Below are 141,870 nucleotides of genomic sequence, written 5' to 3'. Positions count from 1 at the left end.
TGTATCTTCTCTTCATGAACCAAATGAAAAAACTTGAGAAAACATTGTTTTCAAACATTTCATTATTAAAAGATGTTTCTTTGGAGTTACATTCAACTCTTTGGAAAAGACAAACTACACAAGAGTTGACACAGACCAGGAACCAATACCGAAAGAGAATTTACAATTTCATGTAATTCATGACAATCACTTATATCATTCAGAAAAAGCAGGATAAAGCATATTTTTCTGATTTTAGATGAATTTACTAAACTTATTCAATTATATCCATAAAAATCGACCTCAGAAGCATTTAAATGTTCAAATAATTATTTTCGCATATAGTAGACTTGGAAAAATTATTAGCAATCGCAAAGTTAGTTCACTTCCAGTAAATTTACTACAATTTTAAAAAAATTACATATCCAACACATATTAATAGCAGTAGGTCCACGAACAAATGGACAAACGGAAAAAATAAATCTATTTATCATTCCAATGATCAAGAGACACGGTAGTGGCAAGTGAACGCGTAGCGCGAGACCTGAGATTATCGCATCTCAGAAACGGCTAAACCAATCGAGATATAGCAAAGCTCAATCAAAAGCTTGGGGTCGATTTGTATAAGAAAACTTTATTTTTCCTCTACGTACTTTATCGGAAGATATCACGACAAAAAATATCAAAATTTCCATTTAAGATACGTCATCATCGTCATTGTCAACATTGTAAATATTTCTACGGCTGCCGGCATAAGAGACGAAATTCCATCTCGCGTATCTACTATCATGTGGCGTTCGCGTTATGATTATAGCACCGTATAAGTTACGTGGGTCGCCAGTAGCTAGCTCGCGCCACGGGTCAGATCGCGTTAAGTGGTTTTTTTTTGTTTTGGAGGTTTAATGTGTCTCAGTTTAATATAATCTGCTACAGATATATGACACGTATGACTCTTATCTCAAACTCTTTCACTGGTTTTACTACACTGACAGTTATGTAGATATGTGTATGTTATGTGTCGTATATATGTAGATGAGTCAGTACGGATAAGTGTAAGTGTATGTTTATGTGTATGTTTGTCCGCATTGTAATGAGCTCGGGTCAGCGTAGGTTTGCTATGCCCAAATGACGGTGCGGTACGGTCACCCCTGCGCGGTGTTAAGTGATGTACAGTGTAAGATTATGTTGAGGTTATTTATGACAGTTTCGTAAAGTAGTGCATTATACCGTCAGATGTGTCTTTTAACAATAATTTTAATTGTAATCTTTTTATGAAAATTTCAAGTTGTAATTAATTTCGAAAAGCATAATAGTAGTGCGCTAGAAGTAACGCGCAGCATCAAATTATTAATTCGCTGTTAGTGACGCACAGCGTGAGATTATGAGACTGGCGCAATTTCGCCCGCTTTTGTGTTCGCATCTTGCCGAAGAAAGTTCGGCTGGTCAGTATCGTTGGTATGAGAGTGTGTGCGCGAGCTGATTAACCGAGGGTCCATAGGAGAAGCCGGACATCATAGCAGCGATGAGTCATCTGTTTTACACTATTGTAAAATCGCGAGTCCGAATGGAACGGTAAAAAACTAGATCAATTATGTTGTGTCCTCTAACCGAAAGATCTGCTCAGATGTATCGGTTTTGAACAGTTTTAACACGAGCAGCGACCATAGGATAATCAAAACAAAAACAACAATAAATTTCCGGACAGAAATAAAGAAGATGGTCGAAAGAAAACAGACCACCTAAACGCGATCTGAAACCTAAAGAAAGAGTACCAAAAGCACCTGTCTCGCAAGTTGAGCTTAAAAAGAAACTGCAAAGACTTCTCCCAAATGAATAGAAAGCAAAGATGATTTAAGATGTGCATGTAAAGGTTAAACAAACCTGCGCGTTAAAGAGACAAACTTCCAGCAAACTAGAACCTGAAACAATCGCCTTGATCGAGTTATGAGAAACTACCAACCGAGAGCGCGAAATATGAACAGATTTGCAAACATGTAAAAAAGGCCATTAGAAAAGACGTCGATCATACAACACAGAGCAGATTGAAGACGCAATCAAAGAATCTAAATACCAAAGTTCTAAAATCTAAACTGAGCAATGGAAAAGGCAGAATAAACTGCACGAGAAATAAAAACGGTACCCTCGTATATAAGAAACACCAAATAATGAAGATCATCCAAAAATTCTATGAGGAGCTATATGAAAAATGAGTCCTAACACCATGAAAACAACAGCCGGAACATAAAAATAGTCGTAAACGTAGAATCGGAGGAAACACCGGAAATTACAAAAGAAACTCAGAGCAGCGATAACATAAGTGGAAGAATAGAAAAAACCCAGACGAAAACAGAATTACGGGCGAGATGATTAAAGGAGAAGGCATAGCGCTTGAAAATGCACTGTGAAAATGCACTTATACCACTCTTCAATTCTGTTATACTCATCTGAATAAAAAATTACATATTCTATATAACTATTAACAATCTGAAAAACCTTTTACCAAAATTAAGCTAGTCCTATACTTTAAAAAAGTCTTCTTCAGATTTGAGTGCGAAGAATCGAACTTTGTGTATTAAGTGATCTTCCGTGAGTGTATTGCGAACTGAGAACTGTTTTTGCAAATTCACCGAATTTGTCACGGCTCAAGAAGACATCAGCCGGGGAGTGCACAGCCTCCACCCTCAACGCAAAATCGGGACGAAATTCAAAGATACTGACCTAGGTAAATTTGCCTCCATCAATCGTTATTTTCCTTTATGTCAGGCCTTTATGTGCATGATGAAATGACTTCTTAAAAGCTTCCTCACGTGCCTCCAAGTCTTCCTTTAATTTTTTCCTTTTAGCATCAAATTATCTGATGCGTTCTTTTGCTTGGTTCCTGGCAGCAACAGCTTGATCATAGACTGCTGTGATCTTCGCATCAGTTAATATCTCCAATATGCGTAAGAGCTTCTGAAATAACTCAGCAGCTCTAGGATTATCCGGAATTTTGTGCGAATGGCAGGTCAAAGCTTTATTTCGATATGCTTTTTTTATCTCTGATATGAAAGCATCTGATGTGACACCAAGAAACCCATACAGATCTAACTGACATCGGGAAAGACCCGATGTTCTTCCTAGAGCGGGAGAATAAACTGAAAAGCGAGTACGGGTACAACGACCGCCAGCTACGCGGGCTTCCCGAGCTGGAGGCCCTCCTGTGGTGCAAAAACAATCGACAGGACTGGGAAACATCGGACGACTTTGTCCGAGATTTTCGCGAATATTACTTGCCACACCGGTATCTAACACAGCTCCGGCGCGAAATATAAGCCCGCACCCAGCAAAACGGTGGCAAAGAAAAAAATCATGTTCAGAAACAGATTTAATTGCAAAAAATTTTGTGATTTTTACGATGGGCAAATTTGAGCTGCATAATATTAAACTAAATTTCTGTACTGCGGGATTATCCGAGAAAAAAATAGATGCACCCAATCAGTTAGCTTTGTCAATATAAACCTTCAAAGTCCACCGCAACGACAGCAGTAAAACATAATGCAAACTGTTTGAGAATTAGTGAAGTTTTCACTAGTTCTCGCCCCGTCAGGTGGCAGCATCCATCGATCACCGAGCGCATGAATCGCGAAGCGCCGACAGCGCTCGGTAGCGCTGGCGGTCACTTTCAGCTACTATGATTCTAGTGCTCATAGCCCCGGTCTAGTGTGTACACGTAGCTCTGAAAAGGTAGTAAATCGAGTGAATCTAGTAATTGTGAGAACTCATCGAGGATTCTGGTGCTCATTTCGTTCAGCTCATCTCAGCGACGTTTGCCGAAGGAGGAAACGTAGCAGATAACTCTGGTGCATCAACAAGGGCTTTCTCATCGCTCAGCACGCGCAGCGCGCGCCGGCGCCACGTGCTCAACACGGCTCACGGGCATCATCAAATTACGGTGATAAATTAATATAATTAACTCACGCAAGTGCTCATCGGACAGTAAGTCAGCATACAGGACTCAAAGTGTATTCTAGTGTGACCAAATGACAATTTGTGATATAGCATGACGATCGCGACAGACATCTCCGCGTTTCGCTATGTAATTTATGAGTAAAATAAATTGTATTTAATATCTGACTCCACGACGCCCTTTCTCACCCTAGTGAACATCCACAGGGCATAACCGCGAGCTCACGCGAGCAATTCGCGAACACAAACCATTACAATATGAACCGTGGTACATAAAAATCGTGGTAAATGTTTGATCACAATAAATCACGATAAATTTGATAACAATGAGAAACTCTCTGATCGACATGGTTAATCAGTTGATATGAAAAGGTTAAAAGTAACCTTTAACAATCTTGGATTTGATGTTAAAGTTTTAAATAATTTCAAGCGTCGTGAAATTTTTATAGAAATAAAAAAAGCAAGTCAAATAAATCACACTGACAGTGATTGTTTATGTGTCGTTGTTCTCACGCATACAAACTGCGAAACTTTTTATTATAAAAATTTGCGCCACGCTATCGATCGCGTATTACATATACAAAATTTAAGTAAAACCATGATGAAAAAATCCAGAAAGATTGTAAAAATTCTAAAAATTCCAGAAAAATTGTAAAAATCCACGATTTTTCCCTGATATTTGCAGATTTATAAAATCCCCTGACAATTCCTGGTTTCCAGATTTTCATGACCGCTGGACACCCTGTAGCATAATGGATCCAAGTTTGGATGTTATGAACACCGAGGATAATGTACTAACAACACCAAAAAGACATCAGAAAAAAAGCGGACCAAATCCAGATTTCCATGACCGCTGGACAACCTGCAGAATAATGAATCTAAATTCAGAAGTTACGAACACAGAGAATAATATACAGAGTATTCGTTAGACGCCGATCGTCCTTGTTACTACGAGCGTTGCTAAAGACGCAAAGACAAATTTAACGCGTGCAAAATTATTTTCTTCTTTTAGAGAAATAACTAAATCTACAAAAAAAAAATTTTTTATTCAAGATACTTTTGCAAATATTTTATCCGAGATTTCATCTAAAATTGTATGTTAATAGTCTGCCAATACTATTCAGAATGCAAAAATTTCTAGTTCACATATTATATAAATAATTAGAAGTCAAACAATTGAATTTATGGATGCTATTGACATTTAAACTAAGATATAAAAAATATGGCTTCCCTGATTCTAAATATTTAACTCATTATAATGACTAAACGCAAAAACAGAAAATCATTACCTATAACTACAACACCTTTTTCCCTTGACTTATTAAAATCAAACATTAAATGACTTGTCGATGTCTTACCCAATAATAAGCAAACCCCTCCTGCTTTAGATGATTTTTCTGAGAATACATCTAGTAAAAATCAAAGCTTCGATTAACCAGAAAACAAGTAAAATTTATGTATGTTAAGCTAACATACATAAATCTTCTAATAACAGTCAAAGTAAGGGTGTCTCTAATCCTTCACTTCAAACGGACACATATTTATCACCTTCAAACTGTTCTTAACTTTTGGCTCGTTCCAAATTTATTAACTCTCAGAGGGCTAATAGATATTCATCGTCACATTTTCCACCATACATAGTCCACATTTGGAAGGATTACCTAATAATAAGCCTTCAAACATAAGTAATCTTCACCCTATATCTATTAAAAAGAAACTTTGCTCAAAGTTCAATCATATCTCTAAAATCAGAAGACTTGAGAAAAAATGTCATTAAAATTGAATTTAAATCCTTGCAGGCTAATAATTTAACAAAATCGGTTAATAGCATATTTCAAAAAATTATTGTATACATTCCGGATTATTGCATCTTTAGAACGGCTATTGTCCATAACTTCCCTTTCTCTTCGAGATATCCAAGAGGGTATTACTTTGTTAGACAATCCAATTAATAAAATTAAAAGACTCAAATATAGAGATCCCAATAATTCGAATTCTCTCAAAGATTCCTCTTTAATAAAAATTTGGTTTGAATCTTTTTTTCTTCCCAAATATATTTACATTTAGAAAGTCAGGTGCCCTGTCGCCCCTTTTATTAACAGAGTTTAAAAATGCATGAATTGCTCTAGATGGGGACACTCTATAATGGCCTATAGAGGTGAGATTACTTGCTCAAGATGTGGTGAGAAACACAAATCTAAGGATTGTTCTAATTCTTCATTAAGTTGTATTAATTGCAAGGGAAAACATCGTGCGTGCGACACAATTTATCCTATCTTTCATAAGTTCGAAATTGTTGGTACTATAATGGCTTTCTACAACGTAGATAGATATCAGGCTCTTGAAGTCAAAAATTGTAACCTCTTCTTCGATGGCTCGCAATATATTTAAATCCTCTGCGTTTAGAGGTTGGTCAATAGATATTCCCAAATCTAATCAATTTTTACATACTAAACCTAACCTAACCCCTTTGACTCTTTAGGTTGCTCAAGTGAGACTTCTCTATTATCATAATTTAATTTCAAATGGTTATAAACTGAAGTTAAACTCTTACAAAAAATTTAAACGGATACGTTTTAATAGCGAGGAAAATATAATTGGGATGTTTAAAAGTCGTAATTATTCCAAACTACTATAAATACATCGTAGGAATGTATGTCTAAAATACATATCAATCAGAGCGCTTCTCCAGACAAAAAAAAACACACACACACATTTTTAAAAACTTAAATCTGGAGACCCGAATAACCCAGATAACTTCAGAGATACTTCTACAATCAAAATCTGGTTTGAAACGCTTTTTCTACCAGAGTTTGTTTACATCTGAAGAGTCAGATGCCCGGTTATACCCTTTATAAACCGAATTAAGAAATGTTATAATTGCTCTAAGTGGGGACATTCTTCCCTTTCTTGTAGGGAATCTATTTCCTGTTCCAAATGCGATGAACCACATAAGACGGATTCATGCATCAATATTTCTACTCGATGTGCAAATTGTAAAAGCAACCATCAAACCTTCGATACTTATTGTTCTATTTTTTATAAATTTAAAATTATTAACACAATAATGGCGTACTGTAATATAGATAGAGCAAATGCCATCAAGCTAATAAAATCAAAAAATATATCTTCAATTCAAGAAGCGCAAAACACATTTAGTCAGCTGCATTTAAGGGATGGTCATCGAATTTCTCTGTAATTAACCCGTCTTTGCCTAAAATTAACATTATTTCTGAAAATTAACCCTCTGGTAATAAATAACTTATAATTATTCCTAACTCTCAATTTATTAAATTCAAATCTAAGCGTCAACTTGTTATTCCATCAAAAAGGATTTGAATTAATAGCGATCCAATTACTACTACTAACCCTAGTACTGCACCATCCAATTATAAACAAATTTCATTAAAACCTACTTTTCTCCATTATTCCGATCAAACTCGCCTTTCCACTCAGGAATTCTCTAAATCTCTCCCAGATAACTCCGGCCCAAGAACTGTGACTTCCCGTGACAGTCTGTCTGTCACTGATAAATAATACATACACCAATACCGAAAGGTGGAGGAAACAAACCACTTTCGCTAACGGATTATTTTTTCCAATGGAAAGTTTTGTCTTCGCCTCAAAGATATAATCTTGTAAGTCGATTAAGTATTTTAATTTTATTATATTTAATTGTTACTCAGCACTCAATAAATGGTGCCATTAGAAAAAGTACGGTAAAAAAAATAAATAATTAAAATATTTACAATTCCGGACACACATAATTCTCCCGGACAAATTTCAGCACTTTCAAAAATCCCCCCAGACGTCTCCAAATGCTCTAAAAAAGAGGACATTGTCTGAGAAAAGGAGGACGTATGGCAACCCTATTGTAAGTGACGCACAGCGTAAGATTACAAGGTCGCCTGTTAAATTCTCCTCTCCCGTCGCGCCACGGGATGCGTGCAAGAGGAAAAAAAAGGGAAATTCAACGTCCGCTTGGTCATTTGTTCTGTGGGCGTGCAAAATATTAAAGAGTCTAAATTAATGAAATGATTTTCACGATCAGCTGACCGGGCGCGCGCGCGCGGTCACGCGTGCGACGCGGCTCGCACGTCTTTCCCGCAGCGCAAGCGTGACATATCCGCATTTTGAATTATAAAATAAATCCAGTATTATTATTATATTTGTGATTACGCAAATCGATGAAGGGGATGTTAAACATAAAAAGTAGGATCAATCATGGAGCTAAACTTGATTACACAATTGTTATCAATTAAAATACAATTTCGCATAAAATATATTAATTAAACAATTAACTCAGACTCTTTCTCTACCTATATAGCTTTCTTGTAAGAGTATGCTTCGATTAACAGTTCTTTTTTTTCCAGCTCTTTACGTTAAGAAAATAAAATCTTATGATCCGACTACGGAATTCGAACATATTATTATTAAACACGCAGAAGCGGCGTGCGCTATGAGACTGCACGAATTCCTATAACAAAAAGCTACCAAAAAAACTACTAATTAATAATTCCGTATCTAATAAAAACTGGAACAAGGCGACCGAAAAATATTGATAACAACTAAAAATAACTTATTTCAGATGACATCTCAAAACAATAGTACTGAAAGTTTCAAAAATAATTGACAGATGTATTCCATGATTTATTACTTTAAATTCCCCAAATTTGACAATCCCTTCACCGCACTATCATCCACCTAACAGTATATAAGCGAGCGAAATCTTATGGAAATCAGCTAGTATTAGGGTACCAAATAGTCTTACCGAGCTATTCGTATCAAAGCTCTGTACAAACGAGATCTTACATATTGTAAGTATCATTGTAAGTAGTTCGAATTATATCCAAGCTCAGTCAAAATTCTAAGTCCTTTCACTTTTCTTCATTTCTTCATTCACTCTTCCTGCTTACACAATACCGTACTTGGGCTGAGGCACGTTATTATAAAATTTCCTTTATTCTTTCATCCTTCCAAAGTACCGTGCTTGGTCTGTCTGAGGCACGTTACCGATTTTCCTTCTCTCTCCCCCTTCCAAGGAGAAATCATATCATTAATTACGTCCTCTTGCACCCGCTCACCCCAATTCCGGACGTAACAATTGGTGACAGCCAGTTAGAAACTTGAATTTAAAATGAATGCTTTTTCGACGAAACGAATTTTGCTAACTAATGTAAATGTAGAAAATATAAAAAAACGTTTGCCTGTTTCTCCATATTTTCTACATAAAATACCAATTCAATGTTCTACGAGTTTAATTTTTCAGAAACCCATTTTCTGGATCGACAATGTTTTGTATACAGTTATATTGTATGCGTTTATTTGTATATTGTAAAATACATTTTTATTGTAAGGGAAAGTTCAGACTTTGGTAAAAAAACAGAAAGCAGGAACCGATAAAGACGATATGTGTGAATTAACAGATTAGCAGAAAACAGAAACTGTTGACTACCAACGCGAGTTCTGATTATTTTTCTGTTTTTTGATTTTTTACCAAAGTCTGAATTCCTCTCAAAAAAAGAGAGGTACTTTTGTAAAAAGTATTACAAAAGAAAGTGTGTGAGAAGGGGAGGAAGACTGTGCGATATAAATAATACATAGAGTATGCGATGTATTCAATTTTGACAAGTGTTTGTAGTGATTACATTATTAAGTAATCGTTTTATATCATTTGAAATATAAACAATTGTACTGTAAATGTTATCGTTTCAAATGTTACCATTGTAAAGTTTTATATTCTCCAAAATATAATATATTAAATTATGATTTAAAATGTGTTTTATTTGTAAATATTAATAAATATATAAAAATAGATATCTAAAAAAAATTCTAAAACTGGTCTTCAAGATGTATAAAAGACATCTATAAGATATCTTATATAGGTCTTTCAGATTTCTAAAAGAAGTCTTTTAGGTATCTTTAAGTATTGTTTAAGATGTCTTTTAGATTTCTTCAAGATGTCTTTTAGATATCTTTAAGATGTCTTTTAGATATCTTTGAGAACTTTAAGTGTCTATAAGATGTCTTTTAGACATCGCCAGATATCTGAAAGAGGTCTCAAACTGTTGCATAAGACATCTTTTAGATCACGAAAAGGTATCTTTTCGTAAAAAATGCAAGATATCGCAAGAAATCGTAAGATGTCTTTTAGAAATCTAAAAAACATCTTTTTGTCTATATGGGTAGTGACAAAAATGACTTGCTATTAAAAGAAAATCCGCGGAAAATTCCAAAGATCGAAAACTTTGTTCAAGTGGTGCAAGTGAAAAAAGTACATAAAATTACATGTGTGAAATTTACAATGGATAGTAAAATATAAAAAAAAATCAACCTATTAGTACTTATTATTGGACACGACCCAACTACTGGACAAAATAAAATATAGGTAATAAACTTTTGCTGATATTTATAATTTCAAATAAATTTGTTATAGTTTTTAATATTTTAATTAAATATTATTTACAAATTAAGTATTTCATAATTTATTTATATTAAAAATATTTTGTTAAAAAAAAAATTTCAAAAATAATATTACAACAGCAACGAGTAAAAGAAATTATTATGTAACTAAAAGCTTTAGGAGACTTGGGATTTTTTTTTAAATTATAAATAATTTAAATTTTGACATTTTTTAATATTGATGATACATATATTAGCAATATAAAATAAAGAGTAATTTAAACTGCAAAATTGATTAAATAACATCAAATTACGTAATATAATTAATAAATATAACTGTCCAATAAGTAGTACAAGCGTTCAACATGAAAGCACTAATAAATGGACAAATGTCCAAAAATAAGCGCATCACAGTTTGACATATTGGTCATTAGACAGTCAAGCAATTTTCACTTCTAGTGCTTGATAATAAACAGGAAGCAGTAAGAAATTAATAAGAAGATGATAAGCTACTGACATTAATTAATTATAATATAAATGTCATTTAAAAAACAAAATCGATTTTAATCCAGTGTATAACAATATCGAATGTTTTAAAATTTAACCTCAAAATAACTTGAATGAATTATGTTAATACATAAAAATTTGTTTTATTTGTTTCTGACCTTGATTTTTGAAACGATCGAGTAATATAAGAATTACGCTCTGTACAATTAGAGTTCCACTGATAAAAACAAAATTTTCATTAGTCGCGCGAGGTGTTTGACACTCCAACATTACATCTGAATTTTTATTGTTCTCTTGGGATAATGTGTAATTAAATAAAGATTTAAAATATTGTATACATTCTTTAGAAAAAAATACAAAATTTTTTAAATTATGAAACAATTGCACTAAATATAATTTTTTAAAATAGATAAATGTAACAAATTTATTTTAGAATTATACCACTCAACCCTTTACTAAAGGTTGTAATATCCGTGTATAATGAAAAATTAATTGAACTGAGTTCTAAAAATCTTCAATTTGCGATCTTCAACACAGAATTTAATGAGCCTAAATTTTATACTGTTCAATTAAGCTCAATTAAATCATATTTTAATACAAAATGTAAGTTCAAAATTATATAAATTTAATTTAAACGGGAAATAAGCAGACTCGTTTACAATGGATTTAATATATTCCTTATTTTTATTTCTTGACTGTAAAAGGAATCGCATCTTGAAGCTTAGAAGACTTGTCCATTCTCTAACAAGATTTAATGCACTGATTATTAAATTCAATTACCAATTTTCCAATAAATACCGGCATTGTTTGACAAATTCATAAAATAAACTTTTTTCAATTGGAAATTTCTTTAATTTCTAAAATCTTTTACTAAGTTTCAATCTATCTTTGCTCCGCGTAGAAAGTTAAAAAGCCATGTGAAATCTCACTTTAAGAAAATTGGAAACCTTCGGCTCAATCCTGAACAGTTTAACCTCTCGTGTCATTTCTAAAAAAAATTGGTAAAATGATTTAGGGTCCTATGTGCAATGTTTATACTTCTCTTTTTCTTTTTTTTTTTATTCCTTCTTGAAAGGGCTTAATTTTGTTTGTGTCAGATTACGTAGATCAGCGTAGAAGACACCTTACTCCACCCTCATCCGAAGGACAATCTAAAAAACCTCCCTTAGATTTCTTGCAAATGTCATTTAAAAAATGTAGAAATTCTAAAAGAACTCCGAAGATCTTGGAAATAGAAAATGTTAATATATCAATAAAAAAGCTTCCAATGCACACAAAGAAAATGGATATTACGTACAATAATATCCAACTGAATACTATGTATAATGTCACTAATAGTGATAATATTTCTTTAAAGTCGAAGACTTACGGTAATGATACATTTACTCCAACTGCGGAATCTACACTCATAGAAAATCAATTAAAGTAAATATAGAGTGTGAATCTAATAATAATGCTAATTCTGAGTCTAATATGTCCATCATATCTAACATGAGTAATTCCAACGATAGTTTTCATATGGTGAGCGGCTTCAAAAAATGTACAATTGACAAATGCATTTCCTAAAAGCCTAATTCTTGTAAAATTTAATTGCACTAGCAGAGTGACCTGTTGAGTATCTATTTGCTCCTCTAAGTAAAAGCTGTATTAGACATTATGTAGCAGAACTTCAAAAAGGATTAACTACAACATAATATAATTGAGGATTGTTCTGAACTTGTGCAAGATTTGCTGTCTATAATCAAATATAAGTTACAATCTGAAATATCTTTCTGTAATGATAATATTAATATTTCTGAAGTGCTTGATAATGCTTTTGATAATATAAGACCCTTTGAAAAATATTCCACGGAATACAGACGGTTCCAATTTTTTAAAGAATCTAAATGGCTTTTACAATCACAAAAATTTCTTATAAAAAAAATTTTTGATACTAAAAAAGATAAAAAGAATTGTACAGTAGTAGTACCAAAAAAATGTGAAGATCAATTTATTCCCTTACGGGAATTACTAAAACAATATTTAGAATTACCAAAGGTATTCAAATCAATCATAGATTACATTTCGGAAGAAAGTGCAAAAGAAAATACAATTTCAAGTATTTTTTCCAGAAATGTGTGGAAAAATTTAGTTGTGAAATTTAATAATAAAATATTACTGCCTTTATTATTATATTATAATGATTTCGAAACAGAAAATTCTTTAGGGTCAAGAGACTATACATAAATTAAGAGGTCAGTATTATACTATTGCAGGCATACCAAAAGCACATGCCTCATCTTTACAAAATATTTTTCTTAGTCAATTTTTAAACAGTAGTGATCGTGAAAAATTTGGTAATAAAGTATCTTTTAAACCAGTCATTAACGAATTGATTAATTTAAAAAATTTCTGAATTACAATATGCGTAGATAATAAAGAATATCAAGTTTTTTTTTCCTTACTTGCACTATTAAGGAATAACTTGGGGCTAAACGATTTACTCGGTTTTAAAAAATCATTTTCTGTCGATTTTTGTTGTCGTGTATGTCGATGTTTAAAGTTAAAAATGAAATCGCAATATCAAAAAAATACTGAATTATTAAGAACACCGTCGAACTATAAAGAAGATTGTAAGAATTTTAGTCATGGTGTCAAAGAAAAATGTACTTTTAATGAATTGCCTAATATTAACTGCATAACAAATGTTTCATTCGACATAATGCACGATTTATACGAAGGCGTATGTAGATACGACATGAAATTATAAAATTATAAATTCTTTAATAAAAGAAAAATATTTCTCTCTTATAATATTAAATAGTAGAATTAAATATTTTTGTCATAAGTGTAATAAAGATCTCGGGAATTCAATTCCATTAATTAATAAGCATCATCTTAAACATGATAGTTTAATGTTACATATTACATTAACACATAAGACGTTATGAAATTCAGAAGTTCAATGTACTTTTAAAAACTGTTATGCAAAATATGCTCATGTTTACTGTTAAAAACACACACGCAATCATATTTTAGAATTGCATGTATCACACATTCCAAACAATGTTATCAGAAATAGTATTAATGTACCTAGTGTATCTAATGTATCTAATAAAGGTTTATATAACATATCAAATTTAAATAATACATCAGTGTCTCGTGAAAATAAAAATTCCATAATAATAACTAGAAAAAAAGTGAAGATTCCCATGTTCTAAAAGCAAAAAATATGAGTATTAAAAAATTTTCCAAAACTAAGTATTTAATACAACATTACCATTTTTAACTCATTTATATGCTTGTGGTTTATTGAACAGAAAAATCATTCATAAAATAATAAATGATTTAAACACAAATCCTATTTATATAATAAAATAATTTCCGTTTTTTTTACTATTATTAATAACAAATTTAATGATAATACAAATCTATGTGCCTTTATAAATATTTTAAAACATGAGTTTAAACCATTTAAAAGTGAATATTTAACATTAAAATACTTGAAATCAATAAATTGTTTGACTGAACCTTCATTAATTTACTGCCAATACAATTTTATCATCAAAATTAGAACTTTCAAAAAAGCTGTAATTTGTAAGAGAAAACTATATCTTATTCCTTTAAAAATAATCTTGCAAAAATTTCTACAACTTCCAAATGTTTTTGAGTGTATTAATAATATAGAAAAATGCAGAATAAATAAATGTATTACATTTTTTTAATAGTACGTTTTGAAGATCTGTTGAAAATAATAAAAACGGAAAAATTAAATTTTCATTTATTTTATATTTCAATGACTTAGAAATAAACAATCCCTTAGGTTCGCATAAATCAATAAATTAGAAATGGTTTATTGTACTCTACTTGAACCAGATGAATATTCTAGCATGTTGAAGAATATATTTTTGTTTTAAATTCACAGATATCATGACCATAAGTTATTAGGAAATTTTTTACAATATCTTTGAACATATTACGGACTCGCAGAAATCTGAAGTTATAATAAATGTAAATAATCAAAAGAAGCAAGTTTTCTTGACGCCAGCCTACATTGTAGAAGACAATTTAGGATTAAATACCACTTTACGAAAAGTTTTAATTCAAAAAACAGTGCAGAATTTGTTATGAAGATGAATATTATCTACTCAAATATTACCAATTAAAATGTTTTGGGGAAAAAGCCGTACTTTCTACTGGAAATCCAAATTATCACCCATTCCTCTGGTGGAATAAAAATGATAGAGGTTACATTCTGTACCATAGAAGAAATTATAATTTACTACACTCCAAATTTGTTATCAATCAGAAGTAAATATGGTGATTTTTTATGCTTTAGAGATCATTTGTTGATCATAAGTGATCTCTGTTCTCAAAGATATCTTAGGATGATGAGTATTTCTGAAGAAAATAAGTAGAGATTTTCCAACTCTGAACATTTTAGATCAATTACTTAACAATGGAAATTCCATCTTGGAGAAAAGTGGTAACGACGGATACAATTATATTTACACATTAGAACCAACATGTATATCAAAACTATATAGTTGGTAATATTCCAGTAACTTTAAAACCTAATAAGACTTTTGCTGAAGTAATTGAACATGACAATTTTAAATTAGCTACTTCATTGGATATAAATAAACTACATAAAGAAAGAAATCTTGAAAAATGTTGAGTCTAATCCTTCAGAATATCAGATATTTGGACTCTACCGCATATGGAGACACGCACGCACGCACGCACGCACGCACGCACGCACGCGCCATTTTTTATGAAACCTTGTGATTCTACAATTCTAGGCATTTATACTGTTAATCTTGACAAACTTAATAATTTAAAAATATACTCATTATTAGAAATTAAATCCAAAATAATGTTGTTCCCATATAAAGATAATAATGCAGTAATCTTTCCTTTGTTACACATGTAAATAAACTATTAATATTTTACATAATGTAAATAAACTATTAATATATTACAAATCTAAAAGAAGATTTTAATCTATTATCTATTTTTAAATATCCAATTTTAATTGATTCTGCTGTCGCAGTTTAAATAAATGACAATTTATGTATGTTTATTTATATATTTTTTTAAATTCAATATTAAATAATTTTATAAAATAAAATAATAAAATATTAAATAATTTTATAAAATAAAATACATTCAATGAAAACAGAATGAAAAGGCAACAAACTCATACAATCCGTGCATGTTTAAATTTTCTTACCTGCCGTATCATCTTTTTGATTTCAACAAAATATTGACATTGAGCTGGTTAAGCGTGTATTATTGTATTTTTTATATGCAATATTGCAACTAGATGTATCTTAATATGATCCAGTGCAAGAATATGATATAAGCAAAAAGTTTAAACACAACTAAACTTCATATTATGTCTAAATAAGCTATTTGCATTTTTCAGAAATATGGAATATGGTGCGTTTGCCATTTTCAAGTTGATGACTCCGTAGAAGTTGTCCCAAATAATTGGATAATAATAAAAATCAATGTGTATGGCCATTAATAACAAAACCATCAAAATTATTTGAGCTTATTAAAAAAGAAGAAAATCCAAAAGATGATTGGAAAACAATGAGTGTTAGAATTTTAGGACGATACAATAAATATTAATTACGTTAATATATTTAATATATTTAAATTGCAGTTTCTTTTAAAAATTTGTATACAATTTTTTATAATTTAAATGGTAGTACGTAAAACAGAATAAATGTAATAATAAAGTTTAAACAATTGCAACAATTTAGATCTTGTATAATTTGTTATGGAAAAAGATTGAAATATATAATACAATTAGATGATAAATAGATAAATTTGTTTTGTCTATATTTTTTGTAATTTGTTTTTAATTTGTTAAAAATTGTTCAATTAATTAAATAGCAAAACCTTATATAAATAAGATTTTTTAAATAAAAAATTTTTATCAATTTACTATAATTGAATTACAATATCTTTTTGTAGACAATTATAAAACTGCTCAAAGAAAATACAAAACAGCATTGGATAGAGATAATCTCTCATCTTTATCTGAAACTGCTGAATATGGAAAAGGATGTGTATCAAAACGTAAAAGACAAAACAGTGATACAGACACCGATACAGAAAGCGATAAATGTAGCAAAGATTTGTCCATTGATTTCCCGACATATAAGGCAGATAAGACCGTAACTCCACCAAATTCGGCAAATACAGGTACATTAATTAAGTAAAAATAATTATGAAAAATTTTGACGTTATTTTTCTAAGAAGTTTTTTCTTTCCAGATTCAGTTAATAGAGTTTCAGATTCAGTTAATAAAAAATCGAATAATGTTTGCAAATATGGTGAAGGCAATAAGAAGCAAATTTCTAATAATAACTTAGCTGAGATCCGTACTAAATCGAATAATAACATTTATCAAATTGAGAGAGAGAGAGAGAGAGAGAAAGAAGAGAGATAGAAGCAAGGAGCAAAATTTTGATATCTTGACCGAGATTCATACTAATTTTCAAAAACACGCAATTAAAATGAAAGGTAATGTGGAGAAAATATATTCTATGAATGGAAAAAATTTCTTAGCACATATTGCTATGCATACTTTTTAATTCATTTGTAATCCGTAAAATAAGTTAAAGCTGTTTTGTGTTCATTATATATGGTATTTTAAATTTTTCAGAATTTCAACGCCAAGTTCTACGACACTTACATAGCATTAATGGCCGCATGGGAGAATTAGATGAACACGTAGAATCATTAAAACAATCTAATTTTCTTGCTGATCAAGAAAATGCTAATCAAAACATTACAAATGAAAAGTCTCATTAGAATGCGTAGAAAGTTTGCCAGTAAAATCAAAAATAGAACTTCAAGAAATTGAGAGAACATTACAAGATAAACAAATATTCCATGATGTGGTAAAATGATTGTTATATATTATTAAAATTATACCATATAATATAAATAAATATACTAAATAATAGTAGTGTATGTATAAATAAGTAAATATAATAATATATATAAATTAATATAATAAATATAATAAGAATATAATAACAATATATAAAGAAATATATTTTAAATGATAATTTTTTAGGCTACAGAATTGTCGAAAATGGGCGGTAGTAATCTACGAATCATTGTCAAGAAACTGATGTGTCGAATTTTAACACCGGAAATTGGAAGAGAATACAGCTGGGAGGGGCACAAGGGAAACTTGATTTTTAAGGATTTAATTTTAGCAAAATTAGTTCTTAGTAAGTAATACAAATTTTTTCTTAATTTCTTTATACTACGTTTAGGAAAGGTATATTTAATTTTTTTGTTTTAAACTAATTAATACATTGGAATATTTAAATCACATTTAATTTTTAGTCAAACTTATTTATTTAGAAATATTTAAGTTGCAGTAAAAAATAAAAGAAGTTTCAGGGTTGGTTGTTCCAATTTCTTGGTAAACTTACCTATCAGGTAAATATATGTTTGTTTTTATTTATTTAAAAAAAGAAATAAAGAGACACATGCTTACCTGGTAGATAAGTTTACCAAGTTTACCAAGAAATTGGAACTGGCCCTCAAAGAAATTTGCTAGAATACCTATTTAAAAAAAATCAAATTTTTTATCATTTCAGAATCCATGGCTACGCCACCGCGAAAAGAGACACGCGCCATGGAGAAGATCGAGTGCGTCGATCGATATCACGCGCCGCCGCGTGGTCGAGCGAATTCCCTTCCAGAAATTTCGATGCGACGCGCGCGCGCACGCACGTACGCTTCACTCGTCACACGGATTTCGTGCTCATGAACTTGCGTCTTAAATTCGAATAAACGTACGAAAACCACGCGAGACGGAACACTAATACCTCCCGGCCTCCCGCGCAGAAAAATCCTTCTCACCACGGAAATTCACAGAGTAAAAGACGAGGAGAAAGGGGGAGAGTGGGGGGGGGGGGCAAAGAGAAAATTGAGCACATGGCGGCCGATCGTGTAGCGCGACGGATTGATTTTTTTCGCGAGATAATTTCGGGCGAGCCGATCGACCGCTCCGTGAAAGCCGCGATTCACACGAACACACACACACACGCGCGCACGTTTTATTCATCGCGCTTGACGCGCCCGCGACGCCACGACGATATTTCTCGTCACGAACCCGGGGAACAGTAGGGAACGAAAAGCACTCACCTTGTTCACGAGACTGAGATGATCCACTGGCCATCGCGCGTCCGGCAAACTCCGCGCACTCCACGAACCTTTTCGACGACCGGGTAAACTGTAACTACGTCGCGGGCGGTCGCGGAGTTCCTTCCGCCAAAATCCGGATCGAGGACAACGGGGTACCCGTGCCACGGTTGCGACGAAAATGAGGGAAAGAAGAAAGAACGCGGACGCGGCGGTTGCCCGGAGGGGAGAGGAGCGAGTCGCGGACCAATTGCCGACGTTACGATTGTTTTCGCCAATCAACGCGCGACACACGGGCCTGCGAACCCGAAGGTATGCGCGGACGCGAAATAGCCCGCTCGCGCGTTACAATTGCGCCGAGTGTAATTAATAATGACCGGTCGGTTCGTGAAATTACCAGGCGACCGAGTTTGCAGCAATGCACAACGAAGGATCGAAACATGTGTTTTTTCGTAACCATAGACGCGAATCTCTCGATCAAAAAAAGAAACGTTGTTCGCGCGTAATATTTCGCCGTGTGATTAGGTCGCAAATTCGGCGCCTATAGGCGTACGATAATGAGCCTTAACGCTCTGTACTGTACTAGAGATGCTTCTTTAAGGGCCATCTACAATGGAGTGTTTTAGCACTAAACTACGGCAATGCTGTCTAGAATAAAAACGACGTAGCAATAACATACAAGCCGGCCATCAAAGAAAGGCGACCAAAAACTAATCTCGAATGCCCCAACGCTCATCGTAAGCACGCAATGAATTGGCTCAATGTCTGCTGTAGGCTGTAAACAGTAAAGCAATACGAAGTAGAGACATTTTCTACGACTATTGCTACGGCCTACGACTCTCCATTGTAGATAGCCCTTTAGAGAGAGACAGTAGATGTGTTGTGCCTTCTAGCCTTAGGCCGGATCTACAATAGGTGTAGTAAGCCTTATGCCATAAGAAATTGACCAATTATAATTGAATATAAAAAGAATAATCAAATATAATTGGTTAATTCCTTATGGCTTAAGGCTTGCTACACCTATTGTAGATCCGGGCTTATTCTTTCGATAGTTTACAAAGCGCATTCCAATGGAATCCCAGGGCTGCGTTCCGTTTCAACGCATGATGCGCATAATGCATTGTTCATTCTTATTTGACGTTTGACAAACGACAAGGATGAACGATGCATCATGCGTATCATGCGTGAAACGGAACGCACCCCAAGTAGCAAGGTGACGTAAACTGGACGTCAATAATTCGTCATTTAAGGTCGCGGACGTCATGTTACCAAATTAAGACGTAATAGTAACGTCGCTTTTTGACCTATTAATTACGTCAGTCATTTATCCATCTTACAACGTATTTTCGACGTCATATTCTTGATTAATTAATAACGTCAGTTAATTGATCATTTTACGACGTATTAATAAGGTTTTATTAGTGACTAATTACTGACGTTTATAATTCTTTGTAATAATTGATGATTTGACCTCAAATGACGAATTATTGAGGTCCAGTGGACGACACCTTGCTACCTATAACTATTAATCAATTATTTAAAGATTGGCTAATAAACAACATTTTTAATAATTAATATAATATTTTATATAATTAATACTATCAATATTTTAGAATCATCCCAGACAGCACATAATATTTATGATAAATATTTATTAATATTTATTTTTTTTTTTAATATTATATAAATATTTTACACATATTTTATATACACGAAGAAAAAAATCTTTATTCAACATATTAAGATATAGACTAAATATTTTATATAATATTTGGGTAAATAAAAAACAAAGATTTGTATAAGTAATATTTTGTAAATATTTATAAATATTTCATAAATATTTTAATAATATTTATGATAAATCTTTATGATTTGTCAAATCTAAGATCACAAAAATATTTATAAAATATTTGGGTAAATATTTTGCGTACTGTCTGGGGTATAATTTAGCTTTATTAAGAGAACAGAGCAAAAACATATTTTTATTAGTTATTCCACATGTTATTTTGTATATGTAAAAATCAGGAAAAAAACTGTAAATTTATATATATTTATAAAAATATTAGTGTAGGAAGGTGAGCGTATGTGTGTGCGTGGCATGTGCGAGTGTGCGTGTGTGTGTGTGCGGGAGCTTCGAGCAAAAGGCGGAAGCGATTGATATAAGCGGTGTGATTATCGGCGCGGCGATTTTGTGGAAGACAAATGTTGCCTAAAAATCTTGCGTGTGCGTATGCGTATAACACACGTGTTATATTACAATTACATTGTTGAGTGGGAAATTATAACTAACAGGCACGTTACATGTAACTTTGTGTTTGCTGGGACCCGAAATATTTTTTAAAACGTCAAAATAACGACGGCTTTTACTACCTGAAATAGTCATAAAAATAACGGTAAAATGTCGTCTTTATTAGATGTAATCTAAAAACCTATGTTTTGTCATAATAATAACAATAAAATACCGTCAAATTTACGACACTAGCTTTTTGAAAATGACGTCAATAATATGAAAATAATGACGTATTTTTTATGTCAATATATGACGTCGTTAAGATGAGACAAATGTACGTCAGTTTTACGACATTTGGACGTCATCTTATGACGTGTGCTTCGTCATAAAATGACCAAAAAATGACGTCAATTAGACAACACCTTGCTACCTGAGATAAGGATAGAATTTATTAAGCTCTCTTTAGCTCAACTTTGTAACTATCTTGATTTTTGAAACGATATAGCAAATTTATTTTATTAGATATTGAATAGTAAATCTTTCACTACAGGTGTAGTGTCCTAATATCCGCGCGAGTAGTGAAAGATTAATTGAATCGTGTTCTAAAATCTTTAATTTACGATCTTTAACGCAAAATTTAATGGGCCTTAATTTTTTATGCTTCACAATTAAGCTCAATTAAATCATATTTTAATACGACATGTTTATAATTATAAAAAGTTTATAATTATAAAAATTTTATTTGAACGGGAAATTATCAGATTTGTTTACATGATACTTTTAATATGTAAAAGCATTGCTGTTTTTTTTTGTTACTTGATGACTAAAGCCGAAATTAAATTTCGTTATCAGAGAAACATTTGATTTGGGCAGAAGAGTGTTTCAATAATTTCATAGAATCTAATGTTGCTTTATATGGAGACAACTTCATATCATATAATGTTCATGGTTTAAAACATTGTTTTTGACATTCGATTTTTTGAAACTAATTTAGATGATTTTTCTGCGTTTCCATATGAGACAAACATGTGTTAAAAAAAAAAAAATAACTAGAAAGCCTCATTCGCAATTACAGCAAATTTACCGATAAAGGAAACAAAAAATTTTACTATAAATGAAATTAATAAATGTAAAACTAAGCTTTTGTATAAACACAGCACGACACTACTACATGAACATTTTTCTGATTTTCAACAATTTATAGTATGAATGTAAAAAATTTACTTTTTCAATAAAACAATCTGATTTTAACTTTTACCGATAAAGTTTGTCTTATTCAAAATATACTACAAAAAGGCGGTAATGTTTACCGTAAAATTTTTGCAAAAATGTGAATATTTTTATAATGTTGGATTACCATCTAGTGTCAGTGTTTTCTTACATGTTATTTTTATTTTATTTATTATTTTTGTACAAGATTCATATTTTATAAATGTTTAAATATACATATTAAATTACTTTATCAAAAACAAAAAACAAAATAAGTGAAAACTTTTTTATTATTTATATATTTATTTACTCTTGTAATTAAAAAATTAACTTTTTTAATTAGAAGTTTGTATTTTTAAATAAAAGTTTTTTTTTTAATTAATACGTCCTATTAAGGCCAATTTCTATCAACTTAACTTTGATATCGGTTTGAATACTGATTATTTTTTTCTATTTTTCGAAACTGGAATGAGATAACAAGTTAAACTGAAATTAAAGTTAATCTACGTTAGTAGAAATAGATCCAAGTAAAAAATGGTTCGCACATAATGTACCCGGGTAGCAAGGTGTCTAATTGACGTCATTTTTTGGTCATTTTATGACGAAGCAGACGTCACTAATTGACGTCTTAATGACATTAAAATGACGGTTGAATGTCACAAACCGTTGATGTCACAATAAAGATATTTTAACGTCATTTTTATGACTATCCCAGGTAGTAAAAGTCGCCGTTATTTTGACGTTTTAAAAAAATATTTCGGGTATATGTTCTACATATGCAGTACTTGCATTGTGAAAATATTGAAATAACATAATTATAATCTAAAAAAAAAAATTAAAAAAAAATTTACGTTGTTTTTCAACAAGCCTCGTTACCCACCACACCATGGTCACATCTGGGATTGCCTAACTTCCGCGGTCACCTATCCAATTCTGAACTGCCGTCGACGTTGCTTGACTTCGAAGATCGTACGCAACCTAGCACTTCGTGATAGTCGGATACTCGGATAATCCCTAAACACTTGATGCTCATGAATACATATATATTTGTTATAGATCAGTTCAATAGATGTTAGAAACATGAAACTTGTAGTTAACTAATATTTTTATAAATAAATATAAATTTACAGTTTTTTTCCAGATTTTTACATATGCGAAATAACATGTGGAATAACTTATAAAAATTTTTGCTGTTTTTTTAATAAAGCTAAATATTATACTTTAGACAGCACGCAATATTTATAAAATATTTATAAAATATCAATTAACTGACATTATTAATTAGTCAAGCATATGATGTCGGAAATACGTTGTAGGATGGATAAATGACTGACGTAATTAATAGGTCAAAAAATGACGTTACTATTACGTCTTAATTTGGTAACATGACGTCCGCGACCTTAAATGACGAATTATTCACGTCCAGTGGACGTCACCTTGCTGCTTGGGTAACCAACATGAACATCAAATGCAAATAAGACAAGCAAAACTAAAATTCGAAGAACAAGGTCTAAGTCAATTCTAATTGAGCCAAATATTTCATCTCAAAGAGAAAATAAAATTTGTTCTGAATTAGTTCCTGGAAATTTTAATAACGAAATATTTATTAAGAATTCTAATTTAAGAACAACAGTTATGTCAACAGTACATCAAAATGAAGATTGTGATACTGCAGAAATTAAAAATAATTTTGGAGATACCGGACGTGAAATTCATAATGCACTTAATATAGCGTATGACATGAAAGAATCTATGCAACCATCAACTTCATATTCAACCACCTTGACAGATTTTACTTTTATAAATGGTAAGTGAACATATGCTTGTACGTTTGTATCACAAAAATGTAAAAAATATGTAAAAAATTTTTAAAAATTGTATTAAAAATTTTTTTTATTACACACACACACACACACACAATAAACGCGCGCGCGCGCGCGCGCGCGTGTGTGTGTGTGTGTGTGTGTGTGTGTGTGTGTGTGTGTGTGTAGTAAAAGTTTAAAACATTAAATACATTAATGATATTATAATTTCAGATCCAACAATACACAACCAATATTTAATGAAAGTAATGGCATTTTTGATAAACTGTTATCGAAAAAGAATCAATTGTTAGCGAAAACAATGTACAGAATTTAGAGATAAATAGTCAGTACAACGATAATCCATCCATAAATGATGAAAATTCAGAATCATATACTCCTAATCGAAAAGAAAATTTTGAAAAAAAAAAAAAAAAACTTTGCAACAGCTCTGTGAAGTTAACACCCCAAAATGCGAATTTTTATAAAATGCAGATGGCATTCGTTTGTCCACGATTTGTCCACGTTTGTCCACCCAAAGTTTTTGTTTGTCCATCCTCTAAAAAAAAGTTATGACAAAATTAAAATTTGACATCAGCACACCCATGAACAGTTTTCGTTAATTTCTAAGCGGGATACGATTGTCCACGTTTGTCCACCCAAAATTTTCGTTTGTCCACCTTTCAAAAAAAAGTTATTACAAAATTAATATTTGATATCAACCCATCTATGAACAGTTTTCGTTAATTTCTAAGCGGGATACGATTGTTCACGATTTGTCCACGTTTGTCCACCCAAAATTTGTGTTTGTCTACCTTTCAAAAAAAAGTTAAAACAAATTAAACATGCCTTGGTAATCGAATTGTGAGGACGCACGGAATGTTGGATAATCCAGATTCGAGTCCTGGCTGAGGTATTATTTTTCGCAATAAATTCTGTACAGTTTTTTTAGGGAGGGTAATCTTATAGATCCCTTTTAGTATCAAACTATTAAATTGCTAGTTATTATGTGTCACGACTTCATGTAAGAACCGTGTTTCAAAACCGACGAAATTTGCGGCTCACAGTTTGCATGAGCTAAAAATTGTAAATAAATTCACCCAAAAATTGTTATTAAGCACCAAGATCCGCTGTAGACTAATATAGGCTATCTCATCATTGTGCTTAAAAAAAAAAACAAGATCCAATTTTTCTCACTTATGAGTACGTTTTTCTTTAAAATACGGAATTCAAATATCCATAATTAGTCCATAATTTATGTACATATGTTTGTAAACATCTGTTTATTCTTTATCTTGCAAAAAGAATGATAATCAAAGAAAATTGCGCAAATTTTATCACAAAAGTATTTTCAAATTTATTTTTTAAAATTACATACACCACATACAAGACTAAAGTGTCTATAACTTATTCATTAAAAACGGTTTTTATTTATTTTGAAAAACGTGTACACAAAAGAAGAAAATAAATGAAAATTATGTAAATTTGCCACAATATTAATATTCAAATAAAATACATCATTAAAAGTAGTAAATATAATATAAAAATTAAATCAAAATTAAACATTTGCTTAAAATTAAAAAATAAAAGTTTTTAGATAAAGGAAGGAGCATGACAATTTTATATTATAGTAAAATATAATTTAAATTAACAATTAACTTAAATATAATGACTATTCAAAAATTAAAATAATACAGTTTAATAATAGTAAAAGTTGTATAAAATGTTTATTAATTTGTTAATGAAATAATTATATAAGTAGGAATACTAGGGGGGTTCTAACCCGAGAGCTCCGAGGGGGGTGCAAGGATTTCTTGCTGGTAAAGGGGAGGGGAAGGCGTCATTTTCTCCCCACCAACGTGACGCCCCCTCTCGGAACTCAGGAGTTTCAGAACCAATTATTGCGTGACTTTGTCACGCTGGGAGATATTTTTCACGTACTCCATATGTCACCATATACCATGTTGTACTGGGAGTACGATGTCTAAGGAATAGTTTAGTATAATAATCTTGCAAGCACCAAATTTGTTGACGATGGGGAAACAAACTTTAGAGCGCGGCGCGCGTTCGCCGGATAAATTATTTATTAGTATTTCTGAATAATGACATTTTAGCGAAAAATTCTGCGCTATTTTGGAGCACCAAATTAGCACTAAATTTTCTGTGTAGTTGTTTTTTTATACGACCACGCTATATTTATTTTTTTAAATGGGGGGGGTCCAGCTTGCCATTAAGTTATACCCCCCCCCCCTTTTTAAAGCAATTTCCTGCTAAACAATTTGAGCACCAAAATTCGGACTAGGGTACTAAATTAGCACCTAAATAGCACTAAATTTTTGACCTAGTGCGAACTTGATTTGCGATGATGGGGGGTCCAACTTAATAGGGGTCAACAGCTTGTAGAAAATGAGAGATCACCGCAACTAGTACGCGATGGAACATCATCGCCAATACGCGATTTGGCACCATCGCTGATGTATGAAATAATAATACACGATGGAACACCATCGCCGATACGCGATGTAACACCATCACCAATGGATGAAATAATAATACACGATGGAACACCATCGCCGATACGCGATGTAACACCATCGCCGATGGATGAAATAATAATACACAATGGAACACCATCGCCAATGGATCAAATAATAATACACGATGAAACACCATCGCCGATACACGATGTAACACCATCGCCGATACGCGATGTAACATTATCGCCGATACGCGATTCAACACCATCGCCGACGAATAAAATAATGTCACCACCAGTATTTGAGACATCATCGGAAGTACAGCGCACATTATCGCCACTGTCACAGGAAGATACCCGACAATTACCCCAAGTGAAACAAGTGCGTGTGCAAACGCCACCTCTTGTTCAACTACGTAAGTGATTTTCATATAGAATAAAATGAATTGTCTTAAACTGTATTAAAATAACTAATGGAATATGTAATATAATATTTTGTACGACAATAAACTTACTTATCATTTGTAGAGTTAAATAGGTTAAAAGTTTTAATAATTGGCATTACGTATGATATTTGTTTATCATACATTGTAGAAAACTTATAAAGACAAAGCTGTACTATATACCATATGTGTTCACTTTCGGGCGGATACTGAACATCAAAAACATGGAATGTTTTAAAACATATGTCAGCTGCTTCCAATGCCGTTGAAACCTGATACAACACCTTATTGATGCAAATATAGAATGCATGCACTTCTGCAAGAGTAGGACCCACAACAACAAAAAATTACATACAGCTGTACAATCAATCCTAATTCTTGTGCTCGTTTTATTTTTTCCTCCTGAGCACGATTAATATCTCCATGTATCTGAAAGTAACGTTATTTGTTACTTTTTGTCTGTTTTTGTAGTAATAAATAATCCCGTAGAATATGTATTTATCTTTCTCTGATACATGCACGTGAGCACGCATTCAAATACCTACACCCTATCTTTTAAAATTAAATATCTTATAGCACATTTGAAAATGGTGCATAGTGCATCGCATTCTGCTTATATATGTAAACAGGAAAACTGTTCGCGCAGTTTTATAAATTTGCATTCATTTAAACGCCATTTGATATTAAAACATTCTAATAAAAATGATGAAAATGTTTCTATTTCATCTAAATGCCATTTATTAAATAATAATAGTAATATTTTAGAAAATACAGAGGCAGCTAATTAATTTGCAGAGTACATTAATTCTGAAGATTTACTAACGAGAGAAATTTGCAAACAATTAATGAATAATCCATCAATAACATTAAAACAATTTGATGATATAATAACAAAAAATGCTATTTTATTTGTCTGTAAACTATATTCTGATACTACTTTAACACGATCATTAGCACATAAAATAGTACAATATGTAAGCGATTTTTATAAATTTTTTATTGAAATTATTAAACAAAAACATGAAAGTCAAAAAAATAAGGAAAATGTATCTGACATAAAAGATATGTACGTAATTTTGAAAAATGCTTTTGATAATTTCAAAACTGAACACCATCACGACATATATGTACTGTTTTGGGCAGCGCTAACACGAACCTCCCATTTATCATATTTGGTCCCGTGGCTATGCTAAATGAGAGGTCCGACTGTACTATTTAAATTGACCAGTAATTAATACTTATTTTATAATAAAAGCACTGTTGTTAGTACTTTCAATACTGAAAATAATTACTGATCAATTTAATATTGTTTAGTATTACATTTATATATATATATATATATATATATATATATATATATCATTAATTTAAGGAGAAGACAACGTACCATTATGGGTGAGAAGAGTGGAGAGAGCGGCGCAAGTGCACGGTGCGTCCAATAGCATGACTCTGCTCGGCGTCCGCGCAGTTCACGAAATCGGCGAAGAGGTGGTACGATCATCAGACCAGCCTCAAAATGGATTCCTTAAAGCAGAAACTACAGTCAATTTTCGGAAGAACTTCGTCCTACACCGAAGTGATACAAAAAATGGAGGCGCGAAAATGGAATATAATACGGCGAAGAAGCCATTCAATGATTACGCGATCGATAAGTTACTCTTATGCACCGACTCAATCTGCCCGAAAGAGACAAAATAAACATGTTAATCGGAGAGATCACATCGAATTTACTTCATGCGACGGCGGTGACGGTATCAACCGGTTCTCTCGAAGACTTTCAATAAACCTAGCACCCCCTACCACTAAAAAAAAAGTTCGGAAATACCGCATAATTTTCTACTAATTATCTGCTGATTTTCCGCCCTAGTCCCGAATTTTTTGAGCCTACTCTTTCACAGAAGATTAATACCAAAAGTGAGAGTGCTAAGTTCACATGACGGTAGCACCCCCACTAATAAAAAAAAAGCATAAACAAAAAAACAAATACACCAGAATTTTTTTGCTCATTTTCTCCTTTAAAAAACTGTGAAGAGATATCAAAAATATTGAACGGTTATCAAAATACCGGTATTCAAAATTACTTGCGTAAAATTAATTGCGTACCGCAACGATGTAAGAGAAAATGACTAAAAATAAGAAGCTAAAACATACCACGACAACTAATAAAGTACTTTTTCAATTAAACACTCGTAAAATATACAATTAAAAAATTCCTAACTTGAAAAATAACTTGAAAAAGCTTTAGAATTCACAAAAATACAAGAGTAAAATACCCTTACAAAATGATAACTGCTGCATCGAATATGGTACTAAATTGATATTTATCTGCTCTTAAAATATCCAAATTCCAAATTTTTTGTTCAAAATTTAGCTTGCACAACTCAATTGTTAATGTGCGCACGCAAGAGTAAACTATTTTAAAAAAATATATTGCTGCTATCGATTATGGTATCGAAATAATCACCTATTTATCTACTTTCAAAATATCCAGGTCCCGAATTTCTTGCTAGACATTTAACGTGTGCAACTCAATTGTTAATGCGCAAAATTGTTTCAGTTCAATTATCTCTGATTAAAATATTAATAATATAATTAGAGATATACGGAGAGAATTTAAAACTTACTCTCAAAATCTGGTAATTGTGGGATAATGTGTGACCGCGAGGAATTTTATTATACTTTCTAGTAAAATTGACTATAGTTTCAGTTAATTTTACTAAAAGTAAATTTTACTAAAAAGCGTAATAAAATTCCTCGAGGTCACACATTCTCCCACAATTATCAAATTTTGAGGGTAAATTGTAAAAGAAAATTGTCTTCGTGTAGATACAATTGAGATTTTATTGTGACCAGATTTTGTTAGTGACCGAGAAAGAGAGAAAGAGAGAGAGAGAGAGCGAGAGAGATCGGAGAGAGCGAGAGAGAGCGAGAGAGAGAGAGAGGAGAGAAGAGAGAGAAGAGAGAGAGAGAGAGAGAGAGATAGAAGAGGGAAGAGAGAGAGAGAGAGATAGAAGAGAGAGATGAGAGATAGAGAGAGAGAGAGAGAGAGAGAGAGAGAGAGAGAGAGAGAGACAGATAGAGAGAGAGCGAGAGAGAGATAGAGAGAGATCGATAGAGAGAGAGATAGAGATAGAGAGATAGAGAGAGAGATAGTAGAGGATATAGATAGAGATAGATAGAGAGAGATAGCGAGAGAGAGATATAGAATATATCTCACTCCGCGCGTCGCTCTGCGCTCTCTCTCGCTCTCTCTCTCGCTCTCGTCCTCTCTCTCTCTGCTCTCGTCCTCTCGTCTACTCTCTCATCTCTCAGCTCTCTCGCTCTCTCCTCTTCGTCTCTCTCTCGCGATCCTCTCTTCTCTCTCTTCTTCTCTCTCTCTCTCTCCGCTCTCTCTCTCTTCTCTCTCTCTCTATCTCTGCTCTCTCTCTCTCTCTCTCTCTCTCTCTCGTCTTCTCTCTCTCCTCATCCTCTCTCTCTCTCTATCTCGCTAACTCTCCCTTCTCTCTATACTCTCGCTCTGTCATCTCTTTCGTTCCTTTCTCTATTTTTTCTTTACTCTACTTTTTATGCGCATTATGCGTGAAACAGAACGCAGCTCGGATCAAAGTCGGGCGCCAAACGCGATGTGTTCGACGACATCGTGAGAATCACGAAAAAGCAGCCTCAATTTACGCGCGAAAGTCAGCTAGCTCGTTCTACCGGAAGAAAAGCATGGTCGACGACAAAGGCATGCAAACCAGCGATATCGATAAAGTTAATACTAGATGTGGCTCGATCGCGGGGCGAAGACGCGGCCGCACCGACTACCCGCGATTTTACAATAAAATAAAATAAATAACTCACCTTGAACTGCCTGAACAGTGGGCTCGGTTTAGCTTACACACGACACACTCACACGTAGCACCGACCGGCTCACCTTCTTTCCGGAATATGAGAACAAGCGCGAAATCGCGCTCGATACGCGATCAATATAGCGCGACACACAACCAGTTCGCAAGGGATGCGCAATGATACTGCGCATCACGTCGCGCGTCGGTGCTTCGTCGCCGGGCTCGCGATCCTGCGGCCGGCAGGAGCAGATCGTGCAAGCTTCGCGGGGGGTTCCGCGGCTCCCTCGCGGCACGGCGAATTTTTCACCGGATCGGTCTGTCCCGCCACCACGGGCCTCGTCCTCGCGGAGAATCTTTCTCCGATAACTCCTTGTCAACTGGGGCCTGACAATAATCCTCCTCTCGACGCGAGTTTCCTCAGTTCTTGCTACCGAGTTTTTGCGCTCGCAATACCACGGGCGCTCTTCTCGGCGTTGCCTGACTGGCTCGCTCTGTTCTCCACCCCGCATCCTCACCTCTTCGGCCCGTACTACCGACTTACGCGGAATTTTCCGTCCTTCGGCCTGTCCTTTCCGCTGCTTCTTATGCGTGTATTATACATATATATGTATGTGTGTGTGTACTATATGTATTGACACATTGTGAATTTTCGAAACACTTTTCCAATATGTTTATTCTATTATCTTTGCATCTTTTGTACTTGAAACTTTATATATAATGTTTGTCGCAATCTGTAGATATTATTTGTAATATTTTATCGTATTAATATACTCTTTGATAACTGTAATCACTGAGGATGACATCAAATTGCTGTCAAAAAGCAATTTGGCGTCAATTAACTGAGTTGCACAGACCTTGCTCACTTTTTACCGACAAATTACGATGCAAACTTTGCAAGTAAAATCAAGCTGGTAGCGGATACAGATAGTATTTAGTACCAATTTAGCGCTAAATTGTTTATTGGATAAAAAACTGGATGAGATGAATAGAGAAGAAAGAAAGAGGAGATATAAGAGAGAAAGTGAAATATTTGTGGAAAAAAGAATATGGAGCGTGAGAAAGAAAATAACAATCATAATTGATAAATAAGGATATTAGAAAATATAGAATAGATATAAATTCAGAAAAGAATATGTGATGAGATATATATTCCAATATTAAATTAATTTTCAATTATATTAAGTTTTTTTTAGCATATAAGAAACAGAAGTCTCTATTAATTCAATTAATATTATTATATATAAAATACATAAATATTATGTTTTTTTCTATATCAAATTTAACCAATTTCGCCCAACCGTCCATTTTTGGATACTTGCGTATCTTTGCTAGACTTCACGAGAAAGAAATCCCACAAATACATTTCCAATAGTAAAAAGGGTTGTTTTTTTCATTTTTGACGTTAGTTTTAACGCACAACTCCAGCAAAAATTAATATGGCAGCTCTAATGAGGATGAAAGTGAACTCGACTGTTTTCTCAATATTGCAATCGTAATTCTTGTTGACAGAATTTTTCTTTGAGTCTGAAGAACTACAAGATGATGTCATAAAACATTTTTTACATTTTCACCCACCTTCATTCCTACTCCTAATCCTTTTGTGATTCCATTTCCAAACAACCCAGTAAGCAAAAAATTATTGCTGCAACGTTATTATAATCCAAACAAAATTATCTTTTAAAAAAAATTTTTTTAAAGATGCCAAGTGTATGTGTACGCCCCTAAGAAAAGAACTATTATATTATTGTCTTCTTCACAAAAATAATAATATGAACGAAATGCGCCAACTATAAGAATTGGTATTTATACAAAATTTATTTATTATAACTTTTTAATATTAAAATATTATATTGAATAATACAGTTCTGTATATACTATTAAATCCCAAACCTTAAAAACATGAAAAGAATACGCCAAGTACATATAGTAAACGCGTACTTTCAAAAATGAATTTGAGACCAGTACAATTAGCCAAGTATATTTTTTATAAAAAATGGGAGTGCAATCACAAAAGGATTAAAAGTAGGTGTGAAGAGTGATGAAAATCTAAAAAATATTTCAGGACATCATCTTGTAGTTTTTCAGACTCAAAAACCAATTCTATCAACAAGAATTACGATTGCGCGCAATATTGAGAAAACAGATTCGGATTCACTTTCATCTCCATTAGAATCGCCATATTAATTTTTCGGGGTTATGCGTTAAAACTAATGTCAGAAACGAACAGAACAAACCTTTTTACTAGAAATATATTTATGGGATTTCTTTCTTGTGAGATCTGGCTAAGATAAGCAAGTGTCAAAAAATAGATTGAACGGAAATGGGTTAAATAAAAATAAAATACTAAATTTAGAGAAAAAATTCACAAAATAAGTTTTATAAAAAAAATAATAAATAAAATTTATAAGAAATTATTAAACTCAGCCTAATAATTTTTCTAACACGGAATTTTTACATGACTCTAAAAATTTCGGTACCTTTGTTGATAATTATCTGTGTGTTGCTAATTATCACGTTACCTGATGTTACTGAACTGAGTGAGTTGTCTAATTGGCTATTCCTACCAAGCATACACTCAAAAAGGAATTCAATTAATGAACACTAAATAATAAGGTAGAAAATAGAATATTATCTATATAAAATTATCTAGGTGAAAAACTTTATTTTATCTTTATTTAGATTACTAGAAATTATTATAAGTTAAAATTTTTTATATATTAACTTTTTTCCTAATAAAACTATTTTAAAATTTATGTAAAAAATTATTTAAAAAATATATTTTTTCACATAAAAAATAATAATTCTTTATTCTATAAATTTAATTTGCAAAATATTAAATATTAAATTTATTTGATAATGGAAAGAAGTTGATCTCTATAACCCGATTAATATTATATAAAATACGTAAATATAATATTTTTTCCTATGTCAGATTTAAATAAAAATAGAATACTAAACTCAGTAGAAAAGTTCGCAAAGTTTTATAAAAGAAATAATAAATAAAATTTATATGAAATTATTAAACTTAGCCTAATAATTTTTTTAGCACACAATTTTTACGTGACTTTAAAAATTTCTGTAGCTTTGTTGACAATAATCCACCTAATACAATCATTTATAGATATAATCATATTTATAATAAGAAAATATTTTCTTTTTTTTATCATTAGTTTATTAAAACAATGTAGTGAAAAGAGAGTCTAGACGTGAGATCGAAATGTAGAATCTTAAAAGGATATAATTATTTTTGCAATTTATAATCTAAGATCCAATTGCCATTTTTGTCATAATAATTTAACTGCATTTACAATAGTATAACGGGTAAGAATCCAACTTTTTCTGTAACTTAAAACCTTAGAATCTACTTTTGTCCTTAGATTTTAAAGTTTGTAAAGATTTATTTGTATACATTTTTAAAAGATCAATTTGAAATCAAGTTAAGAAATTTCTAATACCACTTATCAATTGATAAATATGATTTCTATTAGAAATCAGTTCTGTACAAAAATAACAACGCTATATAAGAACTGTATGCTAGGGAGTTATATAATCTGTTCATCATGCTATAGAATTTAATCGGTGCCTGTGAAATAAAAATTACACAAAAGTTATCCTGAAGAAAAGTCTTACGTTGAGACTCAAGGCTATAGGAGATATATACCGTTCAAGAATTAGGGAACGTTACTTATTCGACACTGAAAATGTGTTCTGGCAATAAACATATTATCTCGACCGAATCAATGTTCGTATGTCCAAGAGTCTAATGTAAACAAACAGTGCAAACTATTTCGGCAGCTTGGAAATTTCCCACTGTTGTGTATGAATATTAAATCTAAGATTCTTGTCATCAACTTTGAAATCTTATAACATCGTGAAAAAAAATCATAAAATAATTTTGCAAGAAGCAAATAAAAGTTTATTTTGAGCAGTTTCAGATAAGATGCCAAAAAATTTGTAGTATTATTATTTAAAAAACTGATTTGACACAAAATATTTTTAAAAAACTTGAAAAAGTATATTTCAAATTCATTTTTAACTTATGATAAAAAAATCTTAAAAAATTTTTCAATTACGTAGTTGGAAAGCTATTTCTACGCACTTTCAAATACTATTTATATATTTTATGACTATTTCTTATGGAAATATTCAAATTTTTCTCTCGTTTTGAAATTAGAAAAACGTTCCCCAATTTTTAAGCGGTACTGTAGATAATAGCGAGAACTAGAAATAATGGTTTGCTATTACTGTACCATTACTGTACAATATTGCTAACAATATACGTTAAATTTCTTACATTAATTGCAGATTAATAGAAATAAATAGTACTACAAATCTTTATGATGAAGTACTGATAAATTAGACAGGAAAGCTGCAATTCCACTGAAAATACATTTGCCAAAATAGTCATCATATACGACATTAATGGATCAAATGAAACTACGATCTTCAGTTATGAAAAACCGAAATTGAAAAAAGATTAGGAAAATTCAAATAAAAATTAAATAAAAATAAAAATAGTTTTTAATTACTCTGATATTAATCTAATTTTAAGAAATTATTTTAATTTAATACATAATGTTGAATTTAATACATTTTTAATAATGGATTTAATATTAACTTTAAATTTAATTTAAAATTTTAATGTAATTTTTAATGCAACTAAATTAATTTTATCAGTTATTTTGCATTTAATTTAGTTTTTAATTTTAGTTTAAAAAAATAATTAACTTTTTCTGTTTTTCTGTTTCACAACATATATATTACATATTGTATAATTTTATAATCTATAAATTATAAAAAATATATATACGTAAGTTGTTTAATTTTGCCAATTCTAAGTCATAATATTTTTAATATAAAACAACAGTAATGTGAAATATCATACTCTTTATTTTTGTTTCGTTTTCTCTTGTTTACAATAAAGTAGAATTTCATTCTTCACATTCTATAAAGATCCAAGTATTGCGCTTAGCACATGTGCAAAAATAATTTGCGTTGATTCAATAAATAAGTGGTATCTCTTGATATTGAAAGAAAAACAGAGTTATAAAGATGCAATCGTATCATATTTTTGACTTTGTATAAATATGTGCAAACTATAATAACAGTAGTAGTAGTAATAATAATAATAATAATAATAATAATAATAATAATAATAATAATAATAATAATAATAATAATAATAATAATAATAATAATAATAATAATAATAATAATACATAGCTTGCTTCTGGTGCGCATAAAAGTTATCACAAAATATACAATGAATCGTAAAATGCAGGAGTTACATAAGAAATGAGTACTATTGTTTAATAATACGAATAATATTGCTACAAGACTTGTGTATACACAAATATATATACAAATATATACCAAATTACAGATAAAAATTTAAAATAAGTTCACGATAGAAGAAATATTTAACAACATACATAACATAGTTCATATATATGTACAATGAAATCTAAAGGTACTAATAACACAGGTACTAATAACAGTCTATGTAACATCATTTTTCGTACAGCAATTGATTATTTTTATTCAAATAGCTTTCTACATTATTTATACAGTGTTCTCTAGATTCTTTTGTACCCTTTGCCATTTCGCCACCATACTTGACATCCCCTTGTGTTTTTTGCTGTTGCTGATCCTCGTTTGGAATTAAGCGTCGAATGTTTGATTAATTGATATATCTTTTTATTTAATTTTTTCTGTATTATTGAAAAGAAAATAAACATTATACGAGATATATACATATGTAAAAAATTCTAAAAAATTTGTCTATTAAGATAAGAAAAATAAAGAAAGTTTATTTTGTTATAAACAATTGCAGTATATAATTGCCATTTCCAAAAATTAATACATATAATCCAGGTCTGTCCAAAACCTGACTTGCGAGCTGAAACGCTTCCACCTCTTCGTCGTGTTGCGCGTCGCTTCGATAAAACGAAGTTCGTAGAACGAACGACGCCCTTTGACACTTTGAATAAATCTGGATTCAAGCAGAACTTTAGTGCCTATTTTTTTTATTCATTCTTTATCTCGCTCCAGCTCGATATCGCGAGATAAAAGCGCTTCAACATGCGAGTCGGGTTTTGAGCAGGCCTAATTTAACATAAAAAATTGCACATAAAGGAATATACAAAATTTGTTTTTATATGAATATTCTTTATACTATTTTTATTTAAATACCTTATATTACTTTTATGCAAAAAATAGTATCAAAAAAGATACAAATACAACAATAAATAAAAATATCACCTTCTTCTTCTTTCGTTCCTTCATTGCTGTGTCATTGGGTGCAGTTTCCGATTCCATTTCCGACTTCGCTTTCTCCATTGGGGTAGACACTTGTTCCGTTACTGTGGCAACATCTTGCTGTGCTATCCGTTCGGTTTCTGTTTTCTCGATACACGCAATATCATTGTAAAAGGAATCAAGAGCAGATCCCAAAGATTCCTTCAAAGCTTTGACCGGCGGTTTAGCAATGATTTTGTTGTTTGTATAAATCGGTGTGTATGAATTGAATTGCATTTTGTCCACTGTGTTTATTCGCAACTGCGATTGTCTGCTAACAAATACATATATATAAGTTACACATACTTGCATATATAATTTTCTTCAAACTATATGCATTCTATAATTATTTGTCTTTTTGATATTTATTATATATTTGCTATTATATATTTTTTACTGTATAAAAATAAAAAAAATATATAATACATTTCACATATTTATATTCAACATGCACGAGATATACTACCATATTTCTAATTATACACAGATTTACAATAGGTGTAGTAAGCCTTAAGTCCTAAGGAATTAACCAATTATATTCGTTTATTCTTCTCATATTCAATTATAATTGGTTTCTTATGGCATAAGATTCACTACACCTATTGGGTGCGTTCGGGGCGACGCTATTAGCGCTACCAGCATCAGTCCATCTTCATTACTCATTAAAAGTAGAACAAGGATAAACTGATGCTGATAGCGCTAATAGCGTCTCCCCGAACGCACCCATTGTAGATCCGGGCTTATGTATTTTTGGCGCCATTTGCAGCCATTTGGCACCAACAGCCTAACCTAACAAAAATGATTGTGCCGATCAAAAGGTAAGTCTAATTTCATAAATGCTGACTTATATATGTCTGTTGTATTATTCTATCATTATAAATACATTTTTTTGTTAAATAAAATTATCTATTTAAATAAAATAAACAAATAATGCCAAGTACATACATCTTTTGTCTCTCAAAAAATAATCTTTATAGAGAATACTTATAAATTTTTTCTAGATATTAAATAAATTTTCACGGTTATTTTTTAGAGACGGAAATGTAGACACTTGGGCTATTATAGATCTTCAGGGCGATCTGAAATTCGAAAAGAATGATAATCCAGATGAACAGTTAATTGGCGATCTTCACTTTACTAAAGCTGGAGTACCCATTTTGATTATCGGAATTCACGTCTTGCATGGGAAAGAGGTCACACTCGATAAGCCACTGATTGTACTGGAAAGGCATCGCAATACGAGAGATGATGTGATAGAAAATGAAATGTATACAGTAAAAACAGAGTACTTTGTAAAAGCTATTGTGAGAACGAAACTCCTGTTCAAGTCACGGCCAAAGCCTATAGTGACTAATGTACCAAAACCATGTTAATAGGGGCTTGTAATATCACTTGTACACATAAACATATCTTCATGAGAGACAATTTTGTTTATTACTTAAATTAATGTTTAATAATAAAAGATTTATAATATACATGAGTCTTAGATTTTTTAACATTTCAATCCTTCATCTCGCCCTCTTCATCCTCCTCTTCCACTCCTCTTATGTACATAACATTGTTACATCTAATCAGCACTTCACCAAGATTCCCAGTGCAACTACCATCTATATGCTCCTCAGTGTTTGCGAGCTGTAGATTCATGTATCCGTCAACCGAGACAAGGTAGCCCTTATACTCATGGCCCCATTTTAACTTCACCATAACTGGTTTCCCAGTTAAACCGTTCAAGAACGGCTTGGGATTTATTGGCATTGCTGCTGCCATGATGTAAAGCTGTAATCTATATAAAAAATGTATTAAATACATGAATTGTTCTACCTTATTTACAAGAACAAAATATTTGTAGCACGTTATAAATATAACATAGATATAACAATCCGTAACAAAGTAATACAATTAATACGGACGATAAATTATTAACTTTTATGGGAATAGCATCTTTCGGCACGCCGGTTACGACAAAGTAAACATGCATATACATAATATATAATAATAAAATAATAGCATTCCTTGTAGTGTATTTCAATAAAAGTATATATTATCACATTAATGTCACAAACAACGGATGTGCGTACTTACTTCCTAAGAGAAGTGTAAACAAAAAATTTCTTGTGCACACTGTGCTGATAACCTCAAATGCAGTAACGTGTGCTCTGCGTTCCTATGCGGTTTCCCGATGCTTACGGGCTGCCAACAGCCGAAAATAAAATCCTACGGTTTCATTTACACGTCCAGAAATTATATCCAATCGGAGAATTGCAGATTTGTCATAGGCTTTGGTTTATTGCTTTTGCGAAAACTTGTTTTTATTTGCTATTTCTATTTCGGATCGGATGTTTCGGAGCTGGTCAACCTAACTTCAAATCGGAACAGTCAGCTTTTGACAATCTGATTTTGTTGTACTGAAAGCTTATCTTGTGATTGGCAATGAATATTCTACCAAAGAAAAGGTGAGACATGCATTTTTGTATTTGTGTACAATGTATAGTTGTAGTTGTATCTTGAAACTGACTGTTCGATTTGTATTTCTTCAGATGGCACGTACGAACGAAGGAGAATATCGCTCGCGTAAGGAAAGACGAAGCGAAAGCTGCGGAGGAAGAGAGGATTAAGAAAGAGCGAGCTCAGAAAGCAGTACGTAATATTTTTTTCGAAATTCGATTGCATATCTTGTTACTAAAAATTATTTCTTAATTAATTTTGCGCAATTAAGATTTTGTTTTTATTTTTCATTAGGAAACAGAAGCAAGGGTAAATTTGCTGAGACATCGAGCGAGATCCAAATACGATGGTCGAGTGAAAACCGAATGTTCTACTTCTACTTCTAGCAAGAAGTTGGAACATGTTAACTTCTTTGAAGAACTTGAAGATGGAAAAATTGATCATCATAGACCTAATGTGGAACATGAGAAGGAAAAAAAAGAGGAGAAAGAGAAATATGAAAAACAGATAGGATACTTAACATATCTAGGGCAAGATACTAATGAGGCAACTGGGAAAAAAAATTGGTACGAGGAATTACCAAAGAGATTAACAGATACAGAAAGAGATATAGAGGTAGAAACAAAAAAGAAAGTCTTAAACGATCCATTGATTGATATAAAAAAGTATCTCAAGATCATGCATTCTAAATCTGTCGAAGATCATGTAAAAGTGAAGATAGAAGGTGTCAAGAGGAAACGTAATGATTCTGATGGTTCTCATTCTGATCACGAAAGTCACAGCACACACAAAAGGAGTAAGGATAAAAAGCATAAGAAAAACCATAAGAATTCAGAGAAAGAAAAAATTAAGAGCCCGAGTAGCATAGATATAGAAAAATTAAGAGCAGAGAGATTACTCAGGGAGCAAAGTGAGAAACTGAGGACTGAAGCACTATTGGCTAAAATGAGAGGTGAACCAGTGCCTGTCGTCACACAGGAAACTCCTAAACCTACCATAAAACAAAAATACAATTCACAATTCTTTCCCGAAATTGCTAGACAAAATGCAGAGAGGACACCTAAATATTCTAGACAAAATATATCAAATCCTTAAGATATATCACTTTTATATTTTAATTTCAAGAGAAATTATAATTATGTAATTTTATTATCTATTAATATATGTAAATATTTATAGAAAATTGTTAAATTGATATATATATGTACGATATTGTGTAAACTGTACTTAGAGGAGGCAAAAATAGGAAATGTATTGTTTCCAAGTTTTATAAAGAGATACAAAAACTGAAAAAAAAAAAAAAACTAAAAAACCTGAAAATCTTTTAATAAGTAATATAGGTATGAAACACACACGCAATATTTGTGGAGAAAAAAGATAAATGTGTTTTAAGCATTAAATCTTGTAACATATTTTCATTTTATTAATAAATAATAGATTCTTGTACATGTACCTAAATTATTAGGTACATCTAGATATATAAATTCTTGCAAAAAATCTGGTTGAGATAATATTTTTTGCAATAAATTCTTTACATATCTCGTAAGGATAAAAGGATCTTGTAACGCTTATTAAGCATCATTGGTATTATTAAATTGATAATCATACTGTGATATTGCAATAATAATAAAATATATCTACCAAAATATATTTTGGTATTACAATTATTCTTTTATACGCACAAATTGATATTTTATTTTTAATATTTTTAACTTTACAATAATTCTTCTACCTTGAAATTTGGCGGTTTCTGCAAGTAGGGACATGGCGATAGGTCATGTGATCGTAAACTGCACATCCAAGGGTGCAGTTGCAAGCGTCCGTCGTTTGGATATGTTAAGCTATGTTCATGTTGCCTTTTGCGCATAGATATAGAACAGCATCCGCTCGGACGAAAAAAAAAAGGCTGAACTCATGTCCTCGCGTGCTGTTTCGCCGGCATCGTCCTTGCTCGTTGTTTCGCGCGCGCGAACATAGCCGGAATCTCGAACCAGACGCCAGACGCCCGCGCGAGGTGCCTTACGCGAGACGCGTTTTCGAATTCGAATATTTTCGCGAACGCGTCTCGTTTTCCTTGCGTCTCAAGTGCCTCAACCTCACCGCGCGCAGTGTTCGATCTGACAACGTCAGACGATGATGGAGGTGTGTTTCGCGTTTAATTATCGCTCGTCGAACTCGCCAGTCTTATTACGGAGATAACCTTGTTATTCCATGTTGATACAGCACATTTGGATTGCACGTGTTTTCGCGATAATAAAACGAGTTTTATAGTATTTTTTTACTGTTTCGATAAGAACTATTTAAACTCGAGCTTTTAATATTTATCTGTCAGAATTTATATGAGTTTATTTTATGGTAATGTAACATTAGGATTTTTGAAAACCAAATAAGATGTTGCAGCAGAGATTTTTTTGTAAATCTGGTATTCTTCATCTATTGAAATTTATGTTACAATTAACATTTCAGATAGCTTTCTGTTGAAAATATATTTTGTAAAGTATCTGCTGCAAATCTTATTGACAGAATGCCAGCAAATATAGAATAGAATCTGTTGAGAGAATGATGATAGATTGACTGCACAGAAACCGAATAGAATCTGCCATCATATTAAATAATATATTTTAATTATAATTTTACAACTAATAATTTTGGTTACCAAGTCAGTGGATTATATTGACAGATCTTGTTATTGGATCACAAGCATGATGTAAATGCAGTCAATTGCATGATGCCAATTTGCTGTAATTTTTTGCTCAAATTTGCTGGCAAACTGTTGCGCCATTGATTGCTGATTGAATGAAACAATTATGTAAACATCTCTAGTGTTGAACAGATTGTGCTGACACACAGATCACTGTGCGATTCTGTCAGCGATGAGCGAAGAAATCAATGCGGAGGAAACCAATGCGTCCTACTTGACCTGTGATATAAATGGTACGAGATATCTTTACAAACTCACGCCGTCACCAACGGAAATAGTGAAAGATTCGACATTGAGTGAGGAGCAAGGCACACTTGACATTGTTGATAAAGAAACTGAATTAGACAATGGAGAGGAATCGATTTCGTTAGTGTGTCTAAATGGACAGGTATACGCGATTAGGAATGGATTGATTGAAGGATGGGAACCTGGCAACCAATTTGCTGAGTCCAATTGTCATGAGAAGATACTTTTGATATCGAAAGACCTGGAAAACAATGATAACTACATCACCAAGGAAAATATAGTGATCGGAAATCCATATGGGGATCAAGATGAGGAGCTTAATTATGAAGATGCAGCAGAGGAAGTGGAAAAGGAACTTGTTGCAGAGCAACACATTAACATCGACGATCTATTGGAAGTTGTAACTGCTTTCAAATGCAAGATGTGTCCTTACTTATCCCAGGATAAGATGCAGTTATTAGATCACATTCAAAAGCTACATTTTAAATCCACTGTAGACATTGAGGTAAGCAGCGATCCAGATTCAAGCTGTAGTTCATACTTTTAATCAGACTGTGACTGTATTTTGTCTAGCGGAAGCTTACAATGCAATATATAAAATATTGGTTTACTTTTATTATTATGTATAGCCGAAGGAGAAATCTAAAATCGCGGATGAAGTAAAAATAGTTTATATGTGTGCGGAATGTTCCAACTGCTTCCATTCTTTTGAGGACTGTAGACAACATATGATTAATGTAATCATCTCAAACTTGATTTCTTGAAAGATAGGCTATTCTTATCTCTTTGGACAATATATGACACAAAATATGTTTCTCTTAGTATCATCAATTAACAGACATTGCGAGTGATGAAGCTGGCAAAGAAAATCTGACGGGTCTGATGAATCCTGGCTTGATATCCGAGCATAAAAGTCAACATATAAAGAGCAGCAAAGTAGGAAAGAATCCAGTAAAAATTTCGAAGACCTTAAATTCAGAATATATGCGTAATAGAAAGATGATAGAATCAGGGGAAAGAACTGTGAAGTATGTGTAATTTTTCAAGAAATATGTAAAAGAAACTTATTCTTTTATTTGTTATATTTAAACAACGTTTAATTCATTTAATCTTTCCAAAGGTGTTCTTATCAGAATTGCCCATACAAATTTGCCTCGAAAGAAATTATGCAGCAACACGTCCTTTATCACACAGAATCTGAGACTGCGACAAAATTCAAATGCAACATATGTCGAGATATGAAATTTACGAAGTGGCGCCAATGTAGTTTGCATCTATGGAAAAGACATCAAATTGGTTTGTAGATATAAGATAAATAAATTCTTTACAGATATAGGTAGTGCAGCAAAAAATCACTGTGGAAAAATTTTGTTAAGAAAATTTTCACTGTGATTGACCTTTGATTTCTTTAAAATCAACCGGTTTGAGAAATCTTACAAACAGACGAATAACTAGATCAACACTAAAATTATAATTTGTTATTCTGTACTACTTAATAATGTAAGCGTTAGAAAAAATTTACGTTTTAACGAAATCACTTTTACATAGACATAGATTTGTACACCTGTAAAATTTGTGGAGCCTACAAAAGTGCTACTGTGGTGAAACTCTTGACGCACATGAGGGTGCACAGCGATACTCGTGACTACAAGTGCCCCGAGTGCGATAAATGTTTCAAGCAAGCTAGCCAGTTACGTAATCATCGTATAATGCATTTAGATCGCAAAACATTAGTAGAAGGTACGCGATGGTACACTTCTAAGAAGTGCGACATGTGTGGTAAAACTTATGCGAACTCGAAATGCTTGAAGAATCACATTCAAGCCGTGCACTCAAAGCTGCGTCCGTACGTTTGTAACGTTTGCGGTCATGCCAGCGCCAGAAAGGCAATGCTGCAAATGCATTTACGTCAACACACAGGAGATAAGCCCTTCAGCTGTGAGATTTGCGAATACAAAACTGGAGATCACAATACCTTACGAAGGCATGTTATGCAACACACAGGTAAGTATTATATTTTAAATTAAAAATACTATACAAAGTTATAAAGGCAATAAGTCAGAGTTGTGTAGTATTTTTGAATTGTAGAGTCCTTAACTTTTTGTATATTTAAAATTAAAATTATTGTAGAGAGGTAACTCGATTTTTTTATGGCAGGATTTCGACCATACAAGTGTCCACATTGCCCGTATACCGCGATACAGAGCAGCAGCTATAAAAATCATTTAAAATCGAAACATCCTTTACAGTCTGGCTTATTTACATGCGATCTATGTCCTTTTAAAACGGTAAAAAATGAAAGCTATATCCAACACTTAGGAGACCATGAAAAAGGTTTAATAAAATCTAATGTGCAGAAAAAGGGTAATATATTAAGATCTGTTAAACTGCTCTGTTTAATTTATTAGATATCTTTATTTAAATTTTTTTCACTACTTTACACGCAGATAGCGAGAATGTCGAAGTCTTTCCTGGCAACATTGCAGCAGCGCAATTGGTTTATAGCTGTTTAGGTGCCTTTTCGAAAGATGGGGATACGTTAGAAGCTAATTTGATGTCTTCCTCAACGTCTGCTGACGGTACTTCTCAAACAATCACAATACAAATACCGTCGAAACATTTACAAGGTTCACTATCAACAAGAGAAAATTTCAACAAAAATGATTCTATCATTGAACAAGAGGATGAAGAGACGATGCATTGCTTCTTAAAAATTCCTAGAGAAGAGGAAGAAAGCATAGATACTGGTGGTATAACAATACCTGCAGAACCTGAAGAAAGAAGTATTGAAATGGATATTGGAGAGACAAACATAACCAGTGATATTGAAGACGCGAATATGACAAATATTAATATTGATTCATGAAATTATGCAATATAAAATAATTAGTATCGAATAATAAAATGTCTTGCAGTACATTTTAAGCATGATAACATAATTGTACATATCTCTAAAAAATAGAGAAAACTAGTCATGTGTATTTAATTAAATTTTTTTAAATAAAATAAATTATCTTAATAGAAATTTAATGTGATTATTTTTTAAGGTGCCAATTATAACGAAATAGTTCGAATTATGAATTCAGAAATGTTGCAAAAATTAATTTAAGATAAATCATTAAAGAATTATATAAGTTTGTCTAATTTTTTCATTGAGAAGTTGCAATGGTCTCCATTTTGAATAATTTTTACTAATCAAATTACAAACTTTATATACTAATGCTTGGATATGTAAAATTATTTCAAATATTTCCCTGCTATTTCAAAAATTTTATTTTACCATAATCAGTATTTTTCTTTTTTTTTTTTGTTTCATTTGACGATAAACATTGCAAGATCGTCGACTATTATCCATCATAAATAAAAATTATTTTCAGAACATCGTGTCACCATTTAAAAATTTCATGAAATCTTAAAATAAAAATTTTAACATATATTGTAAGGAGTAATCTTTCTTAGAGATATATTTATTAATTAATAATTAAAACTATATATATATATATATATATATATGGAAGAACATATATAAAAAATGTAATAGAATTTGGAAGTTATAAATTACATTAGCCTTCCAAGACTCAAAGTTAAAAACCTTAATACTTTAAGTGAAAGAAGTGTATCACGATTTTGGTTCTGATAAGTAAAAATAACTGAAAAGTGTAAACTAAAATATCTTTTGTTTCTTCACTTAAATTACGTCCTGGCCAAATCACCATAGTAAGCTGTACAAGCCGTAAACTTCCCATTGAACATGTTTTGTTGAAGTTCCACTTTATCATAGCTGTCTGCTAACATGATAATCTGTAATTATATTTATATGTAATTATAATATACATATACATTACACGGCACGCGCGCGTGCACGCACACACGTGCGCGCGCGCGCACACACACACACACACACACACACACACACACACACACACACACACGCACACACACACACGCGTGCTCGCACACGCGCTAATTACAATAAATTGTAATTATTAATTATTTGATTACAAATAGTTAATAATTTAAAAATGTTATTTACCTGCAGAGGATCTGAATTTCTAGGAAGATAATAGGCCACATGTTGCGTGATTCTTCTCGCTGCTTCAAATACTCTTCTTCCACCAATAGGAGGTATAATACTTTGGAGATCAAATACTTTTTTCTTTATGTAATCAGGACCACCCCATGGTGGACTCAAAAACACGACATCAGCAACCAACTGTGGTGCCAATTGCAGGAAATCTCCAGTAATAAATTCTATCCTATCATCGACACCATAAATTCCTGCATTGTGCCGAGCAATCTTAATTTTATTAGGATCGATGTCTATGGCAATCACTGCAAAATACAATCAATATATGTTTTTGTCTGCAAACTTTTGTACGCGAGTAGACATAAATAAACGTACCTCTTTCACATGTAAATGCAAATTGTATGGAATTGCTGCCTGCACCACAAAATGCATCAATTATTGTGTCACATCTGCATCTTTCTGCTATATCCTTTGCTATTTCTTCTGGTGTTACAGAAAACCAACTCTCTGCAAAAAAAAATATATTATCACTTTACATATATTTAAAAATCTATTATTTTGAGAGATCCATGGAGATTTACATATATACATACCTCGATCTAGCTTAATTCCATCTTCGTATCTGCTGAAGAGGCCAAATCGTTTGATATAATATTTCCATAACTTGTAATCATTGGCGATCTCTTTTGGAAGGATCTTATTTAACCTTTTGAATTGCTTCCTTCTCTTTTTCCTCTGCATCATCTTCACACTATCTTCATCATCGGAACTTGACGTAAATGCGGCTTGTGTTTTTGCATAGGAACCTTTATCATTACATTGTACATCGGGTTCTGCTGGTATTGATACCGGATCACAAGATAAATACTTGTTTATCTATAATCGAAAACAACGACGTAATAAAATTCTGACAATTGAATGGCTACATTCAGCAGACGCAACAGTCGAGCAATATAACTCGATTTTCCGATCTGAATAATGCTGTTGATTTATTGGTTTTATAAATTAGAACTAATCATTTTCGATTGCTACTTAGCTGTTCAGTTTATTGAATGTGGTCATACATTACCTATCAATACCTATATTACAAGATCAGAAAAGATACGGCTAATATTTCTTTTTCCGTTTTGCTTTCCTATAGAATATAGATCTACACGTGACGCTTTCACATAAAGATACTTCTACACGTGAGAACAGAACTATTTACGACAATAAACCTGTTCTTTATTGAAGTGCACTATATGCACTTTCTACACTATACACCAAGGACTTGTCTTTTTGAACGCATCCAGTATCCAATAAGGGAAAATATTTTCTAGGGACTTTTTCAGTTAGTAGGCAGATTTGTTTTTTATAGTAACTTGCTAATTTTTTTTCTTTTCCCTCTTCAAATATTTATCTATTCAATTTTAAATGCAGAAATTATATCGTAGTATAACTACAAAGATGTAGCATAAATATGGCTGCGTTCCGATATTCACTGCCAGTACTGGGGCTCGATTCTTGAATTCATTCGCAAGAAAACGTATGCGCAAATACCCGCTCTAACAGAAAAGTTGCAAGTTTATTGGTTAAAAGCCATACGATAGCCAATAAATTTTCAACTTTTCTGTAAGAACAGAATTTGCGAATACGTTTCTCTTGCAAATGAATTCAAGAATCGAGCCCCTGAAAATCTACAGTTTACGTCACTGTAAATTTTTAATACTGACGGTAAATATCGGAGACAGAAATATCATAATAAAATCAGATTAAATAAATATTAATGAAATTAGCCGTGTCATCTTTCTTTCTGTGCTGCAATTATATGTGCAATAATACAATCGTAATCTAAATATTTAAAAATAGATGAAAGAGCTAAAATTGATTTTACACGAAAGTATAAACTTATCAAATATATTGAGTAAAAAATATTACCTTATTTGCATATCTAGAGATTGTTTCTGTATCATCAGAGTTCTGCATCATGAGAGTGGTTTTACATTTAGTTTTCAATCGTTTAAGTTCCGCCGTTAAATGAAAACTTTGTCGTCTGATATTACGTTTCCTATAAACAACCTCGCCTTGCAATTTTCTTTGGCTTTCATTCTCAATTAAATTGGCATAACCCATTAATGAAAAGGCTTTTTTTATGGTTTCTAGACCATCTTCGTTGGAATCAATCTCGTGACTAGATAAAAGAGAAAAATACATACAGTTTTTATCTTCTATTATGCTTGAAAGAAATATTGTTTTGATACAAAAAAATACTTTTTCATTTACATAAATTTCCAATTTAGGAGAAAAGTTAATAAGTTAAGGTTTATATGTTTTAAAAATAATTAGTTGGAGTTAAAAATTAATTTATTTATAATTAAGTTAAAATGTTTTTATTTTTAACTGTTTTTTAACTCTATTATTTAACTGTTTAATTACTTACTACCCAACCCTGAATATTATATATTACTTACCTTTGGGTAGAAATTTTTCGAATCTCTTCGTGAAATTCATCTCCGTCATTAGAAGACTTCTGTTGATAACTATCATTGAGGTTGCTACTGGAAGCTGTTATTTCCATTTTAGTTTCAGTAAATATTGAATCTTGAGTATGAATGTGTTGTGATTCTTCGCGCATTTCTTCTTCAATATCAGTCGGCTTATCTTCGTCTACTCTTAGTGTTAAATTCTTCATAAGGATGCCTACTGAATCCATAATCAGCCTTTTCGTTTTCTTGGACTTTGAATTTGATGAATTACCCCTGCGCAAATTTTTATTTCCAGAGCTTATTTTGTTTGGTGTAGTCGAGTCAATTTGTACATTATCCGTGCTTTCGTGTTTTCGATCTTCAGGAATATAAGTCTCTAAAAATTCTTTACTGTTTTTAACCTCTTCACACTGCAGCATTACATGATCGTCTGATTGATCTGGTAGAATCGAATCATCACGTGGTTTATTTAACGTGTTAAAATATAATTGATTATAATCTATAATGTGCTCTTTTTTATAATTTTCTACAAATAATTCATAATGCCTTTGATACTCTGTCTCAAAATTCTGCTTCCATAAATGCTGCCAATATCTGTCGTTGTCTTCTGGTGAAAATTCATTCTCTTGATCGGAACTACTGCTAGTACTCATGCTGCTCTCTATGGAACTTGTAACGGAAGTGACAAGGCTAGACGAATGAACGCTATTGGAATCGCAACTGGAACTAGTTAACGTCATTTTGGTAACGTTAGTCATGGAATCGGAAGTCGCGTTCGTTTTCGTTACTGAGCCACTAACAGAGTCGCATCTCATCAGTAGCCTCTCGTCTTCTGCATTAGATTGATGATTATAATTTTCTTCTATACTAAATGGACTTAATGGATTCCAACCATCGCGGTCCTCTGGTGATATCTCAAAATTGAGAATTTTTTTCCTATTTTCGTCTGCATCTTTGTCATTAACTTCTTGCCTACTTGTTGGTTCAAATGAGAAACTAGTATTCGAAGAAGATACTGCTGCTGGTTTTAGTTCGCTGTCGCTCGAATAACTCTTATTGAAAATTCCTGCAAAGTTAGAACGTAGAATTTCGCAATTCTTATGCGCTTGCGATGGAAAACATGTATTTTGCTCAAAATATCTTTCTATTGCTACTTCATTAATCTCTGCATCCTGCAACTTTTCATCTTCCGTTGTGCGCATATGATTTTGAAAGTAATCAGGATTGATATAATCCGCATATTTTTCGATCCAGGATGCCCAGATTAATTGTTCTCCTTGTTTAGCCCAATACTTTTCCCATGCTATATCCATTGCACTTTTATTACTGCAGTAATCTGTAGAATAGGGATTAACGTAAGAGTTATAGTCATATTGTGTAACGAGATCTGTGTGTTCCTTTGTATTTAATATAGTGGTATTCTCTGATAAATTTTGTATCATTGACTCCTTGTCACCTAATGTAAAAAAAAAGTAAAATTATCATTGTAATATCTATTTTAATGTTAAATGAATTATAGTCAAAGACAGTATTTCTGAAATTTTTAACAATCCAATTACCTGATTCATTTTTATACTCAATTAACATATCTACATTTTCAGAACTGTTTTCAACTTCAGTTTCTATAGTTTGGAAAGTTTTCCCATAGGATGCTACAAGATTTTGTATACTTTTTGCTTCGTGCTGATCGTGATATTCAGATAGATCTGCACCAGAATCTGATTGATGCAGTCCTAATTTTTGGGTCAAGGAATGTGCAGTTGGCCAATGAGCCGAATCACGTACTGAGTCATGTTCATCCGTAGAATAATTGTTATCTGTGTGAGAAGCGCTGCAATAACAGCTGACTGGTTCTTCCTGCGTCAAAAATTCAACAAATACCTTAACATGATGAAAATAATAAATACTGGTCGCTGTATTTTGTATAACAAATACAATGTCATTAGTAAATAACAAACATATCATACATCGTGCTTTTCTATAGATTGTGTCTCTACTCCAGATCCCTTGCAAAGATCCAGCATCTCTCCCACGTAATCTCCATCGACACCTTCTCCTTCACTAGCATCTTCCGAACCTAAGACAGTATAAACTTCGGGATTCCTAGAAAGAATAGTCCTAAATGTAACATTAATTGAGCTAACTCTAAATGTAGAAGTTCAAAAACAATAAAAAATTTATTCTAAACTAAATTTAGATTCTCATTAGTCTTCTCTTTTTTTCTCTTTATTGTTGTAATTTTATATCAATAAACTTTTTAAAAAAACAATAAATCAGATTATCTTGTTTTAATTTGTACATGTTGGAGATAAATACAAATAACAAGTTCACACAAATATCTACTTTCAAACAGTTTTCTATCAATTGTTCCTTCCTATTAAAATATATTAAGTTTTATTAAGAGTTTTATATCTTATATTTTAAAATATTATTTCTTAAATGAATTCTAAATTCAAATTTCAACAAATTTCATAGCAATTATGTGCCATGTAGGAATTGCAAAGAAAAAAGGTTTTGAGAGAATATAAGTAATTATGGTTTTTAAATTGTGCTTGAAAAAGTTTGTAACTCCAATAAAAGTGCCTGTTCTACCGCTATATCTCTGTACACATTTAGTGTAAAGTGCTCCAATTTCTTAATTAGAAACCTATTTTTCTACTGATTTTAATTAATTAATCGTCAAAAGAATGGAACAATAAACGAAAAGTTCACCGTGAAATCCGTTACAACCCACTCGTGACGGACGAGTGGGTGTCAAGGTTAAATCATGCTTTACACCGACGCTGATCAATAAGTGCCTTAATTCTTTACAGCATTTCGGATGCCTGAGGAAGTGTGCCGTACACCGGACATTTCGATCTCGAGGGTCGCCGAGAAGGAACGAGAGGATTCGACTGACCGGGTGCGCTTACCGGATAAATACTCGACTACAAAGACAGTAAATGTAATCATCAGGATCGGAGGAATTCCGATCCGCGATGTAGATCTCGGCTAAGGGCTCCCAGAAATTGTCGCACATCCCGATAGCGGGGTCCTCTCTGTCGCGTCGTTGCCGTTAATCGTCACAAATGCGACATGCCTCACGCCCGAATTTCACGACCACTTCCGTGCAAAAACAATCCGCCAGTCTGCTTGACGATGCAGCATCGCAAGGAGGTTGATCAGTCTTGGCTGCTGGCTGCTGGTAGGCCTGTCAAAGTTAAAGCTACGTTCATACGAATGCGCGAGAACGCTCGCTCATTGGTCACCCTAATATACTAACAATACTGAAAATGTGCAACTTATGTTATGATGCATACTATAGATTTTCGAAATTGTTAGTACATTTCGGTATAAAGCTGCACTTTTATTACATTTTTTAACATATAAAGTGTAAATACATAAAAATACATATGTATAGTCATATAAAAAAAAATTATAAAATTCAACTAATAAATTAACAATTATATACAAAAAACGCAATATGTATGTTATCATATTAAATATAAAATTTTTATAATTTTCTTATGCATATGTACATACATAAACTAATTCAAATAACATATATATAGTTACATCTTGCAATCATTAAATTTTAATGCATTAGGGTGTGTTCGGGGAGCTTACTATTAGCGCTACGTAGCACTACCGCTGTTCGCAGAGACGCTGGATAGCGCTATCAAAATTATGATGACGTCACTGTCCATAGCGTTTGACGTCATAAACGTGCGCTATCCATGCTACTGCTTCAGAGGTAGTGCATGGATAGCGTTTGGCTCAATCCCCACCATTGTCTGTTTAAACATCACATGCTATCTCTCTTTTAAGGTTAGAGAAAATTTATGCGTGATCTTGAAAGAAGAAAATAAGAAATTGTTTATATGTCCTAATGAAAATATTTAATTAAAAATCTCTCTTCATTGAGAGAGAGAGAGAGAGAGAGAGAGAGAGAGAGAGAGAGAGAGATCTGTTTCATTAAAATTTATTAAATTTATTAAAATATATTAAAATTCCTTAATATATGCTCATTTAAATTTGTTAAAATTTCTTAAAATACATAAAATTTATTTTATTACATTGTTATTTATTATATAAATAAATTTTATAAATTTTAATAAATGTTAAATATTAATTTTTAATAAATTTTAAAAAATTTTAATGCATTTTAATAAATCTTAAAAAGGGATCAAATAAAAAAGTTTCTGTGAAATATTTCATTAATATATTTCTATCAAGGTGATCAAGACTGGATCTTTGAGTTTAATATTATTTTTTATCAAAATATGTATATAATAATATATACTATTTTGATTCATTACATTGCATGTACTGTTTGTCTTAAAATGCAATCCTTTTCTGTACCAATTGCAAATATGTAAACGACTTAAGTATCATTATTATCAATTAAATTGATAACGTAATCACATATTATTTTTAAATTTTAGTTTAAATAATTAATGCAATTCAAGAGCGACAGTATATGACATAGTGCAAAAGAACATAAATTTACATAAAAAAATTATATTAGGCATAAAGCTTTAAACATATAATATTATGTAAAATAAATTATATAAATTAATTAATTAATTTGATTTTAAATTAAGATAGAAAAATGGAACAAAATAAAAATTTATAGGAAATTGTTTAAATTATTTTATTTTATTACATATAGAATAATTTTAATTAAAGAGTAATATATAGGACTTATTAATTATTATTTAATTTATTTAAAAATTAAAAAATTTATTTAATAAGATCGTCAATAACTTTAATAATTTTTATTTTGTAAACTTCAATAATTTCAATTTCCATTAAAAAATTTAATTGTTTAATAATCATTTTGTGAAAATGAAAAAAGAAATTGCATATAATTAAAGAAAAATTTAAGGAATTAAATGAAATTTTTTGAAAATCTTTGAAATTCTTTAAAAATATGTAAAATTTACTGACAAGAACAAGTTTTGAACACTTTTTCCAACAGTTAGCGTACAATAATATTTTTAATCGATAATTATTTCACAATGAGAATTGATTAATACTGTTTTTCTATTGATTAATATCGTTTTAATTCAGTACTGTGATTATGTTATGTTAGCAGAAACATGTTCGTTTTCGTCTCTTCAGAAGCAAAAAGCAACTGATGCATGTGTAAACGATTCATTGTCGCCTTTACAAAAAAGAAGAAGACAAAACTCAACTCCGCTCAATGATTCTTTTGGTAATATATCAAAATAAACATATTGTCCATTTCTAATTTGTCCATTTCAGGATTTTTGAGTTATTTGTATAATGTTTTAAAAATACCCACAATACATTCAATTTTAATGATGTTGTTTACACATAATATTTACAGAAGACTTCAACTATTTAAAGTCTTCGACATTGTTTCTAGTCAACAATTAATTTATTCTATTGTTAACTTTCGACCTCTCACCGAGTCTCATTGTACATCTAATCCTTAACTTCTTCCCTTCCCTTATAGAAATTTAATACTGACAATATATATAAAATTGACTAGTGATTAATTATACTTATTTTGAGTATTTAAACCAATGTTGTTAATGCTTTAAATACTCAAAATAAGTAATTAATCACTAGCCAATTTAATACTACCAGTATTAAATTTCTATAAGGGTTGATAATATTTTGCGTAATATTTAGAACAATTTACCTGACAACGTTTAAGTATTAGGTGCGCAACTAAGTTCTCGCTGTTTTTCAAAAGATGACTCCAGCAGTAAACGTTGGTCGATTGTGACATATCCAAAATGTCATGAACCAAGCTTAGACATATGGTAAACAAACCGCTTTGACACATTAGTAATTTTGTTTTTGCGTCATATATTTTTGGTTGTGTGAAAATGTCTGATTTTGTGCCAAATAATCGTCATTTGCGGGAAGTGTTGCTTTTCTTCTTTCATTCGAAGAAAACGGCGGCTGAAGCGCATCGAGAACTCCAAAAAGTTTACGGAGATGCTACTCCAAGTGAAACAACGTGCCGTGATTGGTTCCGTCGCTTCAAAGACGGTGATTTCGATGTTGACGACCGTTCGCGTCTTTGATGGGAACAGGGCGGTGTTATTTATTATGAACTGTTGAAACCGAATGAAACCATTACTGGGGAACGGTATCGAACTCAATTGATGCGATTGAGCCGAACACTGCGCGAAAAGCGGCCACAATACGAGCAGAGGCACGAAAAAGTGATTCTACAGCATGACAACGCTCGGCCTCACGTTGCCAAACCCGTTAAAACCTACTTGGAAACGCTCAAATGGGAAGTCTTACCCCACCCGCTATATTCTCCAGATATTGCGCCGTCCGATTATTACTTGTTCCGTTCGATGGCACATGGTCTGGCTGATCAGCAGTTCCTCTCATATGAAAACATCTCAAAATGGCTTGATTCGTGAATAGCCTCAAAAGACTAACACTTCTACCGTCACGGTATTTGAGCTCTGCCAGAAAGATGGGAAAAAGTTGTCGCTAGCGATGGGCAATACTTTGAATGATTCATTTGTAACCATTTTTTCACAATAAAATTGCATTTTCATCAAAAAAACAGAGAGAACTTAGTTGCGCACCTAATATCATTTCCTGCTTTTTATTGAAATAGTAAAGTTTTCATTCTTAAGTAGTATTCTCCTTAAAAAGATTTTCTAAAGTTAATTTTGCGATCTTTTACAACTTATTAACGTTATTTGTAATTTCTATTTAATTTATTTTTTTTGAATATTTTATTGTAAAATTGTATTATCTCCAGCGAGAAACAATGAATTTGACATCAATTCGACGTCGAATCGACATCGAAATGATGATTTCGATGTCGAATCGATGTCGATTCGATGTACTATTTCTCACTGGGATCGGACGTCTAAACTTCATAATAAATAAATAACATTTATGTTTCCATTGAAATAAGAATAAATTTAAAGTTTACCTTGATCTTTTAACAGGTCCCTCAAGTTCTTCAGCAGAAGTGCCAATTAAATTTGCCAATTTCGAGAGATGTCAATCAGGAAGACATCAATCATGTTTCGATAAAACACAGCAATTTCTGTTGCGGTATGTTAATAATTATTATACTAGGTGGAACATAATCAGCGTAGGAAAATATCACATTTAGAAGAGTTAATTTCAAGACGAAACTTAAATAAATTTTTTCATCAAGTGAATAGTGTAGTTACATTTATTAATGATAGACGCCCTTCTCCCTAGCTTACTTCAATACTATATGGTAAAAGACTAACTGAGAATACAGAAGTTTACTCCCGCTGACGTTCATCAATAGTCAATTTTAATTAAACTACTCGCCTGATGGAAACATTTATTTAACATTTTTATCTTAAAATTACTTCACCTATTTGCTGTATTTTTTGTTTTGTGTCACATAATTTTCACTGTGAATTTCATATTCACTCCCTCGATTTCATCTTATAGATATAAAAAAATATTAATGACTTTGGTTTAAACAAATACAATTTTTCTAACAAGCCTTTTTAGAGAACTCTGTAAAACTATTTTTATTCCTACAACCTTTTCAACTTCTAAACGGGCCTGTTTGAAATTATAATCGTATATACCAGGAAACGTAATGTGTTTCTTTCAAGTTGTAATATACTAAGATTTTATTTTATTATTTACAGCTGCATATCGACAAAATAACGCTTTACAGTTGAAAAAAGTATTACGCCAACTGTATGGAATTACTTTATTGCTGCAAAATTATGAATCAGACAACGCAAAAGGTGCAGTAGCTACAAAGACCTCATTTGTAGCTGAATTGCCGCTTCAAACATTACAACAATTCACAGAATTTGAGAAAAAGTTAAATGAAGATCTTCAATTACGAAATAATTTTGTAAGTAAAATTTTATTTTGTACGTTTAAAATTTTTGTGGGAGGAGCTCCACCAGGTTATAGAACTAAACGCCTGCAATCTTCCTTGTAATAATATGACGTCTTGTTAATTCCTTAGAATTTTTCTTTTTTCATTGTGACTGTTCTTTTGTTTGGAATTTGCTTGCTTTTTACATTATTCTGTCATTTATTAACTTATACATACTTTAGTTGCATTTTTTACATTGCTTGAATTTTAGGAAGGTATGATACTTCGCTTTGGAGGAGAAACAGCTATCAAACATTTAAAAAACATATTAAAGTACACTTTTACAACTGAAATGAGAAATCTACTGTGTTGGTCTGGTCAGAAGGGTCGCGTAGGACTTAAAACTAGTCTGACAGCAAAAGTTATAATTGGTATAAAAATTAATATGCAGTTTATCCTTCACACATACTTTCTGAATAACTTATCCCTATTCCCAATCCACGATAGAGTTCGAAAAGGAGAAGCAAAATCCTCATTTGTGTTTTCTTTTGCGATCAAATGTTTTGTGGTATGCATTATGCTAAGGATATGTTTCGGTTTTAACTCCAAATATTGACAGTAAGAAAACAGCTTATTTCCTTATAAAAATTTAATACTGGCAGTATTAAATGTACTAACAGTGCTTTAAATATTCCAAATAAATAATTAAAGAAGTAATTTAATTGGTTAAAAGTGATAGTCAATAAATGTAAAACTTTTATGTAGAAACAAAATTTGCGCATACGTTTTTTTGCGAATAAACTCAAGAATCGAAATTTCGGAATATAGCTTAAATACGGATCTGCAATGGACAGAAAGTAGAACACTTTCTCCACTTGTAGACCGTGTTATAGGTATTTTCCGGATTGTATTGTGGATTGGATTGTATTTTTATAATAGCTTCAAAAATTTAATTATTTGTATTATTATTTCAGAGACTATCGAAGAAGTTCGCGAACATCACTATTAGAGAACTAGAAATATGTTTTCAAGAATGGTTGCGTCGAGGTGGAGATCAACTTCGTTGTATGCAAAAATTTGCAAGTACGTCATAAAGTATTGCATATTTAATTTAGGATACGATTTGCACATTTCGACTTCTTTTTTCTCTCTCTCTCTCTCTCTCTAATTTATCTTTGCGTATCTGAACTTTGCGTATCACTTGACTCATTTGCAATAGCGAATATATTAAAATAGAAAATAAAAATCTTGTTTTCTAATAAAAATCTACGCTGTTTTTGAAAGTTATCAGTAATGTTAAGAGAAGATTTTTTTTTAAAAAATCGATAGTACATTAATAAATTCATAATAAATTATTTATTCTTATAAATGTTGTGAATATTTGGAATTAATTACTTTTGCTACAACGCCTAGATATAAGGTAAAGTGTAATTTAAATTACAAAATTTGAAATGTCTATTTAGTCGACTGTACCAATCATATGTGGATAATTTTATGATGCTACAAGAACCGCGTTACGATATACACTGTCGGTACTGAAAATCTATAGATCACGTAACATGTATTATAGATTTTCAGTATTGGCAGTGAATTTTGGAACGCAATCAAGAATAACTATAAATGGAAAAAATCCACATATGATTGATTCAGTAGACTAGAAAGGCATTTCAAATTTTTAAATCCTAATTAAGATTTAATGTAGGGTAAAGTTCCTATCTATTCTCTAAATTAATAATGAAGAATTTAAATAATGTAACATTATTAATTTGTTTTGTTTTTTTTATGATATAAAGTTTTGTATTTTATTTTTATATATTTTATTGTTAGTAAATATATAAAATATAATTTCTTTTACTTGATTGCAGTTTAATAGTTTTCCACATCACCCATGAGGTATTATTTGTTAATGCGTTTTTTTTTAAAGTGGTATCCCCAGGAGGCCTAGTCCAAACAAAAATTTAGAAGACATTCACGAAAAGAGAAATGAAATATCAATGTCGATGAATTTTTGAAGAATCATTTTCGTTTTATTATGAAACAACTTTTATGTTTGTGATTATTGAAATAAGAAAGAAATAGTAAAAAGTGAATTTGAAATTAGTAATTAACATGTAATAATAAAAGAATTAGATAAGATACACAATCGACTTTTAATGGGATAAGAAAACCTTTATTTAGTATAGATAAAACACATTTCTAAATTATTAGATAAATTTTCGACAACAAAGATATGTAATTTTGAAGAGTCACATGGATAATTTTGCAAACTTGACATGCTCATAAACTTTTTACCAAGAATCACTGCATTTCCATGGAAATACCCTATACTTTGTATATAAACAATTTTGATGGAATTATTTTCTTTGACATGACAGCAATTATTATATTCTTTGGTTGTCAATGTAAATTTTGGAAATTTAATTTTAGCATGTGCGTTGGTACATCCCAACTGTAATTGTTCATTGCTTCTTTCTAATAATTGAGGTCTCTGAAGATTATTAGAATATTCTATTGTATTTGAAATTAAATTTGATTGTTCGCTTAAACGATTCTAATTATTTTTACGGTAATCTAGTAAGAGAAGAAGACTATAATATGTTTCAGCCAAGCTACAGTCGTACCTGTTAAAGCATGTTTAATCTCTATATCTGAAAAAACGGTCACCCATCCAAGTGTCAACCATCGCCGACGTTGCGTACTTCGAAGACCGTACGCATCCTAACGCCACGTGATAATCCATGAACACTTCTTGTCTATGCATACATACCCAGCTAGCAAAATGACGCAAACTTTGCGCGAAATTTGCCGCAAACTCGAGCAAACCTTTGCAACAACATTACGACAAGGTGTGTCCGCATTAAGCTTAGCTTTTGTTGGCAAGTCTTGTTGTAAATAGTATGACGCATATTTTATGCAAATAACAGGGTAAAATTTGCTAGTAAAGCATAATAACAAATTTGCAGCAAGAACAAGGCAAACCTTGCTGTACACAATATGATAGCAAATTTGTGGCAAGAATAGAGCAAACTTTGCTGTACATAGCATAATAGCAAATTTGTGGCAAAAACGAGGCAAATCTTGCTATGCACAATATGATAGCAAATTTGTGGCAAGAACAGGACAAATATTGTCGAAATTTAGATCAACAAAAATGATTATTAGACTGAAATATTAGACTGATTAGTCCAATATCAAATGTGAATGGTGCAATCATACTTGGTTCTCTGTTCTCGATGAGCCTTTTTATTAATCCAGTAGGTAAATCTTTTTCACGAGAAATGCGCCATCTCGAGATAGATTGTAAAGTCAGAAATAAAGTTTAAAACCCGATAATGCAACCCTGTTATTTGCATAAAATGTGCGTCATACTATTTGCGACAAGCCTTGCCAACAAAAACTAAGCTGTTTACGGACACACCTTGTCGCAATTTTGTTGCGTAAGTATGCTCGGCAAGTTTTATTTTGTTCTTGCTACTAATTTGCCGTTATTATGTGCTTAACAAGATTTCCTGTTTCTGCCATAAATTTATTGTCATGTCGTGTAGCAAGGTTTGCTCTGTTATTTGCTTAAATTTTGCATTTTATCGTGTCGGAACTAATCTTGTAATTTCTATACGTAATATTTATGTACAAGTCTTTCTCTGTTATTTGCAGCATCGTGTGATGAAAACTTTTGCCGTAAATTTGCTCGAAACTTTTAGAAAACAAAGCAACAGACAATTACTTGTCATAAAATTGTTGTCAAAATTGAAACAATCCTTGCTGTAAAGCTTTCACGATATGTGATTTTAACAGGCCTGGCTAGCTGGGTATATTTGTTATAGATCATTACAATAGATGTTATCAGAAGGATGAAATATGTATAGTTAACTTATATTTTTATGAAATAAATATGAATAATGTTTTAGTTTTTTATTCATTTTTCATTAAAAAAAAAATTAAAATAGTAATTTTGCGGGCCACGCCCGCCACGCCCGCCATATCCGCCACGCCCGCCACGATTTTCGTGGCCTCTGCGGTGGCCACGGCTGTGGCGGCTTTTCTGCCATCGTCTTGCTGTAAAAATAAATAAAAAAGTAACATTAATAAAAATTTATTTAAATAATTTATTAAATAAAATTTCTATTTACGTATTTTCATGGGCGTTGCGCCCACGTGTCCCGGCGCCTGTGATCCGGAAGGACCTGGTTCGGATGTAACTTCTGTAGCATTAATACATAATAGAAATTAAATTAACAAGTAATAATTTAATAGTTTTAATACTAACAAGCTTCTACAAGATCTATAAATTTTGTAAAATACCTTTTTCAATCTTTTGGTTCTCCGATCCTGATCCGGGCGATGCTACTTCTGTTGCAGCAAATTGCTGCTCCAAAAAATGCACTTTTGTTTTTGAAGCAGCAAGTTGCTGCTCCAGAACTTCAATTTTTCTTTTGCATGCTTCTAAGTCGTTTTTTTTTTCTTCTGCCATGAGGCTAAAATAATATAAAGATACCTTAATAAATATTAGGTAAATGCACAAAATAAAATTCTTTATATCCGTGATAGAATATTATTTGATAAAACATTTTTAACCTCTCTCTTTCTCTCTGCCTCTTTTCATTGTAATATAAATTAATTATTATAATTGAAAGAAGCTTTACTATAGTATAAGATTAAAATATATCATTTTTATTCTTTGCTGATTATTGTTACAAGAAATTACCACTCTTATAATTATATGCTATCCTCGTTGAAAAAATGAGATGGAAATCCAGATGGTTATCAACATGTATGTGGATTCCCATGGATTTTAGATGGTTTTGTATGAATTCCATGTAGATAAATCATATGGAATCCATACAAAACCATCTAAAATCCATGAGAATCCACATACGTGTGGATAACCATCTGGATTTCCATCTTATCTTTTCAACGGAGATATTATTATTACTTATTTCTTGTAACTATAAAGGTCTATGTATTATATATTTGTTGAGATGTATGTGTATTCTTTTATTGTAGAAGTGAAAATATGATGTTAAGAGAAGGAAAAAAAATCGAAATTCTATTACGGATAGACATTATAGAAGATTGATACAAATGAAAACCACGAAATGTTGCAATCAAATATTTTTTTGCGATTAATGCTGTAAACAAAGATAGTAAAAATTGTACCGGTACAAAGAAGTCATTGCCATATGATAAGATAATAACAAATAGTAGTGATAATAGTGAAAAATTTGAAGATGTAACAATTACATCATCATGCGAGTTGCACGTTGATGAAAACTGTTCATCTTCTCAGTCTGATCAAAGTAGAGGTTTAAATGCACAATTTGATGAATCAGAAAATAAAAATTATTTGGATGACACTGCCAAATTAAAAAATGTTTTAACAGATTGGGCTTTAAAAAACCACATTACACATACTGCATTATCCACATTATTGCAAGAATTAAAAAGTCATCAATGTTTTTCTAAATTACCTCAGGATGCAAGAACATTGCTTGGTACACCATTACAATATATTGTAAAAACGATTGAGCCTGGAGAATACATACATTTTGGTTTATACAACGGTATAAAACGATCAATTGAAAAACAAACTTTGACAACTACAATTGAAGTAGCAATTAATGTAGATGGCCTTCCACTTAATAGATCTTCCAGTAATTCATTTTGACCAATTTTAGGATCTATTTTACCTCATGGAAACGTTTTCATTATCGGTGTTTATTATGATGAAGAGAAACCAAAAAATGTTAATGACTTTTTATATGATTTTGTTTCTGAGGCAATAGATTTGTATACAAATGGAATTTCAATCGATAATTTTCAATATCTATTTAAAATAAAATATTTTGTATGTGATGCTCCTGCTAAATCATATATTTTGCAATGTAGAGGGCACACTGGATACTACAGTTGTACAAAATGTACAGTTGAAGGAGTTTATAAGCAAAATCGAGTATGTTTTCCTGAAATTAATGCTTAAACGTACAAACAAAGGTTTTAAAATGCAAATGGACGATTCCTATCATATATCACAAACCTTACTTGAACAAATTTCCCGCTCTTGATTTTGTAAAAGATTTCGTATTAGATTATATGCATTTGGTATGCTTAGGTGTTACACGTAAACTGCTTAACTTATAGGTAAATGGAAGTATAGAATGTCGTTTACAGTATCGTGACGTAGAAAAAGTTTCTGTTGCACTGGAAAATTTAAAACAATATACACCAAAAGAATTTGGACGTAAACCACGCTCATTAAAATATTTAAAACTATGGAAGGCCACTGAATATCGTCAGATACTTCTATATACTGGACCAACAGTTTTACAATCTATATTATCACAAGACAGTTATAATAATTTTATAAGTTTACATGTAGCAATAAGAATATTATGTAATGAAAATCTTAAAAACGCTTATATGGAATATGCCAAAACATTACTAGAACACTTTATTGAGTCATTTGCAATCTTATATGGCAAACATCATATATCGCACAATATACATTGCTTGTGTCATCTTACTGAAGATGTCAACAATTTTGGTATTCTGGATAATTTTAGTAGTTTCAAGTTTAAAAATTTTATGCAAATACTAAAAAAATTGATTCGAAAAAATAAAAAACCACTACAACAATTATTTCGAAGATATCATGAAGCACGACATGTAACAACTGAAATTTAAAAAAATACAAAATTGTATCCTATAAAATCTACAAACCATTGCAATGATCGGTTATTACCTTTATCAAACAATCCACAATACAAATCAGCAGAATGTACTTTTTTTACGTTAAACGCAGATAGTAAAGCGAACAATTATTATGGATTACAAGATAATACAATAATATTACTTCGTAATATTGCATATAATACAGAAAGCAAAGAATTAATAATTATAGGCAATCAATTTGAATGCAAAGAAAATTATTATAACACGCCATGTGATTCATCTGTTCTTGGTATATATAAAGTATCACAATTATCTAAATTAAAAATGTGGCCCTTACGTACCGTTAATATAAAGTATGTACAATATCCAGTAAATAATAATAAATATATTATTATTCCTCTTCTGCACAATGAAATAATTGAAAGTACAGAATTGTGACATTTAAGAATGCTTTTCAATAATAAGCAGAAACGAATTTTTATTGTAAATATTTTAATGTTATTCTAATATACTATTAATATTTTTATTTGTGTATGTGCAAGTATATTATTTTATGTATTTATATATTTTAGGTAAAAATAATAAATATGAGCAATAAAGAAAATTCTTATTATATTATTGAATTTGAAGATGGTATGCAACTTATACCATATAATTGGTTCAATGCATCTAAAAGTAAAGCATACTGGTCTAATTTCACAAATATTAAAAAATATGACAAAGCTGTGCAATACATGGAGCCCGTTGGAAAGAACTGACCTTTATATGATGTACAAAGAATATTAGGTAGTGCTCGTAAGTATAAAAATGTTCTGTAATATACGGATATATCTTTATGATAAATAATTATTACATACCCAAGTAGCAAACTGACGTCAAATATGGTCTTAAAGATGTTTTAATAATGTTTGCAACGTCAAGAAAGCATCATTAAAACCATATTTGACGTCACCTTGCTACTTGGATAGTTATTAATATTTCTGGCAAATGTATAAACAAAAAATCTTATTATTATAGAATCTTTTGAGTCTGAAAAAAAAAATTAAAATTAGCTGAGACCCATTCAGATCTGAATACTGACATCAGTGACGAAGAAAAATAAAAAAAAGAAAGAAAAGTAAGGGCTGCTAAACAATTAAGTAGCGAAACAGAATCTGATTCAGAAATCATAGAATCTTTGTTAAAGCCATTTCCTGAGATTAAATCATATAATAAAACTGTTAAAACTACAAAAATGATTGAGGACAGTAAATGCAAAAATGTACAATATGAGACAATCATTCAGCTTCATCATCATCAGTTCAATCAGATAATAATATATTGCCCTCTGATCTTCCAACTGTATCAAAGAGTCAAAAGAGAGATGCAATTACAGAAGTTGCAATAAAAAACAAAAAAATTAGAAAAGATATACAATATGTAGACAATCATTCAGCCTCATTATCATCAGTTAATAATATATTGCCCTCTGATTTTCCAACTGTATCAAAGAGTCAAAAGAGAGATGCAATTACAGAAGTCGTAATAAGAAACAAAATTAGAAAAGATAATATTATTGATAAAGATTTTGAAAAAGGTGATAAAGAAAATTTGCATCAATATATATTTTCTGGTATGTTACATTTTTATAATTACAAATTTTATATGATTATACAAGGTATAAAATTAAAATTATTAGAAGCTATTATTTTTCACATAATTAATATTTATTTTGAATATTGTTTATTTATTATTAGAATACATGATCAATTATGATTTTTCTCTTTATTTCTGTTGTAATCTTATTGTTAGTATGACCTTAGTCTATGTCCTATTTTCTCTTTTTTTTTTTAGAAAATATACGCTGCAATTATAAATTTATAAAACATTTATTATGCTATTTCAGAGCATATATTTTGTCATTTAAAAACTTTAAATGTTCTTAAAGTTACCTTATAAAAATTACCTTATAACGTTAAAGACAATAACTTTATCATATGATCATATCTTTGATAATGTCAAGCAATTGATGGAAAACTATTTGATATTTCTCTTGTAAATATTACGTTCTGAAACATTTTTTATTGGACCTCTTGTATAACATATTTAACATATTAAAAATTTATAAAAACGTTTTGTTACTAAATATATATAAAATTTCTTTTTTATTTTTGTAGAGTATCAATTTCAACAATTTATAGTAAAGAATATGGTGGATACAAAGTTCTCATTGAAACGTTGTGAGAATATTTTAACAAATATATTGACTAGACTTGACACTTCAAATGTATCACAAAAAGAGGATAATTATTCTGCTTCTGACATATTAAATGATTTTTCTATTAAAGATTCCGAAATGCTACAGAAAGTAGAACACCGCTTGAAGACAGACGAATCTTATAAAAATTCAGTAGTACGAGAAATCATAATTTCTTACATATGCTCCTATATACATATATTTGTTATGCATAAATCTATCTAAATGTATCATTCAATAATAATATTGATTGCGCCTCGTATGCGTTGGGGGCACATTGTGACGCAAAGTCTACTCGATTTTTGTCGTGTTTCTGTTAATGTTAGTTGAAACGGCAAACTGTAATTGCTTGCTGTCCAACTTTTGCCAGCATAATATGTGTCAAAATTTTTCAGTTCGTACTCTCGGCAGGTTTGGCTATCTGGGTAATGTTATAAAATATTTAACATAATGTTTACTTACATATCTTGTGACTCCTTGTCGCTCATCTTCATGACTGACGATTTTCATCTGTTCACAGGTAATATATTACATATGATTGGAAACACATTTTTGTTTCAGATCGTTTTATCGATTGTGAGTATCCAATGAGAAATGAAAATTCAATTGACATCGAATCGATTTAATAATCGAATTTGGTTTATGGCTGTTGTGATATAGGGCTTTTAAATCGATAATGTAAATCAACGATATAAATATTTATCATTTAAGCAGGTCTGTAATGTTTGCCATTACAGCGCGTTTCTGAATTTCTGAACGCGTTTCTAAACGCGTGTTTTCTTGTGAAAATGATTGTAAAGTCGATATTCATAGTCGATTGTTATACTTATTGTCTTAGGCTCGGTTCCACAACTCACGGTTACATTAACTGGCCGATTATTCCATTGGAATTGACCAATCGTATTTGTTAATTTTGCTTAACGACAAATACGATTGGTCAATTCCAATAAAATAATCGGCCAGTTAATTTAATCGTGAGTTGTGGAACCGGGCCTTAGAGTACGTTCCATCTAACCCTCGCAACGACAGCGGGATTATTTCATCCTTGTTGTTTATCAAATATTAAGCAAGGACAAATGACGCTCGCGAGCGTTATGAACGTTCAGTGGAACGTACTTCTAAGGTAATGCTTCGATTATTGTGAAAAGTATTCATAATTTTTATGTGGTTATGTGGGTTATGTGAGTCGCCAGAAGTTCGCGCGAAGTGACGTGCAGTGTGAGCTTATGTTGTTATTTGTTAATAATGACAGTTCGTGAAGTAATAGTGCAATCATTATGCAAGATCTACGGCCGGTATTCATAGTCGGATTTATTTAAGATCATTCTTAAGACATTACTTGAGACGATCTTTAAATAAGATTCGACTATGTGATATGATACTAGCCGTAATGTCAGCAGGAGTAATGGAGTAGGAGTAAGTTTACTCTAGCTATTGTAGACCAGGCCTTATACCGTTATGTCTAACAGTGACTGATGTGTCTTAAAAAAAAAAACAATATTTTGAGAGAGGTAAAAGTTTTGAGAGGCATGATACTAATTTGCTGTTGTTTAAGGTACTGGTGATCATCGAATATATATAGAAGAACTTTGAGAGAAGGAAGGGGGCAGAAAGAGAGAGAAAAAGAGACAGCGAGAGCAGTCAGTGGATAGAATGGGAACTGGAATGTAGCTATCAATTGTCATTTCATGTGTGATGTTTTAATCTGCGGCAGATATGATAACTTGCATATTACATCATGGATTACATGGTGGAAAGAAATACAGCTGTGCCTAATTTGAAGATCAGATAAGTTACACAAAATTTTTATTTTTTGTATGGAATAAAGTATTCTGAGATAAGAGTAATACTTTGTGTTATGTTTTAATTTCAGTTATATTAAAAAAAAAGAGAGGAAGAAACATTCAATCAGAAGAATAAAAAAAGAAAAAAGAGTGCATGAGAAAAGAAAGAAAGAGATCGAGAGGCATGGTAGTCCCTTATGTCATTATAATTGACATCAAAAATTTACTGTGAGGCAATGTATGCTGCTGTTGATTAAATTCAATGAATTATCATGTAGAGAATTGGCAGGGCAATTCATACCTAAAGGATTATTTGAAGGTGTACTAGTCAGGTAAGAGAATAGTTACAATTGTATTGCAACTGTGTGGCTCTTAAATCTTTTTTAGTTGTAGGTAAAATACGTGAAATCTTGTCTAAAACTATTACAACGAAGTATGTGGACTATAGTATCACTTAATAACTGGTAATGTCTAACGTTAATAATCACATGTAATTCACATGTATTTCCTATAAGTGATATAGGCAACGTGAGACAGTTGGAGACCAGAGAGTTGACAATTACAGCAACATTTAACCAATACACAATTCTTCTACATCATACATCTCATCTCTCATCGACATTAATGTAAAATCAGAGAGCTTTTATTTTAATTTTATAATGGGTCACATAGGCTGCTCGGGCCACGGGTCAGCTTGTGTCAAGTGACATGTGTAGTGGAGGTTAAATAATTTATTTAAAGATTTTTAACATCTCATCTATTTAATCATTGTTCATTAAGATTTTACACTTGTGTCGATGAATTAGATGAGATGTTGTGTGATGTAAAATTGTGTATTTTTTTGCTGTAATTGTCAATTAATCATTGACATCAGTGTAAATATAATCAGAGAGTAATAATAATCAGAGAGTAATATAGCTCAGATTTTACACTAATGTTGATGAGGTAGATGAGATGTTGCGTGATGTAAAATGTGTATTATTTCTGTAATTGTCAATGATAATGTAAGGATAAAAACTATCCTAATCATCACCAAGGTATTACTTTTATCACTAAGATATCAACAATTATATGTTACTAGTAAAGAATAAAAATAGTATTATTAAAACCATTCATTTGAAATTTTGTTACATATAATTAATAGTTATTAATATTGATTGACAATTACAGCAACATTTAACCAATTCTTCTACATCATACATCTCATCTATCTCATCGACACTAATGTAAAATCTGAGAGCTACTTTTTGATTTTAATTTTACATTAAGTATATATTCTTATTAAATATATATTTTTAATTTAATATAAATGTAAATTTTTATAAATATTTAAAAAATTGAGAAATTTTGAAGCAAGTTATTTAATTCATTAATTGATTATTTGTTTTATGTGTAAATGTTCTTTTTACACAATAAAGTTGTATTTGTGCATAATGCAATTAATTAATCAGTGATTAAAATATTTGCTTTAATTAATCTATGTTACATCATAGTTTAAATTTGATGAAAAATATTTTATCTTGGATTTATTTGATACATAAATAAATGTCATATGTATGTATTTAGGTTGAATCAAAAGTGTGATTTTTTGCTTTTTGAAAGAAGCTTACACATATATATTACCTATGTTGAATTAGTTTAAATTTCATAAAAAGTATTATCTTGAATTTATTTGACACATAAATAAATGTGATTTTTTCCATCTAAAGGTATATATTATTTCAATTGAATTTGATCAAAAGTTTTATCTTGGATTTATGATTTTTTCCTTAAAATAAAATATCACTTAGTCTATGTTACATCAAATAACATTTTAGTGACTAAACATAATTATCCTTTTAAAAAAAGGTAAAAGGGTTTCAAGTGTGTGCGTTTCTTTAAGGAAAGACACAAATTTGAAATAATCATTTTGATCAAATTCAACTTAGGCCTGGTTTCAAAATATGCCCTAAAGGAAAATTTTATTAAAAAATTTATAGTATTATATCCGTTATATATAAACTTTAGCTTCTTCGTAAAATTTTTCTCAAAGAGAAAGTTTTAGAGTGTAATTTTAAGTGGTCTAGAAACCTAAGTAGTATTTAAAAAAATACAAAATGCGTGATATCCAAACAAAATTACCTTTTTAAAAAAGGTAAAAAAAAGGCGCCAAGTGTTTGGTTTTTCCTTTAAGCAAAAAATTATTGGATGGTTCAACCTAAGTATTATATAGCGCCAAGTTTTTGTAGTAAAATATTTATTTGTATTAAAGTATTTATTTGTAATATTTATAATTTATTTGTATTAAAACTTACTTGCCAGCTCAATATTATCTCCTTTATTTCTTGCCAATATGCTTCCTGACAATTGTTTTTTGCAGGCGCACAGCAGCCTCGTATCGACGCACAGCAGCCAATAATTTAATACAAAAGGCTAATATTTATAGTTTAATCTTCTATTTAAGAATCTTCTTAAGTTTATCGTTAAAATACTTCGTAATTAACGAAACTGTATCTAAAGACAAACTTAAAACAATCAAATTAATACTCTCATTTTATAGTATAAATCTAAAAAATTGTTTTGTATTATAAAAACTAGCTAAAGAATAGTAATCATGTTTTAGTTTCTATAAAAATATTTGTTTTTATAATTGGCGCAAATATTTAGATATCACTATTTTTGTAGAAAAGTTAATATGTGTATGTGAGTATAAACTTTAAAAATTTCAGAAATACATATTACTTACGTTAAATTTGACACACTTAGTATATATTACTTAGGTTGAATTTGACACACTTAGTATATAATACTTAGGTTGAACCATCCAAAAGTATATACTACTTAGGTTGAATTTGATTAAAAGTTTTATCTTGAATTTGTTATTTTTTTCTTATATTAGGTTAAACCATCCAATAATTTTTTGCTTAAAGGAAAAACCAAATATATGAATATACAATAAAACTTTAAAGTTTCTCAAGTTCGTTTGTTTTTAATCTTTTTTTTTCGACAAAATAAAAATATTAATTATTAACACAAAACGAATAATTTACCAATAGAAGAAAAATATAACTAATCGAGACTAATCTCTCTCTCTCTCTCTCTCTCTCTCTCTCTCTCTCTCTCTCTCTCTCATCAGTATTTTAATAACAATTTAAAAATATTATTTAATAATGCAGTATTGACTTTTGAATTTCTTAAATTTATATATTTATAGCATAAATGTACGAGAGAAATATTGATTGAGATAAAAAAAATAATTTCGTCAAAGAAAGATTACTATAAAATCTAAACTGCATCTAAAATCTTAACTGGAACCTGCTGCCATCTGGAAGACAATTGTAATTTTCATTGCTCTGCTTTAATTTTTTGTAGTTCAAATCGTTTTTCAAAAAAAAGTAAACACATCATTTTAACTTTAAGTTAGTTTAATCTAACTATCGAATCTAATATAAATTACAGAATTTTTATTATTAAAAAAATTTATAAAACATCTAAAAATGTTTCAGTTTATTATTAATGCTAATTAAATCTTTGAATGCTTATAAAATTGTTTTGTACAAAACTATCGCAATTAGTCATTATGTCAAATTCAATTCGAGACATAGGATTATAAAGAATTAAAATAAAAGTTTTTTGCTTCGTAAATCTGACATTTGTAGAATATTATATAACATTCATAAAATACACAATACATAAATAAAACTATAATAACGTGATTGTCACATATACATTCCTTAATTTTTTTATTCTTTAATATATAATCAATTAAATTTAGTGTTGAAGATTATTCATGATTATTTGTCATTGTTACTTAATAATATTTTTACATAATAAATTCAATTAACTTTCAGTGGAAATATATCCAATATATTTTCAACGTAAGTTCATTCGCAGTAATCGGCAATTTAATTTCAACATTTGGTTGTGAAAGATGCAGTGTGTGAAAGAATCACCCGACAAGTGGCGCTAAACGCGGGATGCTGCGGAATCTCGCGTGCGTGAACGGAGCAATGGCGTAGGCGGTGATCCGTGTGATAAATTAATTTTTATTACTTCGTGGGTGGCGGCTCTTACTATTGGTCGCCGATCGGGTACCTCCTACTCCGCAACGAGGCCCTCTCCGGCATTATCTCCGCGCGAAGACGGCAATAGAAAACGGCGCGCGATTTGTCTCGTCTCAAGGAGATGCAGAATGAATGAGGAAATCGATTGTACCGCAAAGATCACGTATCTTGTAAATAATTTCTTAGGCAAATCGGTGAATTTGTTCGTACGATTATTCGTTCAAATTTCACGATAGATCTGGGTGAAGTCAAATATGCTTTGAACAGAATAATACGAGATTGCAAAACTAAACAACAAAAAAAACGAGTTATTATGAAAACTCATCACGACAATGCTTTTTTGATGATAGTAATCATTATCGCAATCAAAAACCACACAATTGCTTATCGATTAATCAAATATAATTTGATTAATTTTAAGTTGACTTAAAAAATTTTAAATTGACATTTCAAAAAGATATCCAATATATTTATTATATATACTGACTATAACAGTTCAATTTCTATTATTTAAAAAACTATTTTTTGTTTCGAAAAAATAGTAAATTTCTGTGAACAAGTAATTTGCCTTATGCGCACGTTGAAATCGCTGACACAATCATGCACAATCAAGCATTGAAGTCACCGCGAGAAAAGCGCACCTCTTGCACTTATTCTTATTTCCTCTTGCGTAATAAATCGACAGTTTTAATTCTTTAATTATTAATATAATGATACAATATAAACTTAAAATATAAATATCCTGAATAATAATATGTTATATTTTTAATAGAATATAATAGATTTTATCGATCGGAGTTTTTATTTTGTGTTTTTATGAAGTACACTAATAAAAAAATGTATTTATAATTATAATTGGATAGTAAATAATTATAACACATGATATATTTTAGAGTTGTATAATTGATAAAAATGATATTCCTAACTACAATTATTTTACTATGCTATTACAAATATCACATTTTTTCGATCAGTGTAGCAGACGACAAAATACATTATCAATCTCTTTTTATCATTAACATGTAATTGTGTGTTAAAAACTTAATACGGAGATTGAATATTCTATCGAATTATTTCACGCAATAATTCTGTTAGCAAATTAACGTTAGCTTGTTAATGCGATGCAAAATCTGCCGTCGGGAAAGAATCGCAAATTGAACTACCTATATGTATAATGACACTTATATTTTTGAAGAATTTGTATTTGTATTGCAATTTACAAAATAGAAGACAGGTGCATTTGTTGTGGCATCTCTTAATTTTCGCGATCGTAATATCAACATTTACAGATTAAATGTTGCTGCGTGATTTGATCTACGTTTACTCTGCACTTGTAATAGCCGACTGATGTAAGCCGAAGTGTGAAGAAAAAAAAAATGCGCAGGCAATAAAGTGCTCCGATATACGACGCGGTAATGCTTTCCTCGATTACGTTTATGAGGTGGCCGACTGCTATAGTTATACGAATCGTCATTTAATGTTGCATCGCGCCATGTTTTACTGCGTTAACGCAATTCCCGCAACCTAACTCATCAGACTTGATTCAAAAAAGACTTTGCACTTCATCCTATTGTTTAACCGAGAATGTAAAGAACAAATTTTCTTGAATTCGTAACATTTTTAATTTCGAATCCAAAGAATTAGATTGAAAATAATTATTGTCGATTATTGAAATCCCTCAATACTAAAAGACAGGATAAATTCGTGTTACAATAAAATTGATCGAGGGAAATATGATTATAAAATCACCATAGTTTATTTTAAGAAAACGATTAATGGCTAATCCAGAATTTACTAAAATTAAAATTTGATTATTTTTTAAAATACTATTTTTTTCAAAATTATTCTCTATTTTAAGGAAATTATTTTCTAGAATTATTTTACTGTTATGTCGAAGATGTTTAGAAAATTATATGTGTCGTGCATCATAATTATAATCTTACTCCTCGTATATCTACTTATTATCGACCTATTATCGTATACATGAGAGATTAATAGAAGGTTAGTGAACGTCTAAGATTATCACTAGAGAGTCCAACTTTGCCTTCCGACCAAATCTTTGGAGAATATATCAGTTTAGTGCGATATTGTTAAAACATCGCAAATTCCCTGTCGATTAATTTTATTTTCAATGATCGACATTGCTTACTTCACCGTTCTCAGATTACCAGAAACCATAATATAATAGCGAGGTGTTCTAGTTCTCCATTTGTCATCTTATTTGATCTTCCCTCTTTGTTTCTCTTGTTCGCGACGGCGATAAATCAATGTTTTCACGTTTTCCGCGTCAACTCGTGGCCACGGAGCTCCCGTATTTTTTTAAGACAACCGCGACATTGTAGAGCGGAACGAAATTCTGTGCCGCGGATCTGCATAAAATACCGCTGGACGAGAAGGGGAGGGAGAAGAGGGCCGCCGTGGGTATGGGCTCGGAGGAGAGGGAGCGCGCATACGTGTGTCGTCTCCTCTCCGATCGCGGCTTCTTCTCGCGAGAGAAGCAGGTTGCAACTGGATGGTGGGGGAAGAGAGACGAATGCAAGGCGGATGGACGGCGAGGGACAAAGTACGAAGCGAACAGCTGGAATGACGGAGAGGAACGAGCGCGCGAACGAGCGAGAGGGAAGCAGCTGGACCGTGTTGCCTCCAACGCGGCGCGGCGCGGCGCGGAGACGGATGCTGCGGCGAGGCGGATCGAGAGGGAGAAGGAGAAGGAGATGAGAGGGGAGATGGGAGATCGGAAGAGATAGACAGATGGAAGGACGGCAGCGCGCGCGCGCGAGAGAGAGAGAGAGAAAGAGAGAGATCGGCCGACGAGGAGCGAGGGGGATGGAGCGGAGCGTATAGTCGCAGGAAGGCCGCGGTAGTCTTTCTCGGCTGGCTAGGTGAGATAAGGACGAGGCAGACAAACGGACTGACGAAGGTGCCTGAGGTAGGGATACTCAGTCTCGCGGCCACGTGCTACACGAGCGCACGCCCCGAGCCGGCCGGCGGTCCAGCCAGCCAGCCAGCCATCCAGCCATCCACAGCCAGCTACGACGTCGTCCTCTTCTTCTTCGTTCTCGTATCAATCCGCGCGCGAAACTTCCTCCCGTCCATTCGTCCTCTCTCGCCGTCCGTTTCCCGTTTTTTTCCCTTTTTTTTTTCGTTCAGACGGAACTGTCGAAAAGTCGCGCGCGATCGGTGGTGGTTGGTTCTTCGGCATGCTCCGGGAGGAGTGTCACGCGCGCAGTGATCTCGCGAGGAGAGACATCGGAGGGACACGTATAGGGGCTGCTGTGATTGTCCGCGCGGAGGGCGATATCCTCGTACTGTGATTCTTCCATCCGACGGGTGACACGTTCGCGTTTCTCTCTCCCTTTCTCCCGTCGGAGGATATTTCCGACACGAGTGTATGTGTGTAACCGCACCGTAGGTTTATAGAGATCAGAGAGTTTTGGTGTTACCCGCGACGTAATCGCGGCTGAGGACGAGCGCGTACTGTTTGACAACACAACGCCAGTGCGTGGATGAGGAACGTGCGTCGATGTGCTTCTTCTGGTGCCGGATAAGGGCGAGCGGCGATGACGCGTGCTGTCACGGCGCTGACTGACATGCGTCCGTAGACGTGCGACGGTGCGGAAAATTGGAGGAGGGTTTGACGCGGAAGTGCATCGAGAGAGGCAGAGGAGTAAACGGAAGAGACTCGGTGCAGGATATCGCGCAGGTACGTGTATCTCGACGTGCGTACAACAAGTTCGCCAAAGTCGTCGGTTATCGTGGACGGATCCTTTTAAACTCTTCCGTTCTTCTGCTTTCTGAAAGGAATGAATGAAGATCTAAAGCTCGTAAAAATAGAGTCCCTCTCGCGCGAGAGTATCCCTTTCTCCTTCTTTCTTACATATTTGTACTACAATTGTTTAATGAAATTAGAAAAAAAACGTGTTTTGGTAAGAAACCTTTCACAAGATCAGTTATCCAATTTTTTGGAAAACTTTAAAGAAATTTGTTCTCACAGATTTGCCCGTGATCGGTTTTTAAATTCTGTCATATATTCTTCAACGTTTTTAAAAGGGGTTCCGTGCATTTTTTTATAGCAATATATCCGATTATCAAGTTATATTATTTATCGAGTGAATTGCATTAGATTGTCCCATTTTTATGTTCGACAAGATTTCACGTGTCGTGCGAGATTTCAAGTTTATCTTTGCTCGATTATTTATAATATAATTTCCTGGTATAATCTGTGAACACCATATCTCTCACCATATTTCTCATATCTACTTCATATCTACTCTGTGCGACAATTAACAATCGTGACATTAAACTTTCTTGACTTTTGACACGTGTCGGATAGCGCGATCTCTTATTTATTATCTCCATAAATAACGTTACAATATCTCTGATACAAATGCGATACGAATTCTATTATTCCATTTAGCAAACCTTGATGTTCAATTAGTCCCTTGCAAAATAAAATTATACCTATGTTACGGTTAAGTTTTAGAACATTAAAACTTCTAAAGTGACAATCCATGCCGTAGAAGATTCGTAATCAAAAGGATTTAAAATTTGTATCTACGATATACGCCTACTGAACTCAGACGTAAATTTACACGAAAATCTACGGGAAATCTCAGTCTCAGTGCTCGTGATTGATAATGTGCGCGGTCGCGAACAGTTCGGCAAGCCAAGCAATCGGTGCCGTTACACGAAAAATCGATTCGGACGGTTACGATTAATTTGTCACGGCTTAGGGCGCAGGGAGGGGGCGCGCAACAATTTCAGCTGTCTGCAGCCAGTACTGTGATATCCGTGTGACGTGCCGCTCACAACCGGTTCATTAAAGCTGCAGTCCGCTCGTCACTCATTGGCTGCCACAGCTTGGCAGCGATCGAGATGTTCGCCCGGCGAAAAGGAGAAACAGTTAAAAAAAGAAAAGGAACAAGACGAGAAACGACGCGTGTATATGTGTGTGTGTATATACGCACAGTGAAGCTTTTGACGCACGCGTGTGTTTCACCTTTCAATCATTATTATTGCGAAGACGAGCAGAGGCAAACCGATCGCGATCGCCGCGCGTCTCCGTCACAAGTGTAGAAAAAAATATTGCCGGGCAATCGAATTAATAATAATAGGAATAGCGGCGGCTTTCACAAGGCGAGAATAATCGGGGACGAAGCGACGAATCGGCGGCGGAATCGTCACGAGGGATTATTAAAAAATTGACGTTATAGCAAAACAGATATGTCTCGATATGTCGCGCTTTTACGGGTTAATATAGTGCCACGGGCAACCCGTAACGGAATATTTTGGAATAAAATTCGGCCCGCGTCTTAATGCGATGTGAAGCGTCAAAATTTCCGTACGTGGGCTGTTACGTTTGACAATTGAGAATATTCAAAGCTTCGACGGAGCCTGCAATTTCGAACCTTCGAAGTTAACTTTACACTTTGAGCCTTCAAACCTTCATTAAATATTCGAAGTTTCGTGTTTTCGAAGTACGAAGGTAACTTCAAACGTCGAATCTTCGAAATTTGAAGGTTTGAAGCTTAAAATTGGAAGATTTAGCATTTCCGTGCGCGCGGCGCCATTATCTCTCGCGCGGGCGCTAATTACGCTTTAAAACCCCCGCTTGTTGCACGGATTAAACTCGCAATCGATATTACGATCCTCGCAATGAAGCTATCCGTGTCGAACCACGGTTCGCGCAGCCACTTACGAGCGGAAGGCGCCGTGCGCGTTTCGCGAGAAGAGAGAAACGGTTCTCTTTCCCCTCCGTTTCTTCAAGGATCTCGCGGATACGATGTCGCGATACGCGTAAATACCGGGACGTTGAAGATCGTTGCGCTGGAAACGTATCGGCGATGACGTTACCGGCGCGCTCGCTGGTAAAACGAGCGTCCTTCGGCGCCGCGGCTAATGAAATACACGCTCGTGAGCGCGCGGACGAGCGCCGCTCGAAAGCGCAAATAGAAAAAATCCCGATGGCACCGTCGTCGTCATCATAACTCGCCGTAGCTCCCGCGGATGATGTTACGCGCGTGTTTACCGCCACGCGTTACAATTGCGCTACCGCGCGTTAATCCGTGAAAACAAGGATTTATCGGAGCCGGAGCGCCAGCGAGGCGACGATGTATTCAACGGAACCGGTCTTCCGCGGGCATGCGCGCGGCGCTGTTAATTAATTTGTCATTAGTCAGCGCGGAAAGATGAGAGAAGAGGCGCGCAATAAAATTTATCGATGGCCGCGCGCGGCGGAGCCACGCGGCCGCGGCGTGCCGCCTCTTTGTCGCGGAGGCGGCCGCGATTATGCCGATTTTAATAATGCAACACGAGGGCAACACGCTTGCACGCGAGTGCGATCGCTGTCGCCTAATCGTATCGCAATTTCTTTAATCAAACCGCGCACCCCGCGTGCCATTACTACGCCACGCGGCAATTATTCTCCGGAGGTCATGAGTGTGCAACACTGTGTTACATGTATTGCATGTAAACAATAGCTCCTCGTTAGTGAAGCATCGAATGTTGTTGATCACATTCTGGGGGGAGCAAGCTATTCCGTGGAGATATTTCCGAATACTTTAAAATAGAATCAATACTACACGTAGCTATATAACAGAAAAATATTCTGTTTTTCCCAGCGAGAAATAATAATCGATTTCTTATTTTTGCTTTTAATAATAGTTGGTAGCAAGAGAATCATAGCTTTTGGACATCCGTATCCAGCGAGAAGTAATAACCGAGTCGATTATTTGAAATTATTGCGAATCACAATGAATAATAATCAAAAGCCGCGGATGCGCTTATTCGTTAATGCCCGTCAGTGTTTTGGATTAAAAACACCAATTATCCCGGATGTATAGGCAGGCCATCGCAACTCCGCAGCTTGTAACGCGTTACAGTTCAAACCTAATAGAGTTGTGGCACTATAAATTCGATAGCACTTCACGCAATTCGCGTGCTTCAATTATAATCCATGAATACTAGAAATCTCGCGTGAACCAGTCCTCGCTGTGCATAGGTATTCCCGCATATATAACGCGATCGTGTTGCAAGTGTATTGCCAATATTACTCCGTGATCGCGTAGATTAACTCGGCGCAGCGGCGCCAATTACCGCGTTCTTAATCGTGGCTTTGTGATCGACCAGGGAAATCTCACTGTCCTCAATTAACATTTACTTTCAAATCGCGTATTGCGAGGAACTGGATTAATTCTTCTCCAGGCTACCGATTATTATCACCGCGAACGCGAGAGTTTATTTACTTTTCCAATTATTCTGCGTAACGGACGAATTTTAAAATAATAAAATACGAATCAATTTTTACGATGTACGTTTACGGCATCTGCCGTTTTCCAACCCAAGATTCTTCCATCTTGAGACCTGTGACGTGAGTTTCTCATCGACAAATTAAAGATCGGTAATCGGAAACACGGTTTACACGCGCCGGTCGAGTTCCCATGGTGGTCGAAAATTAATACGTGGCGGTCTTTGTAATTAGCTCTCGTATTTATGCGCTCCTCGCAGGGCGGTCCGCGTTAACATTGGTAATGGCGTTACACCGTTGTAAACACGACATGTTATCTCGAGCGATACGAACCCGAGGAGTCTCAGGGAGAACGTTTGCCGATCGCGATTTTGGTGAATCCTCTCTCTCTCTCTCTCTTGTTTCTCCCGACCCGCCGCTCGTATTCTGAAATAATTATTATACATCGCGCTGATATACGCCGTTCCGCGTATGTTCGTTCGCCATAAAAATTCTGCTTTGATAGCAGGAGATATCCGTATATTCGGGTGTCCTGTTGCTGGGAGGCGGCATTCGTGCGCCGGACGTAAATATCTCTCGTACAGAGTATCACACAGGCGAATGAATCGCCGAATCCGAATAAGATATTGCGATCTCGAACGTACATGGTGCACGATGGAAGAGATGTTCGAAACTCGATCAACCGAAGTTATAGTTTTTAGTGTCATCATGTGCTAACAAGCGATACCGAATGCTAGAGAATTATCTGTTTGTTTTCTTCTTTCTCTTTATCAGCTCCGGAAGTCACGCATCGCGCGTGAACGTTTTCAGCGACAATCGCGACGGCGGCACGCGAGAAGCACGCAAAATGTTGGCTCGCTACGTCAAGCGGAAAGAGGGTAGGTCGCGTCACAGGCCAGGACGGCTGACACCGAGGGACTAAAGCACGTCGAATGGATGTGGGTGATCTGTCAGGCCCGGCAGGATTGGTAGGGAGCGGATCCATCTCGGTTGCGACGGGTGTTGGTATTATTGCCAACGCGACATCCGCCACCCCAGGGTGGTGGACGCCTACGTCGACGATCACATCGGCAGCGGCCAACACCGACGTGGTGAGTCCTCCTTTTCCTCGCGGTCGTTAGCACCCGCGACAATTGTCTTTTATCGAAAAAATGAGACGGAGTTGCATCACATTCTATCGTCAATTTATTTCTGTTAAACGAATACTTTTTTTTTCGAAGAAAGATACTTGACTATGTTCATATATTTTCGTACGAATTTGTTTATGGATGTGTTGACTCTTCAATACTAACTAAAGTTTGCGAATTGTAAAAACTGCAGGTTTTTTAGAGTCATTCTTTTTTTTGTCCTAATCAACGGCAAAAAATGTTGGCCAATCAGCTTAGATTTCTGAATTTTTAATTCTTTCATTGTGTAAAAGAATTTTAAAGCTAATTCCAAGATATCTTTTATAATAAAAAAGTGATTTTCTTTAGGATTCCTATTTAATAATATCTCTTATATCAATTGGTATATTCTGCAGTTATTAAAAAAAAAAGACGAAAAACTTGGACTTTAGAATTTGTAATAAACATTAACATTTGCATTAATGTCCGTAGGGTTAATTGTCGGACAAGAGAGATCCGCGTGTCACGTGGCATTTACTGTAAATTACGGTCTTCCTCATGATTTAAATATGATATTTCTGTGGCATTTAGCGCGCTTAATTATGGGTCTCGCGATTCAATTAAATTACAGTGTCTTTCGCGAACTGATCGGATTGAAAACACGTAGGGATCGCGCGAGTTTACGCTCGTCATCGTCGCTCGCCCGCTCGCCGGTTGATTGGTATTTATACACACGGGGCCGGCAGATTATTCTAAATCGCTAACCGAGAATCCGCCTGGAATAACGGAATCGCGAGGGAATGGTGGGAATCCCGAAAGCGAGAGAGTAGAGAAACGTGTCGTTCGCGATGTAAAAAGATCATCAACGTTATCTCTCGGCGCGTATTCTCCTCTTCATTCAACGTCGCTCGTGGCAGTGGCACTTAATGAGATGATTCTCGTGTGGGACGTGGGTGGGCGACGAAGAGGACTCAGAAAAAGAGAGAGAGGATGCGAACCGTTTTGTCGATTATCCGCAAAACGCGAGGAGAGCAGCGCGTTATTTAGTCCCCCGTCGATGTGCGGCGGTCTGTAGCCGCGGGGATTAGAACCGAGGTGACATAGCCGCGTCATCTGTTGGACGTTTAACCTTTTTTGCCTTCTACCTCGGCCTCCTGCACGTCGCTGTTTCCTCGCCGTCATTTCCGCGAGAAGTCATCAGCCCGTACCGCGCATACGTTTCCCAGGTTAATGAGATCGAAAGTCGTTTTCGAATGCCTGCGCGCCGCTGCCGACCTGGACGGTTTAGCGCCCGCGGTAGACGATTGGCAGAAATTCCGGAAATATTTAACACTAGAGGCTAATATATCCGCTAAATGTATCTTCGCGGAAACTTCTGCACTGTTTCCTCGCGTAATCGTTTTGTAATCAAACCGCGTGAAGCATCGTCCAAATTGAATTAATCCGACACGTATAAACTCGCAAACCCATTGTTTCTTCTCACGTCTTGTACACACGACTTGAAACGCCGGTAAATCGTCATTAAAACGTTCATGTGGACCAGGTCACGAGACAAACCGAAATATTAATGAATAGTAAAGTTTATTTGCGAAAGTCGCGAACGACCGCGACACGTCCGTCGCGACGGACGAAGGGCAATTCGAGCGAGTGCCGATCTCACGCGCGAGCGCGTTTTGATCGTCCCGCGGACGATTCCCGCTTGTAACGCGAGCGATCAATTTCTCGTCGCGTTACGGACGCAGAGTGCGTACTCGGCCGTTACTCTTTTCGTGTGGGAATCGGATCCGCGCGAGTCGCAGATCCTCGCTCTTTCGTTCGCGCACGGTTCTCTCCTCTCCGCGCCTTATCCGCACTTAGACGAGCGGAACCGCGCGGTCTAGTAATGACTGGCTAACTAGGTTTTAATAGGAAGACGATTTCTCGCGAGAGAATAGGCCCCTCGTTCGCGGCGCGCGGTCCGGCGAGGAGAGCGCGAACGAGGCAAGAAAGGGTCCTTCTTCTCTCCCGCGTGCGACGTCACCGTCGAGGATCCTCCACGCGGAGCGCAGATGCGCGCTCGAGCTGATTGGCGACCACAATGAGCGCGGATCGCCCGCGATCGCACCGATTCGACAACAGATTGTAGTCGAGGATATCCTTGAAATTTCTTAATGATCTTAGGTCTACAGTCTACTAGGACGAAGGCCAGAAAGATAAATATCTTTTTTTAATATAAGCGAATTATCTTTTATTTTTAATATAATACGATACAGACGGCAGTTAGACAGCAATTAAACGTGTTTAAAAATGTTGCATTGAATGAGGAAATAACAGATTTGCTGATCTCAATTTTATGATATAGATAGTAGAATTTATCCAAGGTAAACTGGATCATATACGGTATTTTACAAGCGTTTCACATGTTGATTTATAACAGAGAAAACCTTTAATGCTCATTTAAGACAGAAACTTGATTCAACTTTGTGACTATTTATAATTGACATCGAAGAAGATATTAATAATTAATCGATACAGATAAGCTGATAAAAAACACTTTTGAGAATAACGAATTATACTTATGTTAAGGTAATATAATATAATATTATATTAAGAGAAAAAAACCTAGAGACAAATATAATTTTGATACTTTAAATATTGTTCGATGTAAAAAAAATTGAATTACAAAAAAATATATTTATTTAGTATATTTGTTGAATTGTCTTGCATCTTTTCGATTATATAATTTCACAATAACGCTTTGTACCTTTGAAATAGGAAGCTTCGGCCATATCCTATCACAGTGCTCTTCGTTGTTCCGATCTTGCATTTCGAGAGCGTGTATTAGATCGAGAAACCCTTCCGTGATTGGTAGATATTGTACATGAATGAGAGGAGGGGAGGGAGGGATCGCAGTCCTCAGATCCCGAGCGTAACCACATGTCGCATCTTTTTGTTGCAGATGAATCAGCTCTGCAGGGTTTGCGGAGAGCCGGCCGCGGGTTTTCACTTCGGGGCCTTCACGTGCGAAGGCTGCAAGGTCAGTATCTTCGCGTTGCCATTCTTCCACGGCTATTCATCCGTATCGTTATTCTCTGGAATCAAAATGAAAAGGGAAGAGGAAAAAAAAGAAAGAGAGGGGCGACTCGCGATTGCGTTACGTTTCTCGCGGCACGAGACACTTGCGCCGAAAATTACGTAAATCGCACAGAAGTTAGCATCAGGAATACATTTTTTTAATATACATTACATGGGACTGTCGCGTTGTTTAAAAAATTAATTTTGCCGTGCGTTTATAGCCGGAACTCGTGGACTTTTGAGAATGTAGCTTCACTAACAGGTAGCCAAACACCGATTTCAACGCGCGTTTCTCTATATATGCTTGATCGTTAAAACAAAAGTACGAATCGTTAATTGATCGCGACTGACCAATTGCGCGTCCATTTCGCTTTTCTGTTGCACAGTCCTTCTTCGGGCGCACCTACAACAATCTGGGCAGCATTTCCGAATGCAAGAACGGCGGTGTCTGCGTGATCAATAAGAAGAATCGTACCGCCTGCAAGGCATGTCGCTTACGGAAGTGCCTAATGGTGGGCATGTCCAAGTCCGGCTCGCGTTACGGTCGGCGATCCAATTGGTTCAAGATACACTGCCTGCTGCAGGAGCAATCCCAGCAAGCGCAAAATCGCCTGATCAAGGATCCGAAGTCCGCGTATGAGAAAGCGTTCGGCTCGCTAGACGCCGCGAACAACAACAACAACAATAACAACACCGAGAACGCCAGCAACACCAGCGCCAGCAGCATCGTCGGCATCGTCACCACGGCGACCACCACGGCGAACAGTTACCATCATCACCTGCACCATCATCACCATCCGGACCGATTGCCCAAGCGGGAGGACGGGGCGCTCAGGCCACCGGATATCCCGGTGCAGCTGAGGTCACCGGACATCCCGCCGAGAAGCAGCCAGGAAGCGATTCTGAGGCCTGCCGATCTCCCGAGGACTCCGCACGAGATGCTCAGGCCCGAAGTCTCGAGGTTCCCCATGTGGCGGGGCCCGCCGTTGTTTCATCCCGCGCTCACGCACATGCAGCTGCTGAACACGCCGTTCTTCCCGTTTCAGCAGCGCTTCATCGTACCTTACGTGAATCAAGTGGGCCCACCGCAGATGGCGACCAGCCTGTCGAGTTCGTCCAGCGAGAGCGTCAGCCCGCGATCAACCCCGTCGCCGACGAAGAGAAGCGAGGAAAACCGAGAGTGTCGCGAAATCGACCGCGACACCGCCGAGCGAGACCGTTGCCCGAGGGCGAATTCGATAGAGGTCGCGTACGACAAGAATCTAACGTTCTTGCGATCTCTCGGGCCGGAGCAGGACGAGCCGATGGACCTCAGTATGAAGGACACGCAGACGGACGGCGGGCAGGAGATGGACGCTGGCAGCCTGGCGGAGGAGGAGGAGAAGTCGAGCAACAGCGAGGAGAATGAGCTTCTGCAAGACACCGGACCGCCCTTGGACCTCACCCGGAAGACATGACCTCGGATATCAAATGGTGCTCACTAACTGCTCAACGAGAACACTCGATCCGATCGTGAAAGGATCGTTGCCAATGTTGCCCCGAAATCCGCGTGGATGATGGGGCAGTGTCGCCGAGCAATTTACCGAAGGAGAAGCTGACGACGATCGAGGCCGCCCTTTCCTGCGGCACGGTCGTAGGAAAAGACTGGATAGAAAAAGATGGATGGGAAAATAACGAAGAAGACGAAGTAAGAGGAGGAGGAGGAGGAGGAGGAGGAGGAAGAGGAGGCAGAAAAAGAAAATACGGTGAAGAAGAGAATGGAGAAGAACGCGCGAATCACACGAGATGCGGAGAGGGTGAGAGAAGGTACAGTTACATCGTAATAACGCGGAGCGAGAAGCACGGCCGGGTGTCAAAGGTGCCTCGGCGCAAGAAACGAGAAGGCGACTCATGGGGGAAAGAAGAGGAGTAGCCGAATACGATTACGTATGGAACGACACGAGAGGGAAAAGCAGAAGGAGGAGGGAGAGAGCGCGTCGAAGGAGAGGAAGAGAGGAAGGCGAAGACGAGAGTAGAGGAGGAGGAGGAGGAGGAGGAGGAAGAGGAGGAGAAGAAGAAGTGCCGCGCGCGTAGCCAGCCGGCATAAACGGCTTTACGATCGGCGATCCGTCCGATCGATGAAAATTGCTCAAGCCGCTCGGTATTAGCCGACACACGAGTCCCTTTTGCCCGGTCGTACCCCGACGGCAGGTGCACATTGACGAAGCAACCGAGAATATATCTCTCGTCGTAGAAACGTACGACGGACGTATCGTGCCTTAGCGAAGCTGGGCGTATCGGACTATGCGCGACTCGCGATTCCGCTCATTCGTCTCTATGGGGTATCGTGCACATTGTGGACGGGATAGATTCGTCGCGTTCGTCATTCGTCATTCATCGTTCGCACTGATCTCTGGTGGAACCAGCGGAGCGATATATCGACGAGGCCGTAGGCTGGGATGGGGCGTGAAATCCTTGCATCAATCAATTCATCCGTTTGTGTATATTCGTTCGTGTATAGAGCTGCGCTATGCGAACAAACGAAGCCACGCATCGCGAATCACGAGTATGGGAGGGTTCACGCCGGCGAACCGGCGAATTTCCACTGCCGGGAATTCACGTACCGCGAATCACGAGTCACGAATCGCGCATGTCGCGGCGCCAGCTCGAAGCGGTGCCTTTAAAAAATAACGGCGGTAGGAAGCTGTACCGCCGGTGATAGTTTAACGATATGTAACCGTTTGCCGTTTGCGTGGCGACAACGCACGGCACGTTGGATGGCCAGTGAGTGTAAACTTTCGCGCGTAACTATTATTATCGCGACGCCGACGAACGCGTTCGGGACCCGGACTCTCGCCGATCCCTGCGTTCGCGTCGATCCCCCCCTGTCCCCCCCCCCCAAAAAAATAAGCAAAATTGACGGCGACGCGAGAGATCGAACGATGATCCGGGCGCCCAATAAATTGTGATTCTGCGAATTCCAAGTGCTCTTAGTAGTTATAATGTAACTTATGTATATTTTTTTTTTCCTCGAGAGTTCGCCCCGTCGGACGAACAAGGATCACGTCGAACCGTTTCCGAAAACGCTCTGATCGTGCCGATCGTCCGCGGTGGGATCATCCGCAGTTGCGCTCAAGTACAAAAAGGAAAAAAAAAAAAGAGAGAGAAAAGAACGAGAGGAGAGGGAGACACGCGGGAGGTGCGGTGGCCACGATCGGACGATACGCGCGAGGCATGGGCATCGTTTGTGTGTTCCGAGTCGAGAGAGGAGAGTACGAAGTGAAATAAAGAATATTGTATACTTACAAACCTGTGTGTATGTCGATGTGTGCGTGCGAGACACCTTGATCGCCGTTCATTAAATATCCCTCCACTCGCTCATCGATCCTCCCGATCTTACGTTCCTAACGCGAGACGGTATTCGATTACTTTCGTCTCGCGCGTCTTTCACATTCCACGCCGCGCGCGCGCGTTATAATATTATACGCCGTGCGCGCGCGCGCGCGAGCGCGTATCATCGTATCTGCGATGTTATTTATCTAGCAATAAATTTGTCCGCCTTTGATATACTACGCAAAACACGTTTTCCCGATAGTTTCACGCCGACGCGACGCGACGCCGCGGGAAGAATGATGCGACTCTCCCCGTCCCCCCCGAGTCGCGAGGACGTCGAAAACGCCTGACAATAAATTTTCTTAAAAGTTCAGCAATAAACACGCGAGTATATCGATCGTAAGGTTTCTCCCCCTAGGGTCGTTTGACCGGGTCAGCTCCGCGCGCGCGCGCGCGGGGGAGAAAAAATCGACTCTCCGCAGAGGAGACGGCGAGCGAGACGAGCGCGCGAATGACGTACCGGGAAGTGCGTACTTCTCGTACGCGGAAGTTTTATTGCTAATTACATTATACTCTTCGAAATCGAGATGGTTTCCCGTCGGCGCGTAATATTTCGCGCGCGCGCGCGCGCGCGGAACGAAGATCCCCGGTAATTTATGAATATCCGCGCCGCCATCCTCGAGGATCCTCGAGGTGCCGCAATTCTCTCGAGAGAAAGAGAGATCACGGCCGGAATTTACGTTTTGCGACACGACCCGTCCGTAGAGATTTGTCTTGAAGGAAAGTTTTCGTCCGTTTTAGAACGCGACCTCCTTTTCGCGAGCACATTAACGCATTCTTCATCAACTGTGCTATTATTAGCTATTTTACTAGTGAGACGCGTACGTGGCAACCTCGTGCCTCATCAAGAGTACAAATATTTCGATTATCTAAATACGGTTTCACAATTGCGAATGCACTCGGCTTCGTTGGAGGCAGAGCTACTTCGTATTATTATTATTACGTCGAGCGCTTCGAATTTCAGAAAACTGCAAACTGCACAGCAACGTATCCGCCGTGGTATTAATACGCTGTTTGATTTATGCATGGCCTCCGTGGCTCTTTGCGAGTATTTGCAAAAGATACTTCTCCAAGTTAGACTAGAACGTAATATGCCTGGCAACATAAATTGTGCAACGCGGAACGTGCGCAAGTTCGCAAAATCGTGTTTGCGGCGGCGCGCAAGCCCCGGCACACGAGATCTCTGTCAATATTCTCGCGAGCAAAATGGCCTTCCCCGTGCTGGGGCACTCAAATAGCGCTTCGCACATATTGCGAGCATGTTTTCGCATATATATAACCAGCGAGCGGCTGAGAAAAGACGATTCGTGTTTTCCGTCGCGCGAGGTAATTAGTACCGAAGTTATGAATCCCTTAACAGGAAAACGCATCATCTCTAATTAGAGTATTCCAAAGTGTTTCTTCGTTGCCGCGAGGATATAATAAATCCAATTATAGCAATTCGTGCATTAACATATGGTACAAACGTATATGGACGTGTGCAGACAAAAAATTAGCTTCAGATTTACAATCATTGTCTTATAAGATGTAAAATAAAGTCTTTTTCAAATGATTTTCTTGAACATACATAATTTGCTCACATGAAGAAATTTAGTATAGTTTCGTCGAGAAAAATACAAGACAAGAGTAACAATATCTTGAAACCAAGAATTAAACTTTTTTTAATACCATTATTATTAAAATAATAACATTATGCTCTTAAGATGCATGACCATTATTATATTAAAATTTGAAATTAAAATCATCTCGTTAAAGAAGTTTCTTTTATATGCTTGCTCATGTACGGGACAATGATTGTCAAGTTGGTATTAACTTTTTCCCTGTATGTAGAATCTTTCTCATGTCGTTTTCTGAACGCGATACGATCTCAAAAGAGACATCGCGTTTCGACAGTAACGAATTGCACGATGCGGGTGATTGCTTTTTAATTTAACGAGCACTTTCATTCTTCTCGTTTCGATTTCGGGCATTTAGCCCTTCAATTCGCCGCGCTGTTACCGGCACCGGGACCCCGTTATACGCGATATTAACTAACGCAATGATTCGCGCGGCGGTTACAATTATTATCATTACGCATTTAATAACGAGTCGAGCCGCGGGTTATCGTTAGCCCGGGATTCCCTTCGCGTACAGCAGCACGCCACGAGCGAGCTACGTTTGCGAAGGTACCTTTCAACGGTAGTCGCTACTCGAGAGTCGCGTTTCCGCATTTCGATCTCTCCGCAGGGCCTCCTCCGACGTACACGCGCGCGAGAATTCGCGAGCGACGCGCGAGTAATGCGTGGTACCGGCGGGCATATTGCACGCATCTACGCCAACGTGAGGTGTTCACCTGCGTGCACCTGCGTTCACTCGCGTTCACGCTCGTAACCTCGCGACTGTAAAACGCCCCGAGTGGATAAGACTGCCGCTTGTTGACTTAGGCGGGACAAGAGAGACCACTCGATGTTCTGATGTACCCGCGGGGCACTTCCTGTCGGATACCCCGATTCAGGGGTATTCTGACGGACGGGTTACGGGGTACGCCAAGGAATAAGTACGAGGAACGATATGTGTCACAAGTGGCTGCTCCAACCTCATCGAACGATTTTATATCGCGCAATGATCGCGCATTCTGTATGTCTTGATACGCATTTGCGGCTTGGTCACAGAAAACACGAAAATTTAATTTGTTCTGAAAGTCCACTTCAAATTTGCAATCAAAGTATAGTGGACATAAAAAATTGTAAAAAGGAAATGATAGGTGAGAATAATTGTACCATTTAAGTCATTTGGTTGAGATCCTCTTGAGTGTACATTTTTCAATCGATTTGGTTTTTTGAAATTGTTAACTTTTTAAATCTTTCAATTTTTCCAATCTAATCTTTAATTAAAAGTATTAAGATGGAATTTTTTACATTGCTTTCACATGCAAGATTAAATTCGCAAACGTAATAAAATAATTAAATTAAAATATACTCGATTTATGTCATACTTAACTTGCATTTTTTCCGTCATGATAAATGTTTAGAAATGTCACTTGTGTGCTACAACAATAACGTAATAGCAATAAAATGTTTTTCTCTTAAACCTGATTTAAAAAAAAAGAAAAGGTAATTATCGGAGTAATTATCACAGATAAAATATTTGCCACATGTCTAGTCGGACAAAATTTGTCAAAATAAAGAATCATCAGGAAATTTCTAACAGCTACGGGCGATCGGTTTAAAATGTTTAGTATCGAAAAGAGCGCGGAGTGCATATGTAAATCATTAATCATGTCTATCGGGCTGACACTGTCGAAGAATTCGATCATTTAATCATTTTGACACCTTGTCGAACATAATGTCCGAGGATATTCGTCATTCAATCGTCCTTAAAGCTATGTTAATTCCTGCTCTAACTTTTTTTTTTATAAATTTTTATGTCTTCTCACATCTCGGGTGCTATTCACTCTGCTCATACACACATTTCTTCATTCATTTTTCTGACACTAATCATTCTGAAGACGCGTCTCTCCGGGGCTTCGGTAAAGATGGTTCTCTTTTATTAGGTGTAACAGGATACAGTAATAGTGTATTTAACGCGATGGCACATCGCAAGGATCGACATTAATGTCAACCGTTTTTATTTCCGCACGCAAAACATCATCGAAGCCTTACACTCTCTGCACACAAAGTTTTCCGCACCGCAGAGTTATTTTTATATCATTGAATAATTTTGTAACAGTCTTTTACGCCGTATATCTTCCGAGCCATAAACGTTTTTCAGGCACGTTTTTGCAATGCGTTATTTATTCGCCGCTGATGTACGCAACGACGTTATAAATTAATCTATTTATCTATTAATTTGTCTATTCGTACGAGACCTCTCTATCTTTCCGTATTAATTAGGCGTTTAATTATTTTTGGTACGACGCGTTGCCGCATTGTGGAGCGTCCCGGTGTATTCTGCAAGCATTGAAATTTTAATTTGTTTTTTCAACAATTCTTGCGCCATCCTGATATATCCTTTGTCGCATGAATCCTTCTCAGATGTGCCGTTTTATTGCTGATGATGGCAAGTCGGACCGTCTCTTTCCCATTCGCACCTGCCGAGCAATCGGGGTGTTACAGACGTGTCAAAATAGGTCCTGTCTCGAGGACACAGTCTCGTGTCGCCAGACGTCTAAAAATCACATCATTACGCGATCGTCCGCGAAGAAGAGAGAGAGAGAGAGAGACGCACCTGACTTTTTTATCCTCCCAACTTGAGAACCGTTCAATCTCCACGAGACGTCTCTCGGATTATGAGAGAGTATGCGGCATAATGGCGTACTTGCCTATTGCCGAGCGTTCTTTTTTCTCCCCTCTTTCGTTTCTCTCGTGTCTTCTAGATGAGTTACGTAAGTAACCGACGAGGAAACCGTGTGACAGGATTCTCCAATTCCTCCGTCTTGTCATAAATTAATAAAACTCTTTCCTCTTTCTCTCCCTTTCTCTGTACGAGAGTGAGAGAGGCAGAAAAATGGAGTAACCAGAAGGAAGCGAGAGACAGACGGACAGACAGACATAGAGGGACAGAGGGCGAGAGGGACGGAGTGACGAAGGAGCGAGCCCGGAAGAGAAGCAGGACCGGTTGCTTGTTCATTGACGGGGCGAAGGCCCGCTCGTGAATGGTAGTGGACACACTCGCGAGCCAAGAATAGGATTCACCTCTTGGCGGTCTCGAATTTTTCTGCATCTCGCACATGAACTCGCGCCACGGCCGGCCGTGTCACGTCGCATCTCCGTCCTTCCTTCCCCGCCTCCTCCCCAACGCCTCTCCGCCGGAGAGAGAGAGAGAGACGTGGCTGTAGTTCAGCGACGCTGATTAATGCGCGGATGCCGAGGACAATCTTGATCGTGTCGTGACGGGCAATCAGCTTCACCGCTTGCCTTGATTTCCGGCAGTACCCGTCACAGCGTCCGACAAACTCGCGATTGTTTCTGGTGCGATTTCCCTGAAGGAGTTCGCGCTTTCCCACATCACACTGAGATGGAAATAATTTGATTGATAAAATTATGATTAATCCATTAGACGTTTACCGGGACCGAGCTATTCGCACAGGCGTCGTGGTCTTTTAATATTGAACAATGACGGTCGAGAGCCTTCGCATTTCGAGAGCCATTTATAACGGTAGTAGCCTGATGGAACGCGTCTATGAGTAGCCGTTAAAAGTATAATAAATTTCGTCAGAAAGATGTGTTTTTATTTCGGTCGATTTAATATTCAAGCCCTGCGAAATTCCAAGCGTGTTTCTATTCACCTTCGGTCCTTTTAATGGCCGAGCGATGTCACGGCCGTTGAAGGACACGGCGACGTCGACTGATGATCCTCCCCGCGGAAGTCTGGAAGAATCGTCCGCTCCGATCCGAATGTTCACGCTGGTTGTTGCTTATATTTAAAAAGCTGGTCAGGAACATTATGCGTACACCTATCAAAAAGTTATATTGATCATTTCGCGACGGTAAAATATTACGTCGCGTCGCGACTCTTTGGCTCACCAAAAGCGGAAGAATCTCAATGAACGGCGAAGTACTTTTACCCCTGCGGACAATAGAGCATCGTACCGCGCATTAATGTCCAGGTCATGTGTGCGCCACGTAGGTAGACAGGTAGTCGGAGGGCAGGAGGAAAGAAGAAGAAGAAACCAAAGGACGGCAAGAAGAAGAAGAAGAAGAAGAAGTAAACGCAGGTCGTAGCTGGCGAAGGTAGCACGATACACACTAAGGTCGGCAGATGCGCGGTACGAATGTAAGAGGGGCCATTACGCGCGAGTGCGTGAGGTAAAGAGGTTTACTACACCTGTGGCCTGTGGGCTTGGCCGGGCACGCGAGAGAGAGACAGAGAGACAGAGAAGAAGAAGAAGACTAAGAAGAAGAAGAGCGGGAGAGAAAGCCGGCCGCGAGAGAAGACAGAGAGGAGAGACGGCGTAGGGAGGAAAGGGAACGAAGAGAGGTGAGAGCAACAGAGGAGAGGACACGCTTAAGGTTGACAATCCGGGGTCACTGAGCGAAGCTATCCGTGCTCCCTCCGATTGGTCGCCGGGAAATTCATAATACGTTTTTCATATATGTCGGAGAGCCCTGGCTGGCGTTGCACCGGCCGGGGGTAGGGTCGAGAGTCGAGTCGACTCTCCCGAGTCAAGACGAGTCGAGTTGAGCCGAGTCCGGTCGAGTCTCGAGCGTTTCGCCGGACGTTTACGAGCGTTTGACCCTAAGTGTACGGTGGGAGCGCGGGAAGTAGAGGAGGCGGAAGAGAGTAGACGGGGCGATGGAGAGAAAGGGAGAAGTCGCTCTCTTGCCGCGGTCCTGCTAATTGGGTACGTTGCGCACGCATCGTCGTAAGAGGATCCTTGAGTGGACGTAAACCCAATATCGCCGCCGTGTATGAGAAAGGGATGCGTCGTTCCCGAAGCCGACGCGACGGCACTGCTCCTCTAATGGGCGATTCGGCGTGACGCGTTGCCGCACCAACGCAATGTCGGTTTGCCGTTGGTTGTCGATCGGTCACCACCGTCGCCACCGTGGACGAAGAGTCGCCTGGCCTCGGATAGAAATCGCATATCTTTCTACAAACGTATCGCCGATCAAATCTAGAAAGATGACTGCGAGAATAGGTGTTAGATATTTATAGCGTTCGTGTAACGAGGCATCTCGATACTTTCATTTATTCAGTAACGAATGCCACAGTCGACGCGGGATACCATCGGAGAGAGTATCGTGAAGATTCGGTTTTCACGTTGTTTAGCCTGAGATTTAATTTAGACAAAATTCAGAGATCTTTTGCTCACCTAAATAAAAAGAACAGTTTTTGTAAATATTTAACAAATTAGTTACATATATATCTTAAAATAAGTTTGTTAGACTGTCTAAATAATTGTGAAAGATACTCGAGCATGATGAGTAATGATGCAAAAAATTTAGACATTTTAACTAGCTTAAATGTCGTACATAATTATTTATATGGTCTAACAAAAATATTTTCAGATTTGCTTACATAGATAAATTCTTAGATTAATTCGCAAACAGAGAATTCTCTAGGTTGATCAATCAATACAAATGTATTTGTAGAGATTGCGAGTTCTTGAGTGTCACAGTTCACGAAAAAGAAAATATCACTTTTGAGAAATATATTAAATTCTCTTCATAAATTTTATATAAATGGTGAATATAAATGATGACACTTGGCAAATTTTGCTTGTAAAACACGAGAGCTGCTAAGCTCATCAATCAGTTTCAACAAAAAGTAAATTGCGACCGGTCGGTTTCGCCTATAAAAATTTATGCAAGAAGTGCGTTGTCATTAAAACGTGATTGTGTGTATGTCTTCGAATTTATATAAATTATAATAAGAAAGGGAAGAAAAAAACAAATATATAAATAATAAAAGAAGTATAATTCACTTTTTCCGTAATAGTTATATTCTGGAATGTCTAGGAGAGGCGGTGGGTACGTAATTCTTCTCAACTCTCTCTCTCTCTCTTTCTAACATTCGTGAGATATAAGATTCCGTGGATTCCAATTAGGGCGGCTAGGTCATAAAAGTAGCTCATGGAGATTTTATTTCGCTCGTTGGCTCCATGTCAGAGAAGCTTGCGACACACATGTGTAGGAGTTTAAAAATTGAGATAGGAGTGTTATCGTTTCGCATAAAATTATCATCGGTCTTTCCCGATCGATCGGCTGTGTCGAAGCGTCGCGCGGATAAGAAACACGTTGGACCGGCAATAATTATGATACAGTCAAGCGTCGTGATGGTCCATAACGTTCAAGTGCAATTAATAAAGGCTAGTCAACTGGTTTCACCAAAAATGCTAAATGCTGTAAACCTATTATTCATCGTTCGAAATCGCGATTCCGTAACCCGTGATTTGGACAGAAGAATTAACGGCTGTTATGGTGACGATATTCGCGCTCAGTCAGATTTTATTGGTGACATTTGCATACCTCGGCATAAAAATCGTCCCGAGGCGCATATATCGCGCCTAAAGTCACCCGATTGCGTGTGTATGCGAAACTCTGAATATGCATTGACCAATGTTTGGAAACAAGTTGCTTTGTTGAACTTCAGCCAGATTACGTGGAACTCTTCACGATTATTATTCAACGCGATCGAATATTTTATACGAGTGACAATCGTGAGGTCATCGAATAATAATAATTTATAGTGGAGTTTTATTTATTTTACGGTACAATGGATGAAAATAATGGAAATATTAATACATATATTAATATCTTTTCATATTTTAAATTTGTATTATCATTTAATTAGCATCGGGGCGACTCTGCTAATTAAATCAATATACACGTGGTAAAAAAGATTTCTGTTCAAATATATGATCAAGAAACCTGCGAGTTGTGACAATATATAACGTAGATTTAAATGTAAATCTAACGATTTATTTGTGCTCGAACATCTAGTCCTGTGAGAATTCGCATTTAATGTTCTCATTTTTTTCTTTTTATTTCAATGAATATTTATATAAAAACGTTTCACCGTTCAAACTCGTTCGTATAATTCTCTACTTAATACACTTAATTTACTTAACACACGTTGTAATAGGACTAAATGTTTCTTTTAATTGGCAGATTACAGCGTTCTAGGTTGTATAAAAATTCGTGCTAACATATTTATTACCAATGCAATTAAGAATATTCCAATCTTCCAATTAAGAATGTTCTGTATTACTTATATATATTCTTATTAATTGATAACTGTTTTTTAAAACTTGTGTATTAAATTTGAATCGGAAATTTGGGGACATGTAAGCATTTTTTCTCACACAAACGTACATGCTATAATTAACTACAGCATCATTAATATATAATTATTATTTTTATAGAACACTGACAGGCGAAAACAAATTCATCCCAATTATGCGGAAGTTTCGAAGGATCCCATAAGACTCGTGTGATCGATCACACAAAACGTGGAGAGTCATCGACGACTCGGAGCTTATACATCTTGTGTGAATTCTTTTTGGCGTTATTAAAGAAAGAGAAAGAGAGAGAGAGAGAGAGAGAGAGAGAGAGAGAGAGAGAGAGAGAGAGGGGGAGAGACAGAGACAGACGGAGAGGGAGTATATTTAACGATGCACTCGGTCACGTCATCGAAAGTTTCTCGATCGAAAGTTACTGCGTAGGCGCAGAAGACGCGCGCTCGCATGACCATTAATAAAGTTGTGCCGTATCCACGATAAGGAATATCTATGACGATCGAGAAATATTTTATCTGTCGAAATCCGCGCGCACGCGTCTCACTCGTGCATGCAAGGTATGAAAAAGGAGGACGTTCCTCGCTTGAGAAAAAACGCAATTGGTACATAGGACGGGGGGGGGGGATTAATGCAAGTCACCTAAGTTTCCTCGTTGCCATTTTTCATGATTTCTTATAATTAAGAATACGCGCTTCTGCGCGTATAAAAAGAATGTTAATGCCACTTTCCTCCAGTAAAGCCGGGTTCCTCGATGTAAGACGGATTGCCAGTTCTACATCTTCCGGACAATCGATGCGGATGTTAAAAATTGCGTGTTTAACATTTAAGCGAACCTTCCAGCCGGTGAAAGCCGGATCGGTTCGTCCATAATATCGACTCCAATAATTTAAATAACTCAACGATTCAAATCAACTGTATTAATATTGATTTCAAGCTTTTGTTGGTATCTTTATGTTTACATACTAATAGAGCGATAACTGCAACACGGCGAACGTCCCGGGCGATGTTTCAAGCGGAAGAGAAGAATCGCGGGTGCGCGCACGACTCGATTTCGAGGAGTCCCCGAGCGGCGAATTCTCACCCGCGAAACGTGACCATTAATAAGACGGCACGTCCAGGGCCCCGGGACACGATAAGGACCCTCCGCGTGCCGCGGTGCGACCGATGCGCTGCCGTTAAGATCCCGTACCTCCCTTTGCCTCCCGCCCCTCCCCGCGCGCGCGCACGCCGGGAATGTGCATGGCGCGTCCTTTCGCGCGGACTAAGGTAACTTATTCTCTGTCTTTGTGGGCGCCCTTTTTGCGCGCTCACTCGTCCGCGGGATAGGGTTAAGTGGGTGCGACCCCAGGACGCTAAATAATATCGAGCTGTGCCATCTACCGAGTACGTGGCCGCGCCATTTTGAAATATTACGCCGGACGCTTTATCATTCGCGTGTGCGCGCGCGCAAGAAAGACAGAGCGTCTCGTCCTCCCGGCGACGCCGGATTTATAGACGTGCGCAGAAGTAGGGCCCGATGTGAGCCTGCAGGTGATGGGTAGCGCAGTTGCGACACCAAAGCCGCACCAAAATGGTAGCTGGGGGGTCAGAATTTCATTCACGCGACAATAAACGTTATCGATGATTACTACCCAGATATATAATTTCCCGTTTGTGGCTCAAATCTTGATCAAATTTATAATAATGATCAAATATGTATTAATAAAATTGCAGAAAATTTTTTTACGTTCCTCAATCATTGCCAATATAAAAAAAAAACGAAAGTAACCATTAATAACTCTTTAATAAGTTGTTTAAATATATATTTAATAATTTCTTGAAATACGTTAACATACATTTTTAAGTGTTTGATCGTTAAATTTACACGAATTAATTATAATCTTTTTAATGTTAATTCTATATTTAATCTATATTTGGGACTGTTACCTGAATTATTAAAATGCGTTACAAAATATGCAACGATTCTGAAATATATAACTCGCAGCTTTTATTTGTCGAGAAACAACTAAGCTGTATGTCGCAGTAGTGATTTTGTGTCTAGAAATAAAAGAAAAAGATGTAAATTATGGAGATTCACCGAATTGCTTATTTGGACAAATGTGTGCTAAATGGACAAATAGACAACTGGACAAATGCCCCTTAAAAAAATATTATAAGCGAGGAATCTTACAAATCGTAAATCCACCACCACGACCTTCACCCGGCGGCTCCGCCGCCGCGGCGTCGCATCGTTTCAGATTCCTTCTACTTCAGATGGCAACTTGTCGCGGCCGCGGACATGATACTTTCCCCTCACGGTAGCTTCCCTCTCGTCCTCGGGAATTAACGCGCGCGTAAATCAAAATCCGCGTCGCGCCGCACGTCGAATATTTCACGGGTTAACTGTCTTACCGCCTTTGCGGTCGGTAGCGGCGCTTATGGCCGATAGCGATAAAGCCACGCGTTATTATCCGGCGGCGGCCGTGTTTCAACCCCCCTCCCGATAAGGATTTCATCTATCTTTTCGCCAAGAATTTTAATTACGCGCGTAAGTCGCTTCGCGAAATGCGACGGCGACGGCGGCGGCGGCGACGAAAACTCTTTTTCCTCTATACGCAATTTTTTCCCGGATTCTGTCCTACTCGTTGACGTTGACTTTAATTAGGCGCATAAATTACAAAGGTACACGCGCATTTACGCTGAGATGAGATTCATTTCTCACACTGTGTGCTCAGCCTTCCGCGCGAGGCTACGGGGACTTAACTAAAGACGAATATTGAAATTTTAAATTAGCTAATCGGTTTCTCTCTCCTACGTCATTGATCGTGAAGAGATTCCTCTCCATTGGACAAACACGCTGTACTATACTCTCCACGGGGACTATATATTTACCATTTCCCTCCGATTCTTAAATTCTTTCTAATCGGAGACGGCTAATCGTTTCTACTTGAAACTCTATTGATGCATAATGAGCACTTATCTCCGCTCCTTCGTCGAGTAGACGTATATTTTTATAGCCTTTGGTCGTGCCCGTACGGCGACATCGACACGTCAGTGCCGCAGTCGCGCGGAGGTCGCCGCGGACGTGACAAGAGGAGATCTGCCCCGGAACCTAGACGTATTTGCCTGTCCAACATGGCTATAAAACAACACCGATGAACGGACGGACGGACGGACGGTATAGCCTTGGGAGCTTGAGATCCTCGAACAGAATTCGAGAGCAAACATGGGCGCGATCCGGCGACCGTTTTCGACATCGCAAGAAAAAGAGAGAGACACGAGAAGCACTCCGCATTCACTACGCTCCGCGGTTCCCCTCTCTGGTCGTTACCGTTCGGCAATATGTGCTCGTACCTTCTCGAGATTGACATTTGAATTTCAATGAGCCGCGCGTCGAGGATGCCCGGTGCTTCTTCGCCACTCGACGAGCCGGCGGGGAGGAATAACCCGACGCGGCGACACACCACGGCTGCAGCACGTGGATTTCGGACGTGAAAACGAGAATTGGTAGTAATTTTTTACGAATCCGTGGAAACCGGCGTGTTTGTCCTCCGGACGGACGGACGGACGGAGAGCGAACAATGTCACCGCCTTGGTAACGGTGTTAATGGTGCTAAACGGCAAGCCGGACACGTTTCCCCGCGCATTTCTATACCGAGATTTCGTCGTTTTATACGGAATCGCTAATATTAAGTAACGCTAATATTAAGAGATGAGTGGTACGCTCATTTGTATGTACAAACGGTATGTAGTACATACACACAAATTTCGTTTTGCATTCCGGAGGAATCTACACACGGAGATGGCTCCTTTCACTGATTAGATGAAATTATTCGTTGACTATACCACACGTAAAAAAAGAAAAAAGAAAAACGTAGCATGCCTCGTAAATCGCCGATGTATGTACAGCTTAATATGACTCAGCCGATCTACTTAATATGTAGGGTATGTACGAATTCGTGGCTCGAGGAATGAAATACGTACGTTAGAATGCGGAGATTATCTCTTCTCTCTTTCAGGTCGGTTCTTCATGAAGATCGTGGTCTCCATATGCATGTTCCGTGGTGACTCGGCGAAGATACTCTCGATGGTTTGCCATTGCTCTCCGAAAGTCGTAATAAAAAATCTAATGTATTCCGGGTAGATATGAACCTAAACTTTTAGCAAAAAAAGCAAACTCTTACGTCACCAAATAGAGATTAAAGTTTCTTAAATAAGAGTTTGGACAATCTTTGATTGATATGCTTGATGTGTCTCAGGTTAACTAAGAAGAAATTCATTGTTTATTATTTTAATTTATTACAAATATTTATTTATCATAATGATAACATTTATACATACACAAATTATTTCATTAAACTCATTTTTCTAATAATTTCTAAATTACACGAATTAAATTGATTTGAACGAGCTTTTAAAAAGCGTACCACATTGTTCGCCTGAAAATGGCGGACGGTATCCAAGCTCATACTCGAGGAACTCCAGCGGGAACACGCGCGCTCAGGCGTCAAGATCGCCGGAGGTGCCAGGTCCATTTAAACGTGCGGGTTTATTTTCTTCTGTTGAGATTCTCGCGGCCCCGCGGGTCGGACGTTCCGAGCGCGGTGACGCGGCGAGATCGCGGGCGAGCAAACGACAAAACCCCCGTGTATTACGGCGCTTATATACGTTCACCTAAATGGCGGGCAATTAGAAGGACGGTAATGAAAGTGCCAGTCGAATCGGCGCGTTTCGCCGCTACACCAATAAAGAGCGAGCTTTACGGTGCGCGCCGATCCGGCGCGGACTCTCGGGGACTCCCCTTCACCTAAATTTCCCGCGGCCGACATTAAATTCGTGCCCCCGCACGCTCGCGCCCGCGACCGAACGCGCGCACTGCGCCCCCTCTGGTTAACCGGATACTTATTAATTAGGGATAATTGCCGGAATTTACGATATCGTCGGGCTCCATGAGTATCGGCGCCCCGGGACGACGGCGATCACGATGACGGTACGATTCACCCACTGCATCTCCTCTCTCGTATCACCGGCGCATCATCGGCGCGGAATTTGCGACCTCGCGGTAATACCCGATTCAATGACGTTTTAATAAGAGAGTTCAATCTGTCCGTTTCATTCCTGTCATCATAGGTCTTTTGTTTAATAGTTAAGAGAGCTAAATGAAGGATAGGCAAGTATAGTGACGTTTATTATTAGGAGAGAATCGCTAAATGCGTCGCCTAAATCGTACCTCCCCAATATTTTATATTTTTATTTAATATAAGCGACATTTACTGACAAAATGAGAGATGAATGTAGACAAAATTTAACAGATTACATCTTATTTTGTATATGCTAACAACACTTAAAAAAAATAAATACAATTGATGTTAACTTTCTATTAATTTATGTATCCATACAATTCAGCTGGCAATAATGTGATCATTCAGTTATTTTAAAATTATCTATTTTCGTAAAAGAATTGTAGAACATTTTGCATTTATTGTTTATCCATATTTGCAATTATTATAAATTAAATCGTTATGTTTATAAAATCTATCAAATTTTTTCACAAATTTTATTATAATAAATGATATTAATATAAGATTCTGATAAATTAATTAATCACTTACCAGTAATTAATAATAAAATTAGCTATCGGTATAAATAAAAGTATGTTAATTACAAAAATAAATTCAATTCAGTTTTATTTTGTCTTTATCTTTTAATTACTATTATTTATTAATTACTATATTAAGTAATTCTCAATAAAAATTATTAATAAAGTAAATATTGTAGTCAATTATTTCTCATATTTTTAATTATTTTATTCTCTCCTATTCTATCGCTTGATAAACTATCATTTTCCTGCAATAGAAAATTACGTTCTCAAGGTTTATGGGAACAAACGAACGAAACGGACGACGACCGCACGATAAAGAATTCGGCAGTCCGAGGTGTACTCGTGCGATCTCTGTGGCCAGCGGCCGATCGCGTGATTTGTTCCCCGGTCAGAACTGCCGTGGAGTTCGCGCGCTAGTCGTAAGTCTCTGCCGCGATAAGATCGCCTCTCAAAAGCTCCCGCGCCCCGATGGGTCCCGCATAAGCTCGCATAACACTCGCACTGTGGTCGTTATCGTGAATTGAGGCGCGTCCCACAAGCGCATAAGCGGTCCTGTACACCTGTAAGTTCTCTCTCTCACACACACACCCACATACAACTTTTACGTCAATGATTTACATGTCTATCTACATTGAGAGTCGCGTGACCTGCCTAGGGCTATTCGCAGACTGATTGCTTCGATTGGAGATACTTGAGCTACTAGCAATGAGCTCATTTTATATGCTGCAAAAAGGGGTTATGATAATGGATGCTTTCTTCGTTATCTATATATATTCAATTATAATTTAATGTCAAATGTCCAATAATCTATCTGTGAGATATGCATGTTTTTAAAATAATGAAGAAAATCTAGACAGCTTTATAACAGCTTAAACTATGTAAACTTAATATCGCAAAGGCTTATTTCTGCATTGATTCTTCTTCACAATGATTACTGTTATGCAGTTTTAATGAATACTGCTGAATTACTACTCGTATTATACAAGGCAATTAATGCCCGAGATGTATTATATATATATTATAGAATCAACATGTTGTGCCGTACCAGAAAATAAAAAGTCGTTGACTTAAGATAACAAAAACAGTATTTCATTTCAAATTATCTCTTATATAATATTATTACAGCATGACAATCTCACATGTTAAATTAAAATATTGTCTTTCGTTCCAGTGAAATTCAAAAGAGAACTAAAGTTTTTACAAACTTATTGATTCCATCGTAGTGACAAACGGAATTTTTTGAGCGGCTTTTTCGCTCTACTGCTGTAAGAGATTCTGTCAGCGATTCGTGACTCGAGTTCGGCTGGAGAATTCAGACTCTGTGCACATTTCCTTTCGAGAACTCAGTTTTATTTTTTATTTTTATTATATGATCTCTTTTAATCTATCATCATAATATTAATCATTATAACTACCACTAATATTATTTGTACTATTACTACTACGTACATTAACGTATTATTTTTATTTCTATTATTATTTTGTATATTTTTTATGATATATGTAATCTGTCCTTTATTTTCATTTATTCTTAATTCTTTGTAGAACAGTCTGCGCTTAAGAGAACTTGTTCCAGAATGTTGAATAAACGATGTTCTCTCTCTCTCTCTCTCTCTCTCTCTCTCTCTATTTTCCTATTCCTCCTCGATTTCGTCCCAGCTTCGTCTGTTTATCTCTCTCGCGCTCTTCCTGCATCTTCGGGGGTATCAGTTGCTGATCGATTCAACCCGTGGGTGGTCTCGGCCACGGGTACGCGGTGTAATCCTACTCCCAACCGACGCTACCCGGTGTCCCGAGGATTTCCGCCGCGGTTCCTCGCATCGTCGCCGATACACCAGGCCCGGTATCGAAAGTGGCCACTGTATGTCGCCCCCGCCGAAGGGACGTACTTTACGGCGTCGTTGCGTTACTCCGACTACCAAGAGCGCCAAGAGGTAGCCCGTGTATGTCGCGACGGCAGAGAAATGATGGTTGGCGATCCGGCTACGCGATGCGCGCGATTCATGAATTTGACAAAATTGAATCAGAAATGTTTGCAAAAAAAGCATCGATATACTTATTTTTTTAAAAAGGATTATTAGACAATATCACTCTGAAATAGAAAAAATCGTGATAGAAATTACATAAATAAACCATCTTTACGAATGAATAAAATAAAACAGTGAACGTTACAGATACTTTTACATTTCGATTTTTTATGCTGTAATAGATTCAGGGGGAAGATTCACCCGGTACGTGGAACGGTATGAGACTTGGGAGGGGGAGGGGGGAGGCGTAAAAGAGCTCGAGACAAATGACGTACAGGAGTGGTAAGCACCGAGCCCTCCGATGATATCGGATCTACCTCGGCTTATCTAAAAATATCAGTTGGAATCGCTCTTGTCCAGTCTCGAAAGTATGCCGGTACGCCGCACTGGCCGGGGCGATCGTTAACACTTTGGGGGACGGCAGACACAAATCACGGTGTGGCGGCGGCAACGCACAACGTGGACGAAGCGACTCGTTCCTGAAACGTCGGAGCGACTCGCGTCGCTCATATTTCGACATTTAATATACTTCGACGTATCCCTCTGTCCCCCGCGACGCACAGTTGTTATGCAATTTTAATGGCGCGGCCGACTAATGACCGGGAAAGGCCATAAATCTCCGGCTCGCCTCTATCACACGCCGGGCGCACGAGGGAAGGGGGAGGGGGGGAACACACGGAGGAGGATCTATTACATTCGCCGATAAGCATCGGTTAGGAAGACTGAGAATATTACGGACGAAAGTATAACGAGTCCTTGCATTTGCGGGCGTTATAAATTAATGCCGCGCGCGTTTGTAGGTAACGTCCGTTGCATTGTGGACCGCGCGCACCGAGAGAGAAGATACGGTCTCGCCTTTATCGAGTTTAGATCAACCCGTAATGTCCCGCTAAGACGTATGCGCCTCATTAATTCGCATTTGCAGCAGGTCTGCCCTCGGGAATACACAGGCCGACCGACCGAACGGCCGAGAGGCGCGAGAGAGCCCCCCCATTGTCGCGTTTGAGATCTCACTCTCGAGTCCCGTCCCGCAGCTATCTAGTAGCTTACTCATCCTCCGATTAATCCGCGAGGTCGACACACCAAAAGCGACATACTTATCCGAACATTGATATATCATGCCGCGCGAGGCGTACACGATTCTTTTTTTCTTTCCTACCGAGACGAACGACGCGGCGCGTTTCCGCGATAAACTCGGGGACCTCTCCGACGCGCGACGCGTCTGCAATCCACTAACACACTCTTTTACCGTCTTCATAAGTCTGGGAAAAGATAATCGACCTGAGATAAATCGACGTGCGAGGAGTTCCGTGTAGACTCGGTTGACACAAAATTATTTTGTTGTAATTCACTGTAATAATTTTTCTGCAAATTTAATTATTTGCGCACAGCATGTTTGATGAAAAATTATCTATTTTTACAAAGAGATGAATATAAAATAATGGTTTTGTTAAGAGCAACTTGTAAAATTTTGTAAATAAAAATTTTAAAAATTTATTTCTTTAAATTTTTATAATATTTCCTTTTCTATTGTTAATATTGTAATAAACATAAGATACTATGCGACGAATAAATATAAAATTCCCGCAAGGAACAAACGCAAAGTCTAGATATTTTTCAATTATTTTTTTTAACGGATTAAAAAATGTTAATTAAAGCCTGTAACTTTGCTCTTGTACTTATTATATATCCGGAGGAAGTTTACCATGTACAACTAAAGATAAAAATTTTTATTTCTAAAAAATTTAACTTTTGGATGTAATTCTACGTCATAATTAAGATTAGCAACGCGGAACAGTCTGCGGCGCAAAATTTTCCATCACATTTCCCCGCAAAGAACAATGGCAGACGGAGATAAAATACGGCGGATACGACGCGACGTGTCGGATATATGAATCCTACGGGAAATTCCTACGAGAGTGTATTTTACGACGAGCCGTTCTACCCGCGGAACAAAACAACTAAGTACGTGATCTTTTTGTCGTCGTTAACACAATAGTTTCTCTCGGCGTGGAATGTCGAGGGGAGAAGGAGGAGGAGGAGGAGGAGGAGAAAAGGGCAGCTAGTTCCGCGCCGCGGTTTAAACGTCGGAACGGCGTTTTCGTCTACTTCCAGCGCGGCTTCTTGTCGTCCGGCCGGAGAGGCGCGAGAAACGATACGGCGATGAGATACGACGGAAGTGCGACACCCCAGCCGTAAGGTAGCCTACCTTATGAATCTCCGGCGCCGTGCGGGTAGCAATGAGCGTTACGTTGCCAGCGCTATGGGGGTGGTCCGCGTTTCTCGCGCTCGGCCGCGCCGAGAGAACCAACCGCTAATCATGTTACCCGTTATACGCATCGTCCATGTATCCGCTCTCTCTCTCTCTCTCTTTCTCCTCGCTACTATACGTTCCCGGTCGTTGTGGTCGGCGGTAACACGGCGATGCATTACCCGGCGGCGGTGGCTCGGCTACTTGGCTGCGGCTGTCAACCTTATGCGTCGCGTAGTTATCGAATTTCAACGAAATGTCTCTCCTGACCGCTTCTGTATCCCGCGCGATTTCACGCCGCCCTGCCAGTACGCCCTTATAAGATATATGAATAAGACAGAAAGATAGTTTTAGATATCGAGGAAATTAAGTAGTTATGCAGAAAAATGGCACTCTCTACAAATGACAATCACATATGTGTAACATCACTGATTTGCAGTGGTATATTTATAATTGTGATAATTTCAGTAATTTCGACTGCAGTATAAGTGTGTTACCACTGAAAGATCAATGTATCTATTTCACTGTTTGATAAGTTATAAGTATTATCACTAAAAATCAGTGTATTATCACTGACTTCGCTGATTGTACTTTATGCATTGTATTATGCAGAAAAATGGAAGCGTTTGAAGTTTTGCCGGGAATAAATTCTGTATTAATCGGAGTACGTGTGCCTCGCGAAATTGGTCTGTCGGTATGTACTTTAACGATGCACATAATTTCGGAGAGACTTTTCATTCAACGTTGATGTCTCTTTCGCGAAGGTCGGACGGTTAAATTGCATTTGCGGGCTTGTACCTCGGGCGCAGCCACGGCTTTTCGCTCTCTCGTTCGCACAGGCCTTCGCTCGTCGATCAGCCGCGGTCTATTCTCGCGGAGGAACGGAACGCCGAACACGTGTCACGTCGAATGAACGACACGGGCGCACCTAATCACACAACGGTGGTCCGCGAGTGCGTGTACTCACGAGTTTCTCGCTCCTAGGTGGTACCGCACAGTGTGCACACAATGCCCCACGGATCGTACCGCTGCAACGGTGAAACCAGACAGGATTTCACGGCGCAGAAATCTTAATTCCTGGAAGAGAGAACGGGCGTGAGTACGGGTGGAAACGGGGGGAGAAGAGAAACAGAGATAAGGGACAAGAAAAGAAAAGAAAGAGAGAGACAGACAGATAGAGAAAACGGCACGGGATCTTCGTCCGACGGTTGTACGAGGATAATGCAGATAAATCGTAATCCCAGCGCCACGAAACGAGTGTCGATTAATTCCGAGATGAGCCTTGTCAAAATACAGGCGCGCCGTGAGGCCCGGCGCTCTCCCGCGCATACGAGAGAGCTAATCTTGACTAATAACTGTCGCAACTGTGCGCGCGGGCGAGGCGAAAAGGAAAAGGGCCCGTTATGGGTCTATGAAAGCCGACAGAGATGCGGCGTGTGTCTTGCATCGTCCTGTGCTCCGACCTCGTATCCTCTCACGATACGTCCATAGATCAGAGATTACTGTAATAAACCAATCATCTTCGCCGTAAATTCATCGTGACGGAGACCGCTCTCGACTTACCCGCCGCGCCGGCTCCGTTTCCCAGGTCTACGCGCATTTGTTAACTAGGCAACAAGAGACAACGGGAGAATATGTATAGGCATACTTATATAATTTACTGTATTATTTAAAATAAACTCCAGATCAAATTTTCAAGACGTGTACCGACGTTACCGACGACGAAAGAAACGACAAAAGTGTTGTCTAATGTGTATTACTTAAGTTATTTTATGTTTCCCAGTTTTGATAATTTGTAAGCAAAATTGTATAATAAACGGAAATTGTAGCTTAATGTACTTCAGATACCTATTACTATCATGTTTAACCTTTTGCCAATAACAAATTAATTTATTATAAGTCTCATTGCAACATGCTGCAAAAGATACAATTCAATTGATTCTTATTGTACCTTTGAGTACCGGTCTCTCCCAGTCTCTCCCCGTCTCTCCCGGTCTCTACCCGTCTCTCCCCGTCTCTGCCGGTTTCTCCCGGTCTCTCCTGGTCTCTATCCGTCTCTCCCCGTTTCTGTCGGTCTCTCCCCGTCTCTCCCGGTCTCTACCCGTCTCTCCCCGTCTCTGCCGGTCTCTCCCCGTCTCTCCCGGTCTCTCCCTGTCTCTCCCGGTCTCTACCCGTCTCTCCCCGTCTCTCCTCGTCTCTACTCGTCTCTCCCCGTCTCTCCCGGTCTCTACCCGTCTCTCCCCGTCTCTGTCGGTCTCTCCCCGTCTCTCCCGGTCTCTACCCGTCTCTCCCCGTCTCTGCCGGTCTCTCCTCGTCTCTCCCGGTCTCTCCCTGTCTCTCCCGGTCTCTACCCGTCTCTCCTCGTCTCTACTCGTCTCTCCCCGTCTCTCCCCGTCTCTCCCAGTCTCTACCCGTCTCTCCCGGTCTCTACCCGTCTCTCCCCGTCTCTCCCGGTCTCTCCCCGTCTCTCCCGGTCTCTACCCGTCTCTCCCCGTCTCTCCCGGTCTCTCCCCGTCTCTCCCGGTTTCTCCCGGTCTCTCCCCGTTATCATATAATTTAAAATAATTGAAAATATAAGAATTGATTATCCTAATACACTCATTTTATTGATAATTAATCGAAAAAAATGTCAAATATTAATCCTAAATAAATAACAATAATGGAAAGGTAAGCAATAAAATAAAACTAGCTTGAATTTAATTTTACATTTATATTTATATTGTTATTAGTTTTTTGCAGAATGCATTTCTGAATACAATCTTATTCTTCACAATACATTTTACGAGAATTATTTCAAGAGTATTAAAAATTAGTATTAAAAATTACAGGTTGGCAAAAGCAAATTTTTAAAATATACTAAAGACACAGAGAAAAGAGAATCGAGAACGAATAGCTCGAAACGGAAGACGGAAACACGCGAGAGAATTCATGATGAATCATGATCGAGATCACGTCGAGCGCGGCGATGCGGATGCATACGATACTTCGCTGATGCCAAGATCGATGGCGTCCGTTCTAAATCCGCGAGATTGGACACTTAGCAAAAGGCGAGAGATGTCGGCTACGTGATCGACCGTCCCCCGAATGACATTATAGCGCCGACCTCGATCAACAGCCGATCCGCAAAGAGATCGAGCAATCTATATGAAAGTTATCCAAACCGGAAGTGCGCATAAGCGAATTGATATTCGTACGGGTACAGGGATCGTAAAGAAGCGTTTTCTTTCGAGATAAACTTGTCGACGAATTGCGGCAAGATTGATCGCTGAAGAAATGGCGTGACCAAAAGGTTTGTATGTCCGCTTAATTGCACAGAGAGCACGAGGGGGTTTTTATTACGCCGCGTTACGTTCTGCCGCGAAGCACGCGATCCTCCGCGAGACGTTAGGAACAAAGTATTACGATCATAAATAAAGTTGGCGTAATTACTTTAACAATTACCATTATCCGTTTCCTCCTCGCCGCCTTCTGACGCTGTTTGCCATTTAAATCTCTCGTGATCCAGCTCGTTGCAATGTATCTTCCTTTCCGCATCAATCGTTAAGTGAAACTTTGTTCTTTATTTTCCGCATTTTTAGCTTTCTATTGGAATTAAATTAAAGTTCATTTCATTTCATTCAATAAAGTGCATTATCTATGTAAAATGATTTAACACAAGAACAAAGTATAATAAAATGCAGTTTTATATTTTTTTAATTTAATACCTAATATCTATAAAGATATTTCCCAGATTTCATCCGTCATGAATTTCTCGATATTAAAACAATTATAATTTTTCATTGACGTATCTAATATCCCTGATACAAAATTTATACTTTTTAATACCCTTCGCGATAAAAGAATTAATAATATTAAAAAAAAAAAACAAGTTGACAAGAGTTTCAATAATTCCATAAGTTTAATCGAAGAAAAAAATATTAAAAGTATGCGTCTCATCTCCGATCTCTGCCAAAGACACGGGATCGATGAGCTTCGCAGGTATATCATCCGAATGAAGAACGAAAGCGATCGCTGTGGCAGAGGTGTTCGGCGAGCAATCAGCGCTAAGTACAGCGATTCCTCGAGAAGCGTGACGCCATCTTGTTACGTGAGCGTCGTTTGTCTCTGACATATGATCCAGGGAACCCGTTGGTTGCCTCACCTGTCCGCTTCTTACACGTACACCGCGCATCGCCGCTGACCGCGACGGAGGAGGGAATCCGAGCGAGCGAGCGAGCGAGCGAGCGCGGGGATCTAGATCTCGGGGATCGGAGATGGATACGCTCGCGAAACAAATTGATTCCGATGATAAGCCTCGATCGAATCCGTATCGAATGCGCCGGTAATTTGCCAAAGAATCGACGCGCGGATGTGCCGACGTTCCGTATTAGTAGGAACATCAGCCACATGTGCAGGCTGCATCAAATAGAATTCCGGCTTTTCCCCGGGACGATCTTTTTACTTGCATCATTCCGGGTTACCGCGTCGAATCTCGGCTTTGAAGCGCCCGTCTTAATGCCCGACAGCACGCTCTCACGTCCGCGTGATCTCGTGGATCCCAAAGTGTCAATCAATTGCATACACGTTCGCCTGGATTCCCCTGCAATCGGTATCAGTCGCTCTCGCGCATAATGAGATATGATCGCCGGATCGAAGAGGATTAGAGAAATGTCAAAGATCGTCGAAGATTCCACGAGTTTCGCGGAGATACCTTTTGCGAGAGCATCTATTGGCAATTTGTGTTTCATCATATCCTTTAATTCTAATGGTACGGTCGATATATAGACTATGCCACGAATGTGGTTACTGAACTCGACCATCAATTGCTCCAGAATTGAATCATCGTGGAATTTAAAATATATTACCGTTAGAGCGTAAGTATATGTTGGATCTCGTTACAGTTTACTATGCGAAATGCGAGTAGCACATTCTAGAAATTCCCAGAAAATCCAGAGCGTGAGAATATCTTAAACTTTAACCGCGAGCGAGATCCACGCCCACGTACTCCATTTAGAATCCCCCTCGGATACATACGAAGTCTGCTCTCACATCACTGTCTCGTTCGGCCACAACATTTCGAGAAAACATTTGTCAACCGGTCGCATCGCGGTCGGCCGTAGGTATCCGCCGCCTCGATGCATCCGAGGAGAACGCAGCATCCGAGTCCGTGCGATCCATCAGTTGAGATCGGTTAACCGACGCGAACTACACGATCGGAAGAATGAATCTATCTTTGGAATAGATCTGAATAGCCGCTCTTTAACTGCAGCTTTGGCGGGTGTCGGTGAGACACGTTTCGTAGGCTCGATCGAGATCACGATCTCGATCCCACCTTCGGCGACGGAACGGGAAAGGGGCCGCGCGCGCGGCGAGGAGAGGAAAAGGGGCGGTGCAGGGAAGGGGACAACGACGAACGGGGCCCGAAGAGCCTCGCGTCGGCCACTTCCCATGTTAATATCCGGTTATGCGTAAGGTATGGAGGCGTACGGCCAGTTTGCATGGAAACTAAGGCATTACCGTCGTGGACCACCGGAGTCGAACCACTCGTCGAACGGCCCTGTTTGCCGACACCTTGGTGGACTCGCCGGAACACCCTACTCCTTATCTCTCCCTTTCCCTCTCTCCCCGTCGCGCCGGCCTCTCTTCCACACGCGCGCGCGTGTTCTCAGCTCATCTCCGCGCGATTCCGATTTCTGCTCCCCAGGGAGACGTTCCGTTCTCTCTCTTTCTCTCTCGTTCGCCGCGGATTGTCCAGATTACGCCCAAGTATCACCGCTGGATCATTGCGGATTTTATCGATACCGGCAGGACCAGCTCGCTCAGATCTAGGGGCCGTGTGCGACTTATCGGCGTTAACGATCACGCGCGGCCCGTCGTATCGCCGATCGTCGTCGAATTAAATGGCAAGGCCGACTCGCTCGCATCTCGCGCTGCTTTCGGATAGATAAGACCGGGGAATCACACTGGGAAGCGATAGCGCGCAAGCGCCGACGTTTGAGGTAGCGTTGCCGTTGTTCTAGCTATTGTTTATCAGGCAGCTTACACTCGATAATGCGTCGATATAAGGTTTTAATTTTACGATGTTCACGGCAAGCGTCTTTATGTGGAGCGTTGTCTTTCTTTCTTTTTTTTTTTTTCAAGTATCATTCTACAAGGAAAAGCCTTCTCTCTGGACCGTTAGATTAGGTGTCAATTAGACGTGGGCGGTCGACGGCAGGTTTATGTGGAAACCTTTTGAGAAGCCTTATTTTTATTTGGAGAACTCTCTTTCACTTTAACCTCTTTCTCCGAAATTTCTTTAATAAACAAGTTGACGTTTTATAATAATAACACGTAATAGCAATAAACCAACATGTAATTAATAAAAAAAGCCAATTCTCGGTATTAGGATTTAATAAAATTTTCATTATCAATTACTAAATATATTTTTTCAGTTATATACAAGTGCACAGAAAAATATCATTCTCTTGCTAAGAAAAGCAGTTACTCATTTCTTAGTTTTCTTCTTTTAAGTATAACGATTGCAAAACATTTTAATAAATAGTCTTAAAATGAGAGAGAGAAAGAGAGAAAATATTAAATTTTTTATTTAAATACATAAGTTTTTTAAAACCTGTGATAAGTATATTTTAAGATTTTATCATCAAGAAAATATTTTATGTTGAAGATAACCGTTTGCATATTCGAAAAAAAGAAAGTAAATTAAATAATTGCTTTTCTTGATAGTAGAATTATTTTTCTGTGTGTGCGTGCCGGATCATCGGACTTGAAACGTTTTATAAATATTGAACAATTACAAATATTAATTTTGCTAATAATAAATTAATTTCAATAATTTTAATTATTAATCTGTATCGATACAAGTAAAGCCAGAAATATGCATAAACCGAGAACTCTCAAGTTTGCGGTCTCCGGTCTCTCGTTTCCCGCGGCGTTTCATCCACATCATGGATCGCTTTTCAATACGGCTCTGCCACATTTGAGACGGCATCTATGCCGGATCTAAAAGCCGGCCGGCGCCCACACTCGGGGTTCCTAGACCTAAGGAGGTTCAAAGTTCCCTCCGCGGTCGTTTACGCCTTATTTATTCTCGTAATTTACTCCCACGCGGCCCTTGCGCGCCGGCAATTTACTTTACGACGATCATATCTGAAAGTGGTAGAGAGTGCTGCCCGGATCCACCGACAGCCTGAGACCGCGCGCGGTTCGCGTCGCGGGGTTCCCCGTCGTCCGCGACGACGGCAGGGCCCCGGATAATGGGCAACGAGGAAAGGTGGGAAAGGAAACGGATGATGACGCCGGTGAAAAAGAAAGAGACGATAGAGGAGAGCGGGGAGCCGCGGCGCGTTAGCAGGGGGAGAGAATCTCACCCGGGCTGCGCGTCTTTTCGCGTTCGCGTTTATGGACTATCGGCGCGGAATATAAAAAGTCGCGGCGAGAGCGCCGGTGCCCGTGGTGTACTCACGGCGAATACTTTACGACCCTTAAATGTCGCGACCGCGGGAAGGCCGCCACTTCGACGCGATGTCGGGAACCTCGATCCCGTCACCGCATCTCCCCGTCTGTTCCCGTCGAACGCTTCAGATCGACGGCGGCGCGAGAATCGGAAGAGTTACGCGAGAAGGCAGATATATACATTCACGATTAGGATCACCGAGGGTGTCTCAGATTGGCACGGACGATCGTGTACGGATGGGCGTTGCAGACACACCGGATCGTACGCGCGCGCACACGCACCGCCGTTCCAATCGCATAATCGCTTTCCGCGACAGGCATCTGTGAAATGCGACCTCTGACAAGCGGTGGTCATCGAAAGTGGTTAAACGACACCGGTGAGATTGTGTCGCGTCAAGTATTCACCTCCGATGGATCACAATTATCTCTTATGCCGCCGATTCGCGCGTTCACACGCGTAACCTACGTAGCTCTTTCAAGTAAATTAATCGAATCTGAGCGCCGTCATGAGATATGGCGACGCGCGTCGCATTCGCCAAATAGATTTACCGATGCCCAAAGAATATCTGGATTCTTTAGCTTTTATCGTCGAGCCGTTTTAGAAAGCACATTCTTGATACAAGATACACTTTTATAATTAAAGGTATAGCAAAAAAATAAGAGTCATTTTTCTGAATTTTTTAACGCGAGAATTTAAGAATTAAAAGAATTATTCTAAATACAAAGTAGCAGGTATTTAAAGCGAGAGTATCAATTTCACTCACAAATCTGCATTATTAATTTTATATTTGCAAAAATGTATAAAATAAAAATTCCTACGAAACTAAGAGTATTTTAGTATATATAATAAACATGCAACATTTCAAATAAATTATTGCAATTAAAGGTATCTTCGTAATTAAACAAATTTTTAAATATTTCAAGATATATATTTTCTTTATTAAAAAAACTTTATTTTAAGAATCTTATACTTTTCTTAAAAAATTCGGAAAAATGACACTTATTTTCGTCTGTAAACATATCCTCTTAATTATAAGACATTCACAGCTGACATGCCACTACGTTGCACTGAATTCTGTAAAATATTTAATTAGAAAGACCGCGGATTAATGTTACGCTCGTATCGTTGAGAATTTAAACTATAAGGCCCCTGTTCAAATGTGATAGCAATTAAAAAAAATATTAGGATAACTGATTGCGGTTACATATTGACAATTTAAACTTGTTGCATACTCGCTTATACAATCTTTTTACGGCTTACCAGCGAAGGCTTTCTCTTGTTTTATTCGTGATTACGCGTACTATTTCTGCATTTTATTTGCACATTTCTCGCTTATATATTGTTATCAGTGTTGCACCCAGATAACTAAAAATTATCTAGCTAAAGCTAAAACAAAATACGTTTAATTTAATCTTAGATAAGATAAAGATAAAGTAGTTTTAAATTTAGTTAAAATTATATATGTTTATTATATACATTTTTTACGATAATATAATCTATTATTAATTCGTGAGCTTTACATGACAAAGTACTTCTTTCTCTTGAACGCATGGTACTGGCGGTCCATTACAAAGTTCACTTTCAGTTCGCGATCGCATGCGACTTAACGAAGCCCGAGGGACACCCCTGGAGATCTTCCGCCCGCACGAAAATGCGATCAAAATTTATACGCCTAGGATATTTCGGGGACCGAATGCCAAAATCCTGTATTATGTTTCTAAATCGCGGGGGCGGCTGGCGTCAAAGAATATTTCCGTTTCGCGAGCGAAATTCCAATTTTTTCCGCGTAAGCGGAAGACAGCGAAGCGGCTAGTGTCGCAACTCGTAAGGGTCGAGTATCGTCATTCGTTTTTAAGCCAGATTTAAAGATGAAGATTTACCGGTTCCTGTGTTAAACAACGTTAACCGCGAGTCAAAGGCGGGAGGAGTTAATTGAACGGTTGAAAGAGCCTCACCGTGTGAACGGGCGATACCGTATCAGCGGGTCGGCGACGGCAGGTAATTCCGACGGGGAATTGAATTTGCCAATTAGCGTCGCCGAGAGAGAGAGAGAGAGAAAGGCGGGAGTAATTCGGGGAGCGTCCCCGGTCGTCGGCGAAAACGGCGCGATCGCACGCAGGTCCACAACGTCGTCGTCGTCGTCGTCGTTGCCGGGCGTTAACGGGCGCAAAATGAATTATCGTTATTTATACGCGGTTCGCCGCACGTAAATTTGCATTGGCGACCGGGGGGCCCGGCCCGCGTTCGAAAGCGGGTTACCCCCGGGGAGGGGAGGACAAGGAGGAGGGCTCCCCTCGGTATCCGCAGCCTCACTTCGCACCTTTGGAGCTTGGCATAAACCGTGCCCAGTGTGTCCCACGCGGGGCCGCGCGCGTTTATTTATTTACGTCAGCCGGTAGCTTTATGGCGGAAAATTAGCGAGGGTTACGCGCAAATGCCGCGACTTGTCGCCACTTAGAGCCGTCGATGCATTGAGCGTTTCCTTAATGGACGAGACGACACACGCCCTCCTTAGCGCCCTTTTTAACACCTATCCGGCAATACGCGGGCAGCGCCCGCGCCGAAAGACGCGCCTTAAAAGCGTCTTTAAGAAGCGGGCGTGTGTATATACGCGCGTGTACGGTTCGAAGCGCGTACGAGAGGAAGGTCGATTAGCGACTTCCGCGGCTTGATTTCATCCCGTTTCGCTCGTAAGCCTGAACGAGTGGTGAGACGTTTTTACGACTCCTCGACTCGGTTAGTCGCATTGTTCGGCGGGAAGAAGTGGAGAAAGGTGAGCGTGACGAAAGCTGCGCCTCGAAAGCGGAACGACGCGGAACGTCGAACGCTGCTGAATGGAGATGCGCGGCTTCGGCGCCTCGCACATTTAGAGAACGCAACGTTTCGTTTAATTGGATAACGACCGTAGACCGTACTCCTCTTATAAATCTTCGAAATGTCGGTCGATCTATGAGAACAATTTGCGTGCGCGCGATAGACACGAAATCATCGATAGTCTCGTTAATCCAGTTATGTTCGGTTAATTTCTCAATTTCTGCTGCGTGCCGTTTTGCGTGTTCAGTTATAATAAAATTAACAACATTTTTTTAAACAAGATTGTTAAAAATTATTTATTTTACATTAAAATAATGTTAGTTTAGTTATTTTACCGCCTTCAATCCACAAAGTAGACATAAAAAAATATCAAAAATTTTCTAATTGTGAGTGAAATTTCCACCTAGCGTAATATTAACGTTAGAAAAATGTATGAGTGGCACTCTAGGGTAAAAATTCTTCCTTCTCAACTAAATCGTTCGCTATTAATAATATACTTATCGAACAATGACTCACTCAGTGACGTTAACTACGTTCGACGTTTGAATGTCAGCTCATCGAAAGTCACATATATCAGAGATGCTTGTCAACGCGTTCGATCTCTAAGCGGAATTAGGCGCGTAGAAGGTGAGTCGCAGTCCCGTGACGCACTTTCTCGCAATTCGTTCCATCCCCCTTTCGTCCTCCACCCCTCCCTCCAGATCTATCGCGCACTGAATTCTCAAGTGCGCCGTCTTCGAGATTTTCCTCGAGAGTTCTCCATAACTCCGGTATGGCAAGTGGACAGCCCGTGACGGGTATCCACGCTGTTACGAACTATTGAGTTCCACACTCGACAATTGCCTCGAACTAATTCGATAAAAATCGGTAAGATCCGCGTGGTACGTTCTGCACGCATCTCTCGTTCTGGTTTATTCATGCCTGATTACGCGTGTAATGATCGATAACAATAATTATATCAGTAGTGCTCAGTCCAAACTTTTAAACTAATATTTTTTGAGAGAATACAAAATTCTTTCCTTTAAGTATATGACAAATTATGTTCTACAATTTTTGATGAGCATACTGTGAGATAAATATGAAAAAATATTATTATAGATAAAACCGTTACTTATTAAAAGAAAAAAAATAAATTAAGCAATCGCTTTTCTTCGCAATAAAATTGATTTTTCTATGTATATATTTAATCGACATACATAAATACTCGTAAAATTTTAACAACATGCATAATTCTTGAATAATTGTAAAAAAAAAAACAATTATTAGAATTATTTCGCGTACATTGAGATTCTGGATATTCTCGTCGGCGAAACCTGCACGCTTGGCGATTCACAGAAAATCGTTCTGGACTTTAGAAACTCTTCCAGCGTGTCACATGCATGGAATTGCGAAGCATCATCGTCGCGACGACGGCAACAGTCCGTAACCGGCTGTCGTCGTCGGGGATAGAAACTATTGAGTAGCCGCGGGAGAGCTCGCGAAAAATCACCTCGTCGACATTACGTCGGCGACGCGAGATCGAGCGTACTCGTGCGCGTGAAGAGAAGCGTGTCGGTGGTTCGGCGCGTAGAAGCGTCTCGCTTTCAAGATTTCCCTCGAGAGTACTCCGCGACTCCTCCGCGACCACGACGGCGGCGGCGGCGGCAGACTGCCCAGAGAAAAAGAGAGGGTACCTGCGTCTCTCCGTTAAGTTACAGCGACTGGCGCTTAACCCCTGACACGACACACAATAGCCGGACGGGACTCCATAATTGTTATTTTAATAAGCTAATTTTCGCTGCGCTTGACCGATGCGAACCGCACTGGGTGAACGGAGTGAAAAGGATGAGAGAGAGAGAGAGAGAGAGAGAGAGAGAATGCAGGACGAAGAGGTGCACCGAGTAAGGTCTCATCGACGGCTACATCGGACATGTCGAGATTAACGGCCATACTTCCGAACGGCCCGACAATTTACCCGTAATAAACGTAGCTACGCATCTTACGCCGCGATTCGTCCCCGTCGCGGACGTGGCCTTTTCCGCGAAAGTGTCCGCGAAAGTGCCCTTCTCCCACGATCTTCCGGATCTTTTCTGAACGAAGATGCCAAAGGGTGCCGTGTACCCTTTTGCAAGCATTATATCTTCTCGGTAAACGAGAACATTTAACGTAAATAAAAATCATCGTGCCCTGAAGTCACACTTGAACCTGGAAAAAAGTCATGTTGCAATTATCACTTCGGTAACAAATGTCAGTTTGGATCTCCGACCTGAAAACAGTTTCGGTAGAACTTTTTCTCTCGCGAAAAATACTTTTATATATACGAAACTACTCGCAGTCACGTAAATATGTGATTATGAAAAGTTGACTTTCTCTGTGTGTTGACTCAAGCCGTACCTCTCCACGCAAGCTTTAATCAATTTCTTCTTTATGGCGCATAAATACTTTTCTCCAAGCCATTCGCAGCTTTTACGCGTTGCATTAATTAAACCAGCAAGCGTCGTTGCATTTAGTCAATGTTTACAAAACCCCACATACCGTTTAAAACAACCTATTTGTAAAGGTGTATTTCTTCGTGACCGGGAAACATGGCCTCTTAATTCTCTCTTTTTCTGTATAAGAAGTTTGTCACCTCAATCTGTCGCGTGAAGTCTTTTAATAACGTAACATCCCGCCGTATACTTGTTCAACAAATTGTATTAAAAAATAATATACAAAATTTCAATATTTAATTAAATTTAATCCTATTTAATTTTATTAATTAAATTTTAATTCTACAAGGTGTAATATATAAAGCCTGATCCACCAGAACCGGTATGTCATACTGCAATTTATATTTATTATCACTTTCTTTAAAATTTCACTTTGTCCTTAAAGTTTCAATTTTAATTTTTTTTTCTTTTATAATTCAGTTACAAAATATTACATTAATAATTTTTTACCTTCCTTTTTAAACGCATTATCGCAACTCATGGGCAAAGAATATCTATAAAACAAGTTTTTTCAAACAAATATAATAAAAATATATGTTTCTCTCTTGATTTTATAAATATATAAAATTTGCAAATTCTTTGCTCTTTTTCTCGACATGTTTTTATCGTGAGCCCTTAGACGCAACATTCCCACTCGAGGGATTTAATTCCACGTTACTACTCCAGGGTTAAGAAGAGAGAAAGAGAGAGAGAGGAAAATGCAGCGCGATTAATTCGGCCGAGATAAATCGTAATGAGCTTATCGTTCCACCAGCCGGCCGCAATATGCGCGCCCGCGCGATTCCGCATCGCATCGCATCGCTCGTAAGCTCGCGGCCCTCTACGCAAGACGTTCACTCGCATTAACGGCTTATGGGATTCTCGCGTAACGTATTTACGACGACAAAGAAAAATCCGGGTTCCCTCGGCGCGCGCATAATATACGCTCAAATCCGCTATTCTTCAATTACGCCTCTACTCGCGGTCGCGGACTCGTCGGGTCTTTCGCCCGTGCGTGCGTGCGTGCGTGTTCGCTGCGCCGCGCCATGCGTATCCGTTGTGTGAGTGCGTGGAGCACGGGTTACCACCGGCGGGTCAAAGGTCGGGTACCTTGTAAGAGAAAGAACCGGGGTAGAGGAGGATGGGCGTGGCTCGTATTTGAAGTAGAATCGACCCTCCACCTTCTATTTCCTTCCTTCGGAAGGAGGAGGCGCACGTAGATCGTCAAGGATAACGTCGTCGTCGTCGTCGTCGCCGTCAAAAAAACTCTCAAATTCAAAAGAAATTCCTCGTCTTACCCCGCCATTCTCGTGTCGCGATGCGAACGAGCCATGGTCCGGTCGATCCTCGTCGATCTCGAATTTATTAATTTCCACGTTAATTGACGTGCGCGCCCGCGCCGGTCGCGCGAGTTCGGTTTTCGCGTTCGTAGACGCGTCGCTCGTCGCCCGGATCGGAAGAGGCGGGATTTACGGCGGTTTGTCGTTGCTTGAGGTTTTATTAAGGCGCATTGCCGGTGCACGATTAGCCAAATTATATACGTCGGCCTCATATGCCAGGCTTGAAACGACGGCATCGGGGAAGAGCGACTGCGCGCGAGGATGCCATCGGGAAATTAGACAAAGGGCCGATAAGCATGTGTAATTACAAGTGAGGGAGACCGGATCGATTCACGGTCGATGTGATCTAAAACAATTTCCATGTACATATAAGAAGCAATTATCGCAGCATGACTGTACTTCACTCGTTAAATAAAGTTATAATGTGATAAAAGAATTAAAAAGGGATGCGCAACTCTTAAGTTAACGATAAAGATCTTGAACATATATATATAATTCAAATTTCTGTACTGTGCAAGTATAGAGATCTTTATGCATCACGGGTAGTACTTAATATTGTGAAGACATCGCTCTACGATCGTAGAATAAATTATTTTCCCGATTGCGTTCGATCGCGTATTTGTTATTCAGAAAACCGTAAATTTCCCGAGAGGAATGCGCTAATGCCTTAATGCGTTAATCATTTGGTTTGTTATAAAGTGGGCGACACACTTTATTCGAAATAATTGTCGTAATTCATTGCGTTAGCGAGGTCAATTGAAAGCGAGGATCGAGCGAGGGGGGGAGAGCGCGGCAAATCATAATTTATGAATTATTGTTTTCCATCGTCCGTTGCGCGTCCGCGCGCGCGATGGTAACAAGAAAGCCGGGGCGAGAGAGCGTCCTCGTCGTTTCGAGAGGCGAAAAACGGCGGGACGAGAGGGAATTGCGGCGTTACGAGTTGTCGAACGCAGTCGTAAAACAGCGGCTGATTGACGGTCGGACGCGCTAGGAATTTCGTAAGACGGTTAACGCGCGTTTTCGCTGTGAAAAGGCATACGCGCGGCCACGACCTAGGGGACCACTACGTGCTTTCACACATGCCGCCTTAATACCACCGGCAGACCCTTAAAGCCTGATTGAACTTTGTGGCGGCACCAAACGATCGTTATACCTCTCGCGCCTTCCGCCTAAAAATGAAAATGCCGGGTGCAATAAATTATCTCGCGTCGTAAATATAATCAATTGAATATGTGAATCGCCTCAATGTTACAAGGCTGTATAACGTCAGAAATCTCCCGTTTTCTCCCTTTGCCACTAAAAATTGCCATTTACGTGTTTCTATCAATCCATGTCGACGAGCGCCGTTCGCAATGCCAATTACTGAAAAACATACGGTTAAACATAAGATACTATATTTGATTTAAACGATCGTATATATATGGATTTGCATGCATAAAATTTTAATTTTAGAAAATCATTAATAAGAGAGTTCGTAAGAAGATGTCATGTACAATTGAAAATCCGCTCGAAGCATTATATTATCATCTTAATGCATTAAAAGTTAATTTATTTGCCGACATTGTAATATAATAAATTTATGTAATATGTCTACTCACAAAAATCAATTATGAACCTATTATTCGAATGTTTGTATCAGTCACCATCACATTTTTCGAATACAGTAAAGCGTTGTAAGCCAAGATTTAATCAACATGATGTATCTCTGGCAATATCGTGTAATAAAAGAAGAATAAATTTCGAAGCGTGCATCGCACACGTGCAAATTGCGCAGCTAAAAAAAAAAATTCACAGCTAGAAAAGATCTCTTTGAAGATTTTTCGATAACGAGACGATCTGGCGTGTCCGATTGTGACATGACGTGCGAAACAATTAAGCCGTGGCGCGCGGGCGAAATTGACGAAAGATGCAGAGTTTCCGAGAGACGATTCATCATCGCTTCCTCATCTTCATTCAGCTCTCGATCTACCCACCGTGACCAGCACTAGCCGATGGCCATCGCTAATTTAATAAAAGCGCCGCAAAAAAAAGGCGGACTTCGACGAATAGGTGGCTTCGTCTTGTTCTCGCACCATCCATCTGATATCGATGACCAATTTAGATATCGTCTCGATCGCGGCCCCAGACGTACCAAAATGTCACATCAATCTCATTGACTGAGAAAAGTTTCTCTCGCGTTATCTGACACCGTGACGAACAACATCTTAGTCATCGAGCGTCGTTTTCAATAGGCAATTTTAGAGCAACTTGCGGTGATATCGAGAATATTGAGTATCGTGAGAAATGACGGATTTGCCGATGGGCAATTTAAATGAGATTTTGAAGTTCCATAAACTTTGAACTGCTGTCTTAGAGTGGGGTATGACAAAATCGTAATTAACGTTTACAAAAATCTCAAGAAAGTTTGTTTATGTATTTTCTCGTCAAGAATCATTGATATAATTTCTCGTGTTAAGAAAAGCGATTACCCAATTTTTAATGTTCTTTCTTTAAGTATAACGATTTTTGCAAAAAGTATTTTCTTGACAATAGCTTTGAAATACATTCATCATTTACTTAAAACAATATTTATTAAAAATAAATTTTTGTACATACACAAAAACTATAATATGCTTGAATTAAGTAAATATTACTAGTTTTAAATATTTCATAAGTCATAAATCCGCAAATCTAACATAAGTTATCATAAGCATTAAATTTATTCAAAATATATTCTAAATCCTAGTAAGATTTAATACTTTAATGAAGAATATTAAGTTAAAACAAAAATTTAATTTGCTTATTATTCTGACTTTATTCGATATAATGTTATCGAAAGAGTAATGTAACACATAAATACATAATAATAAGTTTCTTAAAAAATTTGACAAGTAAATTTCAAGAAAATTATTAACAAAATATTTTGTGTGTTATTTAGAGGAAAAAAAGTAAATAAATCGCTTTTCTTGGCTATACAATGGCAGTACTTGATAATTTCTTGTACGCACGTTTAACGATCTTAAAGAAGAAACAAATACCTAGGCACAAATTTGCGGCACGCAGGTGGAAGATTGTTTACGAATCGCAGAAGAAATTCACAGAGTGAAGTTTCCAGTACGTTTTCCAAGCATTAAGATAATTCTTCCTAAGCAACCTGTGGTTAGCTTTCTTCGACGATGTGGGCAATTAAAGCCTTATATTCTCCATTAATCCGCGTAGAGAAAAGCACGCCCGAGCGCCTCTCCGCGGGGGTCTTGTTTCACGGTCTGCCGTTTGCTTCCCTTCGAAATGATATGAAATACCAGACGAAATAAAAAAGGGAAAACTCAAGCTCCTGTCACCGAGGAATCTCCGCGGGTGGGACGGTAACGACCTGCACAGCATTCTCATCCTTCGGGAACTCTTGGGAGGAGACCTCTCAGGACACGGTTGAATACCTTCGCACACAAATCCTCTTCCGTGTTTTAACTCTTTGAACAGTGAGTTTTCATAGTGCTGACCAGTTTGGAGTGTAACAAAAGTACGCGTTTTAAAATCAGATTACAAATAGTCGCGTCTATGTTCTTTCAATTATTTTTGTCAGTAAATTAATATGTCGCAAAACCCAAAAAGTGCACAAACATTTTACAATAGGCTAATTTACGATATCGAGGATATAATAAATAATACACAAAAAAAGTTTTTGTTAAAATATTTAAAAATCTAATTATATAGATCTAAAAAATAATGTTAAACCATCAAAATAATTGTGTAGGATATCAAAAGCTAATTGTTAGAGTGTCAAAATTTGTTGCAGTATTATTGGATACTTATTTGATATCACTTGCGAAACTGACAGGCACTGACATTGCATTTCCTTACTTTGAGGGATTCATCGAGTCTTTAATTAATTTGACAAATTTTGCATTGTGCTTTATATTTAATTACTATAAATGATTCAATTTAGAAATTGAAAATGTAATAAATAATTAATATATTAATCACGTAAGAGATATTTATTTCTGTTTCTCAAAGTTTTCATTAATCAACGTTAATGGAAATTGAAAAAAAATTATTTGCACTATGTTATTTTACGGCACTACCGTGTGCGCTTTCTCCAAAATTACAACACTCGAATTTAGCCCCGATATCCGGATTATCGCTTTCACGAAATTCAAGTATACGAAACGCAAACAATTCCTCTTCCCGGCAACGGGAGAGATAATCGGTTAAATATTGCCCACCTCATCCTGTCCGGTGTAACGAGGCCTACACCGATGATTTATCGTAATACGAGCGATCTTACGCGCGATTAAAGAAGAAAGAAGTCAAATAAATTCCGTAGGGGCCTCGTTACGCGGCGTCCCATTTTTTAACGGCGTTTAGAAAGTGGAATGTATCGAACTCGCGCCGGCGCGCCACTGCTATTTTCTAGACGTACGCGACGCGGTAATGGTGGTACAGAGGATTAACTAACATCCATGAGGCTCACTGCGCGCGGTAACGACAGATAAATTAGCGATGCTCGCATTGTGGATGGGGTAATAGACGTCGCGTAGCGCTGACATTTAAACCGCTGACAGTGTAACCAACTCTGTTGTAATCCCGACGCGGGACGCGATGGTCCGCGCGCGTTTATCCTCGGCGCTTCGGCTCCGTCCTCCTTTATCTCCTTCTATTTTCTATTCTCCTCCGTGTCGCGCCTAAGCGCCGTAGAGCGCCGTAATGAGCCGCGACGAATCGCGGCAACGAAGCGGATAAGAGCGATCGGCGCCCGCGGCCGAAAAAATGCCCGTCCCGGCCCAACTGCAATTGATACCGATCGACGCGGACGCGAGCGGATCGGCTCGCGCCTCGATCGCCGCAACACGCCGCGCTTTTGTCTATCTCGCCAAGATTCGCGTGCGAGATCGCGGCGCAAGTGGGAGGAAGTAATCACTACGTACGCGGTACACGTCTGCATCGCTAAACTTCGCGCAAGCATACGCGACTATAAATAATCGAGCGACTGCGGCACGTACTACGTCTCTGCCCTCATCTCTCCCTCTTTCCCACCCCCTCCGAGCCTCCTCATCTTGTACTTCAATCTTCCTCCGTCTCCACGGTCCAGAAATTCCCTGACCCCTGTGCTCGCGCCTGTACAGCAGGCGTAATTCCTCTCCCGTCGAAATGCAATCGAGAGCCCTTCTCTTCGTGGAAGACTCGATCGCGAAATTGACGTGACCCGCGCGCCGCGAAAAGATGACGGGCAGGTGCGATCGCCGGAACGCTCGCGCAACAATGAGACGAGAGGGAGTGCAGGTGGAAGGACGCGCGGCATAGAAAGGAAAAATATCGATGCCGCGGGTGGGGGAGTAATAAGATGAAGATGAACGTAACGAAAACGCGATTTTCTTCGGTTTTTACATCGGTTTCCAAATCGGCCATCAGCGTTGCGCGAGCTTTGTTAACGCTAGACGATGTGGCACGATTTGATGGATTCGTAACGCACGAAAAAACCTCGCGAATCGTAATTTCCGAGCAAATACATCATTAATGCGGTGTATATAATTGGATTTATTTTGGATTATGCGTATACACGTGTATAACGCACACTCGTGTTGTCTTTAAAAAAGTTTCTTATTTTATTATTACCTATTTTATTACCTTATATTCAATATGTAATTAAATAGCTGATTGGCAGTATTAATCGCAAAAAGATTTTAATTATAACATATCAATAAAATGTTTAATATTTTCTCATCTCTTCAATTTTTTTTTCAATATTTTTACATGTTTTACCACAGATTTTAGAAATATTTTATTCATTTAGTTAGAATTAAAAAAAAGGGCACTAAATATATTAACTCTGTTGATATCCAGTTGAGATTTTTTGGTTTAAACTATTTCTTTCCAGCGGCCAAGATGTACTCGTGAAAGCTAAGAGTTTTCGCATTGACAGTACACGCATGACGCTCTCAACCGCGTCCTCGCAATGAAGCATCGTCGAGAATGATGGCCATCGAAGTGAAGGGAGTTCAAACGTGGTCTCATTAACGTTCGGCATTTTGTTTTATGCGCTCGCGGGTTCGTGCCGGTTTGCGAAATAATCGCCAGTGTCTTTAATCTCGGATTATACCCGACGCGCATAAAATCAAAGTTGGCGAAGTTAGCTTATTATTACTCCTTCATCTTCCTGCTCTTACATCTCGATCGGCTGATTCCCGGCCGCTCTGTATCGCAAGTAATGCACGTGAATTTCACGCGAATGAAACGGCAGTTCGGCGATGATGCGAGATGTATCACGGTCGGGATCGCGGATACAGAATAACGTATTAAATCGGGTATTAGCCCGGAATTTATCGGACGTCGAACCACAAATGGGAAGGACTCGAAGCTAAGATATTTCACGATATGTGCAAGACCGTATAGCGCTATGTGGGTGGGTTATTCACGAAGTTGTCGCGTAAAAAGTGCCGATTACCATCAGGTCTTATGCCGATTGTGTATTTGATAGGGAAATAATTTATACGGAATTAATTCTATTAACTGATTTAAACAAGAATATTAATCTGTTATTATATTCTTGTATTGGCGAATTTTATAGGAGATGTACAGTGATTGTACTTTCTTGGAGAAAATAAAAGACAAACTTGAAAACCTTAAGACTTTGTTCCTATATATTTTCAAACTTAAAGTGACTATACTGTTAGGAGTCTGCGCATTATGAAATTTTCTCACGCGGTATACCAAGATATTGCGCAACTTTCTGGTGGTTCAAAATTAGTTTGATTGCGTTGAAACAAATCCTTGATTTAAATCCGAAGTAGGTTCGAAATAATAAAAATAGATATAATCAATATAATTTAAAAAAATAGAAAAACATAATTAACAAAAGACAATAAATTATATCGCATAAAACTACGTTTGTCGATTATTTGTCGTAAAAATTTAAAACGTTTCAAAAAATTAAAAAAGAATCCTGCAGCAGTGTTAAAGAACAAAATCTGAATATTTTAAAATATGAATGAATCAAACTGAAGCAGATACCGAAGCTATTTGAAAAGCATAGTTATTATTATTATTATTATTATTAAAATACCTAATATAAAAAAGTTTTCCGTTATACATAAACATGTAAATTCTCTCCCTTATCTTTTCTAAATTAATTGCAACCTATAAAACCCAAGGAGTATTATTCTATCATTCTCAGATTTCCGAACTGAGCGTTATTTATTGAATCTGCTCGTAAACTTGGGGAAGCAAAAGGAGCCGACAGCGAGGGTCGAGCTGAACTTCAATCGCGGACAGACGTACGCATAAGCCGCGACGTAAGTCGCCACGACGACGGAGGTAGGTGGTGGTATCGCGCACGGGTGTCCTCGTCTCGCGATCGTCGCGGACTATCACGTATTGCGTATTGCGCTCGTGCGCGAAGTCGCGTCGCGGCGGAGGAGTACCCGCGGGTGAGGATGACCCCCGACCTGCGCGAGGCAGGTGAGGCGCGATTTTTCAGACGATCTCTCCCCCCGTTGATGTGTACACACGCGCCGAGATATCCGCAAGCACACACAGCACACGGTGGACGGGGGAAGGTGAGGCCGGAGGCAACGTTTGCCGATTGGTCGGTGCCGTCCTCTTCGCAGCCAGTGACGAGAATGGAGGCCATCCGGACCCACTCCCACCGCGCCTAGTTTATTCTTACCTTACCTTTCCATTCCTTTCCTTTCCATAATCCTTACCGTCTCGGCGTAAGCGCGAGATCCCCACCCCGTCCCGTCGTCATCGTCGTCGTCGTCGTCGTAGCCGCCACCGCCGCCGCCCCCGCCGTAACGACCACCCTGGAGGACGCCGACGACGCCGTGGCGAGAATCTGTTCCGCGATCGGCGAGGATCGGCGACTTGAGAAGCCTCGCGCCGCGAATAATGACCTGCCATCGAAAATTTCCACTTCGAGTGGAAAAATTGACGATAAATTTATCAACGCATGAATTCACACGCGTAGGTGAAAGCTCAAGCTGCCTGCGGATAGTCGCGGAGACTATCGATCACCTAATAGAAGTCTACGTTAGCCTGTCGTGAATCCACCGCGCGAAATCGTCGCGCGCGTAACGACACGAAGTGGCGATTTCCAGGAGGGGGCGAAGGAGGACTGTCGTTTACAGACTGGTAAACGATCGACGTTCATCGATCACCTCGCGGTTCCGTCTCGCGGAAGCCGCGCGCGTCTATACCCTGCGCTTTGTTTAACGAACTTACTCCCGAGTACGTCGAACAACCAATGCCCATTCGCGCCGGCCGCCGCGCGTTTCGTCGCCTTTCTCATCCACCTGCCGCGCGCGCCGGGCAAGCAGCGCGTTCGACGTTTTCGTTACATTAGCGCGTTAGCGGCCACGACGTGTTCTATCCCCCAGCGAGACCACGCGCGCTTCTACGAGTGTGTGGATACTGAAATTTTCCGCCGGGCGTCATGTGTGGTCCGCGGCAGAAACAGATTGAAGTGATCAATCTGCGGCGCCGATCCGAGCCTCGCTTTCCTCCTCCTCCTCCTCCTCCTCCTCCCGCCCCCTATGCCTTTGCTTCCTCTCTCGCACGATTTTATCCTTAGTCGTCCTGCACTAACCTCCCCTCGCTCCTCTTCTTTCCACCTCCGCCGCGGACGACCGCGTCGTTTCCTCTTCTTATTCTTCACCTTAATGCCCCCTCCCGCCGTGGAACCCCCCTCGCACCCCCGGTTATCCTTAACCGAGAGGAGAGGAGCCAATCTCGAACTACGCGCGTTCTCTTACGACGCGTTACGATGTCGTAATGCCTGAGCGTAGGGAGTAATATCTCTATTAATAATGTAATTGCCGGGCGCCCGCAGGATCGTGTGCATGCCCGGTAAGACCATTAGGTATAGGTACGGGAAGAGTCTACGCGCGCTCGCTCGAGAGTACGTACCCCCTTCTCGCCGTGGGTTTCACCTGGCGAACGTTTACCGCGGCCACGTCGATCCTCTCTCGCGTATACGTACGTCGGGTCAGTCTCGTCTCGTGCGCGGCCCCGCACGATTATGAATATTTTATGTCCGTTTATTCAAATGCTTTTACCGCACCGGACCCTTATTACCCTTATATTTCCTTTTACCGTACACATGCCCTCGTAACGAACCGACGAATGAATAAAATCGGCCTCCAGCCGATTCTTTCATGAGAATTGGAAGAACTGAATATATTCTTTATCTTATTCGTTGCATTCGCACGGAGACTAAATTGCGATTATAAACTTGATGCACTGAATTCACTCGAGTAATTCAGTTTTAAGTAGTTTGTATAAAATAAAAAGTGATATTTACATGTTTGAATAAATATAAATAAAAAATCACAAAGTACTCATGAATAATAGAAAAGAATCAAAACCTAGAAACTAAGAGACAATAAGCAAGATATTTGCAAAGTGACCTCATCAAGATAGATAGGGGAAGAAGGAAGGCTAGACTTCTTTATTCACAAGTAGATTTGTTTTAAATTGTAGTGACCTCAAGTGATAGAAGTTGGGGTAGCAACGAGGAAACAAGTTCCACGTATTTGACATAGCGTATGCTGAATTAAAGCGACAACTGCTAAACTTGAAATTTTCTCATCGCTGAGTTCATTATTATTATTATTGTTCGTGAATAATTATTTTTTAACACAGAAAATGTGTAGCTCAATTACATGTTTTTTGTATCTATTGGACACACTAGTGTTAGAAAGAAGACGAAAAAGTGAAAAATATTTGTAAATTCAATGATGATATCGGCGTCAGATGAATCTTAGTTATTAGGTATAAAGAATGTGTAAAGATAAACCAAGTTTCTTCTTAGTTTGTAAGTTAAAGTAACTGAATCTGTAAAGTCTATTCTATAAGTAAAATGTTTATAGATAGACTGACACGGGAAAACAAGGGTGATGCATTTTCATGGTTCTGCCCATTCACTTTTCAAGATAAAAAGGGATTTATCGGCGTCGCGCTTACGACCGTTTAAGCGCGTTGCTCTCGCATTGCGTTTCACTTTCCGCCCGTTGTCTGCTAATTGAAAGTCGGTTTTTTAGAGTGTCCGCGCGCAGCGGCGAATAAGTATACCGACCTTCTTGCACGGCCCGCGCGGCCGCTCGAAACGATAATAATTGCATTTGCACGATAATGGATGAGACCGCGGCGGCGTGCGCGTTTTTCGCCGGTGGGAAAAAGCGTCGCGTTCGCGCGAGTATGGGAGAGCGCGACGAGGAGAAGAATGCGAGAGACGCTCGTAGAGGAGCGATCGTCCTCGGCGGAGAGTTTATGTCCGTCCGTTTCTCTCTCTTTCTCTTCGAGGACCTATGACGCCGGTGGGAGGCCGGGCTATTGAAAATAACATTATAACTCGCGCGGTGGTAATAACGATAACGAACGTGAAACCGCGGTATTGCGAGCGGGTCCGCGGTTTTCAGTGCGCTCGCGCTTTTCCACGAATGGACGGTCGGTGCGCAGCTTGGCGCATTCCCGTTTCGCCTTAATCGAGATATAATTGTGCTCATTCGCCGAACGCAGTTTATGGAGCTCTTTATAGTGCCCCACAGTTACCGTGTCATTTAATAAGCGAAGGGGAAGTGACTATCGACGTCCATTGAAGTTAATCTGCCGTACGCAACAGTGTGCGCCTCAATACACATAGAATAGGTTTTCTCTTAACGATTCGCCGACGGTATAGCATGGTGGAATAGCTGGCCGGTGATTTAAAACAGGTGGTTTATTAGCTTTCGCTTGTAATGAGAAAAAAGTCACATATTTACGTTAACAAAGACGAAAAATATTACAAATAAAATTGTTGAGATGGTCGAAGCCAAATTGTAACATTAAAAACAGCTCATGGCAATTTACAATTTCTCGATTGAATCATTGAACATATTGTCCAGTTTCTGCAACAGCGACATAACCAAAAGGTGAAATGTTTTATTTTTCTTTATAAGTAATTATAACCTCATGTTTTAAAGATAAATAATAATTTTCAACTTATCACTTTCAATCGTTAGAAATCAAAAGAAATAAAAAAAAAAAATTTTGTTATGTAATATATTTAATTAATAAATTTATAGTTTGTGTCTGGATCAATTTGACTCCTACATGTGCGTAGGAGATAAATCGATAACTCAAGCCAATCGAATTCAAACTTGGAAAATTTTATTCCCTCTTTCCTGAATTACGTTGCAACAAATGAACGATATATTAATTAACGTAAAAAACAAATTTATTAAGGCAGAGGAACGTACCGCCTCGAGTCAGTTACAATGTTGAACGAAACGTTGCGGACGACGACGGTGGCCGCGTGCGTGAACGCAACCCGCTCGCCCATTAGGAGGGTATTTCACGGCACGTCACGTTTTATGCCGGCCACGTGACTCCCCGTGACACTGCCGAGCCGAGCCGGTGCCAGGTCGAAGGTTACGCGCGATTCGCCTCGAACCGCCCGGTCCGCCCGTCCGTTCGTCAGTCGGTTTACCATCCCGATCGACTTCATTTCGCGAGCACACGCTACTAAACGACCGGTTGGCGGTGCCTTTTGAGACTTTCCCGCCGGGAGAGCGCAAATATACATTCGGGCGGCGGAGAGCTGCGCTGTGAACTATAAAATTGCGTTTGGCGTGTAGCGAACAGCCGGGGCCTCCGCACATAACGCCTAAGGAAACGATTATCGCTGCGCGAGGGACAAATAAAATCAATTTCTTATCATTTTCAAAAAAATAGCCGAGAGAGAGACTAATTTGAAGCGTGGATAATGCGACAGAACGAACGGAGGTAGCGGACGTAACGCCGGGATTGTAACTGTAAATTAAAGCTTGGCGGCCAAGAATCGCCAATCTCTTTTCGGGGGAACGATCGAGTGTCTTGCCGACATTTGAGATTATTCCGACTCTCTCGCGTAATGAGCGTGACGAATCCGAGCGTGTCGAATCTCGCGACGTGGCGTGTCGGCGCCGAGCCGTCCACCGACCGAGGCCCCGATCGTACATAATAGTGTAAGGAATATAGTGCTTACTCAGCCGGACGGCCCGGCGGACGCGCCACAGTTTTATATCCCGTCGTGATTTACGCGTCGGAAACCGGCATGGACGTGATGCGCGAGGCCCAGAACGATATATTCTAATTTGGTTAAAGAAGTTTAGTAAGCGGTAGTAGTAAGGGGGCGAGAAACGGCGAAGGGGGAGGGAGGGAGGGAGGGAGGGAGGAGAGATCGGGGGAACTGTGGCGCAGCGGGGGTGCGTGCCGGCCTTTTAACGACTCATTTGCGTCTCCCGGGAATTTTACGAGCCGGCTGATCGATTATTTTATTTTATTTTACTCTCGACTCCCTCGCGCGCCCGCGTTCTCGATCCCCCGTCTCGTCCCTGGAGAGGAAACGGTCCGCGCGCGGGGATGACGCAGGTATCTCCCCGTTTTATCGGCGTATCGCGTTTCTTGCGCGATACCTCAGGATCTCGGGGATCTACGGGCGCTCCGATCGGATTACGGGAAACGTTCTCGCCGCGGGAGCAACCGGAAAATAAGAGCGAATGGCCGAGCGGAGGAGGACGTCGCCCGGTCCTCATCCCTTTCTTCCCCCGTTCTCGTCCGCGAGGAGAAGTCCCCGGTCAGATATTTAAACGTGGTAATTTAGTATCGCTCGAAAGACGTTCCTTGGACCAACTGTGAGAGCGAACTATCTCCCGAGGAGATTTGATATCAACGTAGTCGTGAGATTATTTAATTCCAAATTTCGGCGCCAGGGAGACCCTCATTTATTTGAAACAAACGTATTTTATTCCATTTCGTTAAAAAGAACAGTCTGCAGTCTAATCAGTATAAAAATCGCAGAAACATAAGAAAAGTTAATTCCATCGAATAACACAGTCCAACATATCATTGCGCAATATGAGGGTAAATAATCGTTTTCGATTAATTTTGTCTGCTGAATATGAATCCATTAAATCTGTTAAATGTCGTCAAACTCTCAAAATCGTCTTTTTTTGTACTTCTTTGACGTCACTTCTCGTGACGTCAAATTTTGACAATGGATTCGTGTTCAACAGACAAAAATACGTCATAAACGTCTGTAAAAATTTGTTTTTTCTTGCAAAAGAAAAAGATTAAATATTATCGAACAATTTCTTTATACTAATAAAAATTAGTTATGAATGAAGTCCTTCTGGTGTGTCATAGATAAGGTATGCAATTCTTCTTCTGTTTTTTCCTCTTTCACATGATTATTTTCAAAGTGAAATAAATTGCGTGTACGTATATACTTCTAACCGATTCTCGCGAATGACACCTTATCTTTATGCCACTGTCGCGAGTTTCTATCTTCCTCCATTCGCGCTCGCCTGACAATTTTACAATTCCGCGCGGGAGTGGTACAGGTTTATAATACGTTGTATTTATAATACGTCTCAGGCTTTATGACCGACCGGCAGCGCGCAACTCGCGGACGGCTTCTTCCGTCGAACTTAACTTCGCGCGAGTCATCGCTTATGGAAATTGGCACGTTTCGCATGTCGATCTATAATAAAATATCATTGTGTCACGATGCAAATACAAGAGCAAAGGTCTCTTCGAGAATACTCGTTTCTTCCTTATAAGCCATCCATTGACGCAGACTGATGTAAAATGAGCAGAAATATATTTAGATAATCTTATCGCTTTTAAGGATGTATTCACCTATTTTCAAAATAATGAGAAAATTAACATTTTTCCTCTCTCAATACAAAAAATGAAATTTTTCTTATGTAAGTACTTTAAGTATTCAAGATAATTTATATAAAGTTTCATTGCAATTTGGAGACTAGTTGTTTTTAATAAACAAAATTTCATTAATTTTTGTTATTATTTTTTACATTTTAGTATTGTAATAATAAAAAATAATAATATAAAAGTGATAAACTATAAAAATGCATTACTTTACATAAATAAAATGTTATTAACACAACTTTCGCGTATATATAATTAACTTAAAAAGCATAAATATTAATATATTCGTAAAACTGGATATAATGCATCCTTAATCGGAATCAAGCAGTCCCAATAAACAAAGACATCGTCGCAACGCGAAATTAAGAAGAACACGTCTTAATCGTCCCGGCGTATCAAAGCTGTTTAATTTAATTATTGGCGATCGGGCAGTGTTATCGACTTCACCGGAGATTAATGTAATGACGACTCACACGGACGAGCGATCCATCATCGGTCGCGCGGCTTTAGGCGCGGCATTTTTGTTTTCTCGAATGCCACGAGTCACCTCGCGAGCCCGGAGCCGTCGAAGATTACGCATGCGAATGGCGAACGCGAATGAGGCTCGCATACAGTATAAAGAATGGATACTCGCTCTTGTCCAGAAAACTCGCGAGTATTACCCGGGCGTCCATTGGCGTGGACGCCTTGCTCTCGCGCGCGTTATTAGATAGTTAGCTCTATCCCCGGCGCGAACCATAAATCACGAGATATACGTACGTACGATCTTCGGCGCTAACGGTGCGCGCTTACGAAAAACTGCGCGGACTCGCGCGCGCGCGACCGGTTGCGCGACCCACGAAAAATCGTTACCTCGAACTCATCAGCGGCCGATCGGCCGGTACAACGCGCGAGGAACGGTGACTCTAATTGCGCAAATTACGTGCCTTTGTGCGACCGCCACGGATTATTAATATTCCCGTAATTATGTATTGCGTCTACGGGACGGGGCACTCACGCCGCGAAGGACGCGTCTTCATTAACCGAAAAATATCGAGAGATACCAGCGGCTCTTGTGTATCGGAGAGCAATACGTACTCTTCTTCTTCTTCGAGCGAGTAACAAAGGCGCGCCGAGATGACACGCCGATGCGAATTTTTCAAAGCGATCGCATGCTGCCCTCTCCCTTCCCTCTCTCTCTCTCTCTCTCTCTCTCTCTGTCCCGGAAAGGAGAAACTGCGATAAAAAAAAAACGACGAGAGGCAAGTTTACGCCACTGTCGGTGCGCGCCAGTTGTATGCAAATAGGACGGGATAAAAATTGATCAACGTCAGCCACCCGATGAATCTCCCGAAGCCAATCAGCGTGTCTCATTAACCCCCGCCCCCGTCGAACAGTGCCCGTCAGTTTCGAGGCGAGGCGTCCCGCTGGTCCGGGTACGAGCGAGCGCGCGGAGCAGAGCGGACGCGGCCGTCCGCGCGGCGTGTCGCAGAGCGTGAGAATCACTGCATCCCAATTGATCCTAGGGTCAATGAAGCTGTTGAATGATGACCACTGACAGGTGCATTCACGGGATTGCGCATAATACCGCGCAAGAGTTGCCTACGTAGTTTTGCAGCCGTACCTGTCCGTCTTCTCCCCCTCGCCCCCCTCCCCTCGCTCTCGCCACCTTCTCTCTTCTCTATTACCCTCTCCGTGCGCGTTCGCAACGCACACTAGCAACACCTTCCGCCTCTCTTTTCTGCCCTCTTGGCAGCACAGCACCCTCTCCGTCGGAGAGAAAAAGAGAGAGAGAGAGAGAGAGAGAGAGAGAGAGAGAGAGAGAGAGAGAGAGAGAGAGAGAGAGAGAGAGAGAGAGAGAGAGAGAGAGAGAGAGAGGGGGGGGGAGAGACCGCAACGAGGAGAAAACGAGCATATGCACGCCCGCATTATCCGCGCGCAGCCGCGCCGCGATCGCTAATTGTCCATAGAAATCGAAACTCCGTTCCTGCGAGTCACGCTTGCGGCTCGCTCGCCCAGTCCTGTGTCCTGCCCTCCGTCCGACTCTCTCGCCTTTTGTTCGTAGAGGATTCCCAACCCTTCCCATCCGCCGTCGGTTTACGACGAAGGTCGGCGCTCGGAGGTGCCGCGCGAAGGTCCCGCGCGCTCGATCGACAAATCGCACGCCTGTCTCTATCGCGTCGGGCGCTCGTAATTGATTTATCAGCGCGCGTCTCTCGGTGCTGAGCGCGTACGCGCTCTGTGTGCCCCTTTATATTCCAGCCGTTAAAGGCGCTAACTTAACGAGCACCCAGCCAGCCAGCCAGCCAGCCACCCCTCGCCGACGATGGCGCGAACGTGCAAACGTGCGCGCGCTTAAACCTTAAGTGGTACAAAGCTGTCCGCGATTGACGCTACGCTCGCACCCGCCGGGCGTTCGCGCACCGGTAAATGCAGCCGATTCATCATGGAATCATTCGCGTCGGGGGAATTCATTTATATTAATGAATGACTTATTAATCACGGCCCGGCACGACGGAGTGCCGGCTGCGCGGCGATGCGCGCGGATACGGCTCGGCCGTATAGCGCGTTTCTCCGCGCGAATATCAATTATTGTTCCCGCGGCCGCACGGATGCCCGGACGAACTTTGGAGATGACGAAAAGGGAGTCGGTCACGCGCTCGTAGTCGACGCGCGGTATCGATTCGCAATCTGCGTGCGATTTGAAAGAAAGAAAAGAAAATTCAGCGGAATGGCAGGCGCAGAGCGACAAGTGTGCTGCCCGACACGAGTGTGAAAAAATCGGAAACGTGAAATTGATTTATACTTTGGGTCTGTCTCGCAAATTTGATTTGACAGCCTCCTCTCCGCGAGTCCCGTTGCAACAATATTCGTGACGCCGGGATATGATACCAGGCGACGTGGGCATCGCTCAAGACCGGGCAGAGATAACAAGAATTCTTTTTTTTTCTCTCTCTCTCTCTCTCCAAGGTGCCGTATTATATATCAGGTACAAGGATCTCTCCGCGAGGATTTAACTACGTGACCCTGCCACGGACTTTAGAGGCAAAGTGCGTCTGTCTGTCTATCGACGGCTTCGACATCGGTTCATCGAGGTTGATTAACTCCCGATACAGCGTGAGAAATCGACTCAAGACCAGATGCCCGCCGTAATGTGATACGCGTATACGCGCGAGCCAGCCAGCCGGCCAGCGCGCACTGCTCTTCCACTTCCGAGTACCGAAGTGAACTCGCGCGCGCGATAATTTATCAGAAACGCGTGGAAAACATCGCCGGCCGCGCGGTCGTAAATCGGCCGGCTCGTATATAAATTTCGGCGCGTCAATAAACGTCGGCTAAATGTCGCCTGGCAATAACCGTCGCCCGAACATCGCCTGATCGATCCGTGGGTACAAGGACGAGCGATTTACGATACCATAATACGCTTCGCGTGGGACAGCCGGGTCAAGTACAGACAGAATCCTTCTTCTTCGAGAGATAAAAGGAAGAATCGTACCCGCGCGCGAGCGGGCACTCACGAGCAGCTGGCTGTCGGCGGTGCGCTGATGATGACGAGAGAGAGAGAGAGAGAAAGAGAGAGAACGCGAGAAAGATGTTTTCGATCGCGCAGCCGTCGGCCGCGGTGGTCGAATTGTAATGGACCGCAATTATCCGTACGTCCATTCAGCGCTGCCTCGGTCTAAAGAGACCTCATTATGCGCGCCGCTCCTGGCAGCGGAGCGAGAAAAGGGTTGCCATGAATTATACCGCTCGGCGCGTAAGGGGTTGACCGCTTTATACAACCGGGAGCTGATTAACGGTGCCCCGGGACACTAACGATCTCGCGTTACCGAGATATAAATGATGATATTAACAATCTTATAAACCGCATCGTGGGAGTCGGTCGAAGGTGAAACGCCGTTGCTGGCCGGAGTAATTAAGATCTTAATTAGGTATTCATTCGCGGTACGTGAGCGCGGCTCAATCTTCTATTCCCTCGGCCGGCCGGCCGGTCGGCCTGTCCGTCCGCCTTGAACACATCGACGTCGATGACACGCTAAAAGTTTCATAAATCTGTGATCATCCCGACGCGGGGTAAATTGCGTCCGGCATCGTGCGCGTAAATCTCCGCGCGGCAATTCTGTTTCTGATTTCGTCGGGAGTAATTTCACTCGAGGATCTCGCGTCTCTCTTCTTTTTCATCGTATTCGATCCTCCCTCGAGTTCGATGTCGAGAATACTCGACGATATTTCCAAGGCACATCAAGAGGTGTCTTGACGATTCGCGTACATTGGATCGATTTGACGGCGTTGATCCTTTTCGCTAATTTATCGAATCGACACGGAGCGAAATCTGTGATTTGCATACGATAAATCGCGAGGCGCAGTTTTTATTTCGAGGAACGCGCGCGAGGAATCCCAACGATTCGATTGTCCGTCGCTAACAATGCGCGACGACGAAGTCCGAGCTCGGCGACTCCGCTGCGCCGCCGCCGGGCGCCGAAATGTCGGGGGTAATTAAAATATTTAGACGGGGGCGGAGGAGAGGGCTAGCACGAGTACGTGAAAGCCCGCGAGAGGGGTTTGCTCGTAGCGCCGGCCGGACAATAAAGTACGGGCCGGAATGCCGCTCGATCGTATCACCGCCGACTTTTATGCCTCCTTATGTCGACCACCGCCGGTGGCCGCGCGGAACGTCATAGCGCTCGACGTCTCGTAAACAAGCCAATCCGAGTCAGCTTTATTCGTGCGGGATAGAGACACTTTAGGGGTAACGCGATACCCGGAGCAGAATCGGAGCAGAATCAATGCCCGTCCCTCGGGGGGTTTCGAATAGCGGGAGGTCCCGGCCGCGTAAACGTGGAAGCGGGAGGTGCCTTATGCGCGCAGAAAACGCTGTAGAGCGAAGTAGAACCTATATATGCAGCTAAAGCTATTATAAATATAAATCCAGTCTTTTGCTCCGGATTTTGATTTTGCGGTTAATTGTTTTCGAGACATGAAAGAGAAAGCAATCGTCTCGTTACGTATAATATTGATATATCGTATGTATGTATGTATGCCTGTATCAATGATATTTATAACACATTATCAAAAGTATATCACCCTTACGTTTTTTTGAACATAGCTTTCACTTAAGTAAATCAAATAAAGTCAACATTTTACAATAAACGTTTTGTCAAACCTCATCATATACGAAATATATTTAATGCTAGAATTTATATACAAAATGTTAAGTACACTTGATTGATTTAAATAAAAGTTATCCTCAACCGACCTAAAGGTGATATACTTTTGGCCGGTACCTTATATTCTCGAATGGAATGGCTCTCCAATTTGAAGGTGGTCACTTTCCAGCGTCTATTAAAATCGTTTCGCTCGTAATGAGCGCTACCTGTATTTCTATACGATAGCCCGCCGAATGCACCGCCGCGTACAATAGCCGATAGCGAATGGCCGCGAAGAGGAACACGAGGTGGAAAGTGACATACGCGCTGCCGGAGGCGTGGCCGCGTGTGTGAATTTGATGTTGAGTTCCTCGTACGGGCACCTGGTCGTTACCACCGTCCGTCTCATCGGCCACGCTTGACTGACGTCTCCAAAGGATAAAACGTACATAAACACAGATACGCCGCACGGCTCGCGCAACCTCGCGCGTATAGCGTGCAATTCATCTCTCCTCCGCGCGGGTAATCACTAGCGCGCCGATGAAATTCAATTTCCGTCACTTCCGTGGAAGACGCGTATTCTGAATCGCGTTCATTAGGCACGTCGTTTCCCAACCCCTTGTCCGTCGCGTGACGGGGCAGAAGATAAGGAGAGGAGGGCAGGGGGTGCGACGGTGCGCCTGATGTTAATAAAAGGATACATTGACGCTCGCGCGCTATCAGATCGCTGGGAAAAGGGCACGCATTGCTTCTCGGGACGCGCCGTGTCTCTTTAACGCGTCGGATAGATGCGACAAGATAAAGGAACGATGTTACCCTAATTATCAAAGTCGGGAGTCCTCTTAACGATGCGGTGCTAACAATCTTTACAATCGAGCGTATATTCTTTATTGAGTAGCAAAATTTTAGGAATACTACTTATTACGCGACACATATATAAATTAATGTCAAAATGTTGAAAATAAAATGGAAGACGGAGATAAACATTTTTCATCAACATTTTCCGCAAATTAAAAACACATGAAAATTCAGCTTCTCGGAATTTTTGAATAATATTTATCTCTGATGGAGATTATCGCTCATGCCTGTGAGCCGACGTATTCACATAAACGCGTTGAAAAGAAAGGCGACAAAGTTTTATTCGCATTCCACGCCGGCGTAATTTTAACGCCCCTCGTCACTCGCCGAGGTGTAGGAAAACGAGAAGGACGGGGGAGGGCAAGGGGGAGAGAGAGAGAGAGAAAGAGAGGCCTGCGTTAGGTGCAGGCTAGACGAGACAGGCTCGCCTGTGATTCGCAAGTAGCGATTATCGGAGTAACGCGAAGAGTCGTTAATTATCGTCGGCTCTCGCTACACTCCGCCGCGGCCGTCTCGCGGGGCCTCGCTTTTAATTGCGCCACGACCCATTTCACCGACAGGTGTTTAGAGCGGTAATGGGCAATCGAGCCAATGGAGTCGGACTTACGAGCTGCGAGAAGTGCGCGATAACGCCCTGAAGAGGCGGCCGGCCGGAAGAATGCGGGAGCGCGCGCGGAGCGCGCCCTGCGAGACCGGGACTCACCTCGAAGAACGCAAGAACCCGTAATGGGATATAACTGTTTCGCCGTCGTGAAATCTGTTATTGTTTATTAAGAATTGCTTTTTGCGAGTGCTACGTGCGCGAGCACGTACCGGTCGCTGGCTAATGGAGAGAGAGAGAGAAAGAAAGAGAGAGAGATGGGGGGGGAGGAGAGAGAAAGAAAACGTCATGCGGCTTGGCACACGTAGACTCGCGCGCGTAGAGCGTTCCCATCTTTGACACTTCCGTCGTATTCAACTTGCGTCGCTTCCCGTTTCGTGGCATGCAGTTAAACACGTTTTAAATGCGATTTCTCGAAAAAAAAAAAGTCCAGGTCTGATTCAACGTTATGTGCTCAAAAAGTGAACAATAAACTGAATCTCTTGGTACAATTTAGATACTGACGAGTGCCCGATGCACCGAAAGGTGATATTTTCAGCGAACCTGTGTATGTGCGGCGATCAGCTTGTTTCCAAAATGAATTCTCTCGTAATTTCGACGGGGATCGATGTACCACGAGCGAATTGATCTGAGCATCGGGGTCGCGCGTGGGTGTGCGATCTTTTGAGCGAAGCCGCGCCGAAGATTATCTCCATTATCTTGCTCTATCGCGCACGATCCTAAGATCTCACCCCGAGATACGATCGCGAGCGCGAGCGATCGGGCATCTTTGCTCCTCGCACGCGGCGCGGAGGAGGGCAGGGTCCATTCCATTACGATCTTGCGAGTACAGGTCGTGGCTGTACCCTCCTCTGTGCCTGCCCCCCTCCCCCCCTCGTGAGCAGTGCTGCTCCTCACATCGCGATCCTCGTGAATTGCTCGGCGATCGAGCGTTTCTCGCCGCGATCGGCCAGCTAATCGAACTTTGTCCCGAGATTGGGCGTAATCCCTTTTTGATATGAAACTAATAGAAAATTAATAACTAATTTCTACATACTTATCAATTATCTGGTGATAATAAAATGATACTCTTAAATGATATTTTTGAATTTATTAAAAAAAAAGTTTTGGTTCGAATAAAATTTGATCTCCGTCTTGTAAATATCTAAGTCAGAAAAGTTGTTTTAATGACAACAGGCGGTACGGCCTCTAGAGGGTTAATTATTTAGTTTTATTTTTACAAAGTTTTTCGCACAAAGTTACTCTATAAATTACTTTCAGTTTTAAGTAAAGTAATATTTGCACCGAACGGAATCGTGGTTCGCAAATCCGCGATGCCACGGCTGCAGAACGTGCTCTGAAATCGTCGGTGGAGGATTTAGCCGATTCGCCGTCATGCATCAGTGTATCGGCGCGTCGTCGAGCTTCGCGATATCTGCTCGGCAATCTCCCGACGATTTGTCAGCGCTCGACCGTCCGTGTACCCGCCTTATCAAATATATATCGGACACCGTGTGTTTACTGCGACGAGCTTTCGCGATGCACGTGTGCGCGTATATACGGGACCGATCGGATCACCGGCGCGCGGAGCATCGCCGAACTTTTTCCCCGCGATCGATTCGAATCTTCGCTCATTTTTTCGAGCGCACGTCGCGTCCGCTCTAATCCGAATCGCATAGTAGACCTTATCCTTTACGAAGAAGTCAAACGGAAATGTCGATTTATTCAACTGTCCATTGATATAAATAGTAGAATCGTGTAAGGTAAAACGTTATCTATAAGTTACGATATAAGAAACGTCATTTCACAGATTGTTACGTACAATAATCGGGTTTCCGTAAATCCGGATTTGAAATTTTTATCTCGTTTTGTAATACTATCGCTTAGCAAAGTAGACCCTTGCGTCCATCCATTAGAGAAAGCTCATTAGATTCCAGATTTTTGTTCGTAATTAAAACCAGCTGTCCGAATAGAAGCGCGCTATCTGAAAGTTCAAGAACAAGGTGCAGCTCCGGCCGCTCGTATATCTGTTGCGCGGCCGGGCTTCTGATATTTAAACTGGTCGTACGTTTTACTATTTAATGTAGTTAGTCGCGGTTACGCTACGGCTCGAAATAATTTCGGGGCCGCACGATACAGAACAAGCTCGCGTCGACCGGTTCTCGTTATCTCGACTGATGCCCCCGATGTGGAGCTCTTCGATTATAAAAGATCCGAAGCGGCGGATCCACGATATTAGTTTCGGAGGCAGCCTCTGTTGGATGAAGTGGTATCCCTTGTAAAGCCTAATTTCCTTCGGAAGGCAACTCATTTGAAATTCAATACGGGAAAAAAGGTCAGACCAATATTTTTCGACAAGATACTGGTCTGCTGGCTCGATTGCATTGTAACTCGCTACTCGAGAAATTTCGAAACTCGATCTTAGTCGAAAGTGTGTGATCGATATGCAACTGCCTTTTTTAAACGTGTTTTAAATCGTTCTATCTTCGCTCCCGGCTCAGAGCGAAATCGGATTACGTCGCGTGTCGCACGATGCATACCTGTAATCCTAT

The 141,870-nt window shown here is 38.1% G+C and overlaps 9 protein-coding genes, 1 long non-coding RNA gene and 1 pseudogene across 18 annotated transcripts; 7 read left to right on the top strand and 4 right to left on the bottom strand.

Annotated features, from left to right (window-relative positions):
• Window positions 1-10,105: 10,105 nt before the first annotated feature.
• Window positions 10,106-18,083, top strand: LOC114253855 (annotated as a pseudogene).
• Window positions 18,084-35,856: 17,773 nt separating this feature from the next.
• On the bottom strand, window positions 35,857-41,579 carry LOC118644729. The gene is made up of 3 exons (XM_036283982.1): window positions 41,455-41,579; window positions 37,242-37,551; window positions 35,857-36,691 (listed from the first exon to the last, which is right to left on the bottom strand). Exons 1-3 carry the CDS (start codon window positions 41,499-41,501, stop codon window positions 36,557-36,559), a joined length of 492 nt encoding a protein of 163 aa, XP_036139875.1. The 5' UTR covers window positions 41,502-41,579; the 3' UTR covers window positions 35,857-36,556.
• On the top strand, window positions 37,939-38,752 carry LOC105834178 (chromosome transmission fidelity protein 8 homolog). Its single transcript, XM_012676468.2, has 2 exons — window positions 37,939-38,095; window positions 38,311-38,752. The coding sequence occupies exons 1-2, from the start codon at window positions 38,076-38,078 to the stop codon at window positions 38,648-38,650; spliced, it is 360 nt and encodes a 119-aa protein (XP_012531922.1). The 5' UTR covers window positions 37,939-38,075; the 3' UTR covers window positions 38,651-38,752.
• On the bottom strand, window positions 38,723-39,508 carry LOC105834179 (small nuclear ribonucleoprotein F). Its single transcript, XM_012676469.3, has 2 exons — window positions 39,360-39,508; window positions 38,723-39,060 (listed from the first exon to the last, which is right to left on the bottom strand). The coding sequence occupies exon 2, from the start codon at window positions 39,042-39,044 to the stop codon at window positions 38,778-38,780; it is 267 nt and encodes an 88-aa protein (XP_012531923.1). The 5' UTR covers window positions 39,045-39,060; window positions 39,360-39,508; the 3' UTR covers window positions 38,723-38,777.
• On the top strand, window positions 39,577-41,034 carry LOC105834177 (leukocyte receptor cluster member 1 homolog). The gene is made up of 3 exons (XM_012676467.3): window positions 39,577-39,730; window positions 39,815-39,914; window positions 40,017-41,034. Exons 1-3 carry the CDS (start codon window positions 39,708-39,710, stop codon window positions 40,815-40,817), a joined length of 924 nt encoding a protein of 307 aa, XP_012531921.1. The 5' UTR covers window positions 39,577-39,707; the 3' UTR covers window positions 40,818-41,034.
• Window positions 41,580-41,617: 38 nt separating the features above from the next.
• LOC105834171 (zinc finger protein 556) lies at window positions 41,618-45,694 on the top strand. 7 transcript variants are annotated; one of them, XM_036283981.1, is made up of 9 exons: window positions 41,620-41,864; window positions 41,946-42,077; window positions 42,546-43,174; window positions 43,299-43,406; window positions 43,492-43,697; window positions 43,790-43,965; window positions 44,218-44,673; window positions 44,827-45,033; window positions 45,117-45,535. In XM_036283981.1, exons 3-9 carry the CDS (start codon window positions 42,596-42,598, stop codon window positions 45,533-45,535), a joined length of 2,151 nt encoding a protein of 716 aa, XP_036139874.1. In that variant the 5' UTR covers window positions 41,620-41,864; window positions 41,946-42,077; window positions 42,546-42,595. The 7 variants fall into 7 exon arrangements, with proteins under 7 accessions (XP_012531913.1, XP_012531911.1, XP_012531908.1 ...); XM_012676457.3 differs by lacking the exon at window positions 41,946-42,077 and having other exon boundaries at window positions 41,619-41,864; window positions 42,556-43,174; XM_012676454.3 differs by having other exon boundaries at window positions 41,619-42,077; window positions 42,556-43,174.
• A 224-nt stretch (window positions 45,695-45,918) lies between these two features.
• Window positions 45,919-52,360, bottom strand: LOC105834172 (trimethylguanosine synthase). Its single transcript, XM_012676460.3, has 9 exons — window positions 52,074-52,360; window positions 51,129-51,264; window positions 50,721-51,018; window positions 49,147-50,617; window positions 48,614-48,866; window positions 47,290-47,572; window positions 47,072-47,203; window positions 46,703-47,001; window positions 45,919-46,470 (listed from the first exon to the last, which is right to left on the bottom strand). The coding sequence occupies exons 1-9, from the start codon at window positions 52,178-52,180 to the stop codon at window positions 46,363-46,365; spliced, it is 3,087 nt and encodes a 1,028-aa protein (XP_012531914.1). The 5' UTR covers window positions 52,181-52,360; the 3' UTR covers window positions 45,919-46,362.
• Window positions 52,361-54,241: 1,881 nt separating this feature from the next.
• On the top strand, window positions 54,242-59,591 carry LOC118644828. 3 transcript variants are annotated; one of them, XR_004962616.1, is made up of 6 exons: window positions 54,242-54,358; window positions 56,097-56,205; window positions 56,787-57,001; window positions 57,240-57,399; window positions 57,943-58,051; window positions 59,573-59,591. XR_004962616.1 is itself a non-coding variant. In XM_036284469.1 (5 exons), exons 1-5 carry the CDS (start codon window positions 54,347-54,349, stop codon window positions 57,975-57,977), a joined length of 531 nt encoding a protein of 176 aa, XP_036140362.1. In that variant the 5' UTR covers window positions 54,242-54,346; the 3' UTR covers window positions 57,978-58,700. The 3 variants fall into 3 exon arrangements, 1 of the variants encoding a protein (XP_036140362.1); XR_004962615.1 differs by lacking the exon at window positions 59,573-59,591 and adding an exon at window positions 58,893-59,072; XM_036284469.1 differs by lacking the exon at window positions 59,573-59,591 and having other exon boundaries at window positions 57,943-58,700.
• A 1,272-nt stretch (window positions 59,592-60,863) lies between these two features.
• On the bottom strand, window positions 60,864-68,832 carry LOC118644902. Its single transcript, XM_036284711.1, has 4 exons — window positions 66,336-68,832; window positions 61,271-61,443; window positions 61,099-61,170; window positions 60,864-61,024 (listed from the first exon to the last, which is right to left on the bottom strand). Exons 1-4 carry the CDS (start codon window positions 66,365-66,367, stop codon window positions 60,885-60,887), a joined length of 417 nt encoding a protein of 138 aa, XP_036140604.1. The 5' UTR covers window positions 66,368-68,832; the 3' UTR covers window positions 60,864-60,884.
• LOC118644903 lies at window positions 61,624-65,036 on the top strand. The gene is made up of 2 exons (XR_004962682.1): window positions 61,624-64,432; window positions 64,655-65,036. It is a non-coding gene; the product is annotated as an uncharacterized LOC118644903 (long non-coding RNA).
• A 5,626-nt stretch (window positions 68,833-74,458) lies between the features above and the next one.
• Window positions 74,459-96,955, top strand: LOC105834194. The gene is made up of 4 exons (XM_012676494.2): window positions 74,459-75,403; window positions 79,721-80,037; window positions 82,991-83,068; window positions 83,493-96,955. The coding sequence occupies exons 2-4, from the start codon at window positions 79,879-79,881 to the stop codon at window positions 84,561-84,563; spliced, it is 1,308 nt and encodes a 435-aa protein (XP_012531948.1). The 5' UTR covers window positions 74,459-75,403; window positions 79,721-79,878; the 3' UTR covers window positions 84,564-96,955.
• The last annotated feature ends 44,915 nt before the right edge of the window (window positions 96,956-141,870 follow it).

The sequence above is a fragment of the Monomorium pharaonis genome, chromosome 3 (assembly GCF_013373865.1).
Source record: "Monomorium pharaonis isolate MP-MQ-018 chromosome 3, ASM1337386v2, whole genome shotgun sequence".
Taxonomy (NCBI): domain Eukaryota; kingdom Metazoa; phylum Arthropoda; class Insecta; order Hymenoptera; family Formicidae; genus Monomorium; species Monomorium pharaonis.
Note: the sequence above shows the minus strand (reverse complement) of the source record. Positions and strands in the feature narration are given on the sequence as shown.

Coding starts and splice junctions, on each gene's coding strand:
- LOC105834178 (XM_012676468.2), top strand. CDS start 38,076: ATGATTGTGCCGATCAAAAG. Junction 38,096..38,310: donor ATGATTGTGCCGATCAAAAG/GTAAGTCTAATT, acceptor GTTATTTTTTAG/AGACGGAAATGTAGACACTT.
- LOC118644902 (XM_036284711.1), bottom strand. CDS start 66,367: ATGAAGATGAGCGACAAGGAGTCACAAGATAT. Junction 61,444..66,335: donor GACAAGGAGTCACAAGATAT/GTAAGTAAACAT, acceptor ATATTATTTTAG/CCTCATGGCAGAAGAAAAAA. Junction 61,025..61,098: donor CGCAACGCCCATGAAAATAC/GTAAATAGAAAT, acceptor TTATTTTTACAG/CAAGACGATGGCAGAAAAGC.
- LOC105834172 (XM_012676460.3), bottom strand. CDS start 52,180: ATGTGCGACAATTTCTGGGAGCCCTTAGCCGAGATCTACATCGCGGAT. Junction 48,867..49,146: donor CGAAAAATTTCTACCCAAAG/GTAAGTAATATA, acceptor TCTTTTATCTAG/TCACGAGATTGATTCCAACG. Junction 46,471..46,702: donor GAAATTCAGATCCTCTGCAG/GTAAATAACATT, acceptor ATATAATTACAG/ATTATCATGTTAGCAGACAG.
- LOC118644729 (XM_036283982.1), bottom strand. CDS start 41,501: ATGACCTATCGCCATGTCCCTACTTGCAGAAACCGCCAAATTTCAAG. Junction 37,552..41,454: donor AGAAACCGCCAAATTTCAAG/GTAGAAGAATTA, acceptor TGTATTTGTTAG/CAGACAATCGCAGTTGCGAA. Junction 36,692..37,241: donor AGGAACGAAAGAAGAAGAAG/GTGATATTTTTA, acceptor TCAATAATACAG/AAAAAATTAAATAAAAAGAT.
- LOC105834177 (XM_012676467.3), top strand. CDS start 39,708: ATGAATATTCTACCAAAGAAAAG. Junction 39,731..39,814: donor AATATTCTACCAAAGAAAAG/GTGAGACATGCA, acceptor GTATTTCTTCAG/ATGGCACGTACGAACGAAGG. Junction 39,915..40,016: donor AAGAGCGAGCTCAGAAAGCA/GTACGTAATATT, acceptor ATTTTTCATTAG/GAAACAGAAGCAAGGGTAAA.
- LOC105834171 (XM_028194512.1), top strand. CDS start 42,596: ATGAGCGAAGAAATCAATGCGGAGGAAACCAATGCGTCCTACTTGACC. Junction 43,407..43,491: donor GTAGACAACATATGATTAAT/GTAATCATCTCA, acceptor TGTTTCTCTTAG/TATCATCAATTAACAGACAT. Junction 43,966..44,217: donor ATGGAAAAGACATCAAATTG/GTTTGTAGATAT, acceptor ACTTTTACATAG/ACATAGATTTGTACACCTGT.
- LOC105834194 (XM_012676494.2), top strand. CDS start 79,879: ATGGATGTGGGTGATCTGTCAGGCCCGGCAGGATTGGTAGGGAGCGGA. Junction 80,038..82,990: donor CAGCGGCCAACACCGACGTG/GTGAGTCCTCCT, acceptor TTTTTGTTGCAG/ATGAATCAGCTCTGCAGGGT. Junction 83,069..83,492: donor TCACGTGCGAAGGCTGCAAG/GTCAGTATCTTC, acceptor TCTGTTGCACAG/TCCTTCTTCGGGCGCACCTA.
- LOC105834179 (XM_012676469.3), bottom strand. CDS start 39,044: ATGGCAGCAGCAATGCCAATAAATCCCAAGCCGTTCTTGAACGGTTTA.
- LOC118644828 (XM_036284469.1), top strand. Junction 57,002..57,239: donor TTCAATTACGAAATAATTTT/GTAAGTAAAATT, acceptor CTTGAATTTTAG/GAAGGTATGATACTTCGCTT. Junction 57,400..57,942: donor GACAGCAAAAGTTATAATTG/GTATAAAAATTA, acceptor TTATTATTTCAG/AGACTATCGAAGAAGTTCGC.